The sequence below is a fragment of the Melanostigma gelatinosum genome (genome assembly GCF_949748355.1).
Source record: "Melanostigma gelatinosum genome assembly, chromosome: 8".
In the NCBI taxonomy this organism is placed as follows: domain Eukaryota; kingdom Metazoa; phylum Chordata; class Actinopteri; order Perciformes; family Zoarcidae; genus Melanostigma; species Melanostigma gelatinosum.
Window position 1 is genome coordinate 22,513,711 of NC_136641.1, and position 141,287 is coordinate 22,654,997.

The 141,287-nt window shown below is 44.3% G+C and overlaps 8 protein-coding genes across 17 annotated transcripts in view; 4 read left to right on the plus strand and 4 right to left on the minus strand.

Annotated features, from left to right (window-relative positions):
- The first annotated feature begins 21,258 nt into the window (after positions 1–21,258).
- hmga1a (high mobility group AT-hook 1a) lies at positions 21,259–27,192 on the plus strand. 4 transcript variants are annotated; one of them, XM_079273661.1, is made up of 5 exons: positions 21,259–21,308; positions 22,314–22,432; positions 23,201–23,281; positions 24,437–24,499; positions 25,184–27,192. In XM_079273661.1, the coding sequence occupies exons 2-5, from the start codon at positions 22,334–22,336 to the stop codon at positions 25,253–25,255; spliced, it is 315 nt and encodes a 104-aa protein (XP_079129787.1). In that variant the 5' UTR covers positions 21,259–21,308; positions 22,314–22,333; the 3' UTR covers positions 25,256–27,192. The 4 variants fall into 4 exon arrangements, with proteins under 4 accessions (XP_079129787.1, XP_079129786.1, XP_079129785.1 ...); XM_079273660.1 differs by lacking the exon at positions 21,259–21,308 and adding an exon at positions 21,447–21,561; XM_079273659.1 differs by lacking the exon at positions 21,259–21,308 and adding an exon at positions 21,501–21,591.
- A 120-nt stretch (positions 27,193–27,312) lies between these two features.
- Positions 27,313–31,052, minus strand: smim29 (small integral membrane protein 29). The gene is made up of 5 exons (XM_079274291.1): positions 30,975–31,052; positions 30,171–30,460; positions 29,990–30,015; positions 29,754–29,859; positions 27,313–28,740 (listed from the first exon to the last, which is right to left on the minus strand). The coding sequence occupies exons 2-5, from the start codon at positions 30,276–30,278 to the stop codon at positions 28,672–28,674; spliced, it is 309 nt and encodes a 102-aa protein (XP_079130417.1). The 5' UTR covers positions 30,279–30,460; positions 30,975–31,052; the 3' UTR covers positions 27,313–28,671.
- Positions 31,053–35,026: 3,974 nt separating this feature from the next.
- Positions 35,027–63,590, plus strand: pacsin1a (protein kinase C and casein kinase substrate in neurons 1a). Of its 2 annotated transcripts, XM_079272884.1 has the most exons (11): positions 35,027–35,043; positions 40,782–40,852; positions 51,356–51,485; positions 53,948–54,104; positions 54,283–54,518; positions 55,816–55,971; positions 56,488–56,663; positions 58,302–58,422; positions 58,527–58,633; positions 59,162–59,358; positions 60,991–63,590. In XM_079272884.1, the coding sequence occupies exons 3-11, from the start codon at positions 51,426–51,428 to the stop codon at positions 61,098–61,100; spliced, it is 1,320 nt and encodes a 439-aa protein (XP_079129010.1). In that variant the 5' UTR covers positions 35,027–35,043; positions 40,782–40,852; positions 51,356–51,425; the 3' UTR covers positions 61,101–63,590. The 2 variants fall into 2 exon arrangements, with proteins under 2 accessions (XP_079129010.1, XP_079129009.1); XM_079272883.1 differs by lacking the exons at positions 35,027–35,043; positions 40,782–40,852 and adding an exon at positions 47,108–47,204.
- A 1,024-nt stretch (positions 63,591–64,614) lies between these two features.
- LOC306780616 (SAM pointed domain-containing Ets transcription factor-like) lies at positions 64,615–70,874 on the minus strand (the record flags this gene model as incomplete). Its single annotated transcript, XM_079273051.1, has 6 exons — positions 70,715–70,874; positions 66,943–67,378; positions 65,772–65,969; positions 65,579–65,623; positions 65,321–65,455; positions 64,615–64,793 (listed from the first exon to the last, which is right to left on the minus strand). Exons 2-6 carry the CDS (start codon positions 67,364–67,366, stop codon positions 64,615–64,617), a joined length of 981 nt encoding a protein of 326 aa, XP_079129177.1. The 5' UTR covers positions 67,367–67,378; positions 70,715–70,874.
- Positions 70,875–72,938: 2,064 nt separating this feature from the next.
- LOC306780564 (protein ILRUN-like) lies at positions 72,939–78,271 on the minus strand. The gene is made up of 5 exons (XM_079272979.1): positions 78,044–78,271; positions 76,224–76,378; positions 75,911–76,108; positions 75,371–75,696; positions 72,939–74,745 (listed from the first exon to the last, which is right to left on the minus strand). The coding sequence occupies exons 1-5, from the start codon at positions 78,205–78,207 to the stop codon at positions 74,710–74,712; spliced, it is 879 nt and encodes a 292-aa protein (XP_079129105.1). The 5' UTR covers positions 78,208–78,271; the 3' UTR covers positions 72,939–74,709.
- A 1,837-nt stretch (positions 78,272–80,108) lies between these two features.
- bltp3a (bridge-like lipid transfer protein family member 3A) lies at positions 80,109–94,732 on the plus strand. Its single transcript, XM_079273879.1, has 21 exons — positions 80,109–80,232; positions 82,448–82,610; positions 83,301–83,339; positions 83,578–83,669; positions 83,783–83,972; positions 84,220–84,360; positions 84,477–84,647; positions 84,768–84,948; positions 85,146–85,232; positions 85,784–85,954; positions 86,233–86,378; positions 87,046–87,187; positions 87,411–87,604; positions 87,754–88,967; positions 89,090–89,274; positions 89,360–89,499; positions 89,619–89,769; positions 89,941–90,206; positions 90,545–90,653; positions 90,797–90,891; positions 91,865–94,732. The coding sequence occupies exons 1-21, from the start codon at positions 80,189–80,191 to the stop codon at positions 91,979–91,981; spliced, it is 4,038 nt and encodes a 1,345-aa protein (XP_079130005.1). The 5' UTR covers positions 80,109–80,188; the 3' UTR covers positions 91,982–94,732.
- An 89-nt stretch (positions 94,733–94,821) lies between these two features.
- taf11 (TAF11 RNA polymerase II, TATA box binding protein (TBP)-associated factor) lies at positions 94,822–97,214 on the minus strand. 2 transcript variants are annotated; one of them, XM_079273878.1, is made up of 6 exons: positions 97,094–97,214; positions 96,002–96,214; positions 95,754–95,872; positions 95,569–95,656; positions 95,319–95,415; positions 94,822–95,194 (listed from the first exon to the last, which is right to left on the minus strand). In XM_079273878.1, exons 2-6 carry the CDS (start codon positions 96,170–96,172, stop codon positions 95,064–95,066), a joined length of 606 nt encoding a protein of 201 aa, XP_079130004.1. In that variant the 5' UTR covers positions 96,173–96,214; positions 97,094–97,214; the 3' UTR covers positions 94,822–95,063. The 2 variants fall into 2 exon arrangements, with proteins under 2 accessions (XP_079130004.1, XP_079130003.1); XM_079273877.1 differs by lacking the exon at positions 97,094–97,214 and adding an exon at positions 96,431–96,631.
- A 99-nt stretch (positions 97,215–97,313) lies between these two features.
- Positions 97,314–141,287, plus strand: part of LOC306781153 (ankyrin repeat and SAM domain-containing protein 1A) — a 51,018-nt gene continuing 7,044 nt past the window's right edge. Inside the window, exons 1-19 of one of the 5 annotated variants that reach the window (XM_079273875.1) lie at positions 97,314–97,792; positions 107,303–107,383; positions 107,566–107,722; positions 108,598–108,660; positions 115,502–115,798; positions 116,541–116,616; positions 116,737–116,838; positions 116,938–117,030; positions 117,203–117,372; positions 117,645–117,707; positions 118,141–118,270; positions 118,541–118,584; positions 119,228–119,321; positions 122,951–123,444; positions 130,955–131,008; positions 132,353–132,422; positions 134,922–135,034; positions 140,541–140,639; positions 140,980–141,126. In XM_079273875.1, the coding sequence (XP_079130001.1) occupies positions 97,614–97,792; positions 107,303–107,383; positions 107,566–107,722; positions 108,598–108,660; positions 115,502–115,798; positions 116,541–116,616; positions 116,737–116,838; positions 116,938–117,030; positions 117,203–117,372; positions 117,645–117,707; positions 118,141–118,270; positions 118,541–118,584; positions 119,228–119,321; positions 122,951–123,444; positions 130,955–131,008; positions 132,353–132,422; positions 134,922–135,034; positions 140,541–140,639; positions 140,980–141,126 (2,526 nt within the window). In that variant the 5' untranslated portion in view covers positions 97,314–97,613. The remainder of the gene's footprint in view (positions 97,793–107,302; positions 107,384–107,565; positions 107,723–108,597; positions 108,661–115,501; positions 115,799–116,540; positions 116,617–116,736; positions 116,839–116,937; positions 117,031–117,202; positions 117,373–117,644; positions 117,708–118,140; positions 118,271–118,540; positions 118,585–119,227; positions 119,322–122,950; positions 123,445–130,954; positions 131,009–132,352; positions 132,423–134,921; positions 135,035–140,540; positions 140,640–140,979; positions 141,127–141,287) is intronic. The other 4 variants (XM_079273872.1, XM_079273873.1, XM_079273874.1 and 1 more) reach the window with 4 other exon arrangements.

The window sequence follows — 141,287 nt, forward strand, 5'->3', positions numbered from 1 at the left end:
AAGACTGTCCGTCTGTCTGTCTTGTCTGTCTCTGTCCTCTGCTGGATATACCAGATTATATATGTTGGTGTTGGTGTGTGTCTGTCAGCAGTGACCTCTTTCACAGATCACAAGTAAAGCTGCTGCAGTTTAAAAGAAGATGTTTCATGTTTTGTAGAAGCCTTATGTTAAGACAATTTTATTAAATAACAGTAGCCCAGTTTAGAAAATGCAACAGTCATATTTGAATATTTTATTTTTTTTCTTCAGTGTGTGAATTTCAGCGCTGACATATATGATCGGGCTTTTCAGCTCGGTCTGAAAGGAAAGAGAAGAGAAGCCAACAGAGGAGGATGATTTATCCCGCCCTGTTCCTATAATGTCACACTAACTCGCAGCAGCATGGAAAATGAATTACCAAAGATGGGGGAAATGACAGTTAACATATCCTGGATGATTTTCTGGGTATAAGGGGAACATTATCAGGTCTGGAACAGATTATAGTACAGGGAAACTCATCTGGATGTAAAGGTTAAAAGTAAGGGGCTCTGTGCTGACAGTCAATCTCTTACTCTGTTTATTGGAGCTTCTCCAAACTTTGCATCTTAATGAGATGGGTTTTTTTCCTCTCTGGGAGAAAGTTGTTAATGAGGAGAAAATACTGAATAATGTCCTGTGCCATGAGAAACGTACAAAATAATATCGGTGCACTCTTAAATGTTCAAGTAATCTCTTCAAACAGGGGACAGTTTCTTCTTTTTGTTGGGCTCAACAATGTGTTTTGCAGTAATTGTTTCCTTCGCTGAACTGGGCCTCTGGAGCAGCGCTACCTCCGAGGCTGCATACAAATCCCATCTCCGATTGGCAGACCCAAAGTTGAACTATGGCCCAAACCTTAACCTCAATATCCAAAACCAAACAAAGCCATTTAATTGGTGGATCTTGTTGGGGGTGCTGCACAGCTTCAGACGTGTACGAAGGTCCGGGCAAAAGAAAAAGGTTTGCAAATGTTGCGCATTGTGTCTTTTAAGATGTTTTTATCTCTTCAAGAGAGAGTGCACTCCAAATACCTTGATATACTGTTTAAAAACATGCACAGCCAAGCAGTGACTGCAGGGCGGATGGAGCTGTGCATAATAAAGGAGGGAAAAAAGCAGTAACAGAAGGATAATAAAGTACAAATATGCTCTGGTGAAGGCCATCGAGCCGACACACAACAAAACAGTCAGTGAACTGCAACGTATCAGGATTTTGGATAAGCAGCTGAATAAAGATATATTTGATTTACGTTTAGGTTTTTCTGAAACACCTGTAAACCTGTACATGTGTGCTACCAACAAACGGATGATTTTCAGTGTTGTCAATATGATAAGACTTCTACAATTGTCTTCATACCAGAATAAATAGTGCCACATTAAAACCTTACAGTGAAGGTTGAGACAGGCATTTTTTTTTTCTTCCTCCTGGATAATCACTAATGCACACGTACTGTGACTGCGGATGGAGGATTACACTGCAGACGGTGTGATATTGCTCAGAGGACACCGACTGGGTGGAGAATTTGTGCTGCAAAAATGTATTGAATCTGTTCGCTCACTGTGAGAATGAATGGGAACGGCCAAAGAAAAGGAAATGTGTTTTCCCAGCGAAGGCTTCAGATGGGTGTCCCAGCGCACTTTGTTTTAGAGCTTCGAATGAATGATCCATTTGCTTGTTTGTTTTCCAGAAACAAAATGAAATGGTTCAAATGAAATGTTTTAGTGGCTCAGTGAAACATTTCTGTGTGAGTGCAGCTGATTTTAGGGTTTCAAGAGAATCTGAGTGGTCTTCAAAGAGTTGAACATCTTTCCATAGTGGGATTTTGTCGTTTGTTACTACCGGTACTCTGGTTTCACTTTTGGTGTTTTGACATCCAGTCAAGTTTTGAATCTGAAGAGTGTCGCCTCAATTAGTGCACGTCCTCTAATTGGAAGAGGCGTTTGAAGTAGATGTGGCTGTTGGATTCGGAGGGGAGAGGGTTATAGAGTGGAGCTCAACAAACCTTCAGCAAAACACAGACTGGCATAAAGAATTCAGTGACTATAGCGGAAATGGAGGCTTTTTTTGGTGCAGGAACTTTACAATATGATGACTCATATCACTCGAGGATATCTGTGCAAAACACATTTCTGTCTTTTTCAATCTGGAAGAAAAACCGCTCCTTCCCATCACATCAATGGAAACACTCAAGAAACACATTTGTTTCAACACATTGAAACAGCTGTATTCAACAGCCTGCACGCTTCAGAAATGTGAGCAGCAATTATTCTCTGACAGAGATGCACAATTAAGCGAGGCGTCGCCAAACCATATGACCCGCCGGGGCGTCGTGTCTCACTTGAGAATGATTAAATGCAAAGATGGATTGCCACCGATTCATGTAGAGCAGCCGGCGAAAGCGCACAGCCTATATGCCCACCGTCTCCACTGACTCACAGGAGTTTAAAGCGGAGGTCTGCCTTCATCGGTGCGTTGATTAGATCTACAGACTCCTCATATCTGTGTGTGAGTGAGGAACAACAGCAAAGCCAAGTGGAGCGGAAAGGAGCGAGGGGGCTCCCATAGACACAGCTGATGAAGGGGTTCATTGTATTGCCAAGTCCCCCCCCCCCCCCCCCACACACACACACACACACACACACACACACCCCCCACACACACACACACAGCAGCTCCACGAGAAACGCCAGCCTCCAAAATCCTCTCAGAAAAGGTGATTCATCTGTTGAGTCTGTGATCAGAGAGGGACCACAGTTCTTCCCAAAGCAGGGCTAAAAGCAGGGCTAAGCCTATATCTTGATAGACAATCAGATGCGTGCGGCATGCTCTCACAGGCAGCGGCCACAACACACAGCTGCATGACTCTGTCACACGGCACCACTCCTAAACGCAACTGACTCTATATGTGACACTGTATAAGAAGGCGGACACTCTTACCTTTAAGTCCTCCTGATAAGTGAGCCCAAAGTAGAGTAAAATAACTTCTGCAGTATCTGATGCCGTCCAGTTATTGGTAGTTTTTTTGTTTCTTCTTTTCTTCCTGCGTTTGGCAGCGCAGGCTCCAGTGAGCACTCGCCTCCTGTTTGAACGCCGCTTGCCAAAACCAAGCGCACGGATGAAATATTAAAAAAGAAAGAGAGAAGAAGACAGGTGTGTGGGAGTAAAAACACCGGTGTGAATTCGGAGGTGTTGTCAGTTGTGGTGGCAATAAAAAAAAGCGCCCTGTGCAGATGCGGTGCTGCTCGAGGTTTGAACAAATCTCCTGTTTCTCGAGCAACTCCTGCGGCTCAGACGCTGTCCAGTAGCGAGTGGTGCTGAGTGAGACTCCAGGGGTTGCAGTATAGCTACGTCTCCTACTTTTCCCTCCTCCTCTTCCTCTTCTTCTTCCTCTCCTGCTGCTTCTGCACAGATCTTCCCTCCCACGTCGTTGGATTAGAAACTATCTCTCCCGTTTTGTGTGCGTGCGCGCGCGCGCAAACGCTACAATATCACCAAATGCGAGCTTTGTCTCGCGCTGGCAATGCTGGCAACGCATTCCACAACAACAATAACAACAACAACAACAACAAAAAGGAGGACAGGGAACTGACTGCGGAAAATTGATGCTTCAAAAAAATGACATCGAAATGTTAAACAAAGCAATGAACTAACCCCGAGGGCGAGGCTAATGCGTCTTTAATTGGAATTAGACACACACAAAAAGATGGACGTTTCCAATTTAAAATACAGCCTTCATATATGGTTGTAAAAAAAACGTGGATTGGTTTGAAAGCCGGTTTGAAGCAGCTGACCAGTCATTTGAAGAGTTTTTCTTTTGTTTTCTTGTTTGTGAGGCAGAATAGAGGCAAATAGCTGATGGTTGTCACGGGGACGTTGCAGAGTACACAGCCTGCAGGTGTTTCAGGTTTAGGTGTGTTAATTCGCATCACACCTCCCCTCGCGAGCCCTCACGCTGCTCCTGATGCATTAAAGAGGAATTACGCTGCCATGAAAGGCATTATCTATATGGCTGCAGACAGACTGACGCATCTTTGCCTCGCTGGGCGGTTTTATCACGATGTGTGTCAGTGTGTGGTTGTTGCATCTGATCCTTTATGGGTATGAGTGGAGGTTTGAGGATTCACTAAGTGAAACAACCCGTGCAGGGGGGGGGGGGGGGGCTTCCCTCCTGGTTTAGGTCCTCGTGAGTGCAGTGTGGTCCACACTCAATGTGCAACACACGCGTATTGAATTTCACTCTTAAGGCGCCGACTAGCGCAAATGCAGGTGCACTGCGGGCGCTTCCGCACAAACTGCATGTTACACACACACACACACACACACACACACCTACACACACACACACACACACACACACACACACACACACACACACACACACACACACACACACACACACACACACACACACGAACACACCGGTCAATCACACACAAGCACATGCCGCTCACTCCCGACGTTGATGTACTGTTCACCGTTCAATGATTACCCCGGATCATCCCTCGGGTAATTTCGACTTGATCATTGGAATCGCTTTTTCTTTACATGTTTATCATTACCGTGCTGATTGCAGCCATTGATTCATCAGTCGAATCAGCTGCACCGCGTTCTTCTCGTAATGAATGAACAGAGCCGACCCAGCTGCTCCAGCTGTAGAGACTGCAGCATTGTTCTGGATTTTGACACGAAGTTGTACATTTTCAAACATATCTGCACCAGACAAAGTGAATTATCTGAAACGAATGGCTTTATTAATGGTAATACACCATACTAAGGCGTTATGCATCAACTATGATTATTAAGAGTAACTTTCAGGTTGCCAGGTTGTTGAAAATCCTGACACAAATTCATCAGGAAGACCCATCCATTGGACTATTGCAGGACATCTGGACCAAAATCTGCAGATCTGATCAAATAAGATGGACTTTATTATTATTATTATTATTATTATTATTATTATTATTATTATTATTATTATTATTATTATTATTATTATTGTTATAACCACCAGTTGTATATACATGTGTAGCCTTACAGCCTAATATTTTTTATTCATTAACAGTTGAAGATGACTGAAAGTGAGACGTAAATGCAGAGTGAACACTTGTTGTCAAGGTTTAGATATCCGCTACATTTGACCAACATTCATCTATCTATATTCAAGTCCAAACACAATGAACAACGAACAACTCCCAGCCTCAGCATAACATTTCATACAGAGCTCAGATTTATTCCATTTTATTTCTAAGGGGAGTAATCTGCCAATGGTCTGGTAGACGAAGGAAACTGAATTTACATTATTACAAGCTGAAATGTTATTTGCCGATTTCCATATTTGTAACCGGGTTGCTTCATCAATGTCTATATTTGGGTCATTATTCCAATCTTTGGGCAAGACTGCAGGTTTGCCGTTATCATGCATAGAAAGAGCTCTACACCTGATCCCCAGAATGCCTTTCTTCCTTCCATCAAAAACTTTTTTTACAATCCATCAATTCTGCAGTTGGAGGATTATCCCCAACCTGGCTTCACAAATGTTTTTATTCATGGCTCATAACTGATCTATAAAGCATTGTTGAATGACGTATTGACCATCAATAAAGCCACGAATGACGTCTTCTTAACGGGTGCCTTATTAGAAACGAGTGCCGACATGTCAAAGATCATAATCCCTCTTTATTATGGTGCATTATGTTTACCTTCACATTCCTTTTAACAACTCACAGGGGTGAACCAAATCTGTGTGGTGTAGCAATCAGCAGGTATGATGTATCGAGCAATTGCAGGAGTCTGACAGTGACTTTATTCTCACGAGCAGTACATTTATACTCCCAGTCTACTCCCTACTGCCTTGCAGAATTGCGGCAGTGTATGGTTGATTGCGTGCAGCGTAATGTCTCAGGGAGACATCGATTATTGTTTCAATGTATGTTTTAAATCTCCTTTCCTTTTGCCTTTATCCTTTTAATGGTTTCATGTGAAGCACTTTGAATTACCTTGTTGTTGAAATGTGCCATACAAATAAACTTGCCTTGCCTTGCCTTACACACACTGTTCTCATTTGCCTCCCAATTTCCACCCAAACTGCAGGCCTTTATGAATGATTGTGCTTCATGTAAGAGGTGAATAAATATTGGTTCTCGCAGAGAATTAGCTTGTTACCTCCTTCCCCAGCAATGCTTAATAAATTATGCAAAAACATACCTTGTAAACAATTTGGAAAACGATCCTTAGATGGTGGAAGACGGGACGGTTTGCTTGTCTACACGTGTAGTCTTGTGGGAATACGATGTGATGTATAGCCTCGTGTTTCACACTGCTACGCTATGATCTTGTGGTCGGATTTTATTATTTCATTTTCATTTTGTTCGGCCAGACTACAGCACTGATTAGAGATGAAATCACAAAGCCACAGCTTCAACACGAAAAGGTGTTACATCTGAGTTTCAGTGCATAACGTTTTTTCCTCACCTCTTGACTGGAACAATTACAGGCAAATTTTCAGAGCATTTTCACAAAAATAATGAGTAAGACAATCAGAAATTGAGACGGGAAGGTATAACAGTGTTTTTAATAGAACAAAGTTTTATGAATTTCAAAACACAAAATGTAACCTCACTGGTCCACAGTCTTAATTATTGAATCAATGAGGGTCACCCAGAATTAATAAACAACAAAAGTCTCCGTATTTTCACCTTGGAGAGTCCATCAATTATTCTGCACATGATCCATCTAAATTGGGGTGGGCAGCAGGATTTGATCAGCTCCCCTCTGGTGCAGTGACAGACTCAGGATCCCGGGGAGTGATTCAGCCTCGGTAAATGCAGAGTCACGCTCTTGTTTAAAAGCCAAAATAACAGATGAGTCTTTGGACGATCTGTCTTTGGAATAAAACAGGTCATTTCCCTGTGAGGTGTGACGTTGCTCAACGTGGCTGAAGACTCTTTACGGAGCAGATGAGATGCTGTTGTTTGGATATTCCGTATTCCTGCTCATATTTATGGTTGCCTGTCTCCTGCTGGGTGGTGATGCAGTGCAGGCTAACAAGGCTGCATCTCAGAATAACCCAGCAAACGTGTGTTGGCCACAGGATTTTCAACAATATCCAGCTTCTCAGTAATTATGACGGTGTTTCATGATGCTGATAACGAGCGATTTTTGAGGTTGCATGTATTCGAAGCACGAGACAAAGATTTAGATATTTACAAAAAGACACAATGTGTACTTTATGATTTAATAAATCAACAGGAGCCGCTCATCATATTTTAATGTTTAGCTGTGAGTTTACACGCGAATGTAAGTCCAACCGCATCATCGCAGACAGATTTTGATTGAGTTGTCTGAAATATAAGTATATGTTGTTTATATTCAAACATGAGCATATTTTGTGTTGCTGAAGCAGGTGAGAAATGTGTTGAATCTTTCTTTCACACCTACATCGACATACAGCTGTACATGTATCTTCTCTGTACTATCTTCAGACGTGTGTTCTCACATATACAGCCCTTGCATAGAAGGGTGAAAGTGACACATTTAAGACAGGAAAAAAACACCTTCAATCCACGAAATCACGCTGTAAACAAAGCTGGCAGCGAGGCAACGCTGTGCAAGCAGCAGACGAAAGTATCCGTCTGCGATTGCACTTTACTGTAATCACAGATGGATCCGAAATGTGCTACAAGTTGCATAACCCAAACATCAACACGAATTAGAGACGCCACAGTGCAGCCTGCTCTCGCCAAATGGCGTGAGAATAACACAGTATTTTTTGAAGTCATTTCGGGTGTTGTTGATAGGTTTTTGTTTTTTTTGCTTGCCGTGTGTCCTTTCACACCGAGGCAATAAGCGCTCAGAGCAAGTGCTCGGGAAGTCAGGTGATGTAGTATTTAGAACGAGAAAGGGGGAGGATGGGTGGGTCAAACAAGCACTTAACTTTCACCCAGGAGACTGATGTTCATGTCCTGTGCGAAACTAAAAGTCAACCGTTGCCTTATTTAAGTAACAGACATCCCTATTTAACCCAAACCATGATCTTTTCCTGAACCTTACCAAGTCCTTACCTTTGTAGCCCGCGTGTCCGTATGTGACGAGTTGGGAATCAGAACGCCGTTAAATAATGTGCGTGACATGAGACGCGAAATGTCTTTAAAAGTGCCCTTCTTCTCCCCCCCTATGAGATCAGGTAACATTAGAAAAGGTGTGTGTTGTCTCTCACACACACAGAGTGTCGTCCGTACTTTCGGAAGTGTTGGAGGTTACGTCAGGAGCAGCTTGGGACAGACGTGTTGAGTCCCGTGACGGGGCAGCAGAGTTCTGGGCGTTGGGCCATGGATCTGTCTGGCCCACTTTCCTGCCTGGCAACACTGCAGCGCCCCACATATGTGAATGTAACTGCAGGAGGCCTTCACAGCATTGAGCATTGCTTAAGAGTAAAGTAACCTCTCCGGTCTTATACAGTCGATTTTTAAAAATAGACTTTTAAGTCGACTTTTAAAAATGTTGATGTGCGTTATTCTACCACAGCGCTTTTTAAATGTGTATTGTTTCAGCATTAACAACCAACATTTTCTGTTATTATCATCCTTAAGCCAAATCAACCATAGATCTCAGAGTGAGACTACAAACGGCCAATTTAGAGCTTCAGTGACCAAAATCAGGCTGCACCAAAATCCCGACAGTGTCAGAAATGATGGCGTCCCTCGATGTGATTGTCGCTACACGTTACCCGCATTCACATACTAACCAATCAGAATATGCTGGTGGCCACAACCAGCTTCACATCCGTTTTTTTCCTCTCCCATTCCCATCCTAGCGTCATCATTCACCTGACGTACATCACACCAACTGACACGCCTCAGAAATTGCACACAGTTTGACTTCCGAGACATCACTGAAGCCATCTGACACAGTGTGACATGCAATGAAACACTCCATTGACACTTTCCTTCCTGCAACAGCGGCTTTAATTTGTGTTACAATGTGTCCCACTTTTTGGAGTTCCTTGTCAAAACGTTAATCAACATTTACAGTCAGATTATTCAACCTAATTTCGCATTTTGCCTTCTTTTTTCTTTTTGCCTTTCGTAACAAATGTAAAGTCATCATCAATACTAGTCCCAGTGTTTGTGACTCAACACAGGTTTGTACATGGTGTATTTATCAACGCATATGACATTTAGTTTGTAATTCACATTTCTCACCCAGTTTGCAATGAAGAATGTTAATCACTTCGTTGCCATTCATCACGAGTACAGTACGCCTCAAAGGACTACACAGGGATCGAGCCCACCAATTAATCACACAGCAGCATTGTGTAAAACAGTAATGCAGCACAATGAAACACACTCAGTACAAAGTTCACGATGCACACACACGCCGAAGAAAAACACTGAGAAGAAGACATGACAAGGGAGGAAAGTAGGAATAATTCCTTCGGTGGAGCATGTTGAATGTATTAAAGACTTTAAATGCATAGTGTAAGATGAATGCAAACCATTTGCCTGTTAAATCGACTGTACTGCATGCTGGCAGAGTTGTTGACAGCGGGACATATTTCAGTTTGGACAAATGGCCAAAATATAACACAGAATGTTTGGTGTTGAGGTGATTCATTGTTTTGTTAAACAATTGTTTCTTTTTGGGTAGGTTTCCATTCAGGACTGCTGCATTCTCAATGGAGCTGTTTGTGGGTCATCTGATTTATGTGATGGGTTTTCGCTGTGTCAAGACATTTTGGAAACATTTATGACATTCAAAGTATCCGGGATAAGAGACCCCCTGTTTTCAGTCTTTATGTGAAGCTGAATTCGCCGTCTCCTCGCTGTAGCTTCACATTTAACGTGGCGGCACGACAATAGAAGGCAAAACTTAAAAAGCACATTTCCCAAAATATTGAACTGTTCTTTCAATGCAGACTTCCAGTTTTATTTTTTTAAATGAATAGATGTGCTTTTCTCCTTCCTCTCCTTTATCCATTGCCACAGTTTATCTAGGATCAGAATTCTGCCTGCCGTACATTGTGTGACCGTAATCCAATTCAGAGGCATGTTTGCGGCGGCAGCCAAGAGTCATTGTTATACATTGAGACACCCTATCTGGAAAAAGCCACCAAACCGCCTTTACAATCGCAGCGCGCGGGATAAGTCGTGTTTGGTTTTAATCTTCAGAAGCAGCTGCAGTCAGAACACAACTACAATGCATTGCACAACAGATGAACCTGTATCGTGTGGGAGAGAAGAAGCTGCCGAAGATGAACCCACGGAAATACTTACACATGAAAATGATGTTAATTCAACAGGATTATCAATGGCCAGCTACAGAAAAAAGCATTTGATGTTATATTTGCAAAAAATATACCCAGATTTAGCGACTGTCAGAATGCAAATGTATGTGCTGTAGAATTTGCATTCAGCATCCTGTTGTGGATTTAGCCTCATGGTCACAAAGAAACATTTAAATAGAGTTATGGCTTGGTCTGAATATGTTCAAAGTATTGAGCATTCAAGCTTATCTTAATTGCTTTTGCTTGTGATATTCCTCACCAGTCTCTCAAAACTAAACTGCCGTTACAGTTGCAGGGTTGAGGATAGCTCAGTTTGTGTTCTTGCTTCTTTGAGGATTTAAAACAGCTCAAATGTGGTTGGCGTGCACCAGATAAACCTGCTAACTGTGTGAGACAGAAGAGGTAAACCTCCGAGATATTTACACGTGAAAATATGTATTCATCTTATGTTCATACAAGCCAACAGCAACTGAAGAAAACCCCCTCTGATCTGTGGCTTTTGCTGATCCCCTAAAGGACTTACAGGGAGTTCTAACTATTACTTGAACTTCTTGGAGGTAAGCGTCCAAATGTGTGTCCTTAAAAGTTGTACGGTGACACAGATGAATAATATATGAAACGACGGAAACCTTAAAAACGTCATCAGGGCATCTGCCAGTATTTCGTCAAGTCATTTATCACGGGACATTGTAAAGTCTACGTCCAGTGAACAAGAAAACAATCAAACTGATGAAGTAATGAGCTGTTTTTAAAATCCTGCTGCGATAGAAAGGTGAATGTTGTTCAATTGAACTGTGAAATTAAATATTAGTCAAATTTGATGTAATTCTGATGAAATATCAAACAGTGATTTGCTTATTAAGACTCTTTCAGATCACCATGTGCCTTGAAATATTGATATATTTATTATGCACGTGTTTTGTTTTGAGGCTAGTGTGTGTTTCCAACTCTGATTAGTCCAGCTGTTCCTTTGTCTATTATAAATAGAAGCTGGGATACATTTCTATGTACACCAGCTTGTGTTTGGCAGCCAGCATTAATGGTAAAAAGAAATAATTCCAGCTTCAACACCAGCTTCATTAAGGGATGTGCTGGGATGTGTGTGAGTTGACTGGTTGTTGGAAGGTGGATTTTGTTACCTTTGGACAGAGCCAGGTTTCCGTTTCCCCCTGTTTCCAGTCTTCATACTGAAGCTAAGCTAACGTGACTTTTCATCAAACTCACAAACCATTCCTTTAAACTTGACGTACTGTGTCATAAGGTGTAAAGGCTCCGTTAACAAACACAATATCATTTCCAGGCTCATAAATATAAATAATCACACCAGTAATGCAAACTAACGGTAAATCCAGTAGGTCGAACGTAACAATAGAGGAATCTGCAATTTAAATAAAATAAACATGCTCTACTTTGAACCTCATTAAATATAATTCCTATGTTAATTCTCTTGTTTGTCGTAACTTACTTGCCACATGTTCTGCTGTGAAAAAAACAAACAGACTTTATCTATATTTGTCCTGTTGTTCTAATGAAAGACATTACAAAGTCAAACGTATTAACAACCATCTGGAAGGCACACAAACACTGCGTTTCTCTGATGAATACCTGAAAAAGTTCTTTGGAAATGTCACATCCGTGTTTACCTGTTTTCCTGATGCTGTAGTGAAACAAGCGACACAGGCCGGGAACAGAAACTGATTGTTTATCTTCTGGGCTGCAACATCGTGAATGGACATGAACAAAGAGTACACAATGGCTGCATGGGCAGTCTTTCTCCCTTTGACCAAAACCCTCCAATTTCTTCCTTGTCTCTCCTTTCCTCTATTCTCATTTGTTACATCCTCTGTGACCTTTCTATTGGATGTGGCAGCAGTCAAACGTCAACGTGTGAGCATATCATTGATAGAAGGATGGAGGTCCTTACCTGCAGTTGTCTTGGTGAGGGCTGTAATTCCTCAGAAAGCCAAGGCCAGAACCCGGCCGCCGGATTTGGCTTAATTACTGACCAGGCGTAATTGGCTCCTTGTATGGGCTGCAAAGAAAGCAGCATGTGACACTTAAGGCTAGACTTCCTCTGCCGTCTGCCCTTTGTGTCAGTCCCATTAACCTTTCCACATTCTCCTCTGCCTTTTATGTTCAATTAAAGGCACTATTTAAATGAGCTGGAGTAGGAAGAGTAAGAGCTTTGTCACGGGCCATTTCTGGCAGTTATTACCCTCCATGCTTCACCGTAGCTTTATTCACGCCATTGTCAATAGTTATCTTGTGTAAGCGATGTAAGGACATATGGGTGATCATGGTGGCAGTTCAAGCACGGATTTGTGGATGTTGTGAATTTCTGCATACAGATGCCAACAAGGGCGGCCATATCCGAGATTGGTCTCCGGTATCCGAGCCTTTGAAATCACGCTATGTGGCTAAAGAAGTAGAATTGATTCGACACAGTTCAAAGCTCCACTAAAAGCTTTGTTGGGATCGAATTGGTGCAAATGACTTATGTTAATGTAGCACTAAGCAAAAGTAAAGGTAAAATATTCATTAATTTGACAAAAAAAAAAGGGAGTACTTAGAACTGAATGCGGAGCCACTGATTTGACTGACACTAACAGGACAATAAAGTTACTGGGCAAAATAAAAAGTAAGGCGCTTTTGTGCCACACTACGGGAACGCTCTGCCTCACGGCTACATTCAGACTCTCATGCATCCGAGAGGTAAATAATCTTCTGTGCTGATAATTGCATTGAGTTGCTTCGTGTTTAGCGTTGCATCAAGTGAAAGTGTGATTTTTTTGCACACGAGTCTGAAATAAATGCATGTGTGTGTTTGCTTGTGTGTGGGTGTCTGAGAGATTCTACCAAGTGCACAGATACAGACATAATGAGTTGCTCTGTGTCAGCAAAATGGCAGAAACTTCCCAGAGTAACATTGTACATTCAGAGTGAACGACACTTCAAAAGGAATCTAAAATCTGCAAAGTAAAGCCCTGCTGGATGTTTTGCCCTTTTGGATATTGTGAGCTTTGGTGTGTATTGTCGGTACTGTGTCATTAATCATACCACCTAACTGTATTCACAGGGTCCCCTTTGGTTAATTGGACTGCAGCTGCAGAATGGACTAAGCGATGATTTATTCAGCAAGTGGAAAACTGCTCTGCATCCCCTCCTGTACCACCTCCTCCTCCTCCTCCTCCTCCTCCTCCCAGGTACCTAGGATGGATGGCTCACTCCTGCACCCAGCTACTCCCCGTGCTCCTCCATCCCTCAGGCCAATCGTCACCGAGGGCACATTTACAAGACGGGCTTCAGGGTAACAAATTTAGAGAAGGAAAGGTACAGTGGAATCAATTGTACCCCTTCTCTCCTTATTCAAGACTTATATTGCTGAGAGCAGGAGAACAGATAAATATATTGACCATCTGTAGAAGGTTTAACAAGTGCACTTGCTCACAGTGTCTGTTGGGAGGTGACAACAAACACCAACCAAAGGTGAAGCCCCTCAGACATTTCATGGGTCTTTGTTTCATTTACTGGCCGTGCTGAGAGGCAGGCCGGCGGTAACTAGGCGATAACATTTCAAGCTTGATGGCAAGCCGAGCCTCTGTGCCAAGCTTCGTTACCCTGTTTTATCTGAGGTCAGGATTATTTGGTCCCACGGAGTATAGAGAACAAAGTGTGCGTTAAGACAAAGAAGTAGTTCACAGGCGGAGTAAGCAGTTGTGAAGAGTCCTAATTGAATCGTTTAGTAAGCTGAAAGCAACAGCCAATAGCGCTTGACATTAAGGTTTAACCGCTCAGACTCATTTTAAATGCAGCTAGTGTTTCAGGAGACTCACCCCAGGGCAATATGGTAAACCATTTAACTGACAGATACCACCATGAAACATCCCAGTCGATGACTGAAATTAAGACTTTTTTTTTAATTTAGTGTACTTTGAAAATGATGTTTAAACACGCAATTACGGTTGTCAAATATCTGCTGATTTCTAGAACTCTGGGCATTGGATAAAGCCAGGTTCCCAATTATTGTTTCATTTTGTTGACATGTTAGAGTCAACGGTGACACAGAGGGACTTTTTGATATATTTTGTGTCGCTGCATACATCAGAAAATACTGTCAACAGACATTAAAAAAATCTATTTTAGCCATGTTTTTAAGAATAAAATGTTTTATAAATCAGGTTATGAATCAGTCTCTGAATGATACCTCTCTGTAAACACCTTCAGAATATAGAAAGGAAAGCTTGGTGCAAGGGCTGCTTGGATGAAGATTTCTGGCTCAGAGTCTGAAAAACAGCTTTTAAATCAAATCAGCCTTGATTTGATTTAAAGGAGATTGTCACACATGTACACAGCACACAGGGACATTTAGCCTGCATTTACCCACATCTTACTAGGAGCAGTGGGCAGCTACTATTCAGCTGCCCGGGGAGGAGTTTGAGGGTCCAGTGCCTTGCTCAATGCGGGTACTTAACCAGCAACCCTCCAGTTCCCAAACCAAGTCCCCACCGACTACCGCCCCCCAAAAGTTGTCTGCTAAATGTTTTCTTTCAGCTAGTCGAAGAGAAGACACATTACGGAAGCAAAACAGCCCCAAATCTCAAAAAGGACCAGTGCGTGAAAAATGATGTTTTCTCCTCTTAAAGGTGTAGCTTTCCCTTTTATATAACTGTGTAATTATTGCTAAATCAATCCAGGCATCTGTCGTAAAATACATAGATGAAAACTACTGTGTTGACCATAGAATATTTTAGTCCCAGATTACATTGTATTGTTTGAATATATCTCCCGTTCAATCATATGTGACATTTCACCGATAATCAGATTGAAAGCATTGACCCTATAATCAACATTACGATTACACTTTCTCTTGCTGTAGTTTGTTTCAGTGCTGCTGGTGTACCAATACCCTCAGACATCCACACTTAAATAGTTAATGCAGCTGTGGGGCCCCCTCTGCATTACAAATGGGCCCATCCGTCTCAGCTAGGCCCCCGCGGGGGGCAGTGCCACAGTCCATCTTCAGCAACTCCAATCATTCATCAATAGGCCGCAATCTGACACCCGCTTCCACAGGAGACCGAACACCGCGATGTGGTCAAGGCCAGAGACGGACATGCTGGTGTCAGAGAGGAGATCTGTCAACTGATATTACTCCAGACACCACAATGAGACTTCCCAGCTACAACAGCTGGGTTGCAGGCAAGTAGAATCTGCTTCTCTAAAACCTTCCCTTTTTCTAACCTGTCTAGACACTGACAAAGAAATGGATGTGTTGTTTACCAGATGAATGCATCGTATTATTTAAAGGGGCACCCACAGATTTTACATGTCAAAGTCTATTAACAGGTCTTGGGGATTCCTCCTCTATATTTGTATTTGTGGCCTCAGGGGGAGCTGTACAAAGTATATTAAATTGCCACTTGAGTCAGCGTCAGTTGGGGACTACAAGTCTGAAAATGAAAATAATCTGGAGGTGTGCAGTTAGGAAGAAGTGAGTGTATACAGGCCCTCTGCTTGAGGCCAACGGTTCGAGGCTGTAGCCGCTACCAGCACAACACACCCAAATCTCCAAACCCATCTGTCGGCGGTCAAGTTGAATTGTGGGCAATGCAGGTGCTAAATATAAAATGTATGCTGAATCACTTTTAAATATATAGTTAAAGTGTCAAATCATCATGGCGTTCATTTTACTCCTCAGTCTGTGGGAAAAAAACAGTTGCATAATGTGTCTGCTGTGGCTCTGGAATAGTCAACTTGGATCATTCATTTTTAAAACTGTCTCTTATTAAAACACGAAATCAAACATGACTTGTCAATAAGACAAACGTCGAAGAGACTCAACCCTGCAGCTGGACCTGGATCCTGTTTTGTAGAGAAGTTTGTAAACCTTTTATCCCCAACTGTAAAGCCTGGCTCTTATTTGTTGTGGTCATCACATCAGTGCTCAGCAGAGAGAATCTGCTCTCCGTTCCCAATGGAAATAAAAAACAGTGATAAAACTCAGCCCGGATCGCCTCCATAAGTAACCGGCACAGATGCAGCCCGGGCTACCCGCCTTCTCCGGGGACTGCAGCTGCCACGCTGGGATTTGACAGGCCCGGAATGGGCAGGCGGGCCCGCTTCCCTTTTGATCAATCAGATCAAGACAGAGAAGGGAGAGCGTGAATTCTCAAACTCCAGATGCGCCGTCACCAAGGTGACTTTCATCTGTTACCCCTCCCGGCCGCCCTGAATACACGCTCATCTGTCAGGGTGACAGAGCTCCTTTCTTTCTTTCTACCTTAGTTGGGTTTAGACCTGATGAGGGTCAGTTGGATGAAGTAGTAACTTAATTCTGCTGCCTCTCATTGCCATTTCTGGAGGACAGGCTTTAAATCACACTGCAGAATGTGGACTAATGAGGAAATGGGGGGTGGCTACCTGCAAAACTGTTTCTCGGAATAGCCTTAATTGTATATTAACACACTTTAGGGGTTTCTTCCGCAACCAGGTGTGTCAACTGATGGTTTGGAGTGAATGGATTTGGAACCGCTCCTAGATGTCTGCGTCATGGACTCATGTTTACCGCATTGTCTTTTTTTTCCCTCTGTGCCAGCAAACCTGCAACACCTCAGACTCAGGTGAGGAATCAGTGCTGAAGCAGAGTAAGACTACCCTCTGCTGGACGTGATCACTGTGTGCTTGGCTGTCAATGCTTGGCTGCCAGGAGACACGCTTGACAGCCGGAGCTGAGGTGAGACGTGTGGAGAGGTATGAGCAGCAACACTTCACCGGAAATGGATGTCTTCAGAGGACATCTGTTCACGGTGGACGGCGATGGAACTTCCCTGAGGTGTAAATATTATAACCAGTGAGGAATGTCTTTTAAGGGAAGGAGAAGATATTTTCTGTATGACTATCACCACAAGATGGTGGCATTTCTCAGGGATGCTACATGGTGCTGGCCTCAGTGTCATTTGGCAAATGTAATCTGAGTCTGCCACCTCTTGGTAAAGACAGCAGACTGCCTTTTATTAACCATGATCACGGATACTAACTATACATCTAAAAGTACTGAAATAGCTCAACTTAAGTGCATGAAACTTGCACAACAAAACTACATATGTAATGTTAAATATTACATCATTAAAAAGCTGCTGTCGTAAAAAACAAATCTGTCATGAAATAATTGCTGTCGGCTTGAGAGATGCTGCACTGAAGCTGACCCTGACCTCTGACCTCCTTATGGAGGCACCAAGCAAAGAGAGTTTGCCTCTATAGGGATTAATCGATTTTACAAAGCTAAAGAGGGAATGGTGTCCGATTTGAATATTGTGTTATGCAAAAGCTCCACAGTATGCATGCTTCTTCACAGTAATATGCATGATTGATTGGAGTGGATGTTATTAAAATGATTTAATTAGTTAGAAGAACGCGAGTAGAAGCACACTTTCATATCTACATGTTAAAAAAAGAGCGAGATCTATAGGCATGTGAAGGCTGCTGTTGCCAAAGGAAGTTTCAAATATGGCAGTTTTCACCCTTACAAATTTCACAAGCTTGAGTCACAGTATGACTGATGCACCCGCTAGATCTCAGTCCAAAAAAATCTCAGGATGTGGATATGAAACTATTTGAAAAGCGAGAGTGGAGCGGTGACTCAGTGACCGACGTACGGAGGTGAAATTAGGTAGTGTATGAGCTCCTATTATCCCTAAGGGTGTCACATAAATACAGGGCTGTGTCCACTAAACAAGCAGCACGCGCTACTTCCTGTTTGTGTGAGTCAGATACGACTCATGAGCAGACTGAATCAGCCGGGCCCCATCCCCCGCCCACTAACCTCCATCCGCCCCCTCGCAGAAATATAAAAGACACCCACACACATATTCCCATCTCCGCCCACCTTGCCTTTCAACTGCTCCCACACTTGTCCTCTCTCACTCCTGCTCCTTTCCTTTTTTTTTTTACTCTATAGAGGGAGGATGTGAGCGCCGTGTGTGTATGTGTGTGTTAGTCATGTTCAGGCTCATCCAGGGCCAACAGCAGCACAAGCAGGGGGAAACCCGGGCTCAGGCTGGAATAGGATGTGTTGTCCACATCTGTTACTTGGTTTGGCTGCAGCACTCTTGCGGTTTTACGCAGCACCTAAAAATGGATCACTAGAATGAGCTGGAGAGCGTGCTGGAGAGGAAGACGGATGATCATATTGGAGGGGGGGGGGGGGGGGGGGCAGGAGGACATAGGCGGGGGGAGCATGCCAGTGGGCCAAGACCCCCCTGATGGTTCATAGGATTCTGTCTGCCCTGAGCCGCTGCAGAGTTCACGTGCCAGGAGACGGCTGAGGGCGTCTGATGTGGAAGTGTTTGTCTCTTGGGAGTCTTGATTCGCATTTAAATCAACGGCTTGTTCCGTGGTTTTCTTGTGCCACGAGTGGAAATCTTGTCATTCCTTCACAGAAAACATTTTTTAATCAGCCTGTGATAAGAGGCAGTTTGCTGATTTAGCGTAACCTCAGTTCAAATCCACCAACTGATGTCAAGCTGTTTGGTAATCCTGATATAACTGATCTCAGAATAAATCTCACTGCTCAAAATCCAAGAGCCAAAGTCACTAGTGGAAAGCAGTTGCAGTGTTGATTGAGAGTGGAATTACATGAAAATAGTGACCCGATTACACACATAAGATAAGACGACCATTTTTCTAAGACTTTCAATTCCGTCCTATTTCTGTCCCTGAGACTGACAGACAAAACTGTACTGTACTCAAATTGCTGACATGTCCTGTATCTGTACAGTGTATAATAAACAGTAATTTGCAGCGTTTGCTCATTGTCGATCATTAGAATGAAGAAAATATATAAAATGATGAGAAATGCTGCTTCGTTATAAGTTTCCAGTGTCTGCACTGATTATGCAACAAAAAGTCACATTGTCAAGTCCCCTCATTGGTCTCCAGGTGGTGCCAATGGTTGAGACGGACAACATTCCTCTCACACACACACACACACACACACACACACACACACACACACACACACACACACACACACACACACACACACACACACACACAGAGTGGACCTATTTTCCTGTCCCCATCCCCACTCCGAGGGGCTGGGTATGGCAGAGATGTGTGAGGGTGTGGGGGATGGGGCTGAAGTATTTGTGGAAGATAGAGATGAAGGAAGTGAATAGAGTGAGAAATAGGGAGGGAGGGGGTGGCATGCAAGGCGAGCACATGCTGAGCAGAACATTGGACTCATTGAGAAAAGCGCGCTCGCCATTCTTGCCCCATGCAATCCCCTTTTCACCAAATTCCCACTCCCTCTCGTCATGTGCGTACAGTATATCGATATCTGTCTGCAGATGAGCAAAGGCTTTGCGGGGCTGACGACGTGATTGAATGTTTTTGTTTACAAGTTATACAAGAGAAGTCCTGACACAACGGATGGAGAAGTGAAACACGCACAGATGATGATAAACTTTTTGGACCACTCTCAGGTCACTAGACATTCTCGGTATCTGTTTTCAATTGCATAGCAGAGGTGCCATCGACTCCAGATGGGCAGGTTATTTACATCAGAAACCGTGGTGTGAAAGCAGCAGTAGGCGGTTTGATTAGAGGACAGTTTGGAGCATCTGTACCTTCACCCTGTCTCCTCTGTATCCCCCACAGCCATGCAAATGACATCGGACCCGTTTCACATGCAAAGCGGTCACATCAACGCCGAGTGGGAATAACATGAAGGGCTCACCTGTGTCTATATGAATGACAGAGGTAGAGGTAGCACATAAACTCACTTACACTCAGGAAATAACTTTATGGTAACACACCGTTGGCGTGTAATCAAGCGGCTTCATTGTTGTGAATTTGTATGAACCTTTACTGACATAACATGTACCGCATTTGAATTGAACATTAAGCAAAGAACAGAGGAGGAACCTGGTGTTGCTTTAGTGCTCTTTTATTTTGTGTATTTTCATTTTTTCCCAAATATATTTGAGCACTATCCCCGTCTGTCAATCGTTAAGAGTATTGAAAACGCATCCCACATTGTTTAAGTCGGTAACTTTGACTGAGACCCTTTAAAAGGTTGTTGAGTTCCCTTTGAAAGACTCATTGAGATAAAAAAATGGCAACAAAAATAGTGAAAAGACAAAAAAATCTAAATATATATTCTTCTGTAATGTGTGTTGTTTTTGTGCAGGGGGTTGGGCAGGTTGAAAGGGTGGATAAACTATTTACAAATCCAGAACAAAAATGTGTATCAAAAGCCAGATATGCGATTAAGGAATCATGAATAACATTTAACAGTCAAATAGAAGATTCAATCCTAGAAAACAACCAATAAAACACCTTAAAATAGCACAAGAGCGATCTATGACACCTTATAGGCCTACTTCTACTCCACTACATTTCAGAGGGAATTACATACTTCCAGATACTTCTTACTTTGATGCTCAAAAGTACATTTCTGCTGACTTACATTGCCCACTTGCCGACATTAACTTAACATTTTTGACACGCCTGTTTTGCATTGGAGAAGTTTTAAACTGTGGCATTACTTTTACTCAAGGATCTGAATGTGTCTTCCACCGCTGGCTTTAAGAGGAAAATAACAAGAAATGCCACTCTGAGTTTAAAACCAGCTTGTGTTTACATTGGGGGGGGGGGGGTCATAGTTCACTCACCATCACTGTGGAGACTCTGGTATGTAGCCTACTGTTGAGCACATACATACAATAAGTGACCATTGTAATCATTCCTTGCATAGAAGAAAGTATATTCTGCCACTTAAACACGTGCTTTTTGGTATTTTGTTATCACACTTGTGGAATAAGAAGGACGTCCTCCTGGCTCCTCCACTGTTGGTGGCCCATTTGTCAAATATCCGCCCTCCCATGAGGGCGGCTCTTTAAATTGCCTCAAAACCCCTCCTGCCTGCCGCCTTTTTTCGTTATCTGCTGGAGACAAGACACACGTGCTATTTATAGGACGTCGTAGGAACAAACTTCTCAACCTGCTGGTAAGAATTTTCAAGCTTACTTCGTTAAAAAAAAAAAAAAAAATCAACCCCGTCCTCTTCTTTAATTCATAGCGGGGTCCTTATTTAACCCTGCACGCGCTGGGATTTCTAAAGGGGCGGGCTGTGCGTCGTCTGACGAATAAAAGCTGCAGCCTATAGAGCCGTTCAAGGCTTTTTAACCGGGTACAACCAGCCAGGCTTAAAGGAAACATTAGGTCTTAAATTCAGAGCAGCGTTTACAGCCGAGCGATAGGTGAGTGCAAGAAACGCAGCGGCATAGCCGGTGAGATTTTTTATTTTTTTTAAATTGTTGCATGCTCGATAGAAACCAGAGCCGGATTTTATTACATTTTACAGCGCTGGAGCTCGAGGTGGGGTTGCATGCTTAAAACGTGAAGCCGCCTTTTGTTGAGGGTCCGGGCTGTTACCGCCGCTAACTAACCCAACGCACCTCGCTCGGTTGTATATAAGTTAGTTATATGTATTGTTTTCTTAACGTGTCCATGCAAGCTAGGTTTTACCTGTAAGTCTCTTCCCGAGCGCACACACACGCACGCAGCCATTGAATGTGTCGGTGTTTGTGCGTGTGTGTCTCCGGCGTGCATACACGCTGCGAGATAGTTCCACACGCAGGGCCGACCACAGCACACAACAACTACAGTAAAGGTGGGGGGGGCGGGGGGCTTCTAAACATGGACGATGTGCGGGGAAGGAGCAGCGGGTTCAGCCGTCTTTTTGCAGATTTGTGCGACCGCAGACGGAGTCAATCCCTTGTTTGTGTGACACCGTCCGCTGCGTGAAGGCGCACACATGAGACAGAAATAGACCTGGAAATAAGCGCGGATTAATCTGAGTTAAACGCGTTACCGTTGTGCGGTCAGTCCGCTCTTTTTTTTCTTTGGTTTGTTGTTGCGGTCAGTGAGTTTAACAGCCCCCTGTATTTTGTTTCTGTGAGAACTTGACGTCGTGCTGCTGCATGCCTGACTCGTGTGATTTATTTCCTAGGTCTGAAGAGCTGAGGAAATATGAGCGACAAGGGGACAGTCTCGCCGAAAGAGGAGGAGGCAACAGAGAAGAGGGGGCGTGGAAGACCCCGCAAGCAGCCCCAAGTAAAGACCTCTGACGTAAGTAGTGCCAATTTGTGCATTAAAGTGGGTCATTGCATCCGGTTTGTGTTTCACGAGAGTGTCTGCGACCTCAAACGCAACAAAAGGTGGGCGTGTGCACGAAGAGCAGGAAAGGAGTTGGAGGTGTTTTAAAAAAAAAAAATACAGGAAACAAAAACAAGTCCTCCGGTCACATCTGTTCCATTTAGTGCTCAGGTAGATGTTGTTGCAGGTGAGTTGCTCGTGCATATCCGTGACATAAGCCCCCTTGCTTTTCCACTGAGCCACACTGAATCACGATATGGGCTGCAGCGAGTGACCATTTGCTCACCCCCATGTCGTCGTAAGCATAGAAGTCTACACCAAACTTCCTGTGTGTCTTGACAGGTTTGTAAGCAACCGGTAACCCAACACCTTTAAACCAGGTTTCAGCCCCCCCCCCCCCCCCCCCCCCCATGACTCCCCTCTGCCTGTCATGTAATGGATGACAGCAGAATGGCTCATACAGCTGTCACTCAGCGAGGTGCGTTTCAGTATTGAATTGCTCGGTTGCTATGAGCTGCAGTTGTAAACACTCCTTCAACAGGAGAGCGGTCCGCCATGACACGGCTTCCAACCGCACATGATCACGTGATCAAGGCTCTGAATTTACCTTTCATTTTGGAGTCGATGGTAACTTTACGTCTGTGAGAGTATTGCATGTAACTGTAAAATGTTATCTGACGTTTCGCCGTACGCTGATACTTTTGCGGCACGCTAACTATTTTTCACCGCCGTGATTGTCAGGAACCAAGCGGCTCCCCGGCTCCCAAGAGGTCCAGAGGACGGCCGAAGGGCAGCAAAAACAAGACGGCCACCAAGGGCAAAGTAAGTGAATCCCGCCATGTTGTGATTTCAGCATCCTGACCCGTAACGGCAGGCACAGCTTCACGACCACTTCCCTCTTCGAACCCTTGATTCCTCTTGGTTGATGGACCGCTATAACACGAGCTAACCCCATCCTCTTTAAAAAAAAAAAGACGTCCTGCTGTTACTTCTGATATATCGGTTGGCTGCAATGTAGCTGCGCCCCCCACCCCCTCTCCTGGTGTCAGAAATAGCCTGGCTTGGGTTTCTCATTGTAAGGACCTTGGTTTACTGCCTTACTTTTTTTCATTTTTAAGTGATGCTCTACCCTGTACTTCCTGTCATCCAGCTTCCTGCAGCTTGTCATTCACAGTTTGGTGCAGGTGCAGAGGCCGCAAGCCTGTTTCCGAGCTGACACTAAGCACCCCTCCGCCTCCACCCAGCACACAGCCCTAGTTCTTCTCTGCCCGTCGTCTCCATAGCAACAACTGATTTTTTTTTTTCTCTCTCTCTCTCTCCCCACCCCCCCAACCCTCCAGCTCCCCCGTGCGCTCGGTCTTCACTGCTATGTATGGGAAAGAGAGAGAGAGAGAGACACATATACATGTATGATATAGGTTTAGCCTGCAGAGGGCTTGTGTCTCCGCTCCGTCCCACCAGCTGTCTCTGAGCCTCAGACCAGGTGGCCGGCGAACTGGAGTGCCCTGTGTGCAGTTCCTGTCGGCCTTCCAGATAATAGCCAATGAACCCAATGCCCCCCTTTTCTATCCGTCTCACTGCAATGGTACGACTGCCATCTGCAGGCAGCCGGCAGCAGAGCTCTGTGGAAGATTTGGCTTGTTTATACCAAGGGGGTTCCTCAACCTTTAGTAACTTAAGACCCACTTCTTGACTGGTTTCCAAGGACCACCGTAGCCAGTAAATGAGAGGGAGAAAACACGACATGGCGCAACAAGCAGAGAAAATAAACTGGGCTGTAAATATGCTTAACGCAACACAACTGCTCATTGAAGGTTTGATTAACTCTTCTCTGCTCGTGAATTCTTCAGCACGCTTTGTAAATTGCTAAAAAAAAGAAAGAAGAAGTTTTGACCTGTTATCTAACCGTTTGGCAGCAGCTCTTACAGGCCCACTAGATGGCGCTGTGTTAACCGCGCGCTCTTCTTCTCCTCGCAGAAGGCGGCAGCAGCACCAGCCCCGGCTGTGGGGGGGAAACGCAGAGGCAGACCTAAGAAGGAGGTAAGAGTCCTCTGACGAACAGTCCGACATCGGGGCTCGCTTTTGTTTCAAACCATTCCGCCCCGGATTGAATTATGATTGGAATGGCTGTCTGCAGGGCGCAAATTGCATTTTCCTAATTACCCTGCCTGCATCCTTCCTCTCCGTTGAGTCATTTTTTTGACTCATCAGCTATTTGTGTTATGGAGTTTGTTCATTTTGGAGCAGCTCTGAAGTCTTTAAAACATATTCTCTCCTTAAAGTGTTCCTCGAGTTTTCTTCTTTTTTTGTAACTGCAAAAATGAGTTGCCGTAACACGTGTTTGTTTTTAATCGAGGGAGAAATGTGCACTCGTTTAGTAGCATTGTGTCATGTGCATGAGTGGTCGGGGCGTACTGTTGGAACAAGCCTGGATTGAATTAGTCACAGAGAGGAATGACCCGAAGTTACCCTCTTCATTTTTATGAATGAACATCTTGGGCAGCAGTGAGTGTGAGCAGAAAAAGCAAGGGAGCAAAAACAGGATGCCTCATTGTGACTCACCGCTCTTATGAATCACATTTCACTACAGATGGCTCACTCTTCCCTCGGGTCTTCTTCATGCCACAGTGGTTTATCAGAGAGATTTATAGTAACATTTTTGTTTTTAAGGGCGGTGTTTATTACAAGTAAAAACATGTTGTTGTTTTTTCCTTCCTGTCCCAGGAGAAGGAAGAAAAGACAACCCAAGAATCATCTGAGGAGGAGGAGGAGGCGGAAGATGAAGAAGACCAGTAATTACAACGCATGCTACCTCACTCAACACACTGACTTACTGTTAACCAGAACTGGGCTGTATCTCCAACACCAGGTGCCACCACATGACCACCGTTCACGACAAAGCCCTCTTTGCCAAACGGAGGGTTAAACACAGTACAAATATCATGCAGCCGCACTGGATAGAACGATGGACCCTTTGCTCAAGCGTAGATCTAAGAATTACATGAAAGGTAACGGTCCTTTTCTCAACACGTCATGTTATCACGAGTCTTTTATACTGGACAACGGTGTGCTCAGAGGAACATGGACATTTCAGTTTTTTCCCCCTAAAGATGGTTTGTAGGACATTTCCTCTGCTAAATGTTACTTATTTGTTGAACCTGCATCTGAGATGGTAGGGCATATAGATTTTCTTTCCTCCATGTTTTGTACTGGACAAAGGTGAATTTTACCTAAACTTCTTTTTTTTTTTTTTGTGTTCCGTGTGAAGTGGTTAACCTATCCTTTGCATCGTATTATAGATGGAGTTGAGCTTCAGCGTTTAAGATGAGGTAACAGGCGGTAGGGGTGTATTTTTCCCGCTTTTAAAAACAAAATCTGCATTAACTGATTTTGCCCCATCCCACCAGTAGAGCAGAATCCTCACCACCTTTTACCCACATCCAGTCGGACAGTTCGGGTCTCGTTACGCTTCGCGAACTTCCTTCAAGGTCCTCTGCGTGTAGTTGGGAGATGTAAAGTGTATTGTTAGTCTGATTACTTACTGTTTTTGTTACTTCGGGTTACATACCATTTAAACAAACATGAGTGTGCTGCTTTTCAATAAAACTCAAATCTTTTTTTTTTTTTGGTATAATGTGTGTTTTTAAGGATAGTTGGCAGAGTTCTAGGCAGAGAGCATCGGTGTTATTTCTTCAGGGAGCTTTTTACGAATGCCGTCACATCGGCGTCTTTGTCTTCACGTGGTCCTCGGTTTCCACGCGCTCACCCAATCACTCGCAAGGCAAATTGCAATTGGTCAAACCAGGAGTTTGATTGTAATGGCAGATAGTCTGTGGCATTTACTATCCAACAGGGCTGCAAGTATGTTTTTCATTCCTTCGAGCTCTCACTGCTTCACCTAGCTCGGTCCTTCTGTCATCACCGAGAACAGTAATCTACTTCAATAGTCTTTTGAAGATGTATGTTGTTTGCTGTCTGCTACAAGGAGAGAAAAAAAAGTGTGTATTTCTAAGTGTCAGGGAACCCGCAGTCAGTCCTCTTAACTGGGTTTTTTTTCCACACACCTAAGCTGCTACAACCTCAGTTACGAACCCGGAAAACTGCAACCGGGCGATACAAGGCCTGGAATTTCATACCTCACTCAACGGCTTACTTTACAGTGTAATTGCATTTAACTGGGTTTCTGGTTTGTTTTTTTGTAACCGCTGGCATGAGTTAGAAAGATATTACAAAGGTTTTCATTTTATGTTTTAACGTGTCACGGTATATCCAAGATGTCAAATGTTGTGATTGTGTGCGCATACGCAGCACGTCTTGGCTCGATCATAACCGGAGCTCGCAGGCCGGTTAATGTGTGAAGCAAGTCAGGGAGACCTGTCAGCTTGACAACTGTGTTCGCTGACTGGTAGACTAGCAGGTGTGTTTTTATTCTTCTGGTGCACTGAAATGTTTGGTTCAGATGTTCATGGTTTGTGATGGACTGGCCGCTCTTTTCCACTTAACTGTCCTGTCGACGGTCGTTTCACGTATCTTTCCCAACATCCTCAAACTACTCTGGACAACATCGGTATCATTTTTACATGCCAACATCCGTTCATTGATATACTGTCAACTCAATAGGATGGGATCATTCTTTTTAATGTACACCGTATATAAATGTACAATGTCTATATTTCTATGGTGCCCTACAACAATTTGTATCAGAAATGGTCAATAAAGAATTTCTTTGTCAATTTTTCTGTCATGCATCCAGTTTTTCCACCCAACACCCCACTAGACTTGCAGGTGTGCATCGTAGTCCCGATACATACAGACGAGTCGTGTCACTTTATTCATGTTTAAATGACGGTGAAACTTTTACAGTGCTGCCAAATTCACATTTACATCAGTAGTTCATTGACTTTTCACGTGCAACCCGAACTCTGTTATACCAGTGCAAACCAATGTAATGATTGGATATTAGTATAGTTTCAATTGTGACGAACCGATTTCATAAATTAGTCTTTTACACAATAGTCTTCAGATAATTCATATAAAATGAACAGTGAGTTGTAAAGATGACCGGGGAGCACGGAGGAACATGTTCAGCGATAACGTTTTTATCCCAAATCACAAGTGAAACAATCTATAAAAACGCTGAAACACATCCAGATGTGATGCATAACAAGTCCAGGCATCATCTATCCAAGACATTGATAATCCTAACCAATAAATGTTCCCCTTAAAGAACACATTGTATTAAGATCACATTCCCGACTGCAAAGGCAAATGAAGGTTACAATTCGTCCAGAAAAGAAACTGAGCGAGCGAGGTTTCCTGAGTGCTTGGTACAGTCAGACCTTTGGCATTCATCCTCAGCTGGAGGTACATTTATGTTGGTGCCATGCCATTAGACGGGACATATTCAGGGCACGAGTCACAGCTCGTTTCGTGGATGTGAGGGGGTTGGTGTTATTAAACCATGCCATTGATAAGAGTCATAGGATTTTGGCAAAAACAAAAAAAGATCCAGGGCGTGGGGAGGAAATTAAAACCAAAAGGGCACGTTTCAATTTTGGACTCAAAATGAAACTGAATGGTCACCCAACCTATCTAAACCACCTCATAAGTCTCTCAAATCTATCTTTATGTGAATTTAAAAGTCATACTAATAGTGCTTTATGTCAACAAATGCAACCCGGAAACTGAAAGCATTTAACCAAAGAAGCCATATTGGGTTTTAATGCACTGCAAACAACCTCTTCACAGCAACCTATCCAAACGTCTCACTGCAAGAGTGATGACTTTAAACTAGTGCAGAACATTCAGACGCTCACCACACCGTCAACACTGCCCCCAAATTAAAGTCAGCGCAAAAGTCTACTGCAGCCCACAGGAACATAACCGCCTGCCACATGCCGCCCACTCCAACAGTATGCATGTAAACAGCAGAGTAAACCCACAGGAGCCTTCATCTTTAGAAAGACTACACATCGCTTAACTTTGAGTCATATCAGTGAATACCACAGTCAAAAAGAAAGGTTTGAATAAATATTTTCAAATAAATTAGTTAATGGCACCGTGTCTGTTACAGGATTGGAACCACAGAAATGAACACTCGGTCTGTACATAAAACAGGACCAGACAAACAAAGATTGTCTTGTGCATGACTTCAAAAAATGGTTGACGGTTGTCTCCACACTGAAAATGTTCTGTGCCGTGGTTTACCGCCATCATGCATTGACATCTTTGGTCAGAAGAGGGCGTCGCTGCTGATAACTTCTGGCCCAGCCTTGTACAATCTGAGGACATAAAATGTTCATCTTTACAACATTATTTGTAATGAGGATATGTAAACTGTTGTTACTGTGATAAAAAGGGCCGGTTCAACCGAATCACACGCAAAAAAAAACAAGACTGTCACCTACCGAGTGGTGTCAAGCAATGACGATTATGTAAGTGACCAAATGTTTTGTGATTTGGGTGAACAGACCCTTTAAGGACATAATAACAATAGCAGCCGCTTTAACGAATACATAACTGTAGTTGATGGTATTGTTCTTCCCTTTTTAAGATTACAACAACTGTGGAGTAAAACTTAGTGAACTTTACCCGTAGGCAACACTGCCACCTAGTGTTTCTCATGGCTCAGTGCATTAGTTTTGACTGGAATTAACCAGGTCAATCATTTCACGTCTGTAGTGTTATTCTATCGATAAGCATCTATTTCTATTTCTTCTATTTTTAAACTAGAGCATTTATACCACCAGGAGCATCAGAGGAACTTCAGACAGATAGATTTGGTTTTAGTAACTACTGTTAACCGAACATAAACATTGATTCTATGAAATAAGTTTGGGAGAAACTAAAACGTACCACTGACAGATATTGTGAGGGGATTTGAGGCTTGCAAACAAAACTAGTGCAACTTTTCTGCTATATTACTAGAACTACTACTATCACGATACTTTCTATTGTACTTCTTGCAGCCAGGTTTCTATGTCGGGGAGGAAGTGAGTGACCAAATGAGGAACTAATGTGCTGTTATGGCGCAATCAACGACAACCACAGTTTAAAGAAAGACACAGAGAGAACCAGGCGACCATGTCTTTTGTGGAAATATCAGTTGTGTTAAGATCCGACATGCTTAACCCTAACCCTCTACTTTTAGAAAGAATAACTTGTAACTACATTTTCTAAGTAATGATCCCGACTTCGATGCGATTTCCGAATGACTCGTCCCACTCGCGTTCAGAAAAATGTCCCAGAGAAGACGAAACTCCAACAGTTCTGAAAAGCAAAGGGTGCATCCTACCCGTGTGTCCTCCTCCTTCCACAACATCTCTTGCTCCACTTCATTCAGCTCCTCTGATGGATCATATGTGTAAACCGGTAACAGCTGATGACGGAGTCTGTCGATTCTGCGGGACGAAACAAAAGGAATCCCAACATCGATTTGATGACTTCCACTGGTTCACAGAAGCGAAGCCATCGGGCTAATCAGAAGAGCATTGTGCCATAAAAATCAATGTAGGTGTATTAAAAGCCTACCTCCTTTTCTTACGGATATACATGACCTGAAACAGACAAGAATTAACGGTGTTAATGTACTGTGTTATGACGGTGCCTTTTAATTTGGCCTACGTTCAACATCGCAGCACGTAAACACGCTTTCCAGCAAGTTAACTTTGTGTGGGTCGTCCTACGTCAAGCAACTCAACGTGCAACTTACCACAGCTGCAGCTATTCCAATAATGGTGATGAGGAAAAATGGCACCAACACATAGCTGACTGCCACATCGCCATCTATGATGGCAGGGGACTCAGTGGTGCTGTTCATTGCATATGATCAGGAGGAGGAGGGGGTGGGCTGCTCGTGCAGGGCCTCTACAAACACCCTCCCTGTGTCGGACAGTGTGCAGCGGCTCTTTCCTGAAGCGGCCCCCTTGTTGTTCATGCCTCATCCTCGTCGTTCATGTGACTCCCACGTGGCATCACTGCCCTTCCGAATCAGCGGCGAATCTGACGAGGGGCACGGAATGAAAATAATTTGCACACGAGCATATCAAGGAAGTAACGTTGGTAAAGACCTTTTTTTTTTTCTCCAAATAGGCACAACTAAGAAAAGGCTTTGCGCAGTCAAATTGGCCTCGTATCTAAGGAGATCGTGACGTCAGCGAGACCACTCAATTCAATGCAGTATAAACAGTAAATGTCTTACTAGCAGGAACCGTAAAAGTAGCATACGGAAATACAACCACTGCTGTCAATGAACTTTCCATTTTAAAAGCCCCGCATTTACCTAACGGCTACCTTTTTACTGCATTCAATGCTATACACCTATTAACGTAATAATCATCGCGACCGGTTACCGTTAACGTTAGCTGCTCCTGTAACCGTTCGATGACACAGGTACCAATGACAAGTTGATTTATTGCAGAAACAAGTCCCTCCGCGAGACGAGGTTTATGTCTAACGAGCTACAAAATACATGTTTATCGTATTATTCGGTCAATTTGAGTAAATTGTCACTCACTGTGCGGTGTGGAAAACCTCTCTTTTGAGAGACGTTATGATGTGTTTGTGGTACGCAGGCAGCTGTCTTCCGTTAGCAGGTTAATAGCGTGGCACCGACGGAAGCACTTCCGGTATGTATCTGTCACAATAAAAGCACCATGACCACACATCATTTCACGAATTATATTTTCAAACAAGGCTTCCCCTCTACATGTGTTCATTATTTAATTTGCATGCAATTTTAGTCCCACTCATGTCGTGCATTTGGTAGTCGTGGGGAATTCCACATCCTTTTGAACCACATCTGGAGCAAGCATCCCACAAATAACAGGATCTGCTATCATCACAGCATCTTAGTTTGTTGATATAGCAACTGAGTGACACAGAAACAATTTAAATTGTTTACTCACGTGGTGAAGAAGAACTGGGACTGTAATATTCTTTCACATTGGAACACATCACATTTCGTGGTGTTTATTTTTCTCACAGACCAATAATACTTCAAAATAAAGACAAATAAAATGCTCAACACACCATGTTGTGTGTTGGTCAAACATCTGTAAATAATCTCATGTAATGTATGGTGCATAGGGGCAACGTGTAAAGTCACATCTGCTGGAGTAATTTAGAAATTCCTATAATTCTTGATAAATGCATGACATAAAATAATCCAGGGCTGCTGCTGTTATTATCATCACCAAAATGTAAGATCATTGGCTGTACATATTAGTTATGTTAGTTAATATGGTGTTTTAATTTTACTTGCTACAGAGTAGGAGCAGGCAGATGCAACGTTTATTTTTTTCTCAACAGCCTTCCAAAATCCTGGAAGAAAATTCCAAAACGAAAGGGACTCCATGAGGTTTTGAAGAAATTCCCACTGAGGCTGCCATAATTAACCATGTCACATCCATCCATCCAGGTAAGATGAATCTATGTCTTTTCAAAAGTTTGAAATACTCTCTAAAGCACTCCAGCATAAAAGGAAGGCAGGTCAGAACTGAGCTTACTGGTCGGTGACTCTTATTAACATGAGGGATGTCATACATGGTTTATGTATGAGAAAACAACATTGCTGGATGAGTGAAAAAGGAAGAGACATAACTATTTCATTCTGGGATCCTTACCTCTTGTGGGACAAAAAAACAAATGTATAGTTTGAGTCTGGGATGCATCAGACTCGTTGTTACTTGTTTGTAAAGGCCATTTGACCTCAAATGCATCACATACTGGAATATTCACAGCTGAAATCACAGCATCTTTGCTGTCTCGATTTCTTATCATTGTTTTTAATATGCAGTTTGCAGTTTGAGATGAAATTGAAGGTGTGAAACAGCAGCATGGAACAGCCCAAAAGTACCGGTAGCTTTATTGAATCAGTCTAAATGTCAGAAAACACGACTGTCAGTAGATCAGAGGAGGACATGTTTAAGAGAAACAAAACAACGCAGTGATAACAACAGAAATTTGTTTTATTAGCTGTTTCTGTCTGGAAAAGTCCTGAGAACTTGATGGAGTTTTGAACATCCAAGAACAATTCAGTGCAATGGAAACTGATGAGGTTGAACTGAGCTTGACAGAGCTTGACTTTTACCACAAAACGTTCACAGACCACTTCACTCATCGGTCGCCACAGACACACAGAAGCAGCAGAAAATAATCCTCATCAAGATGGAGAAGAATCCTCGGACTCCTTTCTTCTTTTCATTCCTCTTGGGGTCACAGACCTCTGCAAATTCAAATTACATAAAAGTGCGTTGATCAACTTCGAAGGAATAACTGTAAATGGAGATGTGGAGGAGTGGTGGACAGTTTCCTACCAATCATGTGCGAGGATGATGGACTCCAACACAAGACCACTGTCATAACTGATGTTGTTGACAGTTCCCAATATGTGGTCTCTATCATCCTCAGTCATCGGAGGGTTGGTCATGTTGTTCTGCACAGCCTGGGGACTACACAAACAGAAACACACACACAGAGTCATTGTTGGTCCATACAATCCTCTCCAGACCAGAGGGAAGCAATGACATTATCTTTTTGAGGGCAAGGGTGTGCCTGCGTCAGCCTATAGGATCCACTACCTGACATTTCTCACATTGTTTTCACATGCGAAAAAAAAGTCCAGCTGTCTCATGCAGACGAGATGCTGACGTCAACAGTTTTAAAGTTTGACCTCACACGCCCTGACTCCAGCTTTCTGGTTGATATCAATCTTGTCTCTCTCTCGCAATATCGCTAACATATTAGCCTATTTACATAAAATGCAAATACTCAAAAGTGCAAGCACTTCAATGTGCCACTTGGGGGCAGCAGAAATATGTTATAAGCTCTACAGTATATTAGCTTTTAATATGGCAAACTTGTCAGCAAACTGTTTGTTATTTACACATCCAGCAGGTTCGGAGCGACATTATCATGAATTGAGAGTCATGTTTGTGTCAAATGGATGAATGCACGTCCAATATTCACTCTCATTTCACTCCCGACGGATTAATCTCGCTCTCTAGCTGCTAAATGCTCCTCTATGTTCCCCAACTAGTCGCTCGGTGTGTATGTCTGCCGTAGAAAAATCATCTCTCATTGTATTGACTGTGTTTACAGCAGGTTTTTGTACTGCCCGTCTGTTGCCACTAGATGTCACTAAACATCTCTGAATTAACAAGAAGGGGGCTGTTGTTGAAGGTAGAAGTTGAGATTTCTCATGAACATATAAATGTTGTATCTGACATATATTTAGGCATGATATTCTCAGTTTGCATTGTTTGTTCCAAGCAGAAAGGAAGGAAGGGAGGAGAAAAAGTCCCAGATTTCATTTTGTCTTCACTTCTTGAGGAGCTGTTGCACACATGCAGTCCGTGAGCACGTACACGTGTATATGTAACAACAGAAAGAGGTCATCCACGTGCGCATCAAAGCATTTATGCACAGCTCTGAAAATGAACGGTTGTGACGTATTATGTCACCATGAGCATAACGTTATTGTTCCTAAAGAGTCAGACCAAGAGCAGCATCCAGCTAATCTGCTTTAAGACATTTGCTCCTCCAGCAAGCTCACAAACACAAACACCTCTTCTCTCTTCACCCTGTTTGTGTTCGTGTTAGATGTTGAGTGGCTGTGTTCGTGTTAGATGTTGAGTGACTGTGGCAGGGCGCTTCGCTCCGCTGAGAGTTGAAAAAACAAAACAAGAATATTCTAACAGACACACAAAATCTGACCCTGGGTCTGCCAAACATCAAACACAGATTACAAGATTTCAGTGCTGCAGTCCTAAAACATGATCTGTCCTTTGCTCACTATGGGTTCCTTCTCTGTTTACAATGACCGTTTGAGTAAATGCAGCACTGTATTATACAAGCATACGAATGGTGCACATCTTTAGAAGCCAGCAGGCTGACAGACCTTCCTTATGTAGGCCTACATTAAACAGTGGATGGAGATTCAGTAGGCCTGTTCGGCAGCTAAAGGACAAAAACATTCTGTCTCCTTCCCCTGCAGTGTAGTGCAATGTGGGCGGGATGGACAAGAAACAGCGGCGACGCCCCCCTCTTACAATCCGCTCTCCTTATTGGTTGGAAAGGGGAAGTCACATTTAAGGCTCTCCCCATTATTGAAACTGCCATATTATAGATACTGCCTATCTCTATTATCAACAACAAAATGTTTTCCACAGACTCAAATGCGATCCACATAAAGCTGAAATGCTCATGAAACCCTAAAAATGCAAATCCCCCACTGACACATCTGGCAAAGCTCCCCATAAGCTCATGTGGCTAATGTTGGGAGGGGAATTTGAAAAGTCCCGTTTCCAAGTTGCATTCGCTCGCTCGTTTTCCCTGCAGCCCATTACTTGTTGTCCATTGAAAGGAAATCGCTGCCCCCCCCCCCCCCCACACACACACACACACACCCTCCGACGCGCGCCTGTGCCGTGGAGCTCCCCCTTGCTGCGTGCATCGTGATCTAGTGGATGCAGAGTATTGCAGAGAGAACGCAGGGTCACCTTCTGTCACTGCAAGGGGAAATACCGAATACATCGCAGCGCAGGCCACTGAGTAGTAGTGCACCTAAGCAGCAGCAGCATCGGGTAAGTCAGTCAGTCCGTGTGTGTGTCTCTGCTCTGTCTCTGTGTTGATGGCACATCGCTGCACTGGCGAAGAGAAGCTGAGCATCCTTTCAGCAAAGGGCTACGCGGGGATAGAGGAACCTCATCCCGTCTCTGCCGCCACACCGACCAAGTAGCTACGACAGATTCACCAGCAATGCCATGGCGATTTGTGAATTATGCATGCGTCATAAACGGTGTGCCGTTGTTGGCACACGCCAAGGGTGCAGAGGAGCACCTTGCATCATCTTGGATTACTACTGCATGCTTTTGTCGTTTGGTTTGGTTTTGCACAGTCAAGCCAATGTTGCTCTGAGATGACAGGATCATGCAGGGTGTTGTTGTGTTGTTGTTTTTACTATGCAGCTCTTTCTCCTGCAGAATGAGCGAATTTGACCTCAGTGTACATTAGCGATGTGTGTGCCTGCTTAAAATATAGCTCCTCAGTATGAATATGATATCAAACGCTGTTGCCATGTTAAGTGCATAGCAGATGGAGATGGTGGTCAAGGATTGCCATTTCATGTTCCTGTCCATGCGTCAAACGGGTAAACAAGACCAGGATCGTGATGTCGTAATCACCTACTTTATGTGTGTGGTGGTGTGGGGGGGGGGGTTATATCGGTACAAACACACCGGATAGCAGGCAGGAATGTTGTATATTTGAGAGGTTCGCAGTGAAATGGACGTTAAGGAGAGCGCTCCGCTCCGACGTTATGTAATTGGTTGTCACAGCAGAAAGCGAGAGGATCTCGAGCGTCATTGTTTCTTCTCTGGCAAACTATAACCGCACCACAGAGGAGGAGCGTCCTGTTTCCCACACGGGATTAGGTGCATGTGGTCTATTTAATCATTCATCGAATCTGCCCCCGAGCTGAAACGCCGTTTATCTGGTTGCTGGTGTGTTTCTGGTTAAACGGAAGCCGGGGCGTCACATTCTGCCCCCCAATAAAACAACCAGCCCTGCTCGAGAGCATACAGTTACAATACAACAGAGACCGATCAAATGGGCTCTTATGGGTTTTATTGGTATTTTTGTAGCGTCAAATGGTGACGTGGCAGATGACAGGCAGCTCTCTCGTGCCCGCCTCAGCTTGTTTTGGAGCTGTCCGCGGTGCTGAATCCACTGTTTGCTGGAGTGCGTGTCTGTCAGCGGCCAAGGTGCCCCCACGAGAGCCCGACACCAGCCTGCAGAGAGGAGATAATGATACTGTCAAGGGGGGGTAATCCAATTGTATTGTGTGAAGGGGAGTCAAAGAGCACTTGCTATTTATTAGCAGACTCCTCACTCTTCACCGTGGAGACGAGTTACTAGTACATCACCAGGAACTCCATGATATTTTAGCAGACGCGGAATCATCTATCTGTCTATCTGTCTATCTGTCTATCTATCTATCTGTCTATCTGTCTATCTATCTATCTATCTATCTATCTATCTATCTATCTATCTGTCTATCTGTCTATCTATCTATCTATCTATCTATCTATCTATCTATCTATCTATCTATCTATCTATCTATCTATCTATCTATCTGTCTATCTGTCTGTCTGTCTGTCTGTCTGTCTGTCTATCTATCTATCTGTAGCAGTGTTTCCCAAACGTAATGGCTTGTGACCTCTCAAAATGAAGCAACATGTGGTTCTGATTACAAAACACAAAAAGTATGGCCTTTTCGAGAGGATTTTACAGCCTGTCAAAATAAAAAAATTAAAATAAATGATTTCACCTGGGGAAAAGAAAGTAAGCAAGAGTTAGCAAAGTCCTAGGAGAATAAACATAATTTTGTGTAGCACATATCTTGTATTTTCTTTGTTATGCCTGCAGATGCATCATCAGATCTATTTTCACATTTGTGCAGAGGTTGGGATCCACAGATCTGTCAATGTAGGCCTAACTTTGGGCCTAGTAAGTAAAGCTGGGGATATTTGGTACAGATGTGAGACACCAAATATCAAAAACTGTCAATTACCAGAAGCTGCCATTGAATGTCTGGGCGGATTTATAATCTTTTTCACTTTAGTTCCTGGTTTAAACATTGGGCAAAGAAATTGTACAGCTGCTTGTGTTTATGCTTTTTGAGAAGTTTGGCGCCTCTTGTTAAAAATAGAAAAACATGTTCTCAGCTGAAGTACACATTGTAGTTTTTGTATCAATTCTGATACTCGGTTATATGCTGCTGGTTTTGAAAAAAATCCAAATATCCACCCTTTAGTGGTAAGCCTCACAGCTGTGCTTCTCTATTAATGTGCATTTGTTTGTGTCTGTGTGTGGTACTTGAACAATGCATAGAGCTGTTAATTAAGACACGAACTATCCTCCCTCCCACTTGGAAGTAAAGCCACAGACATGTCCTCTTTAACTCGCGGTACTGCTCAGTGTGTCTGCGGTAACCTTTACTTTGTGTTTCCCTGCTTGACTTGTTTTTCTGTTTGATTAAAGCGAGGCCACATCTTGCTGCTCAGGAGGCTTGTCGTCAGAATTAAATTACAATTTGCTCACTCACGCAACCGCTGCCCTGATCTGTGGTTATCTTTAACCGTTAATAAAACACAATCGTTGCACATTTCTGTTGTCCACTACAAGAAACATAGTGATCTTGGAGAGAAAGCTGAACACAGGAAGTGGAAATGTAATAGTTCTGGGCAGTTTTGCTAAATGGATTTAGGTAGTTATTAATCTGACTCCTCTGCAATTTGGTTTCTTTTTGGCCATGTCCACAGTGACAAATGCTTAACAGGAGCGTGGGATTTGTGGGAAGCACTGCAGTTCAAGCTGTTGTCGTTTGGTTGTTTGCTTTTCTCTTTAATGTGAGATGTCAGAAACAGGCACAGTTCTTCTGACAAGGTTGCTTTGTTCTCATCACAGCGCATGCCAGTTAAAACCATAATTGATTTTACTGAACACTTGTTTCTTTGAGCTGAGATTTTCCCTTCGTTTGGTCTCCTCTCTTATGTGTCATTACAATGCATCAGGGCAAAGCTGCAGGGCTATCGGAGTAACTGGTGCAGAAGACCGATGTGTGCAGCTCACTTTTTCAGATTTCAAACCTGCACCCGAGCATCCAAATGGGTTTCAGTTTGATCCAATTCTTGCTGCGTCTCTCTCAATACGTCTCAGTTGGAGGAATGGGGTGTTTCCTCATGTCGGTGACCTGTGTTGCTTTGTTACATTGTCAGTATTTGGTGTTTGTGGATGCTCCTGAGAGAAGACAATGTGTGAAATAGTGGGGTTATTTTTGATATATATATATCTCTCCTCTGTAATGTGTTTGTTGACGAAAGGGTTAAAGGCTGCTGTTCCTCCGTTAAGGGAAGAGATAGTGGTGTCTGACAAGGTGTGAAAAAAGAGGCGGCGTAAGAACAGAGAGTCTGAAGGGCAGCAGGAGTGTCTCATCTCTCTGAGTGCAGCGGGGGACAACACACAAGCCAAGGCTCTCTCCGTGGTGGAAGATTCATGACATTGGAGATGATCAAAAGCACCTGAACGCCACAAAAAGCATCTCATTTAGTTTTTCTATCCGTAAATCTGTTTCCGTGTGTTTGATTTTACGCTAAGTGCCAGAGAGAAGAACAGAAGTAAGATGCTATTAATGTCCTATTTATTTTATGAAATACTATCAACAGGATTGGATGCTACTCATAACATCACCAATGAATCTCTTCTGTAAGTGTATCAGTGCTAATCAGTACATCATGTTCCTCCAGTGTTCTACTCAAACGAGTGTGTTTCTTTATGTGGAACAGTATGAATGAGGTCCATGTTACCAGCTGGCTCTCACGCAGCGTCACCCGCAACACGTCACTTCTCTCAGCCATGACCACGCTGTGGCTCAGCCCTGAGGCAGAGCCCTGAGTCAGTGTGTGTGTGTGTGTGTGTGTGTGTGTCATGATCTTTTTGGGGCAAATTCAAAATGGAGTCCCAGCGCGCCCAGTCATGAATCATGCGCTGGAGTCTGGATCGATGCCGGTGAGACGTCGGCGTCAGTGGGGTTTTGGTGATAATTGGTGACACGTGAATGCACTTGCGAGTGCGTCGGTTTCAGGTTATTGCTTTGAACACGAGAGGGTGTGTTCCTCACGGGCACACTCAGACAGATGACAACAGCAGTTGTATTGATGTTGCACATTTCAATAAGCTTTACATTCAGGACAACATATAAGAATATAGATGTAAGCTAAAGAACATATTAGCGTATCAACATGAATAAAAGAATACAGTAGTACACACGAGCATACACCCAACCACACAGCAAACACAAAACATTGACACGATCAAGTAGAAACACACACATTGAAAGCATATGATTGAATGATGTCTTCTTGACTGGATAAAGCAGTTCATGTTGTTACGTGTATGCGTGTGTATGAGCCAAATGTGATATTCCGTCTCACCAATATTTAATTTGTTATTATACATAAAGAAAACGAGCAAATATTCACATTTAAGAAGCTGGAAAACAGATATTTTTTTGGTAAATTTGATAAATCTTTTATCAAAATAGTTTTCTGTTCATTTTCTGTTCATGCACCAATCGAGTGATCGTTTCACATCTGACTGCAGCTACCTGCTGAATGATTGGTGATTCCTTCACCGGGAGACTCGCTGATCTCTGTATCTTTCAGACGGAACAGTCGGGTGAAATACAGGATACAGTGACCGTGACTCAGCAGTTCGACATGAATTCGTGCCAGAGTCTGTTGGATGTGGTTATTGTCAGGCATCCGTCTGCTCATCCTGTTCATAATAAGGTGCAGCAGGAGCAAATCAACCTTTGCTTCATTATAATACATTTAACACTTGTTTCTTGACAGGGATTGTGTGAAGGCGGTAAAGTATCCCATGAATATGAGATATGAGTTTACAGTTAAATACAATTCCTCCTCGGTTGGTTTATGGCGTTTTACAAATGCAGAAAAGGGTGCAGGGGGGGATGAAACAAAGTTTAAATAACATGGTGTATGAACAAAAGTAGAGAGAAAAGTATCTGATGTTTGAAGATGTTACAGATGTGGCGTGGTAATTGCATTGTCACACTCATTTGAACCTTTATACGTCAATATATCATATAACCTGTTGGGAAACTCTGTCGATTTCAGTCAGCGTTTTATCTGAACAATCAAATGATTCATCGGTCTTAAAAAAATACAACTTAACACAACAGTTGTGTAATCAACAGGATTCCACCTTTTTGAAGTTTAATCTTTGATAAATCTAATATACTTCTCTCATGCAGCTGCTGCTTAAAGTTTTGCAGCGTGGGCGAGTATGTGTTGAATTTTGTGGGCTGCTGCTATCATATGGTACGTGTTAGTGACTAAATGAATGCTGAATATATACACGATATATGATATTATTTTCTTATATATGTTCAAAAATAATAGCAGAATTCACATCAAAATCCTTTCGAGCTAAAGTGCAAATTAACCTTTTACTGTGTTTGAAGAGCACTCGTTAAGTTCATGATGTTATAATTTTTAAGTTTAACTGGGTTATAATTCTGTTGACATGGTGTTTTGGTGAACAACTACAAAGAAACAGAGGTGGCTGATATTCATTTTGTAACTTTCTGCAATGTCAGAATCTGTTAATTGGTGTTTTGGCACGTGTTGTTGGACTGATTTCCATTTATATCCCCATTAAGAGCATTTTAGCAGCACTTTAACTTACTGTTAACATGCTCAAAAGACTGACCCCTACATCTCATGTTTTATTTCCACAGGTGATCTCCCGCAGGGGACCGACAGCCCTCTCTAAGGTTTATGGAAACCTGACCTATCATTGGTGGAGAAGGTCAGTTGCACCCGTTTGTGCCGTCTGTTCTCCCAAATCTTCCCGCTCGCTTGATCCTCAAGTGTCACAGGTACTCCAGACGGCCCACCAAGTGCTATTTAAGCACTTTTTGTAGAATGTATAATGCTTTTCACACCACTTGAGGTAATTAATAGCTCTTTGTCAGTGGTGTTAATATTTCATGAGGGTGGTCCCATCTGTCACTGAGCTAACTGGAGGTCATTTTAGTTTCCCCTTTTTAGACTTATATTAGATTAAATTATTCAATTCTTTATTTGGTTTACTCTGTACGTGATGAACATTACGCGACTTTACATTTCAGCCTTCCAGCCACAGTCGATCTCAGCCACTGATCTGTCGTCTCTTTCTGTCGCATTAACATCTATACTCTAGTAATTTGGGTTTGTCTTCAGAGGAGGTCATCTCAGAATTTATCTTTATTCTCTCACTAAGCGCAGCTCTCACTGGAGAGAAGAGTAACTCACGAGGCAATACTGATTTCCTTGTTTGATATGTTTGTATTGTGTGTATTACGGCAGAACCTCACTGCAGCAGGGAGGTTACGCAGCTGTTTGATCAGCACAGACGTTTGTTTTTGTATGAGAAGGCTCATCGGGTCTTCGTGGAACAGTTCAGTACGGCTTCTCCAGGGATCCTGTGCAGTTTGGACTGGAAGATGAAGCTGGGCCTGAGTTTATACTGTAGCGAAACTAAGCATGCTCAAAGGTTTAGCAGGAACTTAAAGAACATAATATCACCAGCAGTAATATTATGCCCTCTCTGTCTTATCCAGATATTATGCTGTGCTCTAATTACCTTTCATTCACAAATGCTCTGTTAATATAATGTTTGAGTTGCAGAAATGCCTTTTTTCTTTATTTTTTAAATATTTTCGATAACCATAAAATGTCTCATCAAATCGGGGGATTCTTAGTTTTCAGTCTTGTTCTTTTAAAATGTTTAATTAAGGACAATATCTACCAGTTTGAGTCCGCATTTTCACAATATCACAATGGCATTATTTAAGAATCACTTAAAGATATCACCGTTTAGTAAAGTCTCGAAGTATCAATTCATGATTACTTTTCGAGAAAGAAGAAATTAAGTATTTGAGGTGGTAATACAAAACATCTGTAATATTTTTATATATTTTACAAAACGACAGCTCTAGAGAAGGAGGAACTTAGGAATTTATGTGGCACGATCTGGAGTCGCTGTTGCAGCACAGCCAGTAATAGTGTTCAAATAGCAAGAAACCAAATAAAACCCACCATTTTATTTCATGTATTTGTTGTCTGTCAGACCCACTTTGCAGCATTGGCCTATAAACATTTTTAAAGTAGGACGTTCTAAATTCTAAAGTCAAATTTAGAGTTGTCGCCCAGGCTTGGTGGCTTGTTTATACCTTCAGGCTGGTTAGCCAATTCCTACACGGACACATTTACACCAGGCTTATTTATTTTTCTTCCTTCTTTATTTCACAACTGGCAGCACTGGTTTGGCTCCCGATTAGACGTATCCACCCATCACTCTCTAAGTCAAATTGGCTGTGTCTGTTGTCACGACTGCCACGAATAAATACTACATGTGTGTGCCAATTCCAAGTGTGATGCAGTCTTGAGCTTTTGCTTTTTAGTGCTGAGTTGAGTCTTCAACAGTCAGATTTGACTCTCGCCGTAAACAAGTAGTCTCGGTCCAGTCGCGAGTCCGGTCTTGATTTTGGCAACTCGGATATGGTTTCAAGTCGTCAGTCTCAGGCACACAGTCAGTGACTCTACCTAAATGAGCTCCGGGTATAAATAGGGATGTAAGGTGATTATAGTCTGGACATTCAGTTGACAGATCTCTGGGCAACCTGGTTTTGTTGCAGGTATTCTCCTGTCAGGCTCTATGGATGGCAGCGTCGGTTTTGTCCAGACATTCATGGTCTCCAGAGGATGATTGTTACTGACTTTGTTGATATAATGACTCTCCTCTCAGCACAACCATGAGGTTGACATCTGTGGTTTTAAGTAAAATTACGATCAGACGTTGGATTACCATGAAATTGACTTCTTCTTCAGACTTTGTTCTTGTGTCATATTCAGGTCAAAATATCTATTTGCACAATAATTTCTACGACCTGCAAAATACTTTGGAAAGAGAACCAAAGGCTGTTGCTAACGAGCCTTCTCGCTGTGTTCTAAAAAAGGAAATTACATTTAAGTTCCAATGTTGATAGGGGCAGTAAACATTTAAAAACTGTTCATTCTTTTTTAAACGAAAATATTAGCTGATTTTGTTGAACATATTTTGAGGTATGCAATGCATATCTCGTTCTCTTGTTAAAATAATCCGTAGCACTCTCTCCGTTTCAACTGCCTCTCTCACTCCCTCCTTAAATGCACGTACACACATGTACAGACGGTGCGTTTGAAGGCATTCCATCAGTATTCAGTGCAGCTAAACGGTAAGAAGGAGGAAAGAAGAGCAGACTTTCCAGATTGACTGTTCATGTACTCCATCGCTTCCTCTGCTCCCTCTTTCATTGGGGAAAAACTGGACCAGAACCAGAGCCTCCATCCTCTCAGCTCCATCTCACAGCCACTGCTGCATGTCTGCAGTTCATGCCTTCATCACCACCCATCACAATATGTCTGTTTCCCCCTCCCCCGCTCTGATCCGCCTCTCTTATCCGTCTCTCTCTCTCTCTCTCTCTCTCTCTCTCTCTCTCTCTGCCCTCCCCTGGACGTTTTTTAACCCTGTCTTGTGTCACCAGGAAGCTTGTGGTAAGAGGCCTGATAGTTACATAACGCTCGGGACACTGTTAAATCACATCTCACTGTGTGTGTGTGTGTGTGTGTGTGTGTGTGTGTGTGTGTGTGTGTGTGTGTGTGTGTGTGTGTGTGTGTGTGTGTGTGTGTGTGTGTGTGTGTGTGTGTGTGTGTGTGTGTGTGTTTGCTGCCTGTTGTAAAATGTATGTTTCCTCTCAGCAGCCAAATTTGTTGATGGATCCAGCCAGCATCCATTCAATAGTTTCTTCCTCTCTGTCTGTCTCTCTTTGTATCCCTCTGTTGGTCTCAGCCACCTTGGATCTCACTCTGTTTATCTGTGTGTGAAGAAGGACTTTTGGTTTATATCCTCACAAAATGTCTGGCATGGATGGTTCAACAGGATAGCTACATGTACAAATTCACATTACTCCAAGAAACACAGGGGTCTCCTGCATAATGCGACTGTTTATTTTTCCAGAAATGATGGTTTGGTTGTCATATAGCTGAAGAAGACAAGTCTGCAGCCATGCGAGTGGCTCTGTGAGTCTGTACTTAGCCATGCTGTGTTTCCAGCTGAATGCTAACAAGCGTGCAATGCTAATGTTGATGTTTAGCAGGTATAAAGTTGACCATGTTCACAACATTTGCTGATTAGCACTAAACACAAAACACAGCTGGGGCAGATGGGAATTATCTTTGCAGCTATTTGGTCATAAAGCAAAGTATTGGACACATTATAATTCTGACCAGATGGTGGCACTGGAGAACTGTAAAGTCCATAGGAGTCATCCTCTGAGGACCATGACCAAGGCAATTCATCAGGTAGTTTATGAGATATTTCAGTCCGGACCAAAGTGGTGGAGCGAGCAACCGAGTGACATTGCTATTCCTAGAGCCATGCCATCAGTGTGGCTAAAAAAATGCAAAACTGACACTGAACACGAGCAGAGAAGATTCCAGTCAGAGCCCACAGTGGCTGAACTCGTCCAAAAATGACCCAGAAAGTAAGTTAATTAGCTCAAACTATTATTTCAGCCCTTCATTGGCAGCGTAGGACAGAATTTAGAAGTTGTTATCTCCTCAGTCTTGTATCTGTGACGCTTGTCACTGAACTACATTTCTTTCCCAATGCTTTCCCAATCCAAAGGTTAATGTTTTGTACTGATTGTTCAGAGAGTTTCATGTCCATCCAAAAGGTGAAAATGCTCCAGTAACCAAACTTTGTCGAAGCAGATATTAAAGTCCCAGTGAAACAGAAGTTGGAGCATCTTTAGCTTCGGCACAGAGAGTGTTCCCCAGTGAAATGGAATATTTGAGCGGGAGGGATGGCAAGAAGGATAAGCAGGGACTAATTTAATTCTTGGTGTTTTACAGCCTCTTGCTGCTACTTTAAATCATTTATTACAATTAAATGATGTATTTGCATTGTTTTTCAGAGGTGTTGCAGTAATTACATTTACAGGAGCATAATAACCGCCTTTGGATAATAACCGATTTGAACTGACAAGTTTTGTCTCAGCAGTATCACTCAGTCAGCAGGTAAGACTCACTTTAGTTTGAGCCATTTCAGTCTTCAGCTCTGCTACCTGCGTGACTCCAGGCATGTTACATCATTTTAAACTGCTTAAGAAACAAGTTTCACTAGTTCCTGTTATTTTCTTTTCATTCAGTTGATTTTCACGAGCATTAAGCATACCTGGTCTTTGTTAGGATTCGGTTAGCAACATGTACTCCATAAGCCCGTTTGTGCCAGGCCATTACTTCATTGGTCGTCCTTTTTATTAACCCAGATGTTGGAGATTGAACCGCAGTACAAAGTGTTTCATGGCTGTCAGATGACAGGCAGCATGCTCGATCCCTACCAGCTCCATATGACCTGTAGCTGACCGTGACCTCCGACCTCCATGGGGGGATGGAGAACATCTCCCTACAGAAATCATGCCGAATGTCCTCTTTGTTATTTACATCGCAATGCTGATGAATTAGTGTGTGGTCTGTTGTTCTGGGAGCTGAGCAATAGCACACCTGGCTAACACACACACACACACAGTTACACAACATCGATATTTATTGGAAAAGGGCAACACACACACAAGGAACAAACAACGAAGCGGAAACTTGGTTCTTGTGCAGCCACCCAGAGCCCCTCTGGAGGCATTCGTCATCAGATAGCTAAGTCATCCTGTTGGTTTGCTTGACAATCACGAGCCACACTGCTAGCCTGCGCAGGCACAGGCCCATTTGGACCGGATCTTGCTGCTGTCTAAACCATCGGTCACATGGCCGGCTTAATGACGGCCACGGCTGTTGCGGCGTGTGTGACGTCTGCACAAGGCAGCTCCGTCTCCTGGCAACATCCAACAGCCTGCTTATTCCGCGCTGCACCGAGAGATGAATCACATCTCTGTCCTGATGTGTTCAGCTGCCCTTCTGGCCCCGTTGGCTCTCTCTCTCTCTCTCTCTCTCTATTCCACCCGGGAACGGTCTTGGCTGTCTGAGCAGCTCCACGTTTCGTTCTTGCTGCCTTCGTCCCTTCTCATCTCCCTCACCTCTCTCCTGTCACGTCCCTCCCCTGCCTCCATCTCAATCTTCATCTCGCCTCCCCCTCCCCTTCTCCCCAGTTGTCTCGCTCGGTTTCTGTCTGTCAGCCTCTCCTCGCTCACGTCTCAATGAAAGACCTCCCTCTGTCTTTCCCCTTGTGTGTCCTCAGTAGAGGAGGAGGACATGCTGCGCTGATCAAACTGAATCCACAGACAACCAGAATGCATCGTAAACCAACTGCAAGCACCAACTGAAGGCTTTTATTGATTACTACTCCGAATATTTGACATGCCACATTAATTTTTTAAGTTTTCTTTGATCACCTTACAGTATGAAAGATAAAAAGACTTCTTTTGAATCGCTGTTGTGCAATCAGTCAGGAGATAGCGAGTGCTTGCTAATGTGCTGGAGTAAAGTTCGTTCATCTCTCTGAAATCTTCTTACGGTAACAAGCTTACATGTTTGTTGTGGTTCCTTGTCAACACTGGAGCTTCTGACTGTGTCCGAAACATTGGTCTCGCATGGATCAGGAGGATTTCTTTTTTTTAATGTCCTTAAAGCATTCGTGTCCATTGTGCAGGTACTTGTAGTGTTGCCGAAACGAACATGTACATGCCGAAACGAACAAACAGATAGTGCAACATGTGTGTGCTGCTGTCCTGCCAGGATATAGTGACATCATTAGTTTCATCTCCACATCGCATTCCTCTCTCCACTTTTTGTCTCACTCGTCCTATCCGCTCCTTTGCTCGTCTTCCTGGCTAGCACCCTCCCCCTCGAAAGCTATTCAAGTGGCACACTGCAGGATTATCCCTCAGGCGCTGAGACGCGCTGGTTCGGTCAGACTTATCGTCCTCTCTGGGTTCCCTTTTGCCACAGAGGTCAAAGCTGCACAAATAAAATTGGCAACACAGTAACCATTCATAGTACCAGCCATAAAGGACATTTGGACTACAAGTTCTCACATCCACAAGGAGTCTTCTCAAGGAGTTGTGTTTGATTTCAAATCTCTGGATTGGTTTTTCTTTTGTTTTTTTTCAATGATGGACCCAACCGTGGTAAGTGAATGTGCAAAGGAGCGTTCAGTCACTTACAAATGTGCAAAGGTTAGTATTGTCGTATTTTGTCAGCTTCAGGCAACAATACCGCCTCTGCAATCACAACGGACTCCTGAAAGACTTTCAATTACAAATGGGATCGCTTTGACAGCAGCCAGTGTTTTGGTCAGTGAGTGGGTGGGTAACAGGTCCAAGCTGAAAGATGCACCCAAATGGATAAATGTGTCTGGTACAGACCAGCTGTTACTTTTATAGTTCACTTGTGTTTGAGGTACTTTGTTTCTTTGCATGATTGTTCTGTCCGACTTATATGAAATTAGTTTCGCAAAAAGCTGAGTAATATTAGAAACGGTACTCCGACTCTATCGTGACTTCCTCACCACTTACAGTGGAGAATGAGAGGTGTGTTTGCAGTCATTGAGGTGGATTGACCTCAATAATGATAAGTGTAAGCCCCTCTTCACAATGCTAATCGCTCCTACCCGCCACCCTTACACACAACAATCTCCCACAATGGACCAAAACGAAGACTTGTGATCTGTGATGCGTTCTCTCTGTGTTGCTCATCTTCTCACCTCTCATATCATCAACCATGCTGCAGAATTATTTTACCAAGCTCTAGTTTGAGATTGAGGAAACGTGTGGACCGCTAACTGGCAATCATCGTGTTGATCCAAATGCTTTGGAGACATCATCAGGTGTGTGAGTTTTGGTTAAACTAAGCCTCTGGATGCACAGGTTTGTGTTATGAGCTGGGATTCTGGCATTGTTCCGGAGGTTAACTGGCTTTCATGTCAGCAGGTGTTGTACTCACGAATGTAGAAGCTAATTGGAGAAGCGGACTGATGGGCTGGTAGCAGAACCAATGGGGTGTGTTTGTTGCTGAGATTAGGACCTGCCACTTTAGGGCCGCTGAGCTGCATGAGGCCTTGTTGCATCACATAGTCAGGTTTTTATGTCATATGGGTTTCAGTGTGTTTTATTTCTTCCAACTCAACATTTTTTACCCATAAGGTTTTGAGGAATTTGAGGATTGTTCATGTTAAGTAATGCAAACAGATCATACGCAAGTCCCTAAAAAAAAGAGGAAACCAAGTAAGAGACAGTTTGTTTAAAGAGCCGGGGGACCTTCGAGAGGGCCTTTTACGTTACCTAAAGGCCACCGTCGTTGGTAATATGGTGAGGATGGCCTCTGAGCAAGGAACACGGCATTACCACAGTTTTGCACTTGGCTGCTCTCATCTTAGAAAGGAAGTGAGTGAGTGAAGGGGTCTTTAGTTGGTTGTAATCTGCAACCTCACTGCGAGATGCCACCAAATCCTACACACTGTCCCTATAACGACAATTATTCACCTTCACATATTGCAAATGTCTTTCATTATAAGCATATTATTGCTCCCTTGGATTACACATACTGTATGTATACTCTACATGGTACAAAGCATGTGCTCACCATATCCAACTGCCAAAAGAATAGCATCCTCAAAGGGGAGTCTAACTGGGCAGTTTGCCCGAATGTGGAATTGTAAAGACGCAGTTCAACATTTTGGGAAATGCATTTGCTTTCTTGCTGGAAATTCAATGCTAAGATCAATATCATTCTTCATTTATTGTACGGATTAAACAAACAAGATATCGTAACTGAATAAGTGAGCCTTGGAGAATCTGGTTTCCAGATGGTGTTCCCTTTTAAACAGGGACAGGTTGCTTTTAAGGGGTTTCTATCTCCGGATCTAATTCTCACGATGAAAGCAAATACCGGTAAGCGCATTTACCAAAATGTCAAACTATGCCTTGATAAAATGTTTTTTTCATGGATGCCAAGTTTGGGTTCTTGACTGTGTCAGGCAGGTTGTGAGGGGGGCTAACGCGCCTCCTTGGTGTTTGCGGTTCGGCAGAATGGGGTCTCGTGTCCGCATTTTCAAGAAGGGGGTTACCGAGTGCTTGTCCCAACGGATGAAGCTATGATGATGGTCAATAAACTGATGGAAAGATATAGAGGGGATCGTGTAAACCTGTACTTTATAGATAATGATAGAGGATTAGGGCATTTTCAGTCATTTTTTGCATGAGAAAAACCTTCAGTATTCCTCTATTTTCAGTCAAATGTTGTTCCATAAAGAGAGTTTCCTACTGTATCAAACATAGAAGAGCAGTGTACAAAACGGGCTTGTTCTTTGCTGCTGACCTCAGTGCAACTGAAAGGCTCAAGTTGTCTCTGATTCAGACACTGACAGCTAAATTGTCAAATGATGAAATCGTTCTTTGGTTATTTTGTGTTGTGCCTTCTTGAAGTAGCCAGTGCCTGAAAGCCTCGACTGTTAGAAGCACCACAGATTGTTGTGATGGCTGGTGACACGAACCGAGGCCTTTCGATAAAATACAGCTTGCCTTCATCGGTCACTGTTCCATAGAAGCGCTGAGTGAGCAGGAATAAATTGCCTGTTCTGCAGCTGAAACCAGATCCAATCACACCGGGTGTGAACGCTCTCCCGACACCATTTTTTGATGAGTAGACCCCGTGTGAGAAACACAAAGTGTGTCGCAGGAGCTGCGACGAGACACACTTACCCTTCATAAGCTGACCTTGTACCAGAAGTTTAAGGACTTCTATTTTTCTCACAAGGACAATTATGTTGTTACATTGTGTGTAAGGAAAGTGAGGTCAGCCCGATGCAAATTGAGCCTAACGCAGAGAGTCATTTTTCATGACTCATGCCAGGGATGAAGGATGCTGCAGGAATTCGTATGCACTTGACTGCAGAAGGAAGATGAGCGATGAAGCACGGACGGCTCTGGTCATATTTGAACAAAATATTCCTTGTGCTGCAGCAGACTTCAGACTGCAGACTCCGCTCTGACATGGCCACGAGTCATCCTTCATCATTGGCCTCTATCTAGCACGCTTAACTAACGATTTGCCTTGTGCATATTGGAATTGATCAATTGTTGCACTGTGCTCTTAATGACTATCAAAAGTTGTTGTCGTTTTAATTAAAAGCTATAATAAAGTTGTACACTGTAGGGCCATGTGCAGAAGGAGATAATAACCAAAATCCACTTGAAACAATGTCCGAGCAGGGAACGTTATCAACAGGAAGTCTGTCATTATTATGAGGCACATGCAACGTATTGTGTTGGTTGCTTCAGGGCAATGAAGAGCTCTCTCTCAAGGGTAAGCCATTAGTCATGTGAGCAAAATGGATTAGGCTTCAGAAAGAGTTCAATACGGATAAAGTGCCTCGCAGTCTCTACTGTTTGAACCATGGTGGTAAGATATCGACCGCACGTCAAACAAACAAATATTAATCACCGTTAACACCGGAGGAAATCCAGAAGGGACTGTATTCTGCAGGGTTTACAGAGTAATAGGTGATTAAACCACATCATTAAAATACATCTACAGGTCTGCTCATCTTGTATTTGTTTATTTGTTTCTATTCTATTTTAGGGTTTCACAATTCTTTTTATTTGTCTTCAAATGAATCAGAAAAATTCGAAATGTAGGAGGAAATTGTCTATTTTTGGGGTTATTTAAAAGGAAAATAAAGATTTTTACAGAAACAACAAAAGTAGTGCAATACAAAGCTGATGCTTAAAGCATACCATATATTCTGTACACAAGCAAAATAGTCAAAACAGACCGGATATAGTGATAATGGTATTATAATAACAGTAATGGTGGCAATGACACAATTCTGTGTTTGCATACAAAGTGCATTCTGGGCTGCTATACACAGTGTAGCATGTGTACTGTGTGTGTTCCAGATTTCTCTCAGATGTAATGTGTCAGAAGAATGAGTTGCACTACGGAAGGATTTAGGGTCAGAGCCGCCGTGATGCTCCACTCTCTCTCTGGTATCGTTTCTAGGACACGCCAGTGTAAGTTGCCCCCTCTCGTTCCTCAGGGCACCGCTCTGGATGCACGGCGGAGGAGACTACTTTTGTCTCATTATTATAAATGTCTCAAATATAAACCATCACACTGGAAGGTCTCCTCTTGCCATGAAAGGTTCCTACATTGCTGCTCCTCACTGCTACACAGCTTGGCCGTCTAAGTCGTGCTCAATCACGTCGCTTGCACTTCTTTTGTTCCTGTATTTGTGTCATGTAATGTCACATTATTGTTTTTTTCTCTTTGTGCCTTTCAGTGCATGAGGAACCCAGCTCGGCTGCAGAGGACAGGTTTAGTCATTAGAGTGCTTTGCCACATCCAGGAAAATGTCTGGCTCCTACGATGAATGTGCAGTTGCTGACGACACCATGGACAGCTTCTGGGAGGTAAAGATCAAACCGTCACGTGTGTTATGAAGGCTTTTCAACCCGCGACCCTAAGCCCGTACCCGCCTCTTTGTCTTGTATTCAGGTGACTTCTGAAGCACCTAAAGAGTCACTACTGAAATCATTGCAATGGGATTAGTGTCATCAAGTTTTTACAGGAAAATTAGAGAGAAGTTGTAGCTGTTCGATACCCACTGAGGCTCAACGCAGAGGGTCACTCTGCCAGGGCATTCAAAAAATGATGCATGTTTCTTACGCTTAAAAGCAAAAGCAGTCTTGCCACGAGTAAGATCCACTTTTAGCTGTGCTACACCAAGCAGCTTCATATTTATCAGACACATATGAGAGTTGTATCAATCTTCTCATCCGACCATTGGGAAGGCACCAAAGTAGCGTTAATGAATTCCCTCAATACAGAGTCTTCTTTGTATCATGGCTCTTACCCACAGAGACAAAGACAAAGAGCCTCAGTCATCAGTCGCTCTGAGGCGGCCTTTCACCACATGCACCTGCCTATAGCCTCAGTATACGAGCAACACAGCTCGGGTCAGCTCATGGTTTACAAACGCCAGGGAAAAAAAAAAAATTATCCTCAGGTTTTGTCATCAGACATGTTGATATTTGACACAGCTGGGCAGTGAAGCACCAATCAAACTCAATATATAACCCGAATATAATCACCACACTGCACAAATACGAGAGCTCAAGTGTGTTTTCATGTGTAGAACGAGTCCACCTGCGTGTTGTTGTTGGTGTGATTTTGCAACCTGTCTCACTGCGTCCCTGCAGCGCTCTCATCTCAAACAGGATGCGCACACATGCATGCTCGTGTCATCCAATCAGAGTGCAGCGCTGCAGACAGCCTCTCCACGAGTTATGCGTTTGATGATGTATGTGCATCACCAGTGGCGGCTGGTCAATAGAGGGCCATGGGGCAGGAGCCACACAAAAATAAGAAATAAAAATAAAAATTATAATAATCATAAATTATACAAATTGTCAATATTTGTGTTTTTGAACTTTGGAATGTACCCAGTAATGTGTGTAAAATATGATATCTGCGCAAAATATATGCTTTTCCTGCTCGTCCTCTCCGCCTGTGTGCTCTCTGCTCGTGCTCTGCGCAAAACACGTTGAAAAAAGGTCTTAGACGTTCAGGCTCCATTTCAACCAGAAATCAACGTTGAAATCCGGGTTCGTGCTCACTGGGTCCTATAACAAGGTCCATAGGGGCATCTCAATAAATAAACATGTTATATTATATTATATTATATAAGTATTATTTACTGATTGTTTTCGTGTTGGAATACATGTTAAATATTTAACTGCCAAGTAACAATGCGTGTTTGATCCTTACATTTTTTTTTGCATTAAATCATACTGGGATGTTTGCTGAAATTGATAAGACGGCCCTACCAAGAACATTTTCCACCAGCCGCCACTGTGCATGACTGTATGTATTTGCGTCATAAACACATGGACTCTGTGGTTTCTATGTATTTCGGTCTCTGCGTCGACGTCTACCGCTGACAATCTGTGCTCAAGAGGATTAAAGCACTCACACACGCATTTACACACAAACACAAGCCCATGCCATTGCATAACTACACATGCACAGGCACGAGCATCCCCCACCCCCTCCTCGCTCCCTTCATCATGCACCATGAGCTCACGCCCCCTGCAGGCACTGAGGAGGCGGAGCCACGTGGCCTGGCACTGCACTTTTAAGGCGGTATCGCTTAAGGTGGCGAGATCTAAAAGCAAAAGGCAGTAAAATAATTTTGGCAGACGGTAACTATGAATACTGGTATGTCTCTGAGTAGGATGACAAAAAAAAAGAAAATGAAATGAAAAAATTAAGAGTATGCTGGTTGACATGCATTATAGGGTGATGAGACGCACACACACACACACATAACTCAGCCAGTGCACAACAAATACAAGTAATAATACAAATAATATATATATATATATATATATATATATATATATATATATATATATATATATATATATATATATATATATATATATATATATATAGGACACAATCGCCTATTAGCTTGTTTGGGGTATTTTCCTATAACTACTACATTTAATACCAACACATGACTCTCAATACTGTGTTGGTTTGTGCACTGTCATACTGTACACACATAAATCATATTCATAAACCGACTATCTTTCCAGTTTATAAACTGTTCTTAAAGCTGCTCATTTGGTAACTTCAATTCACATCGACTCTGTTCCTGCATTGCCCATTTAACAAATGGGGAATCATCCCCCATTTTACCATATACATCGAAGCATGTTATCTTATATATAAAAAGATATAAAAATACAATTTTCATCATTTTCTTTTGTATATTTTGATGTAGACATCATGTTCGAATTGATTTTCTTCTGTGAAGACAGATTTGCTCTCTGTTCCTTGAACCTATGTCTGTTCCTGTGTTCTGCAGGTGGGGAACTACAAACGTGCTGTCAAGAGAGTTGATGACGGCCATCGGCTCTGCAATGACGTCATGGGCTGCCTGCAGGAGCGTGCCAAGATAGAGAAAGCGTATGGTGATCAGCTAACTGCATGGTCCAAGAGATGGAGACAGCTGATTGAGAAAGGTCAGCAAGCGGGATGGGGTCAATAAAAATGAATCGCTCAACAAATGAACGGACTTCACGCTGTCTTTCAATTTGCCAACGCTCCGTTTACACAGTTTGCTCTTTGCTCTCTGCTAATATTTGGCTGCATGTTATTGCGCTAAATATTTGATCTGGAATGAATCATTTTGCCCCCCAGGCCCACAGTACGGCTCTGTGGAGAGAGCCTGGCTGGCTGTGATGACCGAGGCAGAGAAGGTGAGTGAGCTGCACCAAGATGTGAAGAACAACCTGACGAACGAGGATGTCGAGAAAGTGAAGAACTGGCAGAAGGAAGCCTATCACAAGCAAATGATCGGAGGCTTCAAAGAGGCCAAGGAGGCGGATGAAGGCTTCAAGAAGGCTCAGAAACCGTGGGCCAAAAAGCTCAAGGAGGTGAGGGGGATGGAGACAAATGCATACGACTCAGCATCTTTGTCTTTGGTGTAACAGAACAATTCATATTCATTCAATACAAATGAGCTGCTCTCGGGTTCGTTCCTGCTCTCACCATCGTGCTTGTGATGTTCTTCTGTGTCCAGATGTGTCACATCAACATTCATTCACTCATCGTTCACTCTCTCCACTATTTAAAACCTTTTCAACCTCTGTTTTGATTGATTTCATTTGTTTTAGTCATTGATTTTAAGTGTCAGGTCCACAAATGTACTGTTTGGTTCTCTCTCACCGCTTTCACCGGGTCATTTTCTGCCACAGTAGGCAGCTCTAATGAACCAGCTTGGCACCAAACTGCTGACGGACTCCGTTAGAGACTAGCTGGTCAACATAGTGGGATATTTAGCAGCTAAAGAGACAGATATTTCCCTCAGGAGTGAGTGGAGACCAAAAAGAGAGTGAATGTTGGACTTACATGCATCAGGTAGACACGAACACGCCTTCAAATCAACGATAATGTTGCTCCGTAACTGCTGGATGTGTAAATAAGCAACTGTTTTATAACAAGTTTGCCATATCAACTTAGAAGGTGTTAATATATCAACGCTGTGTTCCCAACTTGTTTCCACTGCCCTTAAGTGGACTAAATGTTATTTATTGACATTTTATGTGGATGTCCAATCAGTGCTGGCGGTAAATGTGTCCACTGAACTTCTCCATGTATTTGGTTTAGTCAAAAGTCATGTGAAACCGCACTATTGGGCTATCTTGGCTCAATTGTTGAGTGTCTGTGGGTCCATGCTGTGTCTGAGGGGAGGCCCTGTTGAGGACAACCCTTGAGTTTCTCCATGAAAGTCTGTGGCTGCACCCATGGTGGTTTCACTGGCACGTTTACAGATTCACAGCTCTGAGAGCTACGTTTGAGCAAACTTCACAGTCTAAAACCATTAAATAAACACTGTGTTTAAGGTTGCTTGGGTCCGTTGCTTTAGGCCTGGACCTGTAAGATATGAGAGGACTCGGAGCATATTCGACCCTGACGGACCTAAACTCTGACTGGGTTTTTTGACTGTACATGGAAAACTTACAGTATTATATTTGTACTTTTGTTGTTGTTGCTTTTTAACCATAAGTAGCAAAATATGACTCTGGTCGTAGATACTAAGGACATAATAACGTCTATGCAGTTATCGTGTCTGTGCAAGGTGGTCAGTCCTACTTTGAGATGATGTGACTTCCTTCGGTCACATTCGATAATGTATGTGAGATATAATGCCTGCTGTGTTTGGACAAACAGATGGAGGCAGCTAAGAAGACATACCACATGGCCTGCAAGGAGGAGAAGCTGGCTGCAGCCCGCGAGGCCAACGGCAAGACTGAGGCTTCTGTCACAGCAGACCAGCAGAAGAAGCTCCACGAGAAAGTGGACAAATGCAAACAGGATGTGCAGAAGGTGAGAACGAGGCTGTGAAAAAACAAACAAGAGAAGACAGGTAACGTCTTTTTAGTTTTATTTAGTTTGAGGAGAGTGAAAAACAAAGATGTCAAAAAAACACGTAAAAACACACTCGCATGCATATAAAACACTGTCACGCTGGTCAGTAGATCCAAGACATGTTTCTATGCAAACACACAGAAAAGCATCATGTTTACTTACCTTGCTGGTCCAGGCTTTTTCTCACAGCAGCTTTAAATTAGTGACCTGTCAGCGTTTCAATCAGGCTAATTGATCAGGTCATATACTCTTATTCAAATAAACAGTGTAAGGTGTTGTGTTGTGATGGATGCATGCACAGGCAATCGTGTTTCGGTTATAGGAACAGATATTTAGTTGTACGACATTGTCGATAAACCCCCTTTTTGAAGATGAGCTGTAGTGCAACCTCGGAGGAACGCCGAAACGAAACCACGCCGGCTTCTTTTCCACAGAGGCTTCAGTTATCAGCGTGTTTTCTGTTTTCTGTCTCAGGCTAAAGAAAAGTATGAGAAGTCTCTGGAGGAGCTGAATAAGTGCACCCCGCAGTACATGGAGTGCATGGAGCAGGTGTTTGACCAGTGCCAGCAGCATGAAGTCAGGAGGCTGACCTTCCTCAAGGAGGCCTTGCTGGACATCAAACGCCATCTCAACCTCACCGAGAACCAAAGGTGAGCCGGGCGCAGGGACACCGCTTCACTGAAGTGTTATAGAGCTGCACTTTGGACATCATGGACTGTGTTTTCTCCGACACATGATCTAGTACCACACTGTGTGAGAGGCAAAACAGACATATTTATTGATCCTTATCTGTCTGCTATCGGTCTGCTATGTTTTATCTCTGTATGCTTCTTGCTACCGCATTAATTCCCTGCAGTGTAGTTCATCTACCTTTCCATTATTCCCCCTCAATCCGATGTAAATTCAGTTAGTTCATAGTTATATATGCAACCTGGGCAAAGAACTCTTTGAGCATGATTGCATACCTTTTACTTTGAATCAGAAAAGATCACATTGCAAACACATTTTATAACAGATTGGTTTGATTTGTTTTGTCACATTCAGCACAGGTCGCTTCAAATTGATTCATCTCAACACGCTTCTCAACCAGGCATGCATTTCTCATTAGCGGTCACACTCACAGCACTAATTAATTGATTATCCAGTCAATGACGTTTCCGCCAAACTGAATTTGAATGGAAGTCGAATGCTTGTCATATTCTGGGTCGTTTTCTAACCTGTGTGCAACAACAAAGCCGGGACCCACAGCAAAGTGGTTTTCAGGGTCTTTCATCAAACCTGCCTGTGGTTGCCATGCGCGATTCAAGCCCGTTGCTGTTTCGAGGATTGCGATGTAGTTTATCCCGATTGTTCATCGTTCACACGTTACTGCTCACGACCTCACCTGTGTTGCCCTGAACGGCTGTTTTTTGGGGAAGAAAACATGGGATAGCTGGGTTTTAACTGCTGTTGTGGTTGTCCATAATGCGCTACAAAGAATGTGATATGTATCATTTGATGTAGTTTCTATTATATTAATCACTGAATATCCATCTCTCTCTCTCTTTCTCTCTCTCTCTCTCTCTCTTTATTTGTATACATATAACATTATTTTACATTTTTCTCTTTTTATTGTGCAACTGGGTGTTTTCTCAGAAGTTCTTTCTCGATTCCACTTCTAAGAAGAAGCACACATTAACACTCAGACACTGGCTGCTTTAGTTTGATGAACTCAAGTCATTATCCAAAAAAAAAGTACAGTATATGTGTGTATTTTGGGGGGATTTGGTATGATCATCACCACCACAGCGTAACTAAAGTCAATATTGTTTTGGCTTGAATTTAAGTTAAATAATTAACAATTAGGAGAGGCATTTGTTCGACTGGCAGATGACATTATCTTATCGCCTCTTACAAAAGATCATACACTCATCTTTCCAAAATCTAGTGATGAAAAAAAAACATTCTGTTTTTGTGCTGAGTGATTCAATCCAACACAGCATCCATTTATTTAATGTTCCATCTTTGGAAAGAAAAAAACACTTTGGGCACGTTTGTGTTTGTGACCAGAGACTTGATAAATATTTTCTTATTGCATTAATGTGGAAAGCCGAGACAGGTTTATCATGTGAAATATGTAATACAACTACACGGTTTTAATGCAGAGATTTGGGGAAACTGCAGCAATATAAACAACAATATCCTCGGAAGAGGTTATCAGGATTATTCAGGCCAAATACTTCAGCTGCTGAGGGCACTTCTGGCACTTTTCTGCCTCACCATTTGTTCCACTTTCCTCCTCTCCTCAGCTATTCCACAATATACAGAGATCTGGAGCGCACCGTCCTGTCGTCAAACACACAAGAGGATCTGAAGTGGTTCAGCAACAACCACGGCCCTGGGATGCATATGAACTGGCCTGCTTTCGAGGTACAACGTTAAACCTCCATTCACAAACAGCAGACGCCTCTCTTCTTCATTTACTACTCTTCTATATTCCGCTCTCATGTGTTTCCTTTCACTCTAATCTCCAGGATTACAACCCAGACCAGGCCGCTGCTCCCCCAAAGAAGAAGAAACCCGACGGAGCCCCACCCACTCCGAGCACCGACCATGTGGCTCCACCTGGTGACCGCAGCAGGTTAGTAATCTATTGTTTACAAGCACATTGCATTGTATTTAGTCTTGTCTCAATACGCACTGACTTCAGCGCCCACTCCCATTGGTCCTTTCTGTACACACTTCTTTAAAAATGGGTCACAAATACATACTTTCACGTTTTTTAAACAGCTAAATAATTTCCTGAAACACACGGGCTGTAGTTTTTAGTTCATGTTACTCAAACAGGAGTAAATTGTGTATTTGTTGGGGACTATTTTCAGCTGCAGATTTTGGATGTTAGCGAGTATTTACAGCAGCAGGATGGTGTACGTGGGAACAATTCTAAATAAACTACAGTGCCCATGTTCATCATAAAGAAGGAAAACATCTCCCGGTGCAACAGTGCCACTGTTAATGTGTTTTTAATTGTTGTTTTAACCGTTTGAATCTGCAGCACAGAGAAATAAGCTACACAGACCATATGTTGGTTTGGACCTTTTTGTGGGATTTGTTGACTTTTGAAAATACTTTTATGATTTACTCACCCTGCATTTCCTCTATTCTCCAGTGTGAGCAGCTATGAAAAAAACCAAGCTTACTCGACTGAGTGGTCCGATGATGAGCAGCCCGCTACGCACTCTGGCAACGAAAACGGCGGGAACGGCAATTCCTTTGAAGAAGATTCCAGCACTGGGAAAGCGGTCCGTGTCCGAGCTCTCTATGATTATGAAGGCCAGGAGCAGGATGAGCTCACCTTCAAAGCAGGTATTTGTCAGTGACCAGATGACGCAGGAGATATGATTTACCATCATACAGTTCATGTTTTCTCATTCATTTATGAACGTATTAATGATTATAAAGGGGCTGGAACGCTGTCGTTTAATCATAAGATGACGAGCTGTGGCATCAACCAGGTGCTCAAAAATCACCAGCTCTCTCCTGGTTTCTGTTCTGAAGCGCACTTCCTCTATAGAATAGATAGCAGTGGTTAGTCAATAATTGCCACTTGGAAAACAAATTACAGGCACTTGCCACCAATTAACACAAGCTCTTTGGGAAATGGTGTTAAAACGTGCTTTACAGCCCAACACAGCGACATGACGTAAACGCAAGCTTGACTCAGAAAGGCTACTGATGAAACCACAGCTCTGCATCTTCATCATCCTCTTGTTCTGCACATCCAGGTCCTATCTTGAAGCACACAGTTTGAGACAAGGTGTTTTTAAGTCCTCTCGTGGGTATCTGACAAAGACTAAAGGGTCTTTAAAGACGGTTGATACCTACATGCAAATTCTGTTCGTTTCTTCTTCGACTAAAAAGAAAAAAGTTGAGATCAACATGAGATCTAACAAACATGTTGAATTGTTTTCATATCTCAGAGAAATCCCTAAAGCCGATTAGATTTTTTATATTTAGAAACCTGCATTGTTTGCATCCTCCTTTACTTGCGATCAGCCTCCCGCTTGCGTTTTGTTGGCACATTGTTGCTTTTCTTGGTTCTTCTTCTGTACTTCAGTGAAATGGTGTAAAAGCATTCAATTGTATGGAGGCACAGATGTGCTTGTACCTGTTGTGCGTTCATGTGAGCGAAAACCAAACAGGAACCCGCTCATGAAAACATTGCTCCACAATGCCACTGGTGGTCAGAAGCTCCACGGGGCACCTTTAACTTACTTTGCCTTTAATGTGGGGCGAAACTTTGTTCGCGCCACCTTATCAAATTAATTGAAATGAAATTCATTTGATAAAAAAACTGTGTTGCACCGTCACGTTGCTATGGTAGCCCAGAACGGTCAAACCAAACACTGGCTCTAGATACGGCTTTTCACGTTTTTGCATTGGCCACCGTAGTTCTCGCACAGATTGCAGTTGGTTGCAATTTGCAACCTCACCACTAGAAGCCGCCAAAAACCCTAAACACTGGTCCTTTAAACCAACACAAACAAAAACACAAATTCTTTATTCCCCTATCACGGTTTTCATCCTAGCAGTGTGGAGAAGACTTTGAAACCGTATAAAAAAAGTGAAAGTGTAAGACAAGTTGTTGCATCTGCATTCTTGGAGTATAAGAAACCTCAGCTGACTTTTTACATTTTAATATTTACTGTACAGGCACGAAAACCATATCGACTTTCTCATCTCACCCTCCCAACAATTTCCTTTAAGTGGGTAGATAACAAAAATATTTGTCAAATATTTCTGGGACTGGCGGACACTTGAATTCCAATACAGTACAAAAACAGACATAATGTCAAAAAGTATTACAAAAGACCTCCAGTGCATTAATCAGAATAAAGGTGGAGCTTTAATTTACAGATACCTTCATTTTTGGATTTACATTCACTATTTGACAAAAAAAGACTGCGTGTGCATTAAGGAGTGGTGTCTCCTTCACAGGTGATGAACTGACCAAGACTGAGGACGAAGACGAGCAAGGCTGGTGTAGAGGTCGCTTGGACACTGGCCGAGAGGGACTGTACCCGGCCAATTATGTCGAGCCGATCTAGTCACGTTACTGGACAAGGACACGCCATCGGAGGAAGCTTGAACTGTCCCGTCCGATTGCATCGCACATAGCCAGAGACTTAAGAGCAACACATCCCTTGCCCAACAGATGCGCCAAGCAGTCTTGCCAAAATAAAAACTTAGTAACCTAAAAGACAATATATCAATATAATATATTTTATCCAGCGATTGGGGTGGGTGGACTTACACATTTAAAAACAGGAGCAGCAGTTACTCCAGTATATACACACTCAACTATAACATCTAGACAGTGCAGGAAGACATTGCTTCTCTGTGTAGCTGTATTTAACATATAATGCAGCTTATTTAAACTTGCAGTAAACTGCAGTCTGTTCTCTTGTGAATATGGGAAGATAATATAATCAGTTATGCCCTTTCGACAAAGACGAGCTTCTCTAACCTGCATTGCGTATGTACGGTGTGATGCCATTTCTGTGTAGCATTTTTTAATGCTGTGTGTGGTCAGTCGTCATCCTTACATCTGGAATGCTGTGTCGTGTTAAAATGAACCACAAACAGTATCCTCTATTTGTTTTCCTCGTTTTTTTGTTTTTCTTTGTGATTTGGTCCAACCTCTTCTCCAGTGTGTGCAGTGCTATGTGTTTTTAACTGTTTCTGAACTTTGCATAGCAGCATGTGCTATGCAAAAAAAAACAAAAAAACTTGCATTCCTTGAATCCTGCAGCCTCGTTTAGGCGACAACTTGATGCAACACTTCAACTACAAAATGCAGAGTTCATTGATAAGCATCACATTCTTCTGGACATGCTTCTTTTTTCATGAAAGGAAGCTTATCGATGAACTGATTTTGTTTCTTTTTCGACATATTTCTTTTCTTAGCATCACAAACCTGTTGACAATATCATCTCCATGCAACCCAAGGAAAGGATATACACTTTCTGCAGAGGCTTTCATTCTTGGTTCAGTAATTCTGGTCTCCATTTTAATCCACTACTGCAAACGCGAGTGATACATTCCCTCAGAGCAAAGTGGGATCAAGTCATCTTCTTGGGGTTGCCACTGCAGTATGAGAGGTTGGTTCTGAACATTGCCTGTGCCGGGCACTTTTCTTCCAGAGCGAGGGGCCAATGGAGGCAGACGGTTGTCTGAAGATCGAAGCCTCTTCCACAGGACATGAATGTACCAGTGTCTGAGCTCAAAAGACGGCGCGTTGTCTAAACACGGTTCTCCGCCGTCATTTAATGCCCTACCTAGCAAAAATCACTAGTTATGTGGCCCGTCTCCCTGCTGAGCCAAAGAATGACCCAATACCATCAACTATCTGTTTTCTCTCCATGCAATAACTTCACATATCACACGTGAAACAGCTTCAGTGAGGATCAACTTGTAGCTGCCTCCCTGTCCACCCAAACTTCATTTGTCTGCAAAACACAGCGCAATGACACAGGGAATACACTTGTCCCCAGTGCTGCACTGCACGTAAGATGACTCGCACACATGGTCATTTTTAAACTTAATTAATATGTAGAAATTACATTCATAGCAGGAAATCATCAGATGTTGATTAGTGAGTTATCTTGCTACGAGTTGCATCTAAATCTCTGATAAGATGGAACCGATGCTTTTTATAACTTAGTTGTCCGGAGGTTTTAAAATGTCACTGGACCAACAGCAGTCAGATGTGTTTAGCTCTGTGTCTGGAACAGGATTTGACAGGTTTGGATCTCACACATGAGGAGAAACACATCACCAGCTCACAAGTTGTGTCTTAGAGTAAAGCTGTCCAGCATAGCAAAAAGGACTACTGTCATTAAACTGTCCCACTTCCTTGACGTGCGTATGCACACACACACACACACACACACACACACACACACAGAGACAGATATATACTCACAAATATATATACACATGCATTAAACACACAAGTTCAAACACATAATCCATATTACCAGGTTAATATTTTTGGGGAAAACATCATCCAGTGTGTATGAGTTGTGTAAATGTAACAGAAAAAAAGTAACAAAAAAACAATGCAAGTGATTGACTATTAAGACAAAATGTAGTGTTATACATGTAAATGTGATTCATTAAAATAACAGCAATGGAAAACTATATTAACTAATAGGTACCATATCGTATGAATTTCATTGCAATGGAATTGTCAGTGTATCATAAAAGCGTGACGTTATCCCGCGCTGTCAGATTTGTATATGATGATGTAATTTAAAGATTATATTCTATTGTAACTGTACAACTGTGTTGAGTTGAAAAATGAGACCTGACCATGTTGAGGCAGTAAAAAGGGTGTACATGTAAATGCTTTTTTATGTTGATCTCTTCCTTATGCACACAGGGGACAGCAGCTCATGTTGTGGAAACCCTACATTAGCGGTGTAGAAGATGTATGTTCATAGTTAGTGATGCACTTTTATCTCCTAACTGGTGTAGTGCCTGTTCATCTTGATGTAACAAGAAGTTCATTTAAATATGCATAAAGATGATTATGATCACAGATAATAATGATGATGGTGATGAAAACCCCGACTCAAATTTGTTGTGATGGTGTTGATATTGCGATATTGGTTTGAAAGGGGAAACAAGTGTCCGTGTGTTTTTTGTATGGACTCGGCATGTGGTTTATATTATTCATTTTTTTCTAATTTAAAAAAAAGACAGCATTTGGTAATATATTTCTTTATTCTGGATCCTGAACATAATCCCATAGATATAAATGTAAAAAGGATTATCCATCAAGGCTGGTTTAAAGATATTCACTTACCTTTGCATTGCTCTGCAACGTTTGACGACTGACACTTGAATGGGAATATCAATAAGTGCCCATGTTTAAAAAATAGAATTTAAAGGAATATTAACAATTTTGGGGGAATTATGCGAGTTCGCTTTCTTGCCAAGAGTTAGTTGATGCCCCACAATGTTAGCTATGTAGCTGGAGCTAGCAGCTGGTTAGCTTAGATTAGCTTAGCACAAAGACTGGAGCCTCGCTCTGTCCAAAGAGACTCACCTATCAGCACCCCTGAAGCTCTTTATCGAGGCTTTAGAGGTGCTCATACATAGATTTCTTTTTTTTAAACCTTTGGACAAAGCTGGCTAGCTGTTTCCAGTCTTCATGCCAAGCTACGCTAGCCGACGGCTGGCTCCAGCTGCACAAGTACTCTGCGGAAATGAGAGCAAACATCAATCCCCTCATCTAATTCTCGACAATAAAAGTAAATCAGCATAATTTCTTTCAAATGTTTTCCATCGTAAGAAGAAAGATCCTTTTGAGAAATCAAACATCACACCAAAAAAATACATTTCAAACAAAAGTGATACAGACCAAATCAAATCATTGTTAAGGATAATAAAGGAGAGTGATGCTAGGCAGGAGTGCATAGTTCAGTAGGCAGTCTTTACAATTGAAATGAAACATTAAAATGAACGAACAGGCGTCAGAGTTCATGTCACGCCGACTGTATGTCCAGCATATCTTCCTCCTCAGCTCGTTGTCTTCAGATCAGCCGATCCTCTTCATCATATGGGGTTGACGAACTGGTAGACCAGTCTGCGTGACACATCAGGCTTTCGAATGATGCCTTTCTTGTAGTACTGGCGTATAGAGCGGCTCAGTTTGTCATAGTTCATCGCGGGGCGGTTCTTCCTGATGCCCCATAGCCTGGCTACGAGAGCCGAGTCTTCTATTTTGAAAATCCCTTTGAACAGAAGAAATAAAGATGTACTTGGTTTGATTTATTGAAGTGAACAAGAGAGTCAATATTTTGGGAAGTAAGCTTATTTACTTTCTTGCCAAGACTTAGATGAGCCGATCGATACCACTCTCATGTCTGTATGCTACATATGAAGCTACAGCCAGGAGACTGTTAGCTTAGCTTAGCATCAAAGAGTGGAAACACTGTGAAAACAGCTAACAGGCTCTTTCCAAAGGTTTGCCAGCACCTCTACAACTCCCAAATTTACACAATATATCTTGTTTGTTTAATCCGTCGACACCCAAGCATTAAAACGACAAGTTGTGGTTTTAGGACGGGTTCTGTGCCAAACAAGAGGCAACCTCCAGTCCCGAGAAATGAAACCTACGCTGAAGTGCCAAAAACTACAGTTCCTCAAATGGCCACTTGAGGCTGGTTCCAAAAGCGAGTCAATCCCCATAGACCGTTAAATGTTAAAATGGCCAACTTTACAGCAGAAATGAACACCATATATTGCTGTATCACCTTACCTTTCTCTCTATTAATCCAGCGGATGCAGCGGCTGTAGATTTGAGGCTTGAGGAGCAGCTCTCGGAGGAACTGCCACAGGTGGATGGGCTGGCTGGGGTAGTTACGCATCACATCTGACCAGGAATCGTCATCTGCTGACATATGAGATATTCAGAGATCAGATGTTACTTCAACTTGTTTAACCTCAATATTTTATTCAGTGAAACCATTGTTTTTTGTTCGTGTTATTGAAATGTAGTTATAAACCAAGAACTTACCAGATTTGGTGTCTTCTGGTGGGCAACGTTCCTTCATTGCTGCAGCTAAAAGAAAAGAAAAGACATAGTAGTTTACACCAGGCAGAATACTTAAAGCAAAGTCTTACATTTGCTCTTAGTCACACTGCATTTGCTTTCACAATCAGCAGAGTTGATGTCGGTTAATTTCCCCCTGCGTTCCCGTTGTTCTTACCAGATCTCCAGATGTCCAGATGAGCATACAGTATGTCTCCAAACTGCAAGGAGTGTTGCCTGAAGTCTGCTTCTGTCATGGAGCACAGGTCTCTCCCGCTCACCTCCTGGAACAGGGTGCTGACCTGCGGCAGCCTGTACAGGTGCTCGGTCCAGAGGAGCCACTTCTGAACGTGCACACAGCTCCAGTCCAGCGGGTCTAAAGAGGCAAAAACACAGAGAGACGAGGCATGTATTTTTACTCAGCGCCCCAAATGTTCAGACTTTAAATGATGACATTATTTTCACCAATGAAAACAATTCATTCGGTCACTAACAGACATGTGTTTTTGTTTTATCCTGGTATCCAGAGAGTTTGTAAGATTCCTCCTCTGTGGCTTTAGTGACTTATCTCAGGCTGTTTGTTCATACTTCTACCTACAAAAACGAATGCACTGTCATGCATTCAAATATAAGCCAGGAAATTGGAGATGCAGGGCTGCCTCTGAGGAAGTCAGATCACGTAATATGAAGAGCAATAAAGTGCTCGATGGGTCAAACAAACACAGGACTTTCACCCAGGAGACCGCTGTCCATGTCTCAGGGGAAAACCAACTCAGTATTGACTTATTTTACTTTAGTTTTGTGATGTAACTTCCGTACATAAGTAACGTCGTAAGTTATGTAACAAATATACTTATTTTACATAAGAAACTTTCTTATTTTAAACCAAGCCACGCTTAATCAGATTCCGCACTGCAGGGGCTAGCGCCGGCGCACTGATCGCTCGTGATGCTGGACATTTGTAGGAGAAACAGATGTTGCTTGACTTCTGTAATATAATTTTAGGTTTAAAAACTACATGTTTTAAACATAAAACCCGCATCACAAATGTGGGGGTATAGAAATGTAAAAGGTTTAACTAGGCAGGTGACAAAAAGATGCTTTTAGTTGCACTATGGAAACCGAAGGCTCCAGTGTTTCATGAGTTTGACCCATATTTAGCACAAAAAGTTCAAGAAGTTCATAAGAAGCGAAGATGATCGTGTACTAACAGAAACGTTTGCACAAGGTGGGCCGGGACTCGTGTGCTCATTAGACGACAACTTCTGCCAACACTTTCTACAGCAGGTTTGTCGATTCAAATGTCTATTGATAATAATGTGACATGAACGAGTTGCATCCTATCCTACCTGGGGTAATGTTGAGCAGTTTGCAAGCCGTGTCGACATCCTTCAGCACTTCTCCCACCACCATGGTCTGGACCTGCTCCAGACAGCGCTCCTCCACCTGACCCTCCATCTCAGAGGGGGGCTCCTGGGGCTGGCTGGGCTTGGCTGGGCCGGGTTCTGGTGTCCTGGAGGGAGGAGCAACAGGAGCCGGGGTCTCTGTCATCCTCAGCATCCAGGGGCTCTCCTCTATAGCTAATCTGTCGTAGCGGGGGAAGTACACCCCCGGCCAGCTGAGCTCAGGCAACCCCAACAAGCTGCGTGGCGGTTTGATGTCCTCCGCCTCATCCGGCCGGGCCATCCTGGCGTCGGTGTGGGGTTGGCTGATGTAGAGAGGTGAGTATGCAGTGCATCCTGTGTGTTCACAGCCTGGACTCCCCATGCTCATGTTTGCTTAACACTGGAAGAAGAAAGCACTGTTGTCATAAAATGGCATCTGTGTCATCACCGATTTACACCCTACCTGACATTTTCAACAGTGACACTGACAAAGCTGCAGTGATGCTTCCATATACAAATGTTCAACATCCAAACAGAAGCAATCCTAAAGGAAACATGACATTTCTTCCATGGTATTGACTTCTCTGGGAGTTACTTTGAAATAAGGAATCTGTCATTCCAGCTTTGCAAACCTGCGCCTTTGTGGCGGCTTGATTCACTGAAGTCACATTGTCCTTTTATGTGTAGCTAGGCGAAGTGGGGGTAGGAAGGTTTTTGTACTGTCCCTGATAGATATGACTTACGTGCAGGGTTAGTGACAGTGACAGACGCTGCGTTGATTTTAGGCGTACTGTCAATTTAAGAACAATGACGCGTGAGCTACGCGAGAGCACGGAGTTCACGTGAGATGTAGAAATAGAGCGGGAATCAGAGGCTGCTGAGGACCGAACGTTAGCTTTTAGCATCCAGACTGAACTGAAGGGAAAGGCCTGAACAACGGGTCAGCGTAAGTAGCGGGAGAAGTTACTAATGAATGCTGAATCACCTTGTAATTGGGCTTGTTAACTGTTTAGAGACATGGTGTTAAGTTGTATGTATCTGCCTCATTTAGAGGGGAGACAGAAGCTGCCGTGAGTTCCGTGTGTGGGTCCGAGCACACAGGCAGAGTACTGATATGGGAGTGAGTTCATTATTTTCTTCAACAATAATTGTGTTCCTGTGAAATAAATGCTGTCTACATATCTCAGAGAGTTGAACAGCATGAGACTGATGCAGAGGTTCTTTGTTTCTGCTTAACAGGAGTAGGTCACTACTGTTGTTTTTCTATGTAGCTTTAGAATATAGTGTTTCCAGTTGTATTGTAATTCTGAAGAGAGTGGGAAGCAGTTGTTTCATTTTGCTGTCAATTGATCTGTACCTTTTAAAATTTGACCAATTAACGCTGTACTCCAAGAGTGCAGTCAGGGGAAATAAAAGACCTTAGTGTCTGGTCTCTTCTTTTTAATTAGGCTACATATGTGTTTAATTGTTACTCAAAAGTTCTGTTTTTAAAACAGCACCTATGGGAATTCATTCCAGGCTCTCATGAACTATATGTTTGGAATAAACCAGGTCACCGAGTTCAGCTGTACCTTTTTCAACATCATTCAACAATATCAGAAAGCAATCTACTCCACCTTTAAATGCAGATAACGAAAGGACGATCAAAGCCTTTTAACTACAAGTTAAAAGGAATGTGTTTGTCAGTTTTACAGTAATTCCCAAAAAGCACGAGATTACATTTTGCTACTATCACAGTGCAACACCCAGTGCCTTTTAGAAAAACCAGGTCACCAAGATGGATCGTAAGTTAATCGCAAAATAGAAGCTTGATAGAAGAGCGCATAAAGGGTGGGACACATTTAGCATGTGGATAAAGGACAAGTAGCAGGACGTATTCATCGTGGTATGAGTAAGAGAACAGCTCACCGGGCTGGGAGTGGTGCTGTATGACAAAACCATACACCTGTTTCCATTTCAAGTGATATGTCTCTATTTCATGGAAAATGCTTTTTATCAGCTTGGCTTTCAGCCACAATATATGTGACATTTAAATTAAAAAAAAAACCTAAAATGCACAACAAAAGTGAGTGACATAGATCTGGCAAAAATGATCCACAGACTCACATTATGCTGAATATTATTCACAGGTTACTGTGACTGTTGACTGTGCTAAAGTAGTGGCAGGTCGATTGATCAGGTGACTGCTCCTCAGTCCAAAACAATGGCACATGGAGCGAGGTGGCGTGATGAGGCTTCTCTCAAAAGCTGGATTGCTGTTGGAGTTTTGTTAACAAAACAAAGCTATAAATAACTGATTTAAGTGTGTTTGCAGGACAATAGAGGAGGCAACGATGACAGTAATGACATATTTATGCTATTTACTGCCTGTTGCCAACATTACCAAGACCACTGCAGGATCAGCGCACATTAAACACTTCTGAGTCTGTGTGAACAAGGAGCAAGGTCTAGATGTCTGGACACAGGTCTCAACTATTACTTCCTCGCCTGCAGGGATTACCAGTGTAGCAAAAACTTGCTCTTCTAGATTATCCATTCTCCCTGAGACAAGTGTGTGTGTGTGTGTGTGTGTGTGTGTGTGTGTGTGTGTGTGTGTTTGTGTTCAAATGAAAGCAGTACTCTCGTGAAAACAAGTTTATTATTTGTAGACTCATATTTGTGTTTTACGCCTCGTTAGATAGCAGCCGAACTGATATGAGAGGTATTTTGTCGATATGAAAAGCTGTGGTCATTCATCGCTGCCCTGCGTTTCACTGTTCTTGGGACAAAAGGTGTTTAACAACACGCCTTTATCTTTTCTGTGACTGTTCAGCAAAATGTCGATATGTAGCTGTGTCTGTATGAGCCTGTGTGCATGCATGTGTGTGTGTGTGTGTGTGTGTGTGTGTGTGTGTAACATTGCAGGTTGAAGGGTGGCAGTAAAAGAAGAGAGCGAGAGAGAAAAATGAATGTAAGTTGTATTTATACACACCGTTTTGCTTTTATCTTCATGCTAAATGTTGATTCATCAAATCAGCTCGTCGGAATATGTTTTTTCTTGTACAACATGTGATTATTGCCATTTATCCAATTATAAATAGGTGCATTATCTGTAAATGACTGTGGGGGAAACTACAGTTGATTATTGTCTGCGGCCCAATTTGAAATTCATCACTTTCAATACTATTTGATATGTTTAGTGGTCTCGACATCATTATAAAGAAAGTGAACTCATCAATCATTATGAGTACTATAGGATCATAAAGAAATTGGCAATAACAGCAGCATTGGTGGCAGAATAGTCAGCTGGGATAGTCCGAATGACTAGAGGAGATAGCGGGAACAGAAATATGTTGTATACATTACAGCTACATCAGTAGCAGCAATAACTGCAGTGCACATAATAGTTGGGGTAGTAATAGTAGAATTCAAGTGATAGGAAGTGGTGGAAAGTAAATAATATATATGACAATAATAAATAATGATAACCAACATCTGATGATGTGAGCCAATATTCTAGATTAAACAAATCATCAATGTGTGAGGATCATTTATTTATTTGAACTGGAGTAAAACTTTAAATGCAGGACATTTGGATATTTCACAGCAGACGTTTAACTTGTTATCGAGTGAAAATAAGAGTAATAATAGTGGTAGCAGCGTTAGTAACAGGTACTATCACGTGGTAGTAATAGTAGTAGTATTGTAGCTGTCGTAGTAGAAGTATGTTGAGTTTTACTGTGAACTGCTGTCTTACCTCGTCAGTGTTGGGTTCAGTAGAGTTGCCGATGCTGAGGCCTCTCCTCGGCTCTGCCTGGCTCTTAGTTCAGGTGTGGACTAAAGTCGAGGTCCTGTGGAGACTGTATCTATTTTGCCCTCAGGTGAGGAAGTGCTGCATGTAATCTTTTTCTCGTATACCCGGCGCTCACAGCTGGATCAGGTCTGTCCACTCCGGCTATATCGAGACACCTTGTTTGACTCGTGGTCCAACAGTATGAGTTTGACTAATTATGGACACAGTGCCTTCGTGACATATCAATTCTGAAAGAAAGGGTGTGTTGAAGTGAGGGAGGTTGCTCCGAGTGCCTACTTAGTAATGACTTGGGGCAGTATTCACGGAGAGTTCCTTCAGCAAACAAACATGGTGAGCTTTAACTGCCACTGGACAAGCTCAGTAAAAACACATGAAGAGTTTTCACGAGCAATTAAAAATGGCATTTTTGAAAGATAATATCCACACTTTGTAAAGCTGTTGAAGATGAATGTATCTTATCTAAATCTGCTCCACTAATAGTTGTCAAAGTTCACCGTTCTGTGTGAGAGGTGGAGAAATAATTCATGACTATTTTGGGATGAATTTAGACCAGAGGAGCTGTGACACTCAACACTTTATGAAGTGATAAACTCAAGTCAAGTTGATCCATTGTTAAGAGGTTGAGCACACTGTTTGCACACAGTAGCTTTCCACTGAAGTCAAGCTTGAGGAAAGTGAATTCTGGTGAAGAAATGGTCCAAAACACGTTTTCTAATCAGTCTACACTGGGCTTTTTGGAGACTATAGGACAGAGATGAATCGACAGGAAGTGACATATAAAGGCTGAGTCAACTGAAATATCTCACTGTGGTGTGTTTTTATGGGCTTGATCTCAGCGTGACCTCATGCGACACCAGAAAGGGCCCGGCTATGCGAAGACATACGGGATCCAGACAGCACAACACCCCTGAGATAACTGATGGTCATAGTTTTGAAAGGTATTATCGGGGAGAAGTTAAATAACTGGTACACAGAGGGAGTGCAAGAGACGGAAAGAAAAAGCGAGAGTGTGTAAATGTTTGCTTAAGCTAAACAGTAGAGTTTGTGCTGTCGTGTTGAAATATTCTAAAGTGCTGCATGTGTATCCACCCACAGAAATCACCTTTAGAATGGCAGCTTTAGCAACCTGCTCACAACCTGTATAGTAAGTCTTCTAGCTTGAGTTGATGAAGTAAAAAGAAGTTATTCCATAAAGTTCCACTGCGTGAAAAACAAGAACTACCTCAAGTTACTGAAGCTTTTTTAGAAACATTCAAGCAGCTAACCTTGCGTTTACTGCGCTGCCTCAATACTCAACAGTATATCTCTTGTGCCTTGCTGTTTTAACATTTAACATTCAGTAAGCAAACGTCAAGTGAGCGCTGCTCCCTCAGGCAGTTTGGTTTGGCTGCTTGAAAGACACAAGAGTCCCTAATAGATGGCGAGCTGCAAACTGCCTTTGACCAGTAAACCTCCAGGCTAACAGGTAATCCGACACATCTACTGGCCGTGATCCATCTCTTTTAGGTTCACCGCTTGAACTACAGTTTTCTCAAATAATAGGCCCTTGATAAAAACTCATCCCTCGTCATTTTTTAAAGCATTTTTGAGAGCTCACCGACACCAGAATCCAATGCACTCATCTTAACGTGGGCCTGTTGCTTTTATTTTAAACTCAGCAGCACACAGTGGCTGAGTTTATTTATCTGCGGTGCTTTACTGTTTGGCGGGAAGAAAAATGGTGAAAAAGGGGCAGGAGACGTACGTCAATAATGTGTTTAATTATGCAGTAGTTTCTTGTTTGATTGCTTTTTATGTTAATTTAAATGTTTCTTTGTCCTGAATCGATAGAAGACTGCCAAGCCCCTGTTAAATGTATGAAATGCATAATAAACTAATTAATAAAAGCATTCACAGCAGTTTACAAGTTTGGTGCATGTCAGTGACCATTAAACCATTTCCACTTGAAATGCAATGACATCACTAAAGAATGCAAACAGACGGCAATTTGTTAGATTTAAAAGTCAGAAAGAAAACCGAGAGTAGAGCACACATGTTGCAGTTAGTGGAGGTTAAAAAGTATATAAATCGAACCACAATTGACTGTGTGGAATGAAGAAAACACACGAGGAAAATATAAAAGCTGTTCTGTGTGAAAACAAAATGAGACAAATGCCAATACTTTCAGTTTTCAGTGATAATTTAATCATACAAACATTCATCAAACACACAGAAAGAAAAGCTTTCATCTGGTTGCGCTTCCTCGTCCTCATTGATGTGCTGTTGCATGACTTCTAATGCCAACTGATTCATTCTGCAGTCTGGGCCAGTGGAAGCCTCAGGGAGACATTACAACGACAACAAAATGATGAATTGGCATCGACAGCAAATGCCTTTGACGGCTGTGAGAAATATTTGTCATTTACAGGTAATGCAGATAAAATCACACAGTCGATAAAACCCCGTCAGGACTTAACTGTGCGGGCCTCGCGTCGCTCAGTGCATAGATCAGCCAGTTGGTGCGAGTAAATATGCAGCAACAACACAAGTCCGTCATTTCATTGTATATTTTTACTGGTGCAGTTGAGTCTGAAAGGATCAAACAGGACCGAATGTGTTTTAAAAAGCTCATCGATGATCAATGAGAGAATTTGGAGACTAATGTGGAACATTCCAAGTATAATTTCAACAATAGACAGGAATATTCAGAACGATAATTACATCAATAAAACTGCCAGTTCAATGCAAATATACAGTCAAATCTTTGGGTAAATGAATAAACATGATCCTCTTCTACATTCATCAAATACATTCAACTTAATGTGATAAAAGCAACTCCAAGACAGCTTTAAAAGGAAAAGGGACATTTACGTTAATAACGCGACGTTGTTTTTACCGCTGTTCGTATGGCTTGAGTTCAATGTCTTGTGTCATATTGTGCATTAATCCTGTGATTTATGTTATTCTAATGCAAGCATGTAAGACAACACTAACTCTTAGCTTCAGACAATAAGTGGGGGAAATCTTGAATACTGCTTTATTGCTAACAATGAATACTCTGCTAATATGTCAAAGATTTGTATAGATGCAAGCAATGACTATATTCATGTGTGATAACTAAAAACAACCGTCAGCATGTTGGCTCCAGATTCTAAAGCTTTAGAGGAAAATGTTTCTGTACAATTTTGAAGACTGAACCTAAAGAAATCATAGGAGCCATTCTGAGAAATGAAATAGTTCTGCTTGTCAGTGCTGATTTTATCTTCTGTGTTAGAGTAATGGCCGACTCTCTCCTGTACAGTAAAATTGCAGGCGTTTAGAATTGCTGGTTCTACGACAGCATGGAAATGATTGCCCATAATGCACCAGTCATGTTGAATGAGCTAAAGATATATAATTCTGAAGGATGTGTCTGTCCCCATTCTGTTTAAAAAATGAATATAAAAAGTAAATAATGATATCGAATGGTTTGTTTCAGAGACGCCGATAGTGTTTGTCAGTTTCAGGGACCAGGTGCAGAAACCCGATCAATATACCAAGAGTCAGAGCAGAAACTGGAGAATCAGTTGGCAAAATAAATGGCTTTTCCTCCGTAGTCTCTCTTTCGGGTTGCACAATGCACACACAATTTCACAAATACACACACCCCTGTCATCATTTTGCACTCTTGACAACTGAAAACAAAAAACTGAAAATAGAAAAAAAAAAGTCACCACTCGAAAGACTCATAGCACTCATTTTTAAGTTAGCATTCACACGTGCATACGGTGGGTTTGTGGGATGTTGGTTGAGCTGCACGTCGGGGAGCGTTGGCCTCTGGTTCCTCAGAGTGTAGCTGGGCTTTTGCATAAAGTGTTTTTGAATCGCCACACTCTTGACCGGCTACTCTCTCTCTCTCTCTCATCGGTGTGACAGACTCCAGAGGTTTAGTGCTGCTTCACTGTGACAAGTCCCATGCTTTAAGAGTGCCCGAAGGGATAGGGCTCCTGTATACCCTGTAATCAAGAGACACGATTAACAACAAAGTTAGTCTTGAAGTGTACAATTTCACCTGCTAAATTACCGCTCAAACGGCTGCCTCGCTTGTTTGTATTTTGCTCGGCCTGCCTTCCTCCACCTGTCCACCAGATGCCCTCAGACTCCCAAATCATCCCCACCTGACACACCTGCCTCCAACGGTCTCATCAGTATATGTGACCAGTTTCTCACTGTGCATGTCTGTGTTCCAGCTCTCCTCAACCCTCTGGATTTGTTTGCTTGTTTGGACTCTCTCGTGACTAACTGTAAGCTTGTTCTTTTGAACTCTGGTTGACTAAAGTCCTCTTTCTTTGCCCTGTTCTGCCTCGGTGTCTGCATTTACATCCTCAATCCTGACACAACTACCGCTGGTCTTTATTTCTGTACATAAGGTGTTTTTAGCCGTGATAGCATAAAAATAACAATTTTAAATGCATCTACAATGCATTTGAGAAATATCCTTACAATCAACTTTGTATTTATAGATTACATCTCTTTGTTAATTAAGGCTTTCAGTCTTTCAAGTTCTGATGGAATTTTGAAGACAACACCCTCAACCATGATTGACTAATGTGGAGAATCCTGCCCTTTGATATGTCTTACCTGGTTATAAGAGACTACTGATAGATTGCTTTGTAGACTACTTGCTACTATATCCACAGAGTTGTGTGAAAGTCCATTCTGATCTTGCTGCAGCTGGTCGGGGCTTCCCTGCCAATGTTCCTCTGTGACCATGTGACTGCTGGCATCATGGAGGCTGTTGTTGTTGCTGTTGGGGCACTTGCTCTTCTCCGGCGAGGCGAACGGGTTGTAGTCTCCTTCCAGGCTGCGGTGAGGCTGGGTGTTGAACTCCGCTTGAAAAGAGGACAGCTGCTGCGTGACGCCAAGGAGCCCTCCGACCTCCACGCTCAGGATCACCCAAATGACATCTGTCGAAAAAGAAATGAACGGCGTGTTGTAACACACAATGCCACTACCACTGTCCTACAATACCGAACGCTTAGCTACCCACAAAAAGAATACACAAACCAGTCTTAAAAATCCCAGTGAGCTGTGGTTCATGTTCAGAAAGCAGCTAATCCTCACATTTGAGAAGCAGGAAAATGAATCAAGTTTGTAGTGTGTGAAGTTGTCTGTCCTCACCTCCATAGTAAAGCCCGGTGGCTGTGCACATTCTCCACTGGCCCTGGTACATGCCAGGAGAGGCAGGGCTCTGCATCTGCACACTAACATCAGCCATTTCTTGAGGGTCTAGAGACCGCACCATCACCATGTTTACGTGACCGAACTGATCTCCGCCAACGTACTTCAGACAAACCCCCGGAGGCCATGACTCTGCACCTGGAAGACACACACAGAAAACTATGCTGAACTCGACATTGAGGATGTAAATAGTTCTAACGCTCAGGGTCTGCTGTCGGCGCTGTGATCGGTCTTATTATTCATGCAGACTTACCCGTGTTCTGTACTCTCCAGGTCTTTGTGAAAGGTGTGTCCGGTGGCACTGATTCGCCCTCGCCGATCGTCACGTCACTCACAAAGGACATGCCCGGTGCACTGATGTTGGGACTCTCAAAGTCATAGTAGGCTCCGATGGCTGCTTGTAAATTCCTGGGACAAAGGCAGAAATCCAGGTGATCAGTACAGATACATATTGGAGTATGACGTGTGATTTTTGCAGGGGAAACCCGGTTATTCAACTGCAGTTTGCACAGATATGAATGAACCAACCTCAGGCCACATATGGCCACATTCTCTCGTCAATATTTGGCACATTTTTAATTTGAAAAACAAATCAATTGTGTATATTTTTACAGTAGTTGTCCTATACCTTATTGCATTTTTTCCTACATCTTATTATTGACTTTTTGAAATCCTATTTCCTCTGTTTATTGTTATGCACCAAGACAAATGTTGTGTATGTGAAAACCTACTTAGCAATAACCCTGATTCTAACATATTTTGACAAACAATATCAATTGTTTCTGCCCTTAACATATCCAGTAGTTATTGGTATACTGTCGAATAACCATGGAAGCTGTAGTTATTCCAAGAAAAATAAAGAGAGACTCGTACCAAGGGCCTGGGAATAAATCTCGGTCCCTGACTAAACTAAATCTACAAGATATGTTTGTGCTACAATATTTACTTCATAACAACGCTCTGTGGCATTTTGTGACTTCTTCAAAATGCATATGTTGTCTGCAATTCCACAGAGAATAAGAATGGGTGCTTCCCATGTCATGCTGGTGCATGCATAAACCAGTAGTTTTTGTATTTTTAGAAACGCCTTGCAGAATAGCACATCACGTGTTACTACTACACCCTCCACTGCTGCCCATAGCTCTCCGTTATCGTCCATAGACCTGCATTAACTTAATACTGCACATGCGCTGAAACATTAAGACTTCAATTTGACCTTTTCGCTGTAGTTTTTCACACACGGTTTCAATTTATACCGTTGAATATATCACCGTATAGCACTGTAACTGTATTTTGAGAAGTATTCACAGTAACGTTACGTGAAAAATACATAATACACGTTGTCCAGGCACAGTTAGGTAAACATTTACCAGACATGCGCCACTAACGTATGATGAGCTTTGAGCTACACTTAGCAGACGTTAAATGTTACGTAATAAACCACTGTGGTTCTCGTCAAAAGAGTGAGACATTACGTTAACGGCTGTCGATAATGTGAAAGTGACGACACAATAAGCAGTTAACATACTGTCAGGAAATAGTTTTAAACTTTTAATTACCAGTTATGTACCACGGCTAACCTGATATTACCTAACGTTAGTACCTTGCACAAAAGTGGCGACTAACGCACATTTATAAAAATACTTTCATGTGTTTTCACTCAAAATAAACAGACACTAGCATCGATGTGAACTCGATGTGTGTTCACTACTTTATTTATGGTATAAGTATTTATGTCACATTACGCGCTATAAGCTAAGCTTTCCACTGTGTCCCCTCACACGCGATAAAAAGTCGGACACACGGTGACTCAGCTAACGCTAACGGTAGTTACGTTACTACAACGTCGTTAGCTGTCATTGTACCCACGTAAACATACCTAACGTAAACGCTATGGCTCTGTCACAATGAAAGATAACGCTCCTTTATGATTCCCTTCCCTTGTTTTACCGACGACATGTATATTTTGTACGTGAATAACGGCCGGTTAGAAAAGCTAGCTAGTAGAACCGTACAGCGCCAGCCGTCCTAACAATAACCACACAGCAGGCCAAGACGCATCCTCGCGCTCACCAGTTGGTCATGTCCAGAAAGAAGGCGCATCCGGCGGGGTTTAGCTGGAACCCGAGGAGCCTTTGAAATTCCGAAATTAAGATATCTTTGTCTGTTGTACCCATGCAGCTGAATTTCTGCATGAGATCCTGGTCCAGGTCCAGGTCCAGGTCCATGCCTTCCATCACGGATTCGCCCGGACAGAGACGGGGGGCTTCGCTCCTAATTTAGTCCGAGGCCTCGACTTGTCATAACAAACTCAACAACAGGGCCGAGTGCGCATGTCACATGATTGTGTTTTGTGCCTATGAGCAACAGGCCTGCAGGAAAAAAGAAAACCCTACTTTTATACTAGGTGTGTTATTACAGTAATGATAGTATGTCATAATGATGGTATGTAATAATAAATTAATAATACCATCAAATATATCACGTGTGTTAAATTTGCAAAATATAAAATCATATATTGTAAAATATCTTCCATTGGCCCCAGCCTATTTAGAGTTGTTTGTTTCTTTTACAATAATTGTATTTCAACACAGGAAATCGAGCAGTGTTATTAGTTCTGCTTGTTCCATATGCTGTATACTGGACATGGCGAGATTAACCAGTTTGGGGGCCCAGGGGCTAAAAGTTGATGGCCCCTGATGCTTCCAAGTTCCCAACAAGCATTGTGCACACTGCACACTAAAGATGGCATCATATTTTGCTCAAAGACCCAGAAACTAACCAGTACTCTTACACTGGAATCCTACCCGACTGCAGGTTGTTGTTTGTCTATTTCATAAAAAAATAAGATTCTAATGCTAAGATGCCAGATTTGCTAAATCTGGATAGGCTCCAGGCTCACCAACTATAGCAGGTTGTGATAGTTCAATTAAAAGTTTCTTTGCAGTACTAAAGCTTCTTGAACCCGTGTGCCATTTGTGCACATCACAGACCCAGCTCCGCTACAGGACACAAGATGTCTGCTCCGATGGTCCCACCGATTTGGATAGTGCAACTTAGTCTAAATGGTGATTTATTCAAGCTCACCAATGAGTTATTTTCAAATCTTTGTGAACAGTATTATTTATAGGGCGATATTTAAACCAAAGTAGGCTATCATCATGATGCGCTCATGTTGGTGCATGTTTGTGTTGTACAAAATTCTGTATTATTTCTTTAAGCCACTGTGTTAAATTCGTTTTGTGACATTGTTTGAATATAAATGGATTTATTTTGCACACATTTGTTGACAAAATACATGTTTTATTCAATGTAGTCAGACTAATACCTCTGTTATGAAATGTAAGTGTTTAGTCAAATATTATGTTAAATACAGTAAACCTATTTGAATTTGCAGTGATAATTATTAGCAAAAAAAAAAAAAAAGGTCTGATTTTCAATTTATTTAGGCTGGTCTCTCTTGAAAATGGTATCTTGATAGTGAAACTAGATAACACATTGTCCTTAGATAGTTAGATACTTTATTCATCCCGCAAGGGGAAATTTGTTTGCTACAGCAGCAACAATATATTAAAGCAATCAGAGCAAAAAATAAGAAAATCGAAAATAAGAAAATATATACAATGAAATACAATAATATAAATTAACCAACTTACCAGTGGTGCAAAGATGAACCAAACAGACAAACAATCTATTGAAAGATAATTAAATGTATATTTTTACTATATTTAATGTAACATACTGCACCACATGTACTCCTTCTGTTTGTACTTTATCTTTTGTTGTGTGAAATGTTTTTGTATTTATATTTGAAACTTAGTATGTATTTATTTACCGTGCACCTAGACTACGTGATTAAATAAAGTGAGTAACATCACAACTTGCACAGCGTGTCATTTGTAAAGTCTCATTGTATTTGTAGATATTTGGTCGTAATTGGTTCATTTCAACCTCCGCTGCACTGCCGCCCGCCTGCTCTCCCCTCCACATCCAGCAGATGGCGCTATTGCGTCGTTGTGGTTGCTGTAGTCCGTTGTAGCTAGTTCGCCGTCCGGTGTTCAGCAAAGCAGCAGCTAGGCTATGCCTGCAGCGGCTAAAAAGATGCACACAGCTCGGGCTGTGTACAACAGAGAGGTGCCTGGAAGCTAGTACTGCCACATGTTTATTTCAGTGGGAGAAAACTGCTGTTTTCTGCACGACACTGGACGCTAAACAGAAATGGCCGGAATCATTAAAAAGCAAATTTTGAAACATTTGTCAAGGTAAGTGTCATTATTTTGTGCCTTTGTGTTAGCCACACTTAGCCCCGGATGGGTGATGGATTTCCCGTTGACGTTACTGCCTACAACACACAGCAAACGCTAGTTGGCTAACGCTAGTGCCGGTTTTGTTGCTACATTGATTTCCACTTTGGTTACCAACCAGCTCAAGGCTACATGTTTGCACGTGTTCTTAACACTGCCTTTAATGGTTGCTTTAGAAAGCTGGTATGTTGCATTCAATGAGCCTCACAGCTTTCATTACTGCACTGTGCCTAACTGCTTACTTTGTCATTTTATGTCACTTAGTGGTCTAGGGCCCTACAGTAAATATCTCATTCAAAAATGGAAAGGTGAAAAGGCTGTAACGTTATCCGAAGTTGCATCTTTTCTTATTTTCTCCCACTCAGACCACATCTGTCTGTCACGATCAGGCTTTGCCTTGTGTGTTCTGTGTGTGTTTTCTGTAGCTCCTCACTCTACCTGTCAGCCACTCCCTCAGCACCAGTCCAACTCCCTTCACCTGTCCCTGATAAGTAATCACGCACTCCCTCATCAAACTCTCCTCACCTGTTCAAGTCACTTCATAAACCCCTGTCTGTCACTCACTCACTGCCAGGTCATTGTTCATGTCTGCCCACCCGTTTTATGGAGGTGTTATTTTTAGCTTTTACATCTTTACACAAAAATGCATCAGGGTACTAAAAAAGGCTTTCTTTAGTTGTAATGCTGCTGCAGTTTTAATGCTACTGTAGTTTTAGTCTCATCACTGTCAGATTTTTTCCCCAGCAACATTCATTTAATCCGGCCCCCTGCTGTACGTACACACATGTTGTGTTCCCGTCACCTTCAGCATCCCCTCCAGAGCTGCAGCATGCTCTCTGCTCTTACTTCCTCCATACCTGATGCTGCTGCTCAGGACTCTTCTCTCTGCTGTGTGTTTTTAAATGTCCGGATTGGCTTAAAGGCTAAAGTTCATCATGAGACTGGAAAATAGGAATGTGCTAATTAGGGGCTTTCTATTTGACTGACTCATATCCCACACGTACCTGCGATGCATCCATGTCGATGGCTAGCATGAAGTTCATATCCACTGTATGTCTTGCTGTGTATACACACGGTGGACTCCTTCAACCACTGAGGGATTGTTGGATCTAAATCGATATCTTCAGTGGTGATTCTTTTGTTTTCGGCCTAATCGTCTGAGTAACATCCTGGTATTGTTTAATTGTGAAACCAAACAGTTGTGCTTTTTGCAGAGTTTGTACAATGACTTCTTGGCATTGGAAAGCTCTTTGAGCCAGGCTAATCTGAGTAATGAACCTATATTGCTTTCAATAATAGAACCACTATTCAGTGGTCTTTGCCCTGATGTAGCTCTTAATTATTAATACCAGCAAATCACTCTTATGTTCTGCCAATCCAAAAGGGAAATGTAATGAAATGCATGATGTTGTACAATAGCTGTTGGATATTTTCGGACTTGTGAACTAGATTTAACCCTCAAGCATGACTCATTAAAGGCCTTGAGGAGGAGGAGGAGGAGGAGGGGGGGGGGTGGGGGAGCTGACGTGAAACGAAAGCAACGTTCCGGGTTTTGTTCACAGTAAAAGTGTTGAGCCCTTGTTTTGTTGCTCAGTGTCAGGGGGAGGGTCTTTGACTGGATTATCGGCTACAGGATGGTGAAACAATGTCAAATGTTTTGACAAATCTCACCACATTCGCAAGTCGTCTCATCTGTTTAACATAATTAACCAAACTGTGAGACGTACAAAAGGTTTAGCAAGGGAAGAGCCGCGCTGTCACGGATTTGCCAGATCAGTATTGGCATCATGTGGTGAATGTAAAATGAAAATACTCGACAAACTGATTTGTGTGCAAGCTTTTCTGCCTATTCGGTCCCACAATCCTCTGCACGGGGGATTTTCAAGTTCAAAATGCAATGATGTGACGAAGTAGTGCGTCCCAATCCTCATGCATGCTACATGCAGCAGTACGCACTTTGTAAGGGCGGCTGCAGCACTAAAAGTAATCAGGAAAAACGATCTGCGATCTGGGACGCAGTAGTCGTCTCTTCGGAGCTTATGACAAACCGCCAAGCTGCATCATTTATATTTGTGTATTTCTGACTCCCAGGTGATGTTTTCCTTTGGTTTAAGTTCTACTTGCCTCCTCCGGATTCAGTGTTCACTCTGTACCTTGTCTCCTTTCCTTTTAGGTTCACCAAGAATCTGTCCCCAGACAAGATCAACCTCAGCACGCTGAAGGGGGAGGGGCAGCTGTCCAACCTGGAGCTCGATGAAGAGGTTCTGCAGAACATGCTCGACCTGCCTACCTGGCTGGCTGTCACTCGGGTCTACTGCAACAAAGCCGCCATCAGGGTACGTTGTCATTGACCGGGTCATCAGACCTGATTGTGGAGCCGGTCTGACCGGTGAGGCTGTCTCCCTGTTCCTAAGAAGACGATTTAAACACAAAGCGGGTGTAAAGTAAAATCATATTTTTTAGAAGTTTCACTCCCCTTTTCTCCCGTCACCGTTGAAGGTGGATCGTGATCTCCGTGTTGTAGCCGTATTAGTAACACGGCTGTGAGGATGACGATGTCGTGGGTCGGTCGGTGTGAGGGTTGTTAAATCCACCACTTGAAAAAGCTCAAGTATTGGGTGGATTGACATGAAGTTTTTTGCGCAGACATTCATGGTTTCCAGAGGATGAACCCTACTGACTTTGTTGACCTTTCCTCTTGGCTCACCAGCTCGTCGACACGTGACTCCAATACTTTAGTTTATGACCAAATACTAAATGAAAGGACATTTTTATGTACTCTATGTAGTTATTTTTTCTTTCTTTGTCCCCCTTTGGTAAATGGTAATGATAACGTAGTTGATAGTAACTGATATTGAGCATAAATGACTCCAAATATTACAGCGTGGCAGTTATTGTTGTCGCCCTTGCGTCACGCTGCAGGAGCTTGATGTTTACTGTGCACACAGTGAATGATGAACAGCGCAGAATGCTGCTGCAAGTGTTTGTGACTGACTCTGTGGACCTCGCTCTCCTGTCGTTTTTAGATACAATGGACAAAGTTGAAAACAAGCCCCATATGTCTGGTAAGAATTGTTACTTTTGTCCAAAATTCTGCAGCACTAAGCTTCTCCCTTCATGTTTTCACCCATCTTTATTGACCTGGATCTTGCAGTTCCCTGCACAGTACTTGTACTGTTTTGTTACACTGCTGCTCTATAGGCTGTGCTTTCTGTCTTGTTATCATCTGTACATGTTAGGTTGCTTCTCTACCTATCCTTGCTCCATTGCATGCTGAGTATTACAGCTTCTTCTTCTGTGCAGTTCTTGGATAAGGTCGAGGTAGAAATGAGGACGTGTGAGGAGCCACGTCCACCGAACGGCCCCTCTCCTATCGCCATAACAGCCGGACAGAGGTAAGCCTGCGTCCATCTAGTGTTAAGACGACGCATCTGATCAATGCCACATGCCGAGTCATTTACACGGTGAACATTGCCTTTGCCCATGCTTTTACATCCTGTGTCCACAGCGAGTACGGCTTTGCAGAGAAAGTGGTGGAGGGCATGTCCGTCAGGATCAACTCCATCACCATCAAGGTGCAGGCTCGTGCCTTCCACGCCTCCTTCGAGCTCTGGCAGCTACAAGGCAACAGCCTCGACCCCAAATGGCAGCACAGTGACCTCCGCTACACCCGCGTCACCGACCCAAAGAGAGGAGAGGTACACTTTACCCCCCCCCCCCCCGGACTATATTGAGATGAACAACCTCTCAGAATGAGCTCCTGTAATCCACTTTAAAGCGACTGCTTTTCTTTCTCTGTGTCTAACAATAAACATTGGCTGTTCTACACCAATACTGACTCCATGGAAGTGTCGGAACATGGTGTGGTTTTTTGTCTCATGGTGTTTGTGTGTATATTAATAGCTGAATGGTTTGATATTTTGAGACGCTTCTTGTTTCAATCAGGTGTTGACATTCAAGGAAATAAACTGGCAGAGTCTACGAATCGAGGCGGACGCCATCGAGAGTAACGACCCGGACCTCGGTAGCACCCCGCTACGTCTCATCACCAACCAGGGACGCATTCGCATCGCTCTGAAACGCAGAGTAAGACTGCATTCCTGCCATTCATAGACCATTCTGTCAGGGAATTGGTTTAAAAATCATCTAAATTGTTAATTATTTGTCAGCGATCAAGTTTAATTCCTCGTCGTTCTATCTAGATAAAGGACTGTAACGTGCTGGCATCCAAGCTGCTTTTCATCCTGGACGACCTGTTGTGGGTGCTGACGGACTCTCAGCTCAAAGCCATCATCCATTACGCCAAATCTCTCAGCGAGGCCATGGAGAAGTCTGCCCAGCAGAGGAAGAGCAAGACTGCTGAGTCCCTTCAGGTCCCGCCTCCTTTCTGCTCATTTCTGGATATAAGTTTCTTTTTGTTTCCACGACAGATAGTTCTTCCTTTTGTCATATCATCTTGGTAATTTCGACGTTTGACCCCTTCTGTGTTTCAGACTGCTCCTCCATCGCCTGGCTTCCATAACCTTTGGACAGAGACCCCGCCCGCCCCCACTGGCACCCCCAGCAACATGAGTCAATTCTTTGATCTCTATGATGTCAAGGAGTCTTCTTACCACACCTTCATATCCCGTTTGGACTTACACATATGCAACGACAGTTCTTCACTGGATGAGGGTTAGTTGGAAACATCACGAAATGTGCCAAAAAACGATCAACATGTAGCCGTTGCCTTGTAACTCAAGTGTATGCGTGCTGTCTTACTTCAGCGTAAATCCCCCGGAGTAATCCCTAAAATGCATTGCATTGCTAAGCATTTGAAAGATAATTCCTGTCATGATGGTTTTGATCAGCTAGCATGCGTTATTGCACAGATGAGGCTCCCCCACCGGGCTTGCAAGGTGCCATGCAGCTGACGTTCAGGAAGCTGGGTTTTGACTACTATCCCGTCCACAGACCTGGTGAGTGTGACGACTCGTCCTTTCTCTGAATATAATTCCAGCATAGTTTACCCAGAGGCTCAGTCCAGCTCCCACTTTAACCACAGCATTCATTCAGGACCGGCTGTTAGGAGGATGCACTACTCAGGCAGACTAATGGCCAGGGAGAGTTTTTCATTGTGTGGAAAAATTTCTGTTTTCTGTTTGATTACAAATTAACAACATGTATAAAATACTTTATATTTAGAATAGATCCTCGACCTTTTCACTCCAGCCAAAAAACAGTTTACCCTCCCCCGCACTGCATCGTACACAAAGGGAGACGAGCGCCTGACATAAACCTCAATAGAAGCTTTTAATGTAAAACAAAAAGACATTCGGTACAGCTCTAGAGGTCTGATCCACTTTGTGATGTGTGGTGGGTGATTATCACACTGATGGACCCGTGATAAAGAGCACAAACATATAAGCATACATCCAACAGGAAGTCAGGTTTTCTTTGGAGGAAATCAGTTTTAAGCCTAGAATGGTTGCTGAATCATAACTGGCCTTTTGCTGCTGTTTTGTTACAGCTGACGGATGTCGACACTGGGAACGCCACAGTGGAGCCATGGAGGCTCAGGCCCGGTGGGCGGGGAAACTGCTGCAGGAGTACCAGAGGAGAGCAGAGGCTTCTGGGTTCCCTGGGCCACGCGCTGAGGGGCCCCAGTCAACCAAGGGCTCCTCTGCAAAGACAGGTCACGGTATGAGTGCTGAATACGTGTGAAGACCTGTCTTGTTATAGGACATCTATTTATGTTCTGACAGCTAAACATAGATACAACTGCACAGATTCATACTCAGAATACAATCAAAAACTGTGTAACGAAGTGAAACGTGTTCTTGTTGTACACAACAAAATACGGAAGCAAAAATGTAACTATGACCGATCAACACATGGCTCAGTCACAGCAACATCTTTGTGATGCTAAATGCATTTTGCTTGTCACAAAGTGTTTTCTCTCTCATTCACACGCTTCAGATGGACCGTCTAGTCCCAAGTCGAGCCCCTCTGACAGCGAGCAGGCATCCAGCAGGAACGCTGTCACCGCTCCCTCAGGGTCGTCACTGAAGAGGCTGCGATCCAGCTGCGTGGTGGTCAGGATGGATGACGTGGACATTCACCAGGCACGATTTAACGACCCACTGATTAGATTTACCTGCTCTACCAGAAGCAGTACTTCCATAATTGGACTGAGGGGGACATCTGTTCTTCAGAGGGAGGCAGTCGGGCAGTACCTCTGACGAGGCTAGAAGTCGCTTTGCATGTGGAACATTTTGGAACATTTAACATTAAATGGGAGTTTATGACTGTCAAATTTCAAATGGAAGCATATATAGAGTGATTAGCTGATGAACCGATGTGACAACAAAGTGCTTTAAGCCTTCTTCATTACTGACAACAGGCATGATCAAGATGAGGCCTGATTGAGATGACGTTTCTTAAACACACTTGGACACACATGATTATGAAGAAAAAAAAATACATTATCGTCTCTGCTACAGAGCTGTAGCTCCACGGCTCGCTGGCTATTCAGGGCTATTTTAGGTTCAAAACACTTGTAGTTCCCCATTTGATCGAACAAGGGGAAATCCTGAACGTGTCTGGTTCTCCACCGCTGGTTTGTGACAGGAAGTCACTGACGTTCAAACTCAGGTGCTTTAGTTCTGTCATGTGTAACACACTTGTGCTTTTGTTGAGTACTTGAGTTCCTTTTCTTTGTTTGTTGTCGTGGCTTTAAAGAAGCAGATAAATGCAAAGTCACATATTTAACATTCACAACTCAACATTCAGGTGTCTACAAGAAGCCGGCAAAACAAGAAGACCCGGTCTTTATTGTCCTGCAACCGCAAAGCTCTGCGTTTGCCAGACAACGTTCCAGCAATTCATCTGCAGTTCACTGAATACTACTTTCCTGACAACCCAGGTTTTTCAGGTATAATGCAAACATATTTAACCATATTAGTGTTTTTCTTTCTCGAGTTTAGGTTTTGTATGACGATGAGCGATGTATGTAATTCTGCTTCACTCACATACTGTATTTTTCATCAATGCACAACTCCCTTTTAGATTAAGTATCGTCATACAGACCTGTGTTTTGTGCTTCTGCCTTGGTACATTTACATGACAGTATCCTTCGCCTTCTCTCCTTCTTCCAGTACCCACGTCCAACCTGTATGCCCAGCTGAACAGCCTCCAGCTCTGCGTAGACCCAGCCAGCGTTCTGTGGATCAATCTGTTTTCCAGAGGTCTGCTGCACACCCTGGACCAGGTCAAAGCTTTCTACCATTTACAAGACAGCAGCAGGGCTGAAGAGCATGTAGACGTCTGCATGGATGCCACTCAGCTCAAGGTGAACTGTTTTTACATATTAGTGGTTTCTTTTTAGAAATGTAAAACACATTTGTGGAGCCCGTTTTACTCTGATCGGCGCTATGCTATGCTAACAAACGTCTGAAAATCCATGGTTTAAGTGACTGGTTTTTATATTCCTTTCTATAGTTAATAATCCCCTTGGATTCTTCCATATTGGACCATCCGGAGCGTCCACAGTCGCTCTCTGTTACTGTACCCCAGATGGTTCTCAGTAACACTCGCCTCTGCCCCCATGGCTCCAGAGCTGACCTCAACAGCACCTACGACAAGTTCGCCAGCTGCCCTTTCTTCCAGCACACACCTCCCTGCCCTTACCCCAGAGACCAGAGTGCCTTCCACCCCATCCCATCCACCTTCCTCCAGCACTCTCAGGAGACCGAGCCCCAACCTCTGGACAGAAAGCAGCTGCGCTCCCAGGACGTCTGGTCTCTCAGTCTGTCCCGTGTGGCCCTGGGTTTTGATGGAGCTCGGCGATTCCCCAAAGGCGGAAGCCAACCTTTTGTTGAGCCCTTCGCCTTGTCTGCGTGGATGTGTCAGCCCTCTGCCTTTAAAAACGGATCATCGTCTTCCTCCTCCAGTCCCAGCGGAGGCCACCAGCCTTCCTCAGAGCAGGAAGAGGCTTCTCTTGCTTCTTTCCACTTCTTGGCCCACACCATCACCCCAGTGAAGATGTGGCTCAACCACTACCAGTATGTAGCCCTGCTGAGGATGAAGGATGCCATGGCTCGGTTGGGGGCGGAGTTGGGCTGGGATCTACGAGGTGTTAAGCAGGCTCACGGTAAGAAGACAAAACCTGCTTCAGTTTGTCTTGCCCTCCTGGTGGACTCTGCAGAACTGGGTCTCCTGTTGCCACCAGTGTGCACAGAGCCTGAGGAAGAGGTCCCCCACACCCCAGAGACAGACAGCCCCAGCGTAACAGACTCTGACATCTCCCCCACTCACCACTCTGCAGTGCTGGAGGACAGCGGGTTAGAAAACGGCATCTCCTCGCTCAACACTGCCTCTGCGAATGATCAGGATGAACAGGATTTGGTGGTGGAGGAGGCATGCGAGGCTGTGGAGGAGGGCTTGGAGGGGGATGGTTTGACAACACAGCAGGACACCACTGTCCTCTCTCCTCCACTCTCACCTGGACACTCCCTCGTACTCTCCCGCGAAATGTCCAACTTCAGCCTGGAGGGAGAGCTGTCCAGCGCCATCAACGTCACCAAGGATGCGACCAAAGATGCCATCAGTGCCTCGCTGGACCTGACCAAAGGGGCGTTTTCAATAACAAAGGACGCCTTTAGCATGCTGAGTCGTGGCTCGGGCATGAGCAAATTGTTCAGTACGCAGGCAAGGTAAGTGCTCGTGCTGTGCGGTTGGCAATGGAATAGAGTTTGTGTGTCTGGAGCCCGTGCTGTGCACCACATTATTTTACTGGCTGTCCCTCAAGAAACTTTGTGTGTGTGAGTGTTTATAGGGAACCGGACCAGCGTTCAGAAGACGCCTCCCCCTCTCTGGCTGCCAGCCTGCGCCGCCACTCCATGAAGCAGTCGCCTTCCCAGCATTCCTTTGACAGCGCTATCTTGGATGGCAGCCTGCCTGATGAAAATCTCTCCGTGGACAGCGATATCAGTGACAATTTAGTTGTCCTCGTGGACTCAGGTGCTTAAAACACGACAGCATTTCAAAAGCAATTTCTCCGAGTCACACAGGTGACACCTACTATAAGTTTTACTCATGTTTCCAGAGTCGGGCATGGAATCCATGCGTGCCAACAACACTCCTGCAGGCACCCGAGGCAGCCCAGCCTCTGGTACAGAGGGAGGTTCATCAGCGGACCTCAGCAGCTCTCTGTCCCAAAGTATTGAGGACATGTCTCAGGATATGGTGGGTCACTAAGCTCATCTAGCAGATTTCATGGATGGAATCTGCCAGTGGAGTTGCGTTGTTCTCCTGAACAAAGTCTTATTTACACGTGATTGTATTGTGATGTGTTGTTGCTCCAGTCCTCAGTGTTGCTGCTGATCCTGAGTGGAACAGCTTGTACCATGGACGTGAAGGGAGAAGATCAAGTTGTGGCTGTAGAAGCTCAGAATCTGAGCCCTGTGCAGATGGGCAATATCAGGGTATCAGACCTGCTGGCTGGCCTCATACAGGGTAACTTGGATTATTGTTGCCATGCTGTTTGCTTCCTGTCAACAAGCTCTTGAAAAATATTTTCTCCGTTTTACCTGATCAAGTGACGGTGTTTAAAGCATGCTGGGAACTTGTTGCAGTGTAAAGAGTCCACGTGGCTCACAAATGGACTTCCCTCTTTTGTTTCTGCAGCTCCAGGCGGACCAATCCCGAAGCAGGATGGACAGGGCATCAGGGGCTCTCCAGTCGTGTGCATGCGAGCAGAACTGGGTCCATCTGCTGCCCGACACTCTGCTGTGGCTGAGTCTTCTGGCTTTTTGGACATAAGAGTGCAAGACTGCCAGGCAGAGTTGTTGACCTCCACCGCTACCAACATTGGTCCTTTTCTGGAGGACGAGTTTAGTGCTGATGGTCCGCCAATGAAGATACACGTGAGCAACATCACCATCACTATGAAGGTGGGTTGTTGATACTGTCTGTATATGATTATATGCAGTATGAAATACATGAAATAAGCATCTTTTTCTAACTTTTGAGGATAATCAACTTTGTAAAACCTACTATTTAATTAGTTTTAAGTATATATATATATATATATATATATATATATATATATATATATATATATATATATATATATATATATATATATATATACCCTGGACTCCTTGTAATGCTGTGGCAATACTGAGCAGAGTATCCTGCTGAAGTATTCTAATTGAAGCTTTGGACCGACTGTAATGGCGGTAAAAGGAGGTATGTGGTTCATTGTCTGGATTATTTTTGTTTCTTTTAGGATGACAGCCCTAAAATCTACCCCACGGCCCCTCAACCTGTCCCAGTCTCCTTCATTGTAGATCAGCTGCTCCTCGAGCGCGGTGACGATGGCATCATGAGGCTCAGAGGTGAGCAAGGAAATAACTTATTTTTATTATTGTGGATAGACCCAACTATCAGCAGGATCATGAACCGTAAAACCACAAATACTCCAGCTCACAACATCTGCTGAACAGAAAGTGATCATCACCATTTCCCTTTTTGACTGCAGCTGAAGGTACAGACCCCCCTAAAGCCTCAGCAGGTGATCCTGAGGCTGGCCCGAACAACCCAAACCGTTCCTGCTCTGTTCAGCTGCAGCGCGAGGTAGAGGAGACCACACAGTACCTGGTACCATATACTGTAGACGCTTCAGCATCGCATGTCTACGTAGCTACTATTTCTACTTTCCCCCACTGGCTGGCTACTCCATCCTCCTGTGATATTTCCTATTTATTGAAGTACACAGCACATTGTTCTATGATATTAAGCACATCACATTTCTTCCCTGACTTCAGGTAGCTCTGTCTTTTTTTTCCACCACATGTGTGTTTTTATCCCTGAAGTACTATTTCAATATTTCCCGGCACATTTTCTTCAAGAAATTGACATGAATTGATGTACACTGTTGCTTTTATTTTATTACACACACATCTATGATCCTTTTGTTTCTACAGATGGTGACATACATGTAAAGCCATACACAGGATATTATCTACTAGATTCTAGGCCTTGATGTAGTTACTGATCATTGTCCCGCAGACTATTTCCACACCCAAATTTCCCACATCAAAACATCACATCCTATCCATTTCCCAATCACAGCTTAGGGAGCCAACGAACTGAAGCACCTTTTTCTTCAGTATTGTAATGTGTGTGACTATCAAGTGTAACATCAATAACAAGTGTGAAATCAAGATAATGCTTGTAAACAAATTTAGTGGCTATCAAAATGAATATCAACACTGGAGCAGCAATGAGGCTGCGTGTAGCTCTGTACTCTGATACTTTCACAGGGTCAAGTCAAGATATTCAAACCTCATCAGAGTTAGATTTAAAGGTTCTACTCGTGTTTAAATCTGCAGTGATCTGCTCTGTCGGTCTGAAATACAGGCGTAATACTGGCGTCCTGTTACTGGTCGACGCAGAGACGTGTCCCGACACAAGATTGCGTAATGATATTGTAACTGCAGCTGTTGCTGTGCGGCAGAATCTGATACCCGCCTACTTGGCGTGTAGCACTTTGCCAAAGCGTGCATTAGCTGTAGCTGGAACTAACCAATCCGATAATCCGTTACAGAGACAAACCCTGGACTCGCAGCTCTCTGACGCCCAGGCTGCTCTCACCCAGGCCCTCAGTGACAGAGAGCGCCTCCTTCTGGAAGTCAGGAAGCATGACCCCACGTTCGCTCTCTGAGCCTCTCTGTCTTTCACCCGTGACCCTGCTGCACCACTGCTCCTGCTGGGGAACGGTGATGGGAGGTACCGGGCTGAACGTCAGGAACCAGCAAGACTCAATAAACGCATGTCTGGACATTGGACATGTTCGAAAAAGAAGTTCCAAGTTGTGGCTTTGGATCGCCTCCCACTATATCACACTGTTAATAAGATTACATAGCAATTATTAAAAGTAGAACCGAGTGAATTAACTTCTAGGTATATTGATGGTACTGCTTTCTATCTGGCCGTCTAGATATCCCTCACTGCTGCAACACAAATGATCCTGGTCATTTCTGGACAGTTAACTCATTGCGTGGCTTCAGTGTGTGTCATGCAGCATTGCAAGGTTTAATATCATCGCGCTTTAATTCTCTCCAGTTCATTATTCGTGTTTCGGAACTGAGCACATGCCAAAAACCTCCTCTACACATGCACTGACTCTTCCAGACAGCTGCTTAGTCCGTCAGCCGCTCCCTCTCCACAATGTAACTTTATGTCCAGCATGCTTAGTGAACACGTAGCACATTTACAGACAGACAAGTCATGAAGCTGAATAGACTTAATAAGGTAGATTACTTCCGTTAGGTGTGTGTGTGTGTGTGTGGTCCTTTTCATTTGAAAGTATTACAACAATATTATCGGCTGTTACTTGTTGAAAATGTGTAGGGAAAACAATGCACTTTTTTTTACTATTGTAAAGGAAGTAGAACTACACCGCTTTCACTGAGAGACGGATGCATCTCATTTCCACCGTGGGTGCTTTATCACCAGGGTGGAATGGTTACTTGTCAAGTTCTCAATAAGCGGGTTGAAACATTGTTCTCCGTCTTTGAGTGGTGAAATGTTGATCGTGCTTCATTTGTACTGTGGAACAATGTGCCCTGTGGTCAAACGTCCACTCGAGATAGGCCCGTCTTTGGATGGCTCCCTCTGTGGGGGAGATTGGTGTGCGCAGTAGCTCCAGTATTGAAAATGGAGTTACTCTTTTCACTCTAACTCTCTGGTTGAAGGAGGTATGGGATCATACCGCCTACCAGAGTTATGATACTTGATCTCCTTAAGAAGTTATGTAGTTTGTCTGGACACATCTCAGACTGCTAGTGTTATTACATCTGTGCACATCTGTCATGTATAATATAGTGGTCATGCACTGACGTGTGTGTATTTAGATTTGTCAAAGCGTGTTGTAAGACTAAAGTTACTTTACAGTGTACTGAAGCCATATCCATCAAAGAAAATGACACGGTACACAGTGTGTCGTGTAAATGACTAAATTCACGACAGAAACTGACATTTTTCAGTGGGTTTAATCCTGATCTGCTGCAGATTTGATCTATCAGGCCATTTGCCATTTAAAATTTCACTTTCTTTTTTCTATACATAAATCTGTTATATGCGTGGATTCCAACAATGATGGATTTGTTCCTCAAAAAGACTGAACAGTATAACATTCATTGTACAAATACTTTTGGGAAAACAGCCCAGTCGGCTACATTTGACATACAAATGTTCTCTTGTTACATCTTGTTGCCTGTGGAGGTATGCGTATCTATTTAAGTGGTTGCAAAGCTGCCACCGCCCCCATTCATCTTTCATTATTGTCCCATTGTGTGCTCGGGAGACCCCTGGTGGCTGAACATGCCAGAGCATTTGATATTTGAAACATCTTTTCTTTCTTATCTCTGGCTGCCTTGCAAGCTATGAATGACAGATTTTCATTCGTAAAGAGGAATGTCAAATATTTAAGCAATAGAAAGGCCGCTTTGGTTTAACCAAGAACAGTAACGCTACACATCTTTGATGTGGAATTCTTCAATGTTCAAGATGACTGATGTCAAAGAAAAGTGATTTACCTGTCGACCAGGTTTTAGTGTTTCTGTGTACTGAACACATCCTAACTATCAGTGTAAGAATGCAGAGATACTGCCCTTTAACCTCAGTAGAACTTCTAGATGTAGTCTCAGCTTTTGATGTTTTTGCATGGCCTTAGCAGACAAAAATACAGCGGTACGAAGTTAGACTTCCCATGCTGGATGCGACATGTAGCTGTAAACCCAGTTTATATCCACCCTCTCCACTGTCAAGCCTCACTGTGAAGTGGCATCCCTGCTGACAAACTGGTGCTCTGAGTTCCATCTGCTCAGACATGCGAAAGGGAAGAGATGGCCGGAGAGTGAAACGAGACTCGCTTCAACCCGGCAAAGTGTTGCCACTGAAAGCAGGTGCATGTCCTGAGGCAATGTTGCGTAGTTTATGCCTTGTGAATTACTTGCACTTGTGTGATAAGTTCACTGGATTTTGCACTCGTTTTGATGTGAATCAGTATTTTTGTCAGTCGTGTAGTTCTTTTGTATTGTCTATCACTTCGTTGAGACTAATATAAAATTGGTTCTGTGAACCAAAGCTAGTATGTGGGAACTATTTTGAAAGAATAAATGATTAATTGAACACATTTCAGTTGTGCCTTTACATTTTAATAGAAAATGCATGTTTCTGTGTAACACATTCCTAAGGCATCCACGTTGTTTGTCATAAAATATGCAGCAAGTTATGCGTTCAAGTCTCACTCCAATTATTTTATTTTAGTAGTGTGATCAATAGTTTGCCCTCAATAAAAAGTCTACATGTTTCCAAATCAAGTATTGTCAAATAAACAAACAATTCTGCGATGAGCTGAATGATTGCAGTCAACTACTCACTAAAGATTATACAATAAGAAATAGGATCCAAACTGTTTTGGGTCAAACTATTGAAAACTCACACAAAATATCTCCAAAGTTCACCGGTTCTTTAAAATAATTGAGGCAAAAGACCAAAACAGTAAAAACAAAACTACTGTATTTACAACCATTATACATGAATAGAATGTCACACCATTTGCATCAAACAATTAGAGATGAAAGGCAGCTCAGAGAGGACTTAGACAGTTGTGATGTCATGTAAGAGAGTCTCTTGATCTTGCCTGAATTGACCATTCTTCAATACTCTCATCACTGATTTTCACTGGCTCAGGTTTTCCACAAGCTATGGCACCACTGTTGGAATCCCAGCCACGTGCCTCAGTGAAAGAGAATTTGCTTATACTTGGTGTTGGGGATCTGCGCTCGGCTCTTCAACCTCCTCACTGCTTCCCTCATATGCTTGGGCTGAAGCGGTGGTGTCTCTCCCCACTTCTCACAAACGTCCAATGCTGTGAGGACAAAGACAAAGTATTTAACTACGCAAAAGTGACATTTAAACTGCAGGGAGAAGCACTAATAAAGTACTTTTCATTTGGTCTGAGTTTACTCTGTTTTCGTATATCTGACACTCACCTTCCTCAACTATTTCCCCAGCAAAAACCTTGGAAATACCCGACATGGCAATCACCACATTCTGGGACACCGATGATCCTGTTATGGACTGGATCAGCTAGAAAAATAAAGAAAAGAAAACATTGAGCCAATAAAGTAGCTTTGGAGATTAAAAGAAAATAACTTTCAGTGTTTAGAAATAGAAAAGAAAATAACTTTCAGTGTTTAGAAATAGAAAAGAAAATAACTTTCAGTGTTTAGAAATACTTACCCTCTTAATAGCTGCCTTGGGGAAGGCAGAACGTCTGTACATCTCATAGCGATTTAGCTGCTCTTCAGAAAAGGATGACACCAAAACTCTGTAAGACAAGAGGAACATGGGGGTTACGTGCAGTTTACTGGGATGAGACTTGAAAGTATTTTTTGAGATTGGAATATTCTGTGAGAAAGCCTTACTGCATCTTTTGTATTTCATCCTCGTCAACCTTTTGTCGCCTCTCCTTCTTCTTCTCTGGTTCCACCTTCGGTATTTTGGAAGCGCTTCCTTCTTCGTCATCTTCCCCAGCTGCCATATCCTTCACAGTGGAAGACAAAACAATGAGATGATCTCTGTAAAGCTGCATACGCTTATTAATATTGTCAAGACAGAAAACGTTATGGTGGTCCATTAGTCTTTATTTAGAGCCCCAAGCTTCAGAACTCACAGCTTTCCCCTCCTCTTTGGCCTGATCTTGCGAGGACGACTCTTTGTTTACATCTGCAGGTTTTGCTGTGGCAGGTACATCTCCTGTGTCCTCTGATTTAGGACGATCCTCGTTAGCAGACGTTGTTCTCTCAGGTTTAGCCTCCGGTTTGATCCGTGCAGGGTCGGCCATAATCACTCAGGTCCCTCCAACGCTGGCTGACAGCTTCAGATTCTGTAATATCAATGGAGGTAGTTCATTGGCTAACGCTAGCTGAGTTAGCTATCCGTTTGCTTTCTGTAACGTAACCCAAATCAAGATGGGAGCAAACGCGTTGCAGCTACACGACCATCTATAGTCATTTTAGCTGAGAAGCGTCAATGACGAGTATAACGGTTTGTGTTAATCATATTTACATGTTAAAATAGCATGGACACAACATGCACTTACCCTCTCTGCAGCTAGGCGTCAACAAAGCAGCACTAACAGCAAGCTACCGGTTGAGGTGAAATACCGTTAGCTTAGTATTCTACACTAGTGGGGAAGTAAGCTAACAAATAAAGATACTGCGCACTAATATTTAATTTAAGCAACTCCTTAAAGTCTTAAAGCAGCGACAGCGCCACAGTGGTTCTCCTGGCTTGTTGATAGCATTATCCGGGTTTCCGTTTCCGGTTTTGAACAAACTTTATGGACACAGGCAGGCAGACATAAACACACAGAGAAATTCATCAAGAGTACCAAACAGGCTACCATTAGACACGATGTTTACTGAGTATTTGTGCTTTAGCTGTTAGGAAAAAAATAAACACAGTGCTATGATTTATCTATTAAAGCAAACAAACTGTTACATCACAGTTTAGAGGTTTAGACAATCGTTCCTGCTGTTTATTGCCTGCTATCACCTGATCAGAGGTTGTGAAATGTTCTTTTTCGTGATCACACCCATGAGGGAATTTGACACGTTTTTTGTTCAGCAAAACTGTCATGAATACCAACAATACTTCCGAGTTATTCTTGATAGTCTCGCCCAGTTAACAGTTGACGCACATGGTGACCGTATAACAATACATTATTAAAAAGGTTAGTTTTGATAATGTGCTTCAGACTCACATATGACAGATATCACACACACTGGATGGTATAATCCTGCCTCTCAGTCCACATACTTCAGATCGGGCACCATCTTGCTTATGCCCATCCACTCGATCTATGAAGCAGCTCCGGCGACTGGGGGGTGTGCGTGTGCGTGTGTGTGTGTGTGTGTGTGTGGCTGAGGCGTTTCGGATTGGAGATGCAGAAAGAAAGGGCAGTTTCAAGGAAGTGACGGACGAGGCTCGGGGGAACTGGTCAGAGGAAGTTTGCTTGATGGTGGTACCGTGCTGCGGCAACGAAACTTTTCCTCCTTGACACACTGGCGGCACCGTGGATCGGGACGCACGGATCCAGCGGCGGAGGGAGCTTTTCCTTTCCTCTCCGTACTGAGGAATAACCAAAGGTTCGGGTGAAAAAACGGGGGATCGCAGAGGAATTCCACCCCCTCCCCTTCACCCACCTACCCCCCTAATTTTTCTTCTCTTCCCCGCGCCTCCTCTGATATATATATATATTTATACATTTTCTGGGAAACGCGATGGGGAAGGAGCAGGAACTTCTTGAAGCGGCGCGCACGGGAAACCTGGCCGCCGTGGAGAAGCTTTTATCCGGGAAGCGACAGTCCGCGGGCACCGGCAGCGGTTCGTCAGGGACCGGTGGAAGCGGCAACAGCGGCGGGCACGGCGCCTCCTCTCATCCGCTCTCCAGTCTGCTCAGGTAGGCTCTGGAGGCGGATACGACCGAACGGGAGACAGCCAGCGGCGCTGTCCCTCTCAAGTATACTCTGATCATTTACTGTTGTACTCTATAAAGTATCATGAATACTGTTGGCTACACAATAACCAGCCACGATGCTTCCCTTTGGCATTGCCAAACAAACACAACCAGCGCAGAAGCAGTGGCATGCTTCTTTGTTTGCTCCCAGCTCTGTGTAAGCTGTACTGTAATGTGCAACACACACAAAAACGGCCTTGGTGGGTCATGATGCAACTAAACTAGAGAGATCTGCACCAAAACAGCCACTGTCTCTGTAAAAACTAACACGGATGCATTATTAATTGCTTACAGACAGTCTAGACACTCACTGGTGGAGGTGGAATAGAAAGCCAGTTGTCAGATCCAGACTATTATTTTCTTTAAGCAGCATTGTATTTTTTTTTTTACTGCAAATAGTTTGACCAGCCCTGAGATTTGAAACCCCTGTTCCTTCACTTCATCTGCACGGGTGTTCATTTCTATCTATCAGAGGTCACAGGAGGAAGTGTCTCGGTGAGGCAGATGTTTGATGTGGTTTCCCACATCTGTATCAGATCAGCCATGTAAGGTTAGACATGTTCAGCATGCTCAGTCTAGGTTTTGGCTCGTCACCAATGCTTTTTTGTCCTCGTCACTCCTCCGTCATTAGTTGTGATTTAGAGATAAGAAAGCAAACTACAGTCAATGTACAATACCCGTCTTGCCCACATGAACGAGGCCCACCTGTGCACAGATGCAGATGCCTCAACTGATTTTGGAGTGCTGGTCAAAACAGGACACCTTTCCCTAAAATAGCCCTGAGTCTCCCCCTTTTTTTTTGTTGATTATGTAAGATTGCATCAAATTCCTCTCCGTATCATGAAGAGGGAGCTTGGTCTATTGGTGTACCGTGCCTTTAACTTGGTGCAGATGGGAGCTGCTGGCTCATATTGAATAATAGGATGAAATGTAACAGATCTGGGTTTCATTTTGCGCTGCAGATGTTATCTGAGTTATGGGCTTATACCACAACAGGATTTATGAATTACCCTGGGCCGAAACATGTTTTTCTGAAAATGATGGTGAGTTTCATCATGCATCCATACTGTTCGCAGAGACAGCCAGTATGCAATATTAGGACTCTCAGAGAAAGACAATAACAAGCTTTGTAGTTTATATGTCTGCCTGTAGATCAAAGTGAAATATAGCTTGTAGACGTTTGATGTTCAAACATATTGCCAGGCTAAGTGCAGCATGTTAAAAGCCTTCAAGTGGCTTCCCCGCCCCCTTATTCTTAATGCTGAACACATGCAGGTGCACATCTGTCAATCAAAATATGATATTGCTCCTCTGGGAGCCCAGGCACCTTCATTCAAGGGACGAGTGTTACGGCGAAGCCCGAGGTGATGCATGGCTGTGTTACTCAGCACAGACTGCACAAGTACTCAAGGTAATTACATTAAACCCCTTCTAATCGGAAATCCAATTCCGAGATGGCATGCAGTCAAAGGCGGACTCCATCTCTCCCTCGCAGGTCTGTGGGCGCACCGAGGAGCCCGTTGTGTGTCATCTGTTCTGACTTTCGCAATCAATGTTTGGCAACGATAGCGCTGGGAAATGATTGGCTAGGTTGCAAGATCCGTGACCACGGGGCATTCTGGGGGATTGTTGCTGTTGTGTGTGTGGCGTTTGATTTAGTTTGCATAATGAAAATGTCAATACGCTTTAGGGACATCACAGTGAATCACTGTTTCCTTTTCTCTTCCTTCACCAGCATTGCTCTGTAACTTCTTCATCATCCTCTATTGTTGTAAAGCGTGAGGCCTGTAGTCCCGTCAGAGGAGATTTGATTGGTGGGATCTGTCTTTAGACAATGTGTAGCCTGTGTTGCTTGAGGTGTCAACAAAGGGATGTGTGTTGCTTACACTCCTGCTGCACTCCGCTCTGGTACGAGCCCTTTAACTTCCATTTCTGTCAGGAAATGTGTGTCATTTGAGTTGGCCTGTAGCCAAAATAGGTGCGTAATTGTTGTGTTTTGAGCTGTTCCAGCGAGATATTAAACCGTATGCTCATAATCTAGTCAATAACAGCCTGTTTAATGTACAGATTAAACAACAGGCTATATGTCATAATCTAACCCACTCAGCTCCATCGTTGTTCTTTGAAGGTGTGTTGTGTTTTCACTCGGTTGTTGGTGTTCTTGCTCTGGAATGGGGAGCTTGTCAGGACTTGCGTTGTTGTTGTAACCAGTCGAGTGTACAGCTCTGCTCTGAGGAATGTCTGCTTTCCCAGGAGGCTGCATCCCAGCGGTTGCCGCAATATAGACACTGACCCCCCGGCATGTTTTTGACGCTGCTGTCGCCGCCCCCACGAACATTTGTTTTCCGCGGCGCTCCATTATCACCAAGATGAGCTGGGGCGGGGCTTCCTCGAGTCGGAGGGTCCCGGGAAGTAAACCTGATGAGCTGATAGTGTTTGTTGGAATTATATAAGCCATTCTGGTGTCTATAGTCTGTTTAAACGGTATTGCATGGGCTTGGGTCCATGTGTACTTCCTGTCGGCTCATGTCATTGACACACAGGAAATAAAGCAGGACACGTTTGGAATGTTTACAGATGTGAAATGGTCCACATGAGGCCTTATCGTAAGGCGCGCATTAGCAGGGTTTTCATGTGTTCAGTGTTTGCTATGGCCCCCAGACCCCGTTTTGATCCCAGAGGTCTACAGGAAGAGCTCTTGACTAGCACTTCCTGGACGAGGTTGTCCAAAACACAGGCAGCTGCTGCGGTCAGACCCGGGGTAAGACAAGTCCCTGGCAGAGAAAGTGCCGGCCCACTGAGGGGGAATTAAAAGAGGAATGCATGGAGTTCTGGACACACTGAGAGCGTAGCCAGATGAGGGCTCGTCTCCCAGCATCACAGCCGTGTCCTTTGTCCCACGTAGAATGATGCCTTTTCACATTCATATCAGTCCCTAAAGACCATGCTGGGGCTTTTTGTTTGTATTACAAAGAAAATTGAGCTGTCATTTGGATAGAATTGGACCACCTATTTAGAGTGTTGGTTGATACAAGTGGGGCTTTTTTAATTCATTTCTTTATTTTTAATTGAAATTTGGAATTCACAAAGGCCTCTTGAAATGTGTTTTCTCCGCAACACGTGACGCCTTTCTCTAAATGCTAGAGAGGAAAGTATTTCTATCAGTGTAATGACTTGTTTAGCATTTTAAGCGGCTTGGGCACGACTCCACATCGTTCCATCCCATTACATACACAATTTCCCAAGCAGACCCACGCTCTCAGATCGGTGCGAGCTGGGAAAATAGCCGCTGCATAGACTGTCCTTTTAAAAACGAAACAAATGTCCCTGCAGCTTCTCTGTTGTAGAATTCACTGGGTGTGAAGGTGCACTGCAGGACCCGGGATGGTGCGTCTGCAGATGACCGGCTCACAGCGGGAATCTGACACCCTCAGTCTTTAGCTGGGTTTCACTGTAGCTGTCAAAGCTCATGCAAACTGTCTCACTGCCCGCTTTGTGTGCAGGCAGACAGCGTTAACAAGGCGGTTTTATTCGCTGTTCCAGTGCCGGTGAGACCCTCACATCATTCGTAGGTAGGCAGAAGCAGACCGAACAGCAGGTCTGGCAGTCACATTTCACCCACTGTTGACCTCTGAACTGAGAGAAACTGTAGCTGGTTCAGCCCAGGAGGGAGCAGTGGTAGCTGGGAAATCGAACACCACCATGTTAGCATTCCAGGAGCATCTGAGTTTGGGATGCGCGTTCTGTTTACGGCCCGTGTTTGTGTAGTCGGAGAAGGCACTCGGTAGCAGTGATGAATTCCACATATGTGTGGGTGTGTGTGTTGGGGGGGCAGACACTGTCAACTACAGTGTTTAACCTGGTAAGATAAGAATAGAGTTCATCCAAGTGGGTCAGGGGTTTCTTAATTAGTTTGTAGAGGAAAATCTCCCGATGTTTTGTATGGATGCCAATCGACGATGATCATAACTTTGGACAGCAGCCGTTCTGAAGAAGAAATGTCTTCTTAAAACCCATCTACACCGTTTTCAAGTAGATTCTGGCATTCACTAATGTTGTAAGAGCAGAGCAGTCTTTACGACTTTTGTTCGGGGCCTTTCAGTTTGTGCGTGCACACGGCCCTGCAGTCTCATGCTCTATTGGCGGGGCGTTTCCCTATGATAATTAGGATCAACCGGCATGTGCTTTCAATTTAAGAGGACAATGGGACCCATCATTATAACAATGCAGGTACGAACAATTCAGCAGTTTAAGAACACGTCATGAATGTGAAGTAGACCTTTCTGAGGTCAATCTTAGGAAGGGAACGGTGAATGAGGCCCATTGACATCAATGGGCCTTTTCATGATTTAAATCGCTTAATCAGACACATTTTTGTCTCCTGGTTCTCCTTTTCTTTGTAGTTTCCATCTTACTGTGCTTCCCGTGTTAAAGGAAGCAGAAAGTTGCTCATGTCGGCAACACAAAGACACATTTACTGCGTCTCATGTGAGCTTGTCCATGTGAACTCTACTTCACCCCACTTTCGGAACGCCTTGTAATAACAAATGGACAAATGGGGAAAGATAATGCTGCTGAGGTTATGGTGCAGCTCTGTGTGTGGTGGTTGAGCCCATTTGTAGGAAGAGGTACCACAACTACCCCCTCTCTCTCTCTCTCTCTCTCTCTCTCTCTCTCTCTCTCTCTCGACCTGTGCAGTCCTACATGTGTGTTAGCTGGATGGTAGCAACCCCCGACCCCGACGTTTTCATCCTGCTGGCTGGCGTCTTCCTTTCTCTCCCACTCTGCTGCTCTCAGCAGTCTTCTTGCCCACCTGCTGAGCCCACGCCGCTCCACCTCCACCTCCAGACTTCAAACATGCTGCACTTGGAGCCAGAGTAACGGCACTGCCCTCGATATGTTCACACGGGAAACAATTTATCGGAGAGTCCCCTTCGCTTTTATACGTGTGCAAACCGTATAAAAGTAAAAATAAGCAAATAAGCTCCCATATTGCCATCTCTATTACTTTCCTTTCCATTACCTCCATTACCTCTCTCATTTAGCGGCTGGCTAGTTAGCTAGCTAACGTTAGATTGCCATATTTTTAATGTCGGGCCAACAGGAGGTTGATATTTGTGCTTTTGGGTGAGATCTCTTGACAACTGTTGGATGGATCGCCATGGAACTTTGTGAAGACATCCATGAATTGTTATGCTTTATGCTTTACTTAATCGGGAGTTAGGGTTAATCAATGGTCAGAAGCATCAACCACATGATCAAGAAATGAAGTCACAGACTTGTTGACGCTGTGCCAAAGATTTGAAGTTTGTTGCCTGATTTATTTCTCTGTGCTGCCCAACTTGTTAAACTCCCCCAAAACAGTACATATTCACGACCCCCAACCTTCATTGTGAGTGTGCACTACTTTATCACAGTCTTAGGTCTTTGATCCCAACATGCTGTCTTGCCAGAGATTTTAGCTCATTGAGAGCATGAAGAGAAATAAATGTATGATTATTCCTGGATGCCTCTGGCAGGTGCTTCATTCTCTCTCGGCTGAGGAGAAGATGCTAAAGTTGGCTGTTTGGTTGCGGGGCATCTGGTTTCACCACCCGCCAGCAATATGCATAATAATCAAGCCCAGTTTCCCTGACGGTGGCTGGCATGCGCCAGTCACTGCTGGGCTCAGTGCCGTGGGCGAGACTAATCCCCAGTGTTGTCACCACCGCTAATAGGCTGGAGGACAAATCTGTTTATTTGACAATCACCTGGGTTATTATTTGCTTAAACCTAAGTTTGAATTGTGCCTCGACTATTCCTTCAGGCTCCATGAATAATCATGTGATCATAACTTTTGGCTTCCATGGGAGATATTGTAGCGTGCTGCTGAAATGGAAACATTTACTTTGAATACCTGCTGTTGTTAAATGGCAATAGAAAGATTTGCGATGCAAGGAATCCGGTGGTTCTGGTTAGTCCTGGTCTAGACGTAGACCAGAATATCTGGTATCGTCCTGTGACCAGATAGTTCAGTCACTTCACATGAGAATCGACAAGGCGTAAAGAACGAGACTCCAGTGTCTTCTGTTCGTGCGTTTAATTATTGTTCTCCGTGACATCTGGAGTAAAACACAGTGGAGATTTATCTTTAAAACCACATATTTTGGTAAATGACCGTCTTTTTATCAGCAGACTAATGCAGAGAACACATAAAGGAGGGAAAATGTCATTATCCTCCCTCCTCTCGTACTGGCCGGGCTTTGTACAACACGGTATTAGAGCCCCCCCAGAATCTTTCTCAAACGCCAGCTTCATCCCGCTGATATTCCCTCTGGGAAATTAAGGATTAGCTCAGCCTTTCATACAGGAAGTCCTCAGTCAGTTCGCATGAATGTGCCCCCTCCCAAACCAAACCAAATCTTCTTTTTTTTTTTGCCCATTGCCCTGCTATGGGCCCACTAAGCCCCGTCCCTCAGTTGGGTTGGTGGTGAGCCGTAGTAAGAGGATGAAGTGGATTGTCGACTGTCGAGCACCACTCTGACTCATGCCCTTGAGCGCCACGCTGCCAAAAATGCTCCGAGGACGTAACACTTGGACTGCACTTAAAAGCTGCAACAACAACGAGGCAGCTCTGCTCACCGTGACAGCGAGGAATTGTAATGAGCGGACATCTTTGTTCCCTCTGCGTGCCGATGATCGTGGTAGCGTTAATTAACACCCGTGTCCCAGATTAGAGCTGTAATATCGCGGATATAGAAAGCAGAAAGTGACCTCATGCTGTGGTTTGTGGTGCATTGTTGGGTTTTCCTTTGGTCGTGCAGTTGATGTAACGCAGTGTTTGTGTTACAAGATCGTGTTAATTGCGTGGCCACGGCTACGGCACGCCTTCTCGCATCACTCTGGCAGTCGTTCCTGCCCGATGCCCGATTTTGTTAAATTCTTCAGTCGTGGTCGCTGCTCTGTTCATGTTTATGTTAGTTTGTTTACGGGCTTTTTGCTGTAAGCCGTTACATCACTCTTTATCTGGGACAGCAACTAGAGGTCTGTTTCTGTCTCCCGTTTTCTCTTTTGATGTGTTCAGCGGCCACGCACAAGGCAGTGTTGCTGTACTCTTAACGAGAAATTTGGTTATGGTTTGGGAGGAATGGAGAGGAAGTGTGTGCGTGACGTCTTAAAGAGCTGACTTAATCGTTGCTCACACATTTTCTTCCTCTCTCGTAACAGAAGTTTATCAATCCACAGCATTTCCTCCCGCCACACTTTCCCCACCACAGTGCCTTGCAAAAGTATTTCCTATTTTGTTGAATTGAGATTTTTTTCGTCAGATATTATGTAATGGACCTAAACTAAATGGTCCAAATTGGTGAAGTGAAATGAAAAAACTGAAAAGTGGTGTAAGCATTTATTCTTACAGAAAAAGAAAATACGTTTTGGCTTTTGGCGAACTCCAAACTCCAAACTCCAAAGGGGGTGTATACATAGGCATGCATCAAAAAAGGTCTTCGTCATTACAATTCGACTATTTTGTGTAGCGTAATGCAACAAAATATATGAATCCCAAGGGGGGTACATACTTTTACGAGGCACTGTATTTCCTCCTAGCTCTGCTTTTTGATGCCCCATGTCTTCCTCATGGCTGCCTGACTGAGATGAGACCCAGAGCGCCTGCTGTCAGAAGTAAATGGCTTTGGGAATGACTCGTGGAGTGGTGCATCCCTGTGTGTCTGCGCTCTATCAGGCTCATTGTTCTGCAGGCTACAGAGCCCTCTAAGACACTTATTTAATGAGACGGCTCTGACTGTGTAATTGCAGGCTGCTCTGAAAGCTATTATGGGAGGAAAAAAACAACCATTACTGCGACAAAAAATAGTCTTGTGTGTGTGAAGCAAAGTCAAACAGTAGCGCTGAAGCCGATATGAGGAGGGTGAGCAAAAAAAGAATTTGGCAAATCGGCCGTAATGCTGTTCGTTTTCCTCGTAGAGTTCTCTCCAAAGGCTTGATTCATAGAAAGGACATAAGTCATAATTCATGAAGCCATCCGAACGTCAAATCAGTACTTTGCATTGGTTTTTAGGGGTGGGAATCGCCAGAGATCTCGCGATACAATATTGTCACGATACTTTGGTCACGATACGATATTATCACGATCCTTCGATATTGTCACGATATTGCGATATCACGATGCTTTCACGATACTGCGATATTCTGAGTATTGTGATAACATATATTGCGATTTATTACTTTGTTCAACTTCAAATTATGTCCCCAAAGGAAAACTGTGTCAACAACATGTTTTATCTGAGTTCTTTCTCTGATGTCTCCATCTTTGTTTCGACCAACTTCCTACCAATCACGCACGCAGACCCGGCACCTCTGCTGACCTCACCAGAAAACAACTCAGCACCATCTAGTGGACTGAAAAAGCAATTGATTCTATTTTTATTCTTTTTCAATAGTTTATATAATAAAAGATCGATACTTGGCGTCCGTGTACCGACATAATATCGCCACGCAAAATATCGCGATACTATGCTGTATCGATTCCCCCCCCCCCCCCCCCCCTATTTGTTTTGAGACGGATTTCTCAGTAAATAGTAAAAACTCTTTTGGCGTTCTCTCCCATTCGTGATTGGTTCTCCGTGAGGCCGACTGGTTTCGCTCCCATTCTCTGTCTGTTCGGCGAAAGACTCCGGTCTCAGATATTTGGTTCACTCGTGCTGGGATTTCTGTGTCGCATGATTTATTTAGGATGTGTTGAGGTCGTTCAGAGAGCCCCACATCCCAGTCCTGGCACTCCGCCTCACCAGACATCCTTTAGCCTCTTAAATGACTCCCTCAGTCTCCCTTTAAACCCCCTCCCACCCCCCCCACCCCCCCCAATCTTCTATCGTCGTTCTCTTTCCTCCTCACCACGGCGCTCTTTGCAAATTAAAAGGAACAAACCAATCTGGGCTGACAGCTGACTTCAGCTCCAGTGAGTGAGAGTGCTGGGCTAATGCTGGGCTACCTTACACTTTACCCCTTCAGTGCTTTTAGGCCCTGCTTTGTTTGTTGCTGCTTCCCTACTGCATAACAAAAGCCCTATTCTTCTTCGAGGCCTTGGCCCAGAATAATCAGGCTGACGTTGCATGTAGTTACTGTAAATTAAGACAGAATTAGCTCGTAGCTGCTGATCAGTGCTGATAGTGTCTGTTTTACTTCCTGGTTTGATGCTGCTGCTGCTGTGTGCCTCCTCATTCCTGTCCTCTCACATGATATTTTAGCGAGAGAGAGAGAGAGAGAGAGGGGGGGTGGTTGGGGTGGTTGGGGTGTGATGTGAACTTGCTGCTGCGAGAGGACTGAGGCCCTGAGATAACGATCACAACAGAGTCACACCCACAGTTCGAGACTTTACAGAAGGATAGGCTGCTGTTTGTTTGGTGTGTGTGTGTCGTGTTATGGAAGCCTAACAACCCTTTCTATTCTTAACAGCATCTGGAGAGGCCCCAATGTGAATTGTGTGGACAGCACTGGATACTCCCCTCTCCACCACGCCGCCCTAAATGGACACAGGTAGACCGGTGATAAATAACTCTGGGAATCGGGAGAAACGCCCGTTTCTGCTCCCGTCTTTGTGTGTTTAATGAGGTCCCACTGGGGAAATAAAGCTATTGGCTGGATGTTTGCTATGGCCGCGTGCGTATTCATTGGTGTGGTTCATACTCTCGGCCCCTGTCCCTTCCCTTCCTCTGCAGCGAGGTGGTGGAGGCGCTGCTACGAAACGAGGCCTTGACCAACATCGCCGACAACAAGGGCTGCTACCCGCTCCATCTGGCTGCATGGAAGGGAGACGAACACATCGTCAAACTGCTCATTCACCAAGGACCCTCACACCCCAGACTCAACGAGCAGGTCTGCCACTGCGTTAGCTCTTCTGTGTGTGTGTGTGTGTGTCACTTTTTGGTTTTAACCCCATTGACCATGCTGATAATATCATGAGTTGTGAAACGTTACTAAATTGATTTGTTCTCCAATCTGTGACATGTGATCGTGGGAGTTTGTGTATGCAGAAGATGTATTAGGTTGTCTTTTAAAGTAAAGAAAGTTTTGATTTTCAGCACACTTGTTGACCTTTTTGAAGTTTAACAATTATATTTTGAATGGTTTAGTCAGCAGCCATAGGAAGTCAACAATGTTTACACTTGGTAAGGAGGTCATTTCAAGCAATAAAATGCCACATGGAGATATTTCTGATTCTAGTTCAGCATGGCATGCTCTGCACTATATTTGAACAAAGTGAATGTTAAAAAGATGGTGACCAGAGTGCATTAACCTGCATCAAGAGTCTTCTACTGTGATGCTGTGGTATTTGAAGTGCTTTGACGCCATGCTAGTGTGTGAAGTGCCCTCCCCCGTTTGAACTGTTTTAACGCTTGTGTTTTCATATTTAGTTTGGTTGCTTACTGCACAAGACAGCTTCCGGACCGGCTCTGGTCTTTCCTGTTTTGGGATGTGGAGAAATGACCCATTATGAGCTCCACAGACGTTGTCTAAAAGGCTCCCAGTTTTAGCAAACAAGCTGCCCTAAAATGGAGCAAAAAGACGAAAATAATTTGTCTCATGTTGTGTCATTTCTCCCGGCCTGTTCATGACATCTGATTGTTCATTAACCCAACTCTGATTTTTTTGTTTCTCCTCTTTATTTAGTTTGACTCATTTGTCATCACCATTCATTTTGTCATTGCTTGTCTGAATCCATTGGCCTATCTTCTCTTCCTCCCTCCCAGAGCTCTGTAGACCATAAAGAGTTCAAACGCTGTGGGCCCTTTGACCCCTATATTAATGCCAAGGTGTGTACACAGTGCTGCCGGAAAAACGACCTCTCCCTCTGAAGTGCTCCTTTGCTTTGCTGCCGTGTTGTCTCGCTGTGCTTTGGTTGGGTTTGCTGCTGCTGCTGCTTGCGGGGGCCACTCTGCTGCAGAGATGAAGGGGAGGCTTTTCATTTCACCGACTATCGGTAGATCCCTGTCCTCTGGCTTCCCTGCTCATGTTCGCTCGTGATCTGCAAATGTATTGAGATGTTTGATGTTGATGAACATGCCCTCCACCACATGAGGTCATCTATTACTTTCTGAATGTTACACTGCTGTTGAACCAACCTGGAGGTGATTTATGGGACCAGGTATGTTAAAACATTTGCAAAATTGTAATGAAAGCTTGTATAAAATGCAGCCTGAAGCAGTACAGTTGTGTTGGCACCACACGACCAGCATATGTACTGAGCAAACCCCACTAGCAGTTACAGCTACAACGACCATGATGGTATTCAAAATAAAATCAACAATAGAAAGGCGACAAATGTAGCTTACAGGAGGTCCTCTGTGATATTGGCTTATATATAATTTAAATAACTTTGGTGCCAACGCAGCCTCAACTGTACTTTGTGTTGGTTAGTTCGTTAGCAAATGTTAGCATGCTCGCATGCCAAACTGAGATGGTGAACACAGTAAACATTACATGCCAAACATTAGCATGTTAGCATTGTTCACATTCAGCTAAAAGCACCCATGAGCCTAAGAGTTACATCACAGAGCCGCAAGCATGGCTGCAGACTTTTGTTCAGTGATAATACAATTATTTTTATTGTTGAAATCAATCAGTATTCTTCTGATTGAGAGATGTATCAACCAACTATTTATTTGAGCACCACTGTATTGTTTCAGAGGTCAATAGAAAATAGAACCAGGCACTCATTAAGCCTCTTAAAATAGTAAGTCCCACTGGGAAAAGACCAGGAGGATGGATCCAACTTTTACTCTCTTCCTCCTTATCTGGAGCACATACTGTCTTCTGTCAGGCGTCTCTATATTCCACCGTGAGCTCCCTCCTCATTGCATTCAGCTTCCCAGAGAAGCCCCAATTACAGCGTGTCTACACGAGGAGGATGGCTGTACAGCTGACACGGCAGCGCTGACAGTGTCTCGCCCTCTCAGTTAGAGCAGTGAGCAGTGCGAACGTGTCCGTCGCTCCATGGTTGCGTTTTCAGCTGGCGGAGCTGGAATCCCACACAGGCCTGTAGATATAAGGCCGCACACTATTTCTGAACATTGTCGCATTTCCTCTGGACTCATCTTCTTAGCGTTTGGATGGGAAGCCTGGCTTTCTTTAATGCATCTATATATTATATATATATTGCTGCTTACTGCCCTTTTTTCCATTGAGTCTCTTGATCTGCTGAGATTGTGGGTGTTGTCTAAATGCAAACACTTCCGGGATAGTTTGGGGACCACTACCTGGTCAACCGGCGTGAATAATTGAAGCCTTCTTATGAATAAATCAGGAAGATGGATGCTATGCTCTGGTTGTGGTCATGGTTGAGGGCATCATGTGACTTGAGTTGGAGGGGAGCATCCTGCCTCTGCTCTCATCACACTCCAGGGGGGGGAGGGGGGGGGGGCTCTCTTTGCATCAAAGAAAGATCCCCGTGCCACGCTTGTAAATGGGTGTGTTTGCTCCTCCTCCTCTTCTCCCCACCTCCCAGTTTGTGCTTCTGAGCTCGCGTTGCTGAGGAGAGGGAGAGGTGGGATGTTGTCATAGTAACAGTGTCACGGTATACAGCGGTGGTGAGTGACCCAGTGGGGAGATGTGGTGTTTGTGCAGAGCCAGACGTGAGCGCGGTGTGTGTGTGTGTTGAGGCTTAAAGCGGCGTCCGGGACTCGTTCACCGTCGGGGCTTCAGTGGTTCCCTTCAGGGACACTGAGGGAGTCAGACTGGTCCAGTTCTCTGTCATCCTGGTCCAGGAAGCCAGCGAGACCGATGTGTATTCATTATGGCTCTGCGCTCACTTCCTCATTACTTACCTGGCTGCTTTGAGCCTTCAAACACCTTAGTGGGGGGACCTGACCTGGACTAGTCCTCCATCTGAATGATGGGCTTACACAGGTTCAGTACAACCTGCTAACAGAAATTTACTGAAATACAAGTTGGTCGACACTGAAGCTGAAATGATTAGTTTGTTAACCGATTGGTCGTATAACAGAAAATATAGAAGCACCTTTTTTCGGGTGACGTTAACGTTGTTCAACGTCATGATGTTTCCGTGTTTCTCTGTTTCATACAATTGTAGATTAAATATATTTAAAGACAATGAAACGAGGAAATAATCGGCAGATTAATTGATAATAAAAATAATCTGGTTCAACTCCCTTTTACGCCAAATGATATATGTTGTGAAGAATAATCTCATTTGAGGTTTATCTATTATTATCACCATTCTAATTATCTAAACTAACACCTCTGCAGATGCACGTTCAGCATATGAAACTAACATTTTGTATGACAAACAGAATTTGAATTTGATAAAACTGAATTGAAGTAGAGCCCATGTTAACGAATGTCTTCATTGACCTCTTTTTAGTTAATTACCATCATTTCTGTGTATTACTCCATAATAAGATATAGCCCCTAGTCTGCCCAGACTCGTATAGCGCCACCTCTCACCCTCGCTTCATCTTCCTATGTAGGTCACATGTCATACAATATATGTTTAGATGACTTCCTCTGACCCGGGCTCAGATGTCAGGGCGCTCTGCCGTTAAAGTGAACTCCACCATGCTCCGTAAATCACCCTGGACAAATTCAAACAGAATGAGATCAGTGCTGAAAGAGGCTTAGTAAGAATGAAGCCAAAATATCAACTTTGGAAAAGTTTCTGACGGCAGCAGCAGAATAAATGTCTCCAGACTCGGTCACCTCATTATCAGCAGTGCAGAGTTTTCCCCTTCCTTCCTCTGGGCGCATCGCCCGCAGTCTGCCAGCTCATTTATCCCCTCTGTCTGCCACTTCAGTGTCCACACCATCATACCCCCCCCCCCCCATTATCTTCTGCTCTCTGCTCGTCCTCAGGGACTTGTTCTTGTCTCTGTCATGCCAAGAAAAATGGCTGAAGCCAATTTGAGGAGTCCTTCAGGGGAAGTGTTGTCATTCAGCAGAAGGACCAGGAATTCTCCATCGGGGTGCGTTCATCGTTTGCAACAAATTTCAGGGTGTGTCTGACGTGGCAGTTGGAGCCATTTGTTGCCGGAGGAGGAGAGTCTCAGTTGCAGAGATGTTATCTAAGATCTTCAGGGTTAGTTATGTTTGGAAAGCCCCATTTAGTCAAGTGGACTACGAAGTGGAAAAGTAATATTTCCTGTAAAAGGGGGAATAAGTTCACTGTCAAGAGAATTACAATCTATGGCAGGAAGCCAGTTAGACATTCATCTCATTACAGGACAGCAAGGTCTGTTAACGCTGGAATATGTTCGTGTCCAAATAAAAGTCCACTTTTAGAGTCAGCCTTGTTATTACATATTACATATAATATATTATATTATTGTTGCGTTGAACGGAAAGAACACTTATATTTACAGGGTTATTGACAAATGGAGAAAGCAGAGCTGCAACTAACAATTGGAAGATTCATGATTTCATTTGTAATTCCTCTATAAAATATAAATAAAATTGGTAATATGATGTCATTCGGATTACTCGTTTTGTCCGTCCAACAGTCCTGATCCCAAATATATTCAATTAAAAACACGATTGAGAAGAGAAAAGCAGCAACGTAACATTGGGGGAGCTGCAACCAGCAAATGTTTTCATTTCATTTTCATTTTTGACAAATAACTTTGAACGGTTAAATTGTTGTTCGAGTTGTCGGTTGATTTTCTGTCGGTCGATTGATTTGTCGAATAACTGACTATATTCAGCACGACAAAACACATAAAGATACATAGAATCAGTAACACAACTGTGACTTCTTCAATAAAACAACGATATAGTGTGCAGATGTAGGTTATTATCAGGATGCCAGATACTGACGGTCCACATGGACAGCCCTTTGGCACACAAGCTGCAACAGCTGCTCAGCCCTCTCCTCCTCCTCTTCCTCCTCCTCCTCGTCCTCCTCGTCCACCACCTCCCACCACTACCACGACCACTACCAGGGGCCAGGCTGACGTAACCGCTGCCTCGCTCGGCTGCCAGCCAGCGTGTCACGTGACAGAGGTCGCTGGTCAAACCGTGTTACCGTCTCCGGGCTTCAGGTTGTGAGAATCATAACATCCTCTGTTCTCCTAATCGCTTCTTGTTTCGACATGCCCGGAGGTCTAAATCAGGGGATGGGGTCTGCAGCGGCACAGTAAAGACAGGATTTTCATGCAAACATGAACTTCCCAGGAAGTCTCGGCGGTGCCGTATGCATTCTAATCTCTTTCCCAGCGAGGCTGCAAGTCATTGGTGCCATTTTGTGTAATAGCCTTCAGAGCGCTTGTCTTGTTAGTGTACGCGATTGTCTGACTGCTCATGTGGAGATGAGGCTGATCCGCTTCTTTTATAGAGGGAGACTTCATGCTGGAACTCACTAAGTCCTTCTTACATAACGATATGAAAGTGTTGCCCTGAAAACCACAAATGAATTTAGTATAACACTGTTTTAAAATTAGATTTCTTTTTTGCTGCCGCAGGGCTTTCGGCCTGCTAAAATTAATTTCAAACCAGGCTACCCAGTCCTAGTTCCCCTTATGTCATGTCTACTGTTTTTAATCAGCTTAGTTGGTTTGTATGTGGATATCAAACAAAGCTTGATTTTTAAGCATGTATGTTTGCCAAGTCATCGAAATACTCAGATGATACTACAGATGAAAGACGGCTTGCTTGAGTGTGTACATGTGAGTGTGCTTTGAGCCAAAGAGAAGCAAATGCACAAATCCGACTGAGGAAACCAGCCAGGCAGTGAAAGCCGAGGCCGCTTTGGTTTAGTCCTCATTGAAACGCTGCTTTGACCTCTTTTTTCTTCCTCCATTTGTTTTGTTCACCAGAGAGAAAAGTGTTGTTTTTGTTTTTTCTGCAACCAGCCTCTGCGTCCCCTCTCTTTTGATAGGCAGGTGTCGTTTTGTTTTCCTCTAAGCTCCGCCTCCTCATCCCTCTCTGCTCAAGCTGTGACCTGCTTTCCCAGAGTAGTACAGTGTTCTCTCTCTCTCTCTCTCTCTCTCTCTCTCAAACAAACCAAGGAGATACCTGCTGATCCCATCTGGCGCCAGGTCTTCAAGAGAGTCTCATTCCCCCCCCCCCCCCCCCCCCCTCCACATGACGTCCTGTCTTCAGTGGCACAGCTGGCATGTTCCTCTGGGAGTCACCCAAACTGGCATCTTGCATGTCCATGTGGGGGCCCTTTTTAAAGCCAGCTGTCGGCCCTTTGTAGGTGGCTCTGTGTGTCTGGAATGAGCGGCTCTCCGAGCATGTGCTTTGACAATAAGCTCGACTTGTCTGCCACACCCTTCGACGCACAACATGCGACTCGAGCCAAAGAGCTGAGGGGTTGTGCGGGTTTTACATGTTTGGAAATCCTGACAGATTGAGTGCTTGTTGTGCTGTGTGATGCCACTCCCATGGCATCTCCCTTCTCCACACAGGATAGTGGTTTTTATGGGTGAACTTTGACTATCCATGTTGTCTGTTAGTTATTCTTTTTTTTATTATGAGAGACTATTCCCACCCCGTCCTCTCAGCTCAGCTCCCGGGCTGCATGGCTTTGCCCCCTGCTGGCTGTTCGTGACGGAGAGCAGCAGCAGGTCTGGAGGTTCGCAGGTCTATTGGACATCTTGTTGCTGCGCGCGAGTCATTCCAGCCAATAAGCTCCACTTACTGAGTTGACTTTGCGTTCACTGCTTTTAATTGCTGTTCGCTTGTCTTTTAGCTCGTTGTTCTACAATGAAGATTTCTGAGAAGAGAGTCGTTTCACTTTTGCACAGAATGAATGAGCACTGTGTGAACCTTTTTAACATGAAGGACACCAGTTCATCTCCGGCTGCTGATCTGATGCGAGCGAGTCGGTGTGTAATACGCATTAATATTGAGTGTGCGTTACTGTCAGGCCACTTCATGCAGTCCCCCCCCCTCTCAGCTACCCGATAACGACAGTCATGATGCAAAGCATCACCTCTTCCCCTTGTCTAAGCTCCCGTGATCCCGGGACCCCACACTCAATTACAGACATTTACACTTTCCTGCACAACTTTTCACTTTAAATAGACATATAACACTTTAATAACAGACTTATTTCAACGCACTTCTATGTTGTTTGTTTGTTTATTGTCATGCACCAATCACCAAGCCACATTCCTTGTATGTGCAAACATACTTGGCAATAAAGCGTTTCTGAGTCAGATTGTGCCTCATAGATGGCATAACTAATGAGCTACCTCTACCTCTTTGTAACTATGTGATGCCGGTGACATCCCAGTGCCCCATGTCTGTGTTAAATCCCCACCTGTGAGGGCGCCACAGCCCCTCTGCTAGCACCCTACTGCCTCTGGCACTCAGTACCGTCCCCGGCACCTGTCCTCATTAGTCCATGCATGTCTGCCAGTCCTCCGGCCGGGTCCACCCTGTCCCCTCTCTGCCAGATACCCCCCCCCCCCCCCCCCCCCCATTCTTCACTCTGTGCTTCATCGTTGCCTCTCTCATGACCTTTTTCCGATCTGCTAATGTGGCGGGCTCTCATGCACCGATTGGTTTAACCTCACCACGACTCCGCTGAGTCACCTGTTCTTCCTCATTAACAAACACCATCTCCTTCATTACTTCTGTTTGCCACTTTGTTTCTTGTGCATATCTGTGCTGCTTCTCACCCGTTCACCCCTCCAACAGAACAATGACAACGAGACGCCGCTGCACTGTGCTGCCCAGTACGGCCACTCCCAGGTGGTGCGGCTGCTGCTGGAGGAGCTGACGGACCCCACCATGAGGAACAACAAGTTCGAGGCCCCGCTGGACCTGGCCGCGCTGTACGGCCGCCTGGGGGTGGTCAAGCTGCTGCTCAGCGCCCACCCCAACCTGCTCAGCTGCAACACCAAGAAGCACACGCCGCTGCACCTGGCCTCTCGGAACGGACACCTGTCCGTGGTCGAGGTGCTGCTGGACGCCGGCATGGACATCAACTACGAGGTGTGTGTCTCTCTGTGTGTCAACTTTAAAAGCTTCGGGTTGCAAGTGTGTCTTAATGTGCTGCCACGGCCGAAGTCATGTTGGGTAACTTCATCTGTTCTTGCTGCACTTCCTCTCACTACTTCCGACTAAAGCTGTGAGATTAAATGTAAAACTCTTAAGCTCTCCGTTTGTAAAGGAACCGCTGCGGTATCAAAGCGGAGCGGGCCTGGCTCCCCCTGGTGGGCCCCGTGGCTCTGACTCTCAACCAAACGGTGGCGTCCATCTGTCTGGAAACTCTTTCCCCTTTTTACTCTGTCCTCCTTTCCTCTGAGTCAAGGATGCAGAGTCTACCCAGTGTCCTTCAGGCCTTCCATCCTGCAGCTTTCAATTAGCATGGCCCTCTGAGCTGGAAAATGGTCTGCTTTGATTTCTCAACCACATCGTTCTCAGTAGAGGTGTGGACTGGGCGGTGGGCACGAACCCCGGTAGTTGGCATGTGCACCGTTGATCTCGCTGAAATGTGGGTGCTGGAATAGCACTTCTGCAGTCTGATTCATCCGGCAACAGTCGAAGGAAATAAGCACGAGATTCGATTTTCGTGATAATCTGATTTGTGTCACACATTGGTGTTTGCACTCTGTCTCAACTCTCTCTCTCTCTCTCTCTCTCTCTCTCTCTCTCTCTCTCTCTCTCTCTCTCTCTCTCTCTCTCTCTCTCTGCCGCTGGCCTCTTCATGCTTCTGTTTTCTTTCGCTGCTCAGACGGAGAAAGGCAGTGCCCTCCACGAAGCTGCCTTGTATGGGAAGACGGATGTGGTGCAGAGGCTTCTCAGTGCAGGTCAGACTTCACTGCCACGCAAGCAACGCCTGAATCGCTCGCTGCTCCTAATTAGCGCAGCTTCTGCAAAGTCTATTTAAAACACCACACATGCTGTAACGCTGGGCTGTCATTCGTCAGGTATCTGTGTGAAGATCACCGACCAGAAGGGCCTGGCAGCGCTGGACACTGTCAAGGACATGCCGTCCCAGAAGAGCAGAGAGATAGCCGCTCTCATCCTAGGTGAGGATGAAATGTGAACACCAACGCTGTGTGTGGGGAAGCGTCTCCTTCATTCCGCATTTGCCGGCCGTGATACAATCTCCTGTTTGTCTGTCGCAGGTCACATGACTGGGAAACCCCCCGACATTGACCTTCCCCTTCCCCCTCCACCAGTCCCTCCGCCTCAGGAGAGTCCCAGCCCACGGAGAAAGGGTATACGACTTACCAGATGTTCTAAAAAGTTTGGGGGTTTTGAGCTGTTGCAACAGAGGTTCAGTCCGAAGTTTGAACAGGAAACAGAGAAGGAAAATAAAACGGAGGGTTTTCTTTCATCTGTTCAGCTGAGAACTTTGTTTGTCTTTGTGCATTTCGACCCGTGTTCCAGGTGATCTGGAGAAGGTGAGCGAGCTGATCTCGAGGCTGGCCCCGAGGCCCGAGGAGGAGAGCCCGTACGAGGCTCTGTTCGAAGCCACCTCTTGTCACTCTCTCGACAGCCTCACCAGCGGCAAGTCCTCTGACAGGGACTCTGGACGGCCGGATAGCGAAGCTGGCAAGGTGTGTGCAGTAGTTTACCTGAAACCCACCCTCACACACAAACACACACACAAACGCACGCAAGCAACATGATAAGCGCGTCGCAGGGTTTTATGGGAGAGGGAATGCAGAACTCCCACTAGAGGGTGATAGTGGTCTTCCATCCACATGACTGGGCCTCAGTACCCTGCAGCATTTCACTTCTTGCTGTACAGAGTGGTTATGAAATGCATTTCTTCATTTGTGTTATTGCAGCAGGTGTACATTCATCACATCTTATATTCCATTGACAGAAAGATCGGCTGGTCCATGCGTCGCATCCGGGCCCCGGCCACGAAGAAGAGGTGAGCTCAGAGGTGAGGAGCTGCGATCATAGAGCCGGGGAAGCGTGTCGCCGCGTCACAACACGGATTCTCATACGTGTGCCGTCTTTAGCGCGGCACGCGTGACAATCACGGAGGAATACTGCCTTCAGACGTTAGTTCCTCTGAGAGGTTGGACATGGTTTATTAATGCACATGTCACAGGGGCTGCTCGGAAGCGATTATCTGCCTGCTGAGAAAGCCACTTTTTTTTATAAATGGTGGAGACCAAATCAGAGAACCTGTCTGGCCTCAACTGGGGCTGACCTTAGACCGAGCTTTGTTGAAATAACATTGAGGAAGTTTTATTTCTGCAAAAATCATTTAGAGTCTTAAAATATCAGCCAGTTTTGGTGAATGCTTCAGCAAGTCATTTCCCTTTCACCCTCTTTGCCTCTACTTTCTCCCCTCTGTCCCCTTCCTGCAGGCCCTGTATACTAACAGCAGTATTGACGAGAGAGGAGAGCCGGCGGAGGAGGAGGATCACACATACGAGTTGTTGCTGACCGCACAGACCAAACACCCACCGCCCGGCCACGAGTCCAAATCCAATAAAGGTAATTGTCAAATGATTAGTTTCCCATCTGTTTTAAAGCCCGTTTGTTGAAATAGCAGCGGGATTAATCGGAGTCTGTCTGACTCGAAAGCCCGATATGTCGCCATGCATAATACATGATTTTATTATCCATCACTTTCACTTCCTCTTAGCATAATGTCTGTGCTGACAATCACAAGTGTCTGCAACTTTAAAGAGATATTGAGCACTCTGAAATGGCCAAGATAATCTTTCATCTGCCCAAACTATGTTGGAACTTGTTTTTCCTCAGATGAGAACGCCACGATACAGTCTTCCAACAATGTCCTACCTCAGGTAAATGTAACATTCCTCCCTTCATCCTTCATCATATGCTTTACGTTTATACCCCGACATCAATCTGAACAATACTTTTGTACCTTTCTTCATTGGCTGCCAGTTACCCAATCCTTTGGTGAAAAAAAACCTCCGTAAGCGCAAGTTGTACAAAAAAACCATATGGAAAGAGTTCTGACGGTCAGAGAGCAGTATCCCAGCTGCAGCTTTGGATTGCATATCTGGAGCGTGACCATAGCAGGTTATATAATGAAGATGAAGGCCTCTCCACAGTCAGAGATTGAGTCATATGTCAGCAGAAGGTCCACGTCGTCTTAAACTGGCCCTCATGACTGGGTGTCAGTGTGAACCCGCCCGCCTTATTCATTGTCCTATCACATCTTATTTTATTGCCTTTTCCAATTTATCACCCAGTTATCTGTTTTTAGTGTCATTGCTGCCTGACACCCACAGCCCCACCTGCTGCCCACAATATCCGCTCACATCTTTTATTTCAAGCTTCCATTGGAAGCTAGCTGAGTAGTTAGCCATTCATTGGGGTAACTGCAGATGAGACGCAGATGTTTGTGGTCGGGGGGTAAGATTTGATTGACGGGCGTAAGTAAAACTGTTTTTTTTTTCTTTCTTTTCCGTCCCACTTCAGCGTAAACCCACTGCCCCAAACAACCTCAGAGCCCCAAGCAAGACGAGAGACACGCTGCTCCCTCCGGGACGGGGGAGCCCGCGGGCAGCAGGAGGTGAGTTTGACGACTCTCCTCAGAGTTTAGTAACCAAATAAGGAACAACTGCTGCTGGCGAACGCTGCGAGGGGTGGGAAAGTACGGACGGCGACACATCAGACTCGGGGGGGGGGGGAGAGCCAAGCATGTCAATGAGACGGGAGAAATGCATTTGAGTTTGCAGGGTGAGCTGGGCAGGTTTGGATTAGCGCTGCCAGGGGAATGCACCATTGGCATTCTGGAGCAGCGGAGTGGATTTGACTTGTCGGGAGAGCGAGGCTGATTGACATTCCCTGGCAAGTGGAAAAGACTCATTTCACTGCCAATATGAAATAGAATCCTCGATCAGATTGTGAGCGTCCTATCTCAGAGCCCCATCCCGCTTAAAGCTGGATATATGCCACGTCATCCAGTCGAGCATGGAGTGGAGGTAAGGGAGCACGGGCCTCAGGGTTTTTCTTTGTTGCAGACACACATGCAGATTACCTTTATTGAATAATTCTTTGAAAAGGAACCGGACAGTTATTTTCATACTTGTGGGTTACTTGTTTAATTCTTTTTAACGTGAAGTTGTTTGATTTAAAGGCACAGACAGTGAAGAAGAAGTTCTCCCTGAGCACTAAGAGGACATCTTTTTGTTGATACACAGCCCCTCTCTGATTTTACATTATTACCCTTCATTTCCTTTTTCCTTGAATATTGTGTTTAGTGACTCAAGTTAAACTCTCCTTTCCCTTTTTTAAAGCCACAAAAACCACAAGTTTGGTTAATATGTGAAAACCACTTTGTGATTCTAGCATGACAGCTAATTAAAGGCTTGGTTCCCACAGACAGCTGGTTGAGCCGGTTCTGCTCCCGTGGACATGATGTTCATCGTGGTTGAAGCCCCCCCCCTGTGTATGGACAGTCGGGGGACTAGACCTCAGCACTCTGTGGCAGGTGGAGGAGATATGCACGGTCAGCGATACCGGCGTGTTAATCATCCGTCACATGTGCTGTTCTCAGCAGGAACATAGTGTTTCCCAACAGATTTCCACCTCTGTGTCGGGTTTTATACGGTGTCCAGGGGATATTTCTCAAAAGTGGTGACATCCGACAACAAAAGTGTGGTTTCTGTGAACAGCGATGGTGAAGAATCAGATCTATCCTTACTCTGCTCATTCAGTTTTTACAGCCATGCCTTCTTTTGTTCACACTGGATGTGCAGCTTTTACAGTTTCAGTTCCCTCCCATAAACAAGCGCACTCCCATCCAGACGATAAATACGGGAAAAATAGAGTCTGCACACTAGATAATGCTCCCATGGACCATTTAATTGATTACCACCATGAACTGGTTCCCTCTCATGCCAATGAAGCACTGAATGGTTCATGCAAAGCTTTGAATGGCTGATTCAGAAACGTACCAATTGCTGTTATGAGCTGCGATGCCACAGATGGCTGCAGAGAGGCTGAAGATGGAACGCACCTGTTTGGCAACTAAACCACATATTTCACCAAATGTATCAATTTAAAGGGACAGTTCACCCCAAAATCACAAATGCATATTTTTCCTCGTACATGAAGTGCTGTTTAAAACAATTCATTCCACAAACGCAACATCTCTTTTTCCAGAAATCATGACCCGGTAAGTCCCTTTCAAACAAATGTTTTATTGGTGCTTTGAGTGCCACATACACTCTTTATCTTGGCGAGAAGGCAGACATCTCTCCTGCTGATATCTCCAAAACAATCTAGATTCATAAATTGCACTCATCTGGGATGAACTGTCCCTTTTCGAACCATCGTTTGCTTGTTTGTTATTTTAGTTCCACTCATGTGTTTGGTGCCTTTTACATGTTTTTTGGGAGATTTTTACCTCATGGATATGTGACAGATGAACATTTGTTGTTTATTAACCGGCACTGTCCATAGAGGTATTTCCTTTCTCGCTTTACTGTAAATGTCCAAAAAGGCCTTCAGTTCCTTATTGACTTGCTGCAGTAATGAGACCCAAAGTTAAAAATCTCTTTGAATCTACAAAAACAACAGAGCAGAGGTTCCACAGGCGGAGAACGCATTGACTTTGGACCAGTGTAGCTGGTGGATCGACAGCACCGCCACTGCAGTGTCTGCAAAACAAACATGACATCATGAGTAAGACACTCATGACCGTCCCGCCGTTGCCAAATGAAACACCTCTTGCGGTGACATCACCTATCTGTAGGAGTTGCAGCAACATCAGATTGCGTCTGTACACGTTTTCCACCATACAAGTGTATGAGCAGAGAGCGAGGGGGGTCTCTGCAATGGTTAACGCCGTGTGAGGTTGTTGGAGCCACATTGATGTGCTCATAGGGCGTTCACACTCCCCAGCTGCCAAGGAGAGGGTGGGAGTTTGGCTGTGGTCCTGACATATGCACGCAGTACACTCACTTACTCCTTATAACACACACACACACACGTTCCCGAGATGTTTAAGTGTTTAGAAACTTGTGAAAAGCGGAGTTCAGGGCGTTGTTTGGCACATTCCCTGGCACTGCAAATGGACCCTGAAACGGTAATGGGGCAGTTTTGTGAAGTTTGCGTGTCGACCGGTAGAGCCCTGCGTGTACTGCAGATATGGCGTCTTCACAGCCGGCTCTTTTGATGTTTTCAGTCTTTGAACGGCAGGTTTGCGAGCCGCAAACTGTTCGCTGAAACTCGTCTGTGAAGGACAAACAAAGTGTTGCAACAGGTCACTTCTTTCCCTGTGGTGGCACTGTCCCAGATTCGCTGTCACCGAACACCGTGACCCTGTCACCCTGTCGGGGACGGCCCACACAAGTACCCACCCACCCACACACACACACACACACACAGACACACACACACACACACACCTTCACCATGTGTCACAGGGCTAATTATCTGGAGTCTGGCTGTTGGAGGATAGGGCCGATTCAAATTTCCATTCCTGAGCCACCATTAAGGGCTAGAATTAGAACCAGAAAACACAGAGGGCTGCTGGTCACACGGCAGACAACAACCCGCATCACTGTCATCCCGATGGCTGATTTGATTGTGGAAAAGAGGCTTCGGTGGCAGTAATTCCTCAGGGAGAGGGAGGAGGAAAATCGAATTGTTTTTAATTGCTCACTGAGGAGCTGCTTTCGTTGGAGAAAGAAGCCGACGTAAGTTTTACTCCCCTCTGCGATATTCCAGAGTCTTCTTGTTCATTTTCTGTTTCACAATCCGGCGTGTTTGTTGTGTCCCGTGCGAGTTTAGTCAGTAGCCTGGGGGGGGGGGGGGGAATTCTTAGTGCTGTGTCATTTTGGAGGAAATGGACTTAGCAGGCAAGAGGGCCTGTGAGGTAAGGCTCGTCACCAAGATGACTGGCTTCAGTTCCCCGTGACAGCATGCAGTCAGTGAGGCACCAGCAGATCATCGTCACGCTGGGTTAAGAATTCTGTTATAACTCCGGCCAACATACGCCTTCCCCTCGCTCCATCTCTCCTCTTTTTCTCTCCGTCACTCCGGGTAGGAAACAATTACAGATCTGTTTCTGGGCTTGTGTGGGCGGTTTCTTATTAGCCCTGCTCTAAAGATCTGCCCCTCAGTCAGAGGTGCTCTTTCCAGCCCTCACAATCTGCTCTCTTTCTACACTGACTTCTTTTTCTCTTTCTCTAGATAACTCCCAGCTCGGCGAGGATCAGGAAGCAGGTGTCCCGGAGCAGTTCACTGGCCTCCTGCACGGATCCTCCCCTGTCTTCGACAGCTGCGAGGACCCCTTCAGGCTTCCAGGTGTTGTGCCATCCAACCAGAGCCAGCCAGAACCAAGAAAACCTGCCAAAGCAAAAGAGGAAGTAGCAGCAGCCGCAACGCCGCCTAGCCGCCCCAGTATGGCCGCCATCCTGACGGACTGTGATCCCAAAGCAATTTATGCAACTGTGAATAAGGAGCCCAGGGACTTCGGGGCTGGGGCAGGGTCCGCCGTAAGGATGCGCCCTCCTGGGGACCTGAAGCTGGCACGCAGCCTCTCCAAGTCTGACTCCGACCTGCTGGTGTCACCCCCTAATGAGGAGGACGGAGGATTGGGGAACCGTAGCGAGTCTGTTTCTAACTGTAGCACTGGCAAGAAGAGGCTCGAGAAATCGCCTTCTTTCACCTCAGAATGGGACGAGGTAAGTGTTGCACCGTTTGGTTCCGTTGCCCATAATAATCAAAGAACAGCATACATTGACTAATGTTGAAGGTTTCATCAAAAACCAAACTATCAGATAAAACTATCTAAAAACCCTTCACACCAGGTAGGAGCCTAACATGCAAAACACGTGTAAAAATATTCTGAAACTGAATTTAGTGACAAGTAAAAAGTCATCGTGAGAAGCTCTATGAAGCAAAGCGTTAATCATGTGGAGCGCTTGCACACAATAACAACACACCAAGTCATAGACGCAGATTGTAATAAGAACAAATCTCTTATTTCAACTGTAAATTGAAAGAATGAATCCAAATATACAGAAGTTGAATGAGCATTTTGCCTCTTGTGGCACAGTATGTCCTTTATTTTCCCTCTACAAAGCCCCGCTTGTTCGGCTTAAGTTAGCTTGTGCTCGTGCTGCCGCCACATGACATTTGTCCACAACTACAGAACGGATGGAATGAAAACCAGAGGACCAACTGTAAACAGCCCCGTTGACTGACGTGAACTTCCACAGAGGCTTCTGTTTACTCAAAGCCACCTGTTGTCTTCAGGGGGGACGCTGTGCAAGTTCAGCTCGACCTTGTTTTGCACTCAAACCTTCAGCAAACAGCAATAATAAAATCGTGTTTGTGCATGCGGATAGTGACGGCCTTTCGATAAGCACAGATCATTTTGTGTACCCAAAAATGATTTGACTTGGCCTTAAAATTGTGTGTCTTTATTTGCTGAATCCCATCTTGTTTGTTGTTATCGGTGGATGCTTCAACGAAATACACTCCTCCATTCAGCACTTTGTCTGGGATGAAGATAGAGAGCCGAGTCGAGCCCCAGAGAGAGGAGATTAGAGGAGACGGAGATAATACAGCCGAGGAGCTGAGAGAGTAAAAGAAGAGACCGAGATTTGGACATGGAGATTCAGAGAGAACCTTCACGCTTCAGCTCGTGTCTCCTTCTCTCGCTAAGGCTTCAGAAAGCTCCTCGAGTCTCTGTAGAGGCAGCCCATCGTGCAAACAAACACAACACACACACACACACAGTATGTCCATATGTATGGACTGTGAGATTAGAGCCTATGTAACAATGAATGAGCAGCGGCATGTACGCTAAACATGACGACGCTCTTTCACCATTTTCCCTGCAACAATCCTCTTATTGTCAGTCGGATTGATGATATCCTCCAAGCCTCTGAATTAAGTGTCGGTTAAAGCGATCCTCTCAGCGGCGCTCCCTCACGTTGTTTGCATCCCGCTCTGCTGCCGGATCTCTCTGACATCGCTCGTCTACGCTGCTGTACCGCGGTGCAGCCCGATCCGCCAGAGATGGTCTTACACGATGCATTTCATGATGCCAGACCATCTTGAGCAAATTCGTCGGGCTCAGATAGCACCGCTCATGCTTTCTCTCTGCGGTGAGATCGAATTGCTGCCTGTAGTGCTCCTTTACACGGGCCCACCAGAACAGCACCAGCGAGCTGAGATGAATGGCGGCTCTGAGGTCGATATCTCGGCTGCTCCGGGTTGTTGACTCATCCCACTTTATTAGACTGCGGGGGTGCAGAGATACAAGTATACAAGGCCTCTTACAGAAGCTCGGCAAAGTTCAACACACTTCTCCAGCCTGAAGGCAAAGCACAAGGCCTCGGCAGCGCGACGCATTAATCCTCGTGCACAGTCGGAGCAACCTTGTCTTTGGGATTTTATAGGTGTGAGCAGCCGCCAGGAAGGTTTTCCTCTCGATCTCCTTCAGCGTTGCCGGACAGCACAATTAGTTTATTGTTTTGTCAAAGCCTGCCAAGGAAACACTCACGGGAAATTGAAGCTGCATTTAACTGAGGTTGCTCACAAAAACCGACCTTCAGACCTTCTCTGTATGCAGCCAGTGAGCTCCACAGTAAAGAACTTGTTTCAGTGTGCGACGCCACGCCATGGTTTTTAACCTGTGCGCTCATTCTTATTGGATAAGTCAGACAGATATATCAGCTCATATCAGCCCATTGCAGTTATATTTGTACATCACAGGAAATACACGAAGAAAACGAAGTACAGAAATGTCAATGTTTATTTTCCAGCTGTAAATGTTCATTTATGTTATTTATATTTCATCATATCGGCCTTAAAAAAACCTTTATGCTTCAGGCTTTAGTATCGACTACTCTGTGCTATGTCTGTGTATAGAACTCAGTGTTATACATTTATTTTACATAAACAGTACGTAAACAAACATTCTTGAGACGGACCCTTTGTGAGGAAGTTAAATACTCAGAGGGTTGTTTTAATGAAACCAACTTCTCAGTGCTCTCTGGTGGACAAACTATGGAATGGTGCCACTGTCCCCCAAACCTAGTTTGGTACTTCTTTGCTGATATTTATACACAGATATGACATATCTGCAATTAGCTGATGCCGGCCCGGTTGATTTATTGGTCCATCACAAATAATAGCAACTTCCAATCAAAATGTACCAAAGCGTGGTGTTATTTTAATATCTTTTATGACGCATTGCTTATTTCAAAAGTCAAACGTTCACTTGTAATACTGTAATGGAGACATAGAGGGAAGTATTGACACTGATCCAGAGATCTCGTCATCCCTCTGCACAGCATTGTGGTCCGGTTGAGTAATGAGGTCAATAAAAGGGGAAGATTTTGTGTGCTAGAATCTTGTAATTCCCGTTTCAAACGTTGTGGTCACAGACGGGGCACTGCGCAGTGTAATTACCCAGTTAGTCGAACGCCTCGCCTCCTCGCTCGGGACGTGGTCTCAGACAACATGACGGGATTAAGGCGGGCATGACATTACGTGGTTGTTATCGCAGACTGCTGCTCTTCCCGGGGGCTCTCGTGTCGTCTTCTATACCGAGTTGAGAATTGATCTGGTTTGAAACGGAGAAAGGCGGAAGAGGAGGAAGCAAACCAGAAGGTATCGCTGTCCCCTCTGGCACAACCAGCCTCCCATGTGGCAGGAGAGCAGGTTGTGTTGTTGGCTTCTAACTGAAGATGAGATCTAATCAGTGGGAAAGAGATGCACTTCAGGCTATGGCCTCATTAGCCGCCGGCTCCATGACTAGTGTGTGTTGCTGAGTGAACTGGCCATGCTTTAAGTTCATCTGAATTGCCTAAAAGCTCATTTGAAATCCTAAAGTAGGCTGCTGGCAATGAGCATCACAATTCATCCTTAATTATTCATTCATACCGGGGACTGCATTTTATCTGCCCTCCACTCTGCCAGACACAAAATAAAATGTTTTTGGATAAAAACAATGCTAACAATGCAGTTCACCGTGTCAGCACAGAATATATATCGTGCCTCTGGTGGATCTCATGTACAGTATGTACATGAGATACAGGCCGTGTATTGGCTATATTTGTGTGCTGACGCAGCCTGTCAGCTACACCAATGGATCTCACATTCATGCAATGCAGCGAGGATGAATTTGTAATGTGCAAACCCCCGAGATGCAATGTGCAAACTGCAAGCCCCACCGCCTCCAGAAGGATGTTGTAAAGAGGCCGGCTGCAGCAGCAACTCCACCGTTTCTAATGGCAGTGATTGTATATTTCTCAAGTGAGATGAGATACTTTTAGATTCAGTTGAAGCCTCGGTTGGCAGTCTGATGGTCGCGCTTTTGAAAGGGCAATGTCTTTTGTCCTATTTCCGAGCTTTAGTTCATGTTAATGAACTCGGAGGCCTGCCCTTTTTCTCACTTGAATAGCGATTCAGATGCCGTGGAGTTCTTTGCTGAAAGCTAAAGGCAAAGCGGCCGGGAACCTTTCTTCTCCCTTTCTGGGAAAAAAAGCCTGTTTGCACTTGAAATGGAAATAGTCACGCTGCCGATGTAAAGTGCATAGCATATGAGAGGAGTGTGTGCGGAACGTAGTTTGATCGGGCGTAACCTAGCCTGCACTCTCTTTGATGATGTTGGGAGTGTGCTCCCGTTCTCTGTTCTCTCTCGCGCTCCCCTCGGCCCACACTGCTCCATCCACACTGTTTTCTGAGACGGCAGCCATCTTGCTGGTCGCGACTGGCTGCTCTGGAATACTGAGCTGTGTGGCAGCATTTGGGGCCCCCTGAGGAACACACACACAGTTTGCTAAATATTCCCGTTCTTACAACCCCCTGCTTCTCTTCACATGAGCAACACACCCTCGAATACACTGCCTCTGGTTTCAAGACAAGGAGATTTGACTTGCATGAGGTCTTGGCCTATGCAGCTCTCCATTTACGGAGCTCTGTGAGTGTGTGTGCTGGTGTGTAAAGCGCATGCTAATGTGGTTGGGTCCTCGGGATCAGACTGAAGATGACAATCCAGGGGGCACACTGTGTGGGCCAGCAGAGCGAGCTCCACAGATGGGAGGAGGGAAAGGGAGACGGAGAGCTCTAGACAGAGACAGCAGGAGAGGGCCGCCATCCACCGCCCCGTTTCACTCTTAACTTCGTTCTCCATTCGTACTCCGCAGATCCAGTTGCCACTATGAAACCAGCTTTTGTGAGTATTGATTCCCTTCCAGGCAGCAGCTCCACTGGAGGCTCATTCATCGTGTCGACCTGCCACGAATGGATTGAATGAGAGAAAAGAACTGATGCTTTCTAGCATTTCTTTGGATACTATATTTCCTGTGGAGCCTGTTCGATTGGTATGCGCTGAGTGCTAAATACAACACAATAGAATGAGGGGGGGGGGGGGGAGCTCGAGCCCCTCCCTCACGTCCTGCTACTTTGGAGTGTGTTCTTGAAAAAGTTAATCCTCTGTGGCATTTTAAAATCTACGGAGCAATTCATGCTGCATCCCTTTGTTCCCCCCCTTCCCGTCTTGTGTTGCCATGTTCATGAACTCATTGTGGATTTGGGGTCGCTTTTATTTGGCTGTGGGGGGGGGGGGGGGGGGGGGGCGGCTGAGACATGCAGCCACTGCTGAGTCTTTCTCTGCTCTGGTGAGAGAATAGGTGTCCTGTCTGTTCTACCCTCCACAAAGGATGTATGTTAATATATTTCCACATCCTTTGGGGATGAGTTTGCAACGTTTTTTAAAGTTGTGTGGAGCGGGCATTGCGCCTAAAACCAGGTGACATTGGGCTATTTCAGGGAGGATGCTGATGGACTGCTGACAGCGCTCTGTCCCGCCGTGGCATTGAGGTGCTGGCACCTGCTTTAGACGGTGGCGTGCTCGTGTTCCGCTTGATGCCATCCACTCGTCCATAGTTTTCATCCAACCCTTGCTCTGGTGCCAGCTCGCCAATTTGAGGCCGGTGGTCCGGGCGCACTCTCTCTCTCTCGCTCTCTCTCTCGCTCTCTCTCTCTCTCTCTCTCTCTCGCTCTCTCTCTCTCTCTCTCTCTCTCTCTCTCTCGCTCTCTCTCTCTTTGTTTCACCCCTGAACAAGCTCTGCCAGGCGTCCCAGTTATTCTGCTCAGTCATCCCGGAGCGGCAGGCTTGCTGTGAGAAGCGTGATAAATGGGTTCGTGTGTCTTTAATCTCCTGACCGTCTCCCATCGCTGCCAGCTCTTCAGCTGTTGACCTCCACCTCGCCGCTGACTTCTGACCCTTCCTCATTGTATCTCTCCTCGCCCATAGCGAGTCCCCACTCGCACAAAGGACGCCCTCTCCATTTCAGGCCTCTGTATTGATTCGATCTCGCGGCACAAAAACACATTCCTCTCCGTCTCCTCTATTAATTCTCAAGGCGCCGAGCGTCTTAGACCCTCGACCATGAAATTCAAATGGCTTTTTCTTGTTGTGGATGTGTTTTACCTTGAGGAAATCACTGGGCTATGTCCCCCGATAAGGATATATTCACCCAGCTCCAGCAGTACATCACACCTGCCTTTCACGGCAGCTGCTTCTAAATCTCATTGGAGCAGATAGTATTCCCTTTTTGATTATACTGGACATGCTGATACACCAAGACTGAATGCTGTGTGTGTTTTTGTTCTTGCATCAATACTTGAGTTTGAATTTTAAAAAAACAACCTTGGCACACTGACCTTACCTGCAGTGCGAGTGTGTTTTAAAATGCACTCGATGCATTCGGAAAGATACCCTGAGGCCCTTGCAGATATGGCAATGGGGAGGACAGAATATTACAACCTCTGCTTCGGTGTTTAACAGTACATGTGTTGTCCCCAGCGAGCTGAAGAAACAACCTTGACAGTTGAATTGTATGGCAGAGCGAGATCACAGTTCCTTATTGGTGGTGGAGACCAAAACCGGAGCTACAAGGAGATTAAATATTGGACTAAGATTCATCAGGTGTCCAGAAACACGATTCAAAATGAATGATAGTGTTGTTCTGTAACTGCTGGATGTGTAAATATACAACTGTTTGCCCTATCAATTTAAAAGGTGCTGATATGTCAATGTTGTGTCCACAATTTGTCTCTGCTGCCTCCAAGTGGCCAAAGAAAACAGTTATTGCGGGTTTAAAGGAATAGTTTTACATTTTATTCTCATCGAACTCTGCAAATTCCTCAAATTTGCTGGGGGAGGGTGCAAGATGCAAGAGCTGGTAACCTCCGGCTCCTACACAATCCCAAACAAGGACTCCACACACTCAGCCGACGACAGGAGAGACTTGGCTTTAATATTTGAGGAACAATGTCTGGCCCTGTTTGTCCTACACCTGCGTATAAGACATAGAGAATATACAAGTCTGGCTGTGGAAAAACTAAATGATACAAAAACATCTTACTTTATCTGTGATTGTCTGCAATAGGAACAGCGAATACTCCGCAAAGGTTTGTGGAGAATGTTTTCTTCTCGATAAAACCGCTGACACAAACGGTGGCCGCTTCTTTCTGCTGACTCATCTGAGTCTTTGTTCAGGTCGGAGAGGTGCTGCCAATTCACCATCATCTTTCCCGTTTATTGACTGATGCGGGGGAACATGTGGCGCTGATAGCCGGAGGCTGTTTGTCGAGCTAATCAACAATCTGGTCAATATGCTGAACTCTAATCAACAGTATGGAGGAGTAACGTCGGACAGATGGTTCACTGTAATGCGCTCCACCCACCGCCCTTCCTCTCACACATCTCCTCTCCTCGCTAGAAATAAGTTGTTTTTCCTCCGATGTGCTGAGGATTGATGTTGAATATGAAAATAACCGAGAAGGCAGCGTAAAAGATTGATACATTGTACTGCAGTGCGGAGTGTGATCTGATGGATTCTCCCTTTGATTCTTCAGGGATTTAATCATTGCACATTACTCAGGCACCAAACATGTAGTGTTCAATTTGAAAGTGTGCTCCTGTTACATTCGGTTTAATGGGATTTTGGTATGAAACTGGGTGGTTCACACAGCCGGCACGGTGAAGGTGTGTGTGTGTGTGTGTGTGTGTGTGTGTGTGTGTGTGTGTGTGTGTGTGTGTGTGTGTGTGTGTGTGTGTGTGTGTGTGTGTGTGTGTGTGTGTGTGTGTGTGTGTGTGTGTGTGTGTGTGTGTGTGTGTGAGTGCACGGACGAAAAGGCAAAACAAAACCCTGAGTTCTCTCTTAGCAGAAACCGACGACTTCTCCCACCACAAAACAACGAAGATCTAATTCCGTTGACAGCGTAAGACGTCCATCCTTCACGTAGATATCGCCTGGTCCTTTTTTTGGGGGGGGGGGGGGGGGGGGGGTTGTCTCTGTCCTCTTCTGGGGCATTCTTTGTAGAGGTGGATGGGATCCTTTTTCAGGCTTTGTGAACCCTTTTGGAATGACATAATCCCAGTGATTATTCATTTCTTCTTCTGCGTCTAGAAGCTCGAATGTGCTCTCCAGTCTGACAGCAGCTCATTTAAATGATGCATCATTCCTCAAAGTTAGATTTCTGTCTCCGACGTTTCTCTTCCAACTAGATGTCATGTCACTGCTAAACATCCGCGTCCAGATTGACGATGACAACCTGACAAATGTAGACTTTAGTCTCCCGACGGCACTTTATTGCTTTGTGTAATTATACTGATGGGGACATAAAATCTTGTCTCGGGGCTTTTACAGCGGCTACCAAGACATTTTCTAAAAAGTCGGAATAAAGATAGCTATTCACTCCGTTTTATAAAAACACCTGCCGGGCGTGACGGCAGCGCTGTCGGCCTCGACCCTTTTCCATTCTCTGCACTCCCCGATGTGGATTGGTTGAAAGGGGGAGCCTGTGACAGGTGTAATGTTGCAGCTCAGTGCCCTCATGAATGCATTTGAAGGATGTTTTCTGACCGCGTGTGTCCGTGTATCAGAGGCTAACACCTCGGTAGCGTTCACACGCATTCTCTACAAAATGCGTGAAATTATTGGGAGAAAACACGGAAGTCTTTGCTTCTTTGATTCTCTTTCGTCCCAATCTCTCCCTGTGTTTAACTCCTTCTGTGTCACCGGATTTGGAACAAACATCATGACACATAATTTGAGGATTCTTTTCGGAGCTTAATGAACTGATGACGAGCATGAATCACCTGACACTGCTTCTGCATCACTTTCTTAACCTCGCACACCGTCTTCTCTTTCTTTGCTCGATTGCCGTCAAACCTTTGCTTTGTGATCATTGATGTGATTGTTTCTGGCAATCAGTTTTGGCCGCAGGCAGCTGATGAGACGCAGACGCCTCCAGTCTAGAGCCAATAGACATGACCGAGTCCGTAAATGAGATCTAAAGGCAATCAACCGTGGCGCAGTTGCTTAAGATGCCCTTCGAAATCTTGATTTACGTGTCTCCATAAAACCACTGTGACCGACTCCTCTCTCGCTTCAGGTTTCCCTCAACTCTGTCGGTTCCTTTTTTTTTGCAGGGTGACTGTAGCAATTGGTGGTTTATTGTTTCAGGCTTGGGGAGTGTTTCTGCTGGTGAGAGGTGGAGGCTAAACTCACGATGGCTCCTCCGGCTCCTTACTGTGTCTCCCTCTTCTGCTCCTGTCCTCAGATCGAGAAGATCATGACGCTGATTGGCGCCGGCATCGATTTCTCCAGAGATCAGCAATATGCGACACCAGGTAGAGTGTGACCATCATTGCCTTTTCTCATGCTGTGAAATGTGAATTTAGAGTTCAAGACTTAAAAATGGTGTTTTTTTTATTGTTATTTCAAATTCAAAAATGAATCACAGATGAGAGCTGAGAGTCAGAGAATCGGGTAGAGTAGTATGATGGCGGGAGACAGTTGGTCTGTTTCGATGGAGCAGATGTGAATCGACATTAGCAGCCTCGGAGAAAGGTAAGAAAACACGTCGGAGGAGCTTTTCCTGTCCGCGTGTTCTTATTTCGAGGCGGTGGTCGTTCTCATGCGTGTGACACAAACCAGTTTGCTTTTTAGTGCTGAGCCCTAAAAGTGCCCGAGAGACACTTTCCTAGATCGATCTTTTCATCCTGTCAACAGATACCTTGGTGTTCAGGATTCCGTACCTGTTACTCGTCAGGTTTGATGGATGGTGACTGTCTCCGTAAACCCAAACAATTGACTTTTTTCCCGTCGGCTTTCGCGTCGCCCTCTCCATCATTCACCTCGAGTTCAAACTCCGCCTCAGCCACGTCTTAATACGTTTCAACACAAACTCGTGTGTCCTCTCGTTGTAGCCCTCCTGTTTGTTATGCCCTGCACTGGAGTGAGCTGTTTAAATATTAACCAGTACGCATGTCAGGGGACGTGAGGAAAGCTGAGACCACTGCAGTGGAGTAGCTGGCGCCCCATCACTCGCTGGTATCCGTCTGGTCTGGATTCACCCCCCTGCATTCATGTGAGCCTCGATCTGAGCGCTGCCGTGTCCACAGCTCCGTCTCGCTGAAGCTGCTGTCACGAGGCCGTCAGGGGACGAGCTGTTTTGATGCATTCCCCCCCCCCACACACACACACACACACACTCCGATTCAGCAGTGTTTGTCTCGTCTCTGTGTTGACTGGAGAGCAGCGACGTCTCTCGCTGATTGTCTCGGGGCCTGCAGACTTTACTTCTACATCAGGGAGAAAGAGATGGCGGAGGAGGGTGAAGGAAGCCTAACGAGTGTGAGAATAAGAAAGGGACTGATGTGAAAGAGCGACTGCAAGTAATGAGGGGGGGGGGGGGGTCTGTAGCGGTAGCGTGCACTGACACAGAGCAGCCACCTGCAGTGTTTGAGAGAGAGAGAGAGAGAGAGAGAGAGAGAGTGGGAGGGAGGGGTTGGGAAGCCATGAGGGGAGAGAGAGTGAGGGAGTAAGGGAGGAGAGAGGAATTGCAGGCAGGAGAACTGTGAACAGTCAGGACAATAGAAGGACGCCACCTCGCCATCGGTAGGACCAGCTGGTCCTCTACGCTCCTCGGCCCAGAGGGGACGACAGACGGGTTTTTGTTTTTTTTACAGAAGTGGACTTGACCGCATCTCAAAGACTGTGCCAGACTGAGGAGAGACAGTTTTAGCACTCTCTTGTCTGCAGGAGTTCATTCTTGGGGGGGAAGGGGGGTCGAGCCGTTACTTAACCGCTATTTGAAGTATTGGATCCTTGATTGGATTTTCTTTCTCTTTTTTTGACACGTTTCCATGTTTCTGGTGCGACCAGAATGGGATTCATGACGTGGGAATCTCCTCTGAAACAGGATTGCTTTTGCACCAGGTTGAATAGATGATGAGAGCATCGAAAGCATTGAAAGAGAAGCTTTAAAATGTGCATTTTGCACATTTATTGTAAGTTGTCAGCTCTGTTAATGTGTTGTGCTGCACAAGGTAGGACGAATCTCTTTTCTATTAGCAGGGAAATGATGTTAACTTTTAGCTGTGGTTGAGATGCGATTGTGAAGTTAAGAGTTAAGGGAATTGAAGTGTGTATTAACTGATGTAAAATGTGTTTTTTGCTTTGAAAGTGAGTGAAATCGTAGATGAGAAGAGGCCGTCATCAGTCCTTGTACAGTTCAGGCTAATTAACTGTCTTCTGCTTCTTGACGCCAAGTTTCCAAAATAAACTTTCCATGCGGCTGAAAAACTGTCCCTTCCCCCTTGAGTGAGGTGTTTACCTCCCTCTGAGTTTCTCTTCATTCCAAAACTAGAGCTTCATGAAATCAGCTGCACGCTTTTATTTCTGGGCAGAAAATGCTTCCACCTGACATGGGACATTTAGACTTTTTTCCCAGTTGGATATGAACTTTATCGTTACGTTTGCAGCAGTGAAGTGAGGCAGCGTCTTGTTGACTGTAAATGTGTTTTTTATCACCTTCCTGACTGACTGTCATAGCTGTTTTATGAGCTGGTAGTCCACCAGCTCACAGCCCTCCATCATCTCCTTCGCCCCCCCCTGAGATCAGGGGTACTTTAAAGCCATCTTGGGCGACTGTGGTCCGGCCCCCGCTGCCCCGCGGGAGCCGACGCCCTGTCCTCAGAGGACACTGTCTCCCCCGCCTTCCTGCTGCTGGTGCGCTCGGCTCTGCTGGCCGAGAATGATGTGGCAATGTCGCGTCTCGTCCTCGGAGTGCCGCTGCTACCGGCTGAAAGGTTTCTCCCTCCTGAAGCGCTTCCCCCTGTCAGCAGGTGCGGCGGGCCGGCTGCTGGACCAGCCCGTGGGAGACTGGCTGGAGCACGTGGGGCTGCCGCAGTACGAGAGCAAACTCCTCCTGAACGGGTTCGACGACCTGCACTACATGGTGAGCTCCCCGCTTCGCTTTTGTTCTGTTCCGAATTGACCTTAATGGTCTTGACTGTTCACTTACTTTCTCCATCATCCTCCTCACTTTTACAATCTTTTTTTTTTTTCCCCTCTTGTCTCTCACCGCTTCCTCCTACTTAACTCCACGTGTCTTTGTGCATAAATCCAAATGACGCCACCCTCCATTACTGCTGCTGTGAGATGAGATGATCCCATTAGCTTCGTCTGAAGTTCAATTAGCTGAAATCCTGTAACGACCCCTCCCGTCTGACTTTCTTTTCATCTTGTTTTTACCAGCAGCTGCACGATGTTATTACAGGAACTGTTTATTCTGGGTGGATTCAGCACATAATTCAATACCTCACAATATTCAGAGTATAATTTGACGACAGAACTTTCCCTCTCAGGCGTTTATTGCTGTTCGCTATATTTACACGCCCATCCAACCAGATAATAAGCAGTTTGCCCTGCGCTGTCAAATATTTAGTTTCACGGCAACTTCGATGCCATTACGCCCGTCTGCGCGTTGAATCAGGTTTGCGCTGCACTCTCAGACAGTCTGTCTCCATCTCAGGAGGCCGCTGCCGTGGCCTCTCACTTACAGTCAGTGGGCCGGCTGCCCGAGAGGAAGCCGATGCCCGGCCACAATGGAGGAGCGTCTCTGGTGAGCGACGGGACGCTGTTTGCCAAGCTGATTATAGCAGCGTGCGACGGCGCTATGAGTCTGCCCTGTTGCCTGGTGTCCATAATGAGGACTGATGGGGGAGAGAATGAGGAGACCCAGCTGGTAGGCTGAGCCGCTGGGCATGCTGGAAATGAGACGGCCGTCACGTGCGTGGAGATGAAACCTCTTTCCTCCTCCATCAGGCCTGTCATACATCGTACATGTGTTTTCTTATCCCATCCACACACAATGCAGACCGCGAGTCTCAGCACATGGGGATTCACATGTACAACTGTATGACAATGTTTTGTTATTGTCTTATGCGACTTATTCTATCTCCAGCCTAGATGTGCTTACAAGACTCCACTGTGATGCAGACTCCATCTTGCTTTCTTTTTCAGGCATTTGAGACAAAGTGAACGAAATTAAACATATCGAAATGAAACATCATCACCTACCTTCTCCAGAGAGCAGATTTAGTCTCTCTCACCCTTTTACTGGTTTAATGGTTGTCCTTATAAAGCCAGAAACTTTAATAGAACTTGAAATACCAAAATAAATGTCAATGTTTAAGCTGTGTCTGTATGAAATCCGTATTTCCTGATATTTGCATGAATACTATTTAAAATGCTTTACATAACCTGAGAGTGGAGCGTTTCCCGTGTATCTGCCTCTCTCCTCACCCGGTGTCATCAACACCATGTTTAATTCTGTGCTGAAGCCTCTGACGTTGCTCTGGAGCTTTAATCTTCCGACTGTCTTTCAGTCTTTCACACTCGCACCGCTCTCGGCTCTTGGCACTCCTTTCTTTCCTTTCTTTTTTTTTGTCAAAGAGGAGAGACGGCAATTTTGCTATCTTTAAACGCAGCTTTCAGACCACCTGGCTTTCTGAAATCGCTGGAGGATTGAGAATAAAAGCCGTCGTCTTTATTCAGCGTGTCCTTCTCTCGGTGGATGTTGACCTTTTTTAAGAATCGCAAATTGATCTCATTTGGAAATGAGTCACCTCGTCTTTGCTCAACTTTCCTGTGTTAAATGTGCTCTCGTGCATTCGAGGGGAAAGAACAGGAACAGGTTACCAGATGTTTGGTCTAATTTCATTAGTAGTACCAGACTTGAGTCACGGAACGCTGCAATGTTCAATATTACATAAATAAGTAATGATTTGCATTAATAAACAGTGTATAAACAGTATATAAATGAACCGATTATTTGTAAAGTAATTGAAGAAAAGTTATTTTTCTATTTCATCATATTTTGTACGATATTGATGATAACGTTTCATAATAATGAGGTTCAGTTTTAATAACTTAAAAACAATTAACAATGTATTTCTTCATTCGTAGATATAAATATTGATTTATTTGCTGTTGAGCACCTTGCGGCACCATTATTGACACCAGTCTGCATTTGTGTGGAACAAATCTATTTTTAGTAAAATGACTAAACTGATCCAGTGTATCAGCTCTAAGCACGCTGTGCCAGACTCTGTAGGCTTCTTTTAATCCTCCCCTGGTACGAACGCTGTTGAAAAGCAGTGGTTGAGATCACTAATTGAACAGTGTTCACTCTGCCAGTCAGGCCGCTGTGATCTCTGTCCATCCTGCAGGATCGCTCCAGAAGTGGATCAATAACAGCAGCGATTGCGTTGTGTTCGAGCACCGAAGCAAAGACGAGCCTCGTCTGAAAGCAATTAGATGCTTTTTATGCACTCGATGGAGCGAATGCAGCGATGAAACGAGCGCCGCGCGGCCGTGCTGCTCTCTAACCCCCGGTGCTCCTGACGAGCAGAAGCCCGTTGAGACGAATCGGCTACTTTTCCTCTCCGTCTGAGCTGCTGGTGTCTTCAGCCAGCAGAGAGCTCCAACTTAGTTTGCAATTCCAGGCAGCCGTGTCACCGCTGCACTTCTGGAGGGAATTCACTTTGTTTTGAAGCAAATATTCACGGCGACGCCTCGAGAAGAACAAATTGACTTTAACGCCTCAAGTTAATGGAAGTGACTCGGCGCGTACCAGAAACAAGAACGTCTTCAGGAAGACTTTGGTTTGATCTCAAAGTTGCACGATGGTGAGAGAAACATCAGAAGACAAAACATCTGTTTGCATTTCTGTGCGAGCTCAATTCATCTGGGTCTCCTCCCTTCTTTCTGTCCTCCATTGTTGTTTCCTGCCGTTGAATGAACGCCAAACGCTTTTGGCAGAGAGAGTCAATGCCACCGAAGCCTGCAGACAAATTGGAAATTCTGAAATGGCTTCATGCATTCGAGGCTCACGGATTGGGGATGGATCCATTGATGTTGCTGTTGGGGTAATGGCCGTGATGAATTGTTGCCCGTTTGAGAAACATTTGTGCAGGAATTAGATGGAGTACGCGGCTAATTTGAAACCACGGCCCGTGCGTTCTTACGAGAAACTGTGACTTGAGTGCTGTTGGGCAGCCGTCCTTTAGATTGACAGAATGAGTGATCCGTGCCCTCGAGGCCCCGGCCTGAATTCAGAGTGCTTTCAAAACCCGGAGGGACCGCAGTGGCTGCTCTCCGGACGGGCCGAGGAGAGAGCAGCATGTTAATGAGAGGAAAGGGGGGAAAGCAGAGAGATGGATGGGCCGAAACCAACGAGCTCACGTTACTCCTCATCTATTATTTCCCTCCAAGTTGTGCTGAAGTCAGCTTACACCTGCTGAGATAAAGTGGAACCACATGAGTCAGCCGCACCGCGTCTCTCAAGTCACGCTGTTTGTGTTCTCAGAGTCTCTGTGTGGGGACAAATGGCTGATCGAGATCCAGCAGAGGTGAATGTAATGTTTATGTTGTGTGAGTCTTATTTAGAGAAGATCCCTTTCAAGTATCTTTCACAATCTGAGGGTTTAAATTCAGAGACTTAGTTCAGGGAGAAAAATGTATATTTTATCCTTTTTGTTTTGTTTTGGCCAACAGTCCAAAACCGAAGGATATTCGGTTTCCTACCATGTAAGACTTAAAGAAAAACACATTCTCACACTGTAGGAGCTGACACTAGATACCGTCGGACATTTTTTGCTTGAAAAGATGCTGACAGAACAATATTTGCAGATCGAGGATTTATCGACTCATCTTTTCAGCCCTGATGTGGATTGAGATCCTACAAATCAGCTTAACTTCCAACACTGACTGTTTGTTAGGGCTGCCGCTGAAGATTCATCCGTCAATTATTTGTTATGTCTTAAAAATGTATCGGGATAATCTCCCTGAACCCAAGGTGACGTCTTAAAAAGCATTTTTTTTCATCAGACCAAAACCAAAACAGAGAAAATGCCGTCAGTTAGCAAATATTTTGCATTGTTTTGCTTTACAAAAGCCTGAAACAGTAAATCAATTATTCAAATAATTGGTGATTGACAACATTGACAAGCTTTAATATTTGAAAAAAGGCCTGTTATTTAAGCGTGTTCCTCCTGTGCTTACCCCAGTGATGGACATCATGAACTGCTTCTTAAAAACACTTTGGGTGCAACGAAGCCTAAAGCGGAACACGAGCTCCATTAAAAGGCTTCTCCTTCACAGCAGAGAGAGCACAACACAGCCCAGGGGAATGGGGAGCAAAGACTGTAGATTCAGTCTGTTCGAGCTGTATTTCCTCCACAGAGTCATTCATCAGTTCATCTCCAGCGGGACAGGAATGCAATGATCCATGCAACGTGAAAGCGCTGTTATCCATCCGGCTCCCCGAATAGTTTCAATCCGCAGCCGGAGAGGCAGCGGTCGGCGTGTTGCTGCTCAGAGATAATGGGCTTTAAGTTGTCCGTTTAGTGCGAGCTGTTAAGAAAGCAAAAGAGATGCGTCACCATGTCTTGTGCTCAATATGAGCTCCGACTGTAACGAGGGCCGCGCCTCACCGTACATGACCGACATCACTTCCTGTGAGAGCTCGTGCACTCATTGTTCATTCTATCTTTCTTTCTTTCTCTCGCTGTCTTCTTACTGTCTCTCTGCCTGTTTTCTTTCTTTGTCTGCCTTTCTGTCCGTCTGTTCTCGTCTCTGTCTGTCTCTGTCTTTTTGGTCTGTCCATCTGTCTTTATCTCTATCTCCCTGTCCTTTCTATTTGTCCCCTCTTCTCCCCTCTCCTCCCCTCTCCTCCCCTGTGTGTGTGTGTGTGTGCAGAAGTGAGCGCCATAGGATTAACTTGAGGTTCATGTTGAGGAGTCAGACACATGTCCCACATAGATTTAGCTGCTGACCTTCTTCTGAAGTAACACGGTCAACAAGATGGACTTCTGACTGACTTCTCACTGGTCAGGATGTTTTTGTTTTCCTTCCCTGCAGCCATCAGTTACAGTCAACTGTCGGTGCTCAGGCATTCCACCCCTCCGTCTCAAATCGCTGACCATTCTGCAGTTGTGACATTGACTTATCGCTCCTTTCTCCGTTATCCGTTACCTGCCACCCGCTCCCGAAGGCGATGCAGTGTGTAACCAAAGATGGGTTTGACCATCATTCAAATGCATGTCAGCCCCCCCCCCCCCCACACACACACACTCACATCTCATTGAAGGGGTTATTGACGTGGCCCCCCTTCTACAGTCAGTAGGTTTGGGTCCCAGAGAGGAATTTGACGATCTCACTGGAGAGTAATTGAGCTTTTGTTTTCCTGCAGCGGTAGCATTACTTGTGATCAACACTTAGCCTGCAGCATTGGCTCTTCTCCTGAAGGGATTTGTCTGTGTTTTTAGATTTGAACATAGCGTGTGTATATATATATATATATATATATATCGATTTATGTATATGACTGTTGACATTATGTTGCAAAATGATATGATTTCACCGCAATCTTGTGCTCTTTGTTTTGTTTTTTTCTACAGGGGAACAATGTGATGGAGGACCAGGACTTGAGGGAGATTGGGATCACAGACCCAAGCCACAGAAAGAAGATCCTGCATGCATCGCGCTCGCTACCCAAGGTGACAAATCATTGATTCGTTCTTCAACACTTATTTCAGCGTAGTGCTTAATACCAAGGCAGATATAGTTACTGGTGAGCTTATAGATCATGCAATCATTCTAGCCCTCTTTTGCATGACCAAAAACATTATCCAGTTGGGGCCATGTGTCACATTTCATATCAATATACATTATTAACAGTTTCACAAAAAAGTGATTTCACCTCTAAACTTTTCAGATTGTTTCATTTCAATAACTACATTTGCATATGATGTGTGTGTATGTGTGTATATATACATATATCTCAGTGCATTTGTCCCGAAGCCGAGCACCAGTGTTTGATGAAGTCCTCTCCTGCAGGTGAAAGCGATGGGCTGCGACGGCAGCAGCTCCCTCTCCTCTTGGCTGGAGAATCTGGGCCTGCACGAGTACTTGCACAACTTCCTGACCAGCGGCTACCGCACTCTGGACTGTGTCAAAAACCTGTGGGAGCTGGAGATTGTCAACGTGAGTCGCTGTGACGTACGCGGACCGTGACGAGTACCAGAGGGTGAAATTAGTTTTACCAAGTGTTGAAGAAAAACTCCAACTCTGCAGGGAAATGCACAGAACTTTGGTGGTCAATGTCAGGGAGGTAGTTTCCTGTGCTTCATTTAGAGGCTTGCAGT

Bases quoted from the DNA above. Each gene is read 5' to 3' on its own strand.
- hmga1a (XM_079273661.1), top strand. From the start codon at position 22,334: ATGAGCGACAAGGGGACAGTCTCGCCGAAAGAGGAGGAGGCAACAGAG. The intron at 22,433-23,200 runs GTAAGTAGTGCC...CGTGATTGTCAG, and splicing joins CCCAAGTAAAGACCTCTGAC to GAACCAAGCGGCTCCCCGGC. The intron at 24,500-25,183 runs GTAAGAGTCCTC...TTCCTGTCCCAG, and splicing joins GAGGCAGACCTAAGAAGGAG to GAGAAGGAAGAAAAGACAAC.
- smim29 (XM_079274291.1), bottom strand. From the start codon at position 30,278: ATGAACAGCACCACTGAGTCCCCTGCCATCATAGATGGCGATGTGGCA. The intron at 29,860-29,989 runs GTAGGCTTTTAA...TTCGTCCCGCAG, and splicing joins TATATCCGTAAGAAAAGGAG to AATCGACAGACTCCGTCATC. The intron at 28,741-29,753 runs GTAGGATGCACC...TTATGTCCTCAG, and splicing joins GGAAGGAGGAGGACACACGG to ATTGTACAAGGCTGGGCCAG.
- pacsin1a (XM_079272884.1), top strand. From the start codon at position 51,426: ATGTCTGGCTCCTACGATGAATGTGCAGTTGCTGACGACACCATGGAC. The intron at 54,105-54,282 runs GTCAGCAAGCGG...TTTGCCCCCCAG, and splicing joins GAGACAGCTGATTGAGAAAG to GCCCACAGTACGGCTCTGTG. The intron at 56,664-58,301 runs GTGAGCCGGGCG...TCCTCTCCTCAG, and splicing joins AACCTCACCGAGAACCAAAG to CTATTCCACAATATACAGAG.
- LOC306780564 (XM_079272979.1), bottom strand. From the start codon at position 78,207: ATGGAAGGCATGGACCTGGACCTGGACCTGGACCAGGATCTCATGCAG. The intron at 76,379-78,043 runs GTGAGCGCGAGG...CCTTTGTCCCAG, and splicing joins TTTCTGGACATGACCAACTG to GAATTTACAAGCAGCCATCG. The intron at 75,697-75,910 runs GTGAGGACAGAC...CTTTTTCGACAG, and splicing joins CACCGGGCTTTACTATGGAG to ATGTCATTTGGGTGATCCTG.
- bltp3a (XM_079273879.1), top strand. From the start codon at position 80,189: ATGGCCGGAATCATTAAAAAGCAAATTTTGAAACATTTGTCAAG. The intron at 83,340-83,577 runs GTAAGAATTGTT...TCTTCTGTGCAG, and splicing joins AAACAAGCCCCATATGTCTG to TTCTTGGATAAGGTCGAGGT. The intron at 86,379-87,045 runs GCACGATTTAAC...CTCAACATTCAG, and splicing joins ATGACGTGGACATTCACCAG to GTGTCTACAAGAAGCCGGCA.
- taf11 (XM_079273878.1), bottom strand. From the start codon at position 96,172: ATGGCCGACCCTGCACGGATCAAACCGGAGGCTAAACCTGAGAGAACA. The intron at 95,873-96,001 runs GTGAGTTCTGAA...TCCACTGTGAAG, and splicing joins CCAAAGAGGAGGGGAAAGCT to GATATGGCAGCTGGGGAAGA. The intron at 95,416-95,568 runs GTAAGTATTTCT...TTATTTTTCTAG, and splicing joins CCAAGGCAGCTATTAAGAGG to CTGATCCAGTCCATAACAGG.